The sequence below is a fragment of the Homalodisca vitripennis genome, chromosome 6 (assembly GCF_021130785.1).
Source record: "Homalodisca vitripennis isolate AUS2020 chromosome 6, UT_GWSS_2.1, whole genome shotgun sequence".
NCBI classification, from domain to species: Eukaryota; Metazoa; Arthropoda; class Insecta; order Hemiptera; family Cicadellidae; genus Homalodisca; species Homalodisca vitripennis.
Window position 1 is genome coordinate 132,367,103 of NC_060212.1, and position 113,808 is coordinate 132,480,910.

A 113,808-nucleotide genomic window follows, 5' to 3' on the forward strand; every position below is an offset into this window, starting at 1 on the left:
TTGGTTACATGTTCACGGTAATCTTTCTTTCACCACTGTGGTTTTATCAATAACGGTTTTAAATATACCAACTAGTGTAAACAAAAGCTGATGTAAACATTGCGTATATTTTGTTTATTGTTTTTTCTGTTCTTTTTGGAAATTAATAGATCGAGAATATGTATGAGAATAATTTTATAATTTGTTCATACATAAACGTATACGTGAATTTGAGAGAGATTTCACATTAAATCAGTAAATTTGGAAACTGCTAACTATACAAATCAATAAATTTATCTGTGTTTATTGTTACTTTCTCATGTAATATTTGTTGTAGCTAAATTATAAAATATTAATTTAATCAGGCTGTATATTGTTTCCAATTTACCTCACTACAAATCGTGAGATTAAAATCGTATTCAAATAATAAACTTAATAAATCGGATTTACGGTCATGACCTCGTCTGTTCAAATGGACAATGAGAAAGGAAAGTACAACACAACGCAAGAGAAAAGAGAAAGTAAAAGTGAAGAGAAACTTGCATATCAAACAATAGAAGAAAAGACTTTTCACTGAGGTAAAAGTACATAAAATGGCTAGCAAAACGTATCGCGAAGCGCAGTTAAATTCTTGTCATGAGTGATCCATAACAGCAGCTCACAAGAAACTTCACTAAAAATAAGGAATTGGTTTTTATAATTTTTTTTATTTTACTCGTTAAATTTTAGTCCTTAATTAAATTACATTTATGACTTGGAAAATGTTGCATATGATAATAGACAATCAGTTATGGATTTCAGCATAAGCTGTTGTAGCTCTATTAGTGGATACATTGAAATGTATATTTGGATTCCTACTTGTATCCTATATTGTTTTTGTTTTATCGAAGCTATGAGATTGTTTCCATATAAGATACCATTAACACAATTCCAGCAGTAGTTTTGTCGGAGACTGTTGTCCTTAAGAAAGATGTATTTGCTTGATTTACGTCATACCTTTGCTTTTTATAATAAACAACCATTAGTTATTGGAGCTAATAGATTATTACGCTTATTTCAAGGTTATTTCCTTGTGGACATTTATTACAAATGATGGCTCTCCTTATTTCACTGAAGGGATTTACTTATAGCAAATGTTTTACTTTTACGTACATTATGAATGGATTGATTGTGAGCGAATCAACGCCTCCAAAGCCAGGCAAGTCGCTCCCACATCCTTTGGTTTTACACTGCCATGATATGGTGTAACATGTCAACTCTCCTCATTCTGATCCTTGATCCTCGTACAGGCCAGTGGTACATTAGGACAGGGAGAATAATGCTTTAAAGAGGATTGGCTTTTCCAATTGGATGCATACTTTAACCAACTAAAAAATAAGTATTATTTTCTAACTAGGTATCTGGTCTAAACATTCTAAACCATACGTTATTCTGCCTCTATACTTGTAAAATACAATTTATTTGTTAATTATAAGTAAATTTATAAATATATTAATACAAAATTAAAATTTCAAATAAGGATCGGGAATTTTCCATACCGAACATTTCTCTGCCTGAAACACATGTACAATATGACAGATTCCACATCAATGAATCTGCAGTAGGAAAAAGTTGAGAGGCGTTGATTATGGATAAAACACCAGTGTTACATCATTGGGAGATGCTGAGAACCTTTTTTAAGGTAACGTAAAGAAGACCTTTTGAAATCAAAACAGTCCCAACCCTGCATTAACTCTGTATGCGAGTTCAAGTGCCAAACAGCCTATGAATTACTATCACAGTTAGTCTAGAGTTACATGGACTGCAGATACAATACATCAACCCTGCATCTACTGAATGCATCTGTTAATTAATAATGAGAGCTTGCACCCGCACAGCACTCTTTCCCACAACCAGCCTGGCCGGCTTCCAACCACTCGATGTCTCTGTGGCTATCATTACTTATGTTGATAGAAACTGACAGATAACACGTCGCTTACAACGATCCTCGTCCTTTCCACTTGTTGTTGCTGTACTCACGGATCGTCGTTTTTTATGAAATCTAGAATCCTGTTAATGCTTGCCTATATAAATTATTGCGTACATTAAATCAATTCTAAACTACATTTAATTACGTTTGAAACCATAAAACTAGCGTTTTTATATTTAATAAAACTATATAAACTACATTAAAACCACCGAAAAACCTTTTGGTTCTTGTGCGTTTGTTAGAAATCTACGTATGAATTTATTAAAGCCTTGAAGATTTTAGTCCTTATGTAACATTTTTGGCACAGAAATAAAAATAAATGTACTCCAGTGTTTATAGTATAATAAACTTTGCAATGCAAATTGCGGAGAAGCTACAGAGCACAGCAAGCCAAGATTGGTTGAAGGAGATAGCAAGTTGCCTTCTTCTGGCAGGTATTTAGAAACCTTCTTAAACTTTCACTGCCGTTTCCGTTACTAATCCTACTAGTAAAGTTTACCTTGACACGACATAAAACAGTAGAAACAATGCGCTGCAGAACTATGATATAATTCACAATACTGCAACTTAATTAAGTGATTTTTATATTATACCTTTCAAAATATTAACATAAAACCAACGGTTTGACTGTTGGTCCCCACTCCCCAGGCTAAGTGTTATATAGACAGAGATTCTCAGCTCTAACTTTTCATTGTCAATAACATTACTTTTTTACTTTACGTGATGAATAAACAAATATGTTGCAAAACTGTGATTTTTTACAAGTGTCCCACAAAAACGTGTTCTTATTGTTATTTTTTTACTCAGTAAGTGCTTTATTGCACAATCAAGGCAAATGACGGATGAATATTAGAAAAATAAACTGAAATCCAAACAAAAGTGATATTGCACGATGTCGAAGGTTTCAGTGAATGTTTTTTATTCTACCAACTTAATAAGTGGCACCTACCAATGATTTTCCTGTAAACTTACAGAAGCTTAACTACACTCTCAATTTAAATAAACTTAATTAACAACGTGTTTCCAGGGATTTAATTAAAATAATCGTATTTCAAAGTGCTAACTAAAAATAAAATAAGGTACTAGATCTAGGCACATTGTTTAAACCTGTATCTCAAAATTAAGGTTTTTATAACTTTATAATTATTTCAGGTGTTCAATAAATTAAACATTAAAAAACTAATTATAATCTTCAGGATGATAGAACCGGGATATCAGTTTTTAATACACTGTGTTAATAGGGGTTGAAATTTCGAAGAGGTCAACTGATAAGTTGACCTCTCCGAAATTTCAGGAAAAAGTCTGGGGTGTCAAACACAGAAATTTTAAAATATTAATTGAGTTATTAAATTGCTATTTGTTGTCAAGAATAAAAAAATACAAGTTTGCCAAGTTAAATTGTTTATATTTTATTATATCAAATTAAATTACAAATAAAATAGTCAAAAACTGTTGTTACCGCCTAGTTCTCGTCAAGTATATTCTTTGACTTAGCTCAAATTTGTTTCAGCCCAATTCATTACTCAATGGCGAACGGCAGACGCAAAGATACTTGGCATTAGCTCGAGCGGTGACGTCTAACCTACGAACCTAACCTACATTGCAAATTCTCCAATGTTGAAAGCACTTTGTTCAATCACTCGCACACTTGCATTGAGAGACCACACTGGTAGTAAGTGACTGAAATTTGTATGACATTTTTACTTTGAGGGAAATACATATTCCTCAATCAAAGTAGTGGCTTACTAAGAAAAAGAATTGTGGCTTTCTTGTAAGGGCCAAAATGAAAAACCGCAGAGTAGCTTATGAGTTGATGTGGAGGAGTGAAGAACATTATGAAGAACATTTTGCATTAATTCGAAAAAAAAACAACGGTTATAATTGAGCCCTGACTTGTCAATGATGATTTTGAGGTGGTTAAGGTTTTATCTGCTTATTGAAACATCTTCAACGACTGGGGAACTTTAACCGAAATAATGCAAGATGTTCTGTTAAGATTTGAATTGGATCTCAAGAACTGTCGTAACCGGTGTTATGATGAGGCTGATAATATGAGAGGGAAATGAAAGGAACTCAGGCTTGATTAAACTAACTGAAATCGCGAAACTGACATACACTGTTTTAATTTCTGTCACTAATAGTAGCAGAGACTGTATCTGAATTCAACGATGTACTACAAAATGTGTATGCATTTGCCAAGCATTTCAAACACTAAAAAAATGACTATCCTTCATTATAAACCAAACAAAAATGACAATACTTCTGTAACAAAAACACTACACTAAAACCTTTATGCCCCATAAGATATACAGTTAGATTAAAATCGTTACAAACACTCAATTTACATTATAAGAAATCTTATGTGCCCTTTCAGAACTGGAGATCCTAAAGCGAATGGCTTGCTATAATGTTTTTAATCAAACCCAAGGTTTCACTTAGAAGTCGCACTAGATTTTTAAATAACTGAGGAGCTTGCTAAGAAGCTACAAATAAGTTACCGGTACATCAGCATACTCTACGGTTTAGCCCAAGTTAATCGTGTGAAATTTCGTTTAACAGGCTTGAGGACATAAGACGTTTTATGACCTTTGGAGTAAAGTGGATAAATCAACAGTAGATTTGGATTTACTTCTTGTAAGCTTTCCCTATATAAGAGTACCTCCTAAGCGGTCACCAAAAAAGCGGCGAGTAAAAGGTGTTACCATTCGCAACTCTAACATGCTTCGGGCCAAAATAATATTTGAGAAAACAGTGCAGTAATAGTATTGATAACTTGGTGTTAGACATTAAATGCCAAGTTCAACATTCTGGTGTTAAAGTATACCAGAACATTGAAGATGTTCTAATGCACGCGGTGGAAGCAAAAATGGAAGAAGTAAGGTGTAAAGTGAATGACATCCATAACCATTTTGAATCTGACCTGGACGAGACAAAACTCTTAAGCCAAGTTTCTTTATTGTCAGAGCTAGCAAAAGATAACAACGTTAGAAGTTTCCGTGAGTTAATAGCAGTAATACAAAATTAACCTCATTAAAACCAGAGATTTCTATCTGAACTCATAAAGGTACTCAAGTTACTTCTGGTCTTACCATCATCATCAGCAACACCTGAAATAACTTTTCTTGCCTTCGTCGCTTCAAGACGCGGTTGCTGTCAACAATGACTAAAAGGTGATTGAATCATCTTGCCATTTTTTCCCATAAATATAAAGACACTGCCAGAAGTGTAGATAATTAGTTAATCTCAAAAGAGTTCGTCAGTGTAATTGAAACTAGTAGATTAGTTTTTGGTAACTACAATGACAGAAAATTGCATTTATTATAGGAAACACGTTTTTGCTATTGATAATACTTTCTTCAGAGTTAGCTTTAAATTGCTTTATTATTTCTTAATACGTTTGAGTCTGTACAAATAAAATTCTTAAACTGAGCCCTTGTTTCAAACTAATAAAACACGTTTTACCATAAAACGTTGTTTCAGAATATCAGGTTTTAAAAGTTTTTTTATAAGGAGGGCTTTCTGGACTGTCGGTATTTTTTCTGATACTCTAAAAACTCTTAAATATTTCGATATCAATTTCAGTGTATAATCTCTTGCCTGATAATTACTCACCACAGCAAACCTTTTAAAAAAGATTATACACCAATTATCCTAACAATATTTTAATGTTGTACGAGTCAGAAACTTATTTAATATTATCCTGATCATCACTAGAGTAGGCGGAATAAAATTACCTTAATAGAGACACCGTAAGTCGGATAACACGTCCACCTCCTCTACGTATTGAAATCGTAGCTGCCATTACATTTATTTCCTATTGGAATAATTTCCCACCCTCATTTACGTACACAAGTTTTGCAATGTCAAAAATGTTTTTGATTGATTTAACTTTTACGGATTGGACAATAATTACGTGAGTAATTATAAACGTGGGATCTGTTGATTTGAAAGATGAGCATGACATGCGTGGTTCTGTTGGTTGTGGTGATAGAAGCATGCTGTAACGAAATGCTGATAGAACGGCACAACGAGACTAAAGGAGATTTATGGGCAAAACGAGAATTTATGGGACAAAACATTAAATTGAATAATGAGTCTATTCAAATCGTTCATAAAACATGAAATTATCGTGAAACAATTATCATACTAACATCTTAAGCATGAATTTACGTAGTCATAAAATAACTAATTTCAAAATATATTTTCTCTTTGAATACCATTGTTGCCATTATTATAATTCTATAAAATTCATGTTAATTCTCGCCGGAAGTTATCACCACGTGTTCCCATGGAATGATTTCGAAGGAGGCCAACCCAAATAAAACAAGCAGAACAATGAAAGTTTTATAAAATGTAAGAAATCTCTCCAACTGGAAATTCAAAATGGAACTTAAATACCAAAGCTCGTATACGGTGCTGAATCAACGCAAATGTCGTGGTCATGTTACTTTGCTTAAGAAATTCACAGCTGTACCAGAAATCATCAATCGCGATTTCCCAAGCAGCCAATATACTACGAAGACTTCGCCTTGTGATCAGTCAAGGTGAAAATATATGTGCATTCTCTTGTTTGAAAGCAGTTGAAATCTGAATTAATTTAATCTCATCCTGACTGAAGGTTTTAAGACAGGCAGAATCCATTGATAATGTCGAAGCGGCGACTCCCAGAATATATCTCAGTTCAAACCTATCAGATGAATTATTTATGAATTTCTAGTTCAGCACTTCTCCCGTAGGTTCTTTGCAGCTGTTGTCCACACTTAACTGAAAGGGCTTTTTAAGGCCAATCAATCTGTGCTGGTGATGAAAATGAAAGTGAGAATGAGCCTCCCATGCTATTGTTTTTACTTTCTTTTATTTATTTTTTACCTAAAATCAACTCAACGATGTTTTAACATATATCATGTGTTTATAATGTACAGTTTTCAATACGTTGTTGAAACATTCTTTAAATGTGTTGTGAATAAAACTGTGAGAATTTCTCATATAGTAAATATAACACTCGGTAGTCATTCCTAAAAGTCATTAAATTATTAGGAGTCAAGGGGGAGAATAACTGCTTGATTGCAGTTTTATGAGTTATGAAAGAGGGTTAAAAAATGAAGAATATATAACTAATTACATTAATCACCTATTTTCTAAAGCTTACTAAATGATCAAGCCTAATGAAGCGAAACCGGTTTCGAGAATGGAGGTGTGATTTTAACACAGTTAAAGACTAGCCTCTCCTTAAGAAATACAGTTGAGACCAACCAATCACTGACAGAACTGTTTCACCTTCATCCTCGGTGCTCAAAATTAAACCGTTATATATTTATTTTGTACAAAATTTCAAAGCTCTCGTGAATTAATCTAATACACATATATATTACAGCTGACAGTATGTTAATCTCTATAACAACAGCGGCCGCTTGGTCTAGGGGTATGATTCCTGCTTCGGGTGCAGGAGGTCCCGGGTTCAAATCCCGGAGCGGCCCATTGTTGTTTTTATTTGAAAGAGAAGTTACTGATTAAATAGACTGAAATTCGACAATAAGTGGATATTATAGTTATGTAAGAAACGTTATTTTACTTTTGTTGTTAAACGATCAAACATTTGAACTTTTTGAGGCTTATACTACCCGATATAATGTATAATCTATCTTCAAAGTTTTTCAATTTATACTGAGTATAAGAAATATTGATAGCACAATTGCAACTGAATTTAGTTTCACGAAGAGTCCGATCTACCTCAAGAATGATTGAGCAATTAGCAATGTTTTGGTGTGGTGTAAAAGAAGAAACTTGAAATGCGATCAATAATTTTGATGGTTTCATCAATTTCCAAGTTGTATAAAGTTTAGGAAGGCCATTAAAAATATGTATGAATGATACCTAATACTTTATGTCTTATTTCTTTTCCTTATTACGTTATTATTTTATTAGTAGTTAGGGTTTTAAGAAATTTCCTAAATGCAAACTCTTACCAAAGAACATGAGTGAAATAAAAATTTAATAGAATTACTAAATGTTAACTATTAAATTAACTGCTTTATTACTAAACCAAGGACTTTAAGGTGGTTCAATAGATTTTGGCTTGAGAAATCAGTTATTTAATTAAATTCATAGCTCCTTAAGGCAACTTTCCTGAATACAGAAAAAGTAGACAATTTCTAAGAAGAGTGTACCCTGACGCTTGCAATGATATTGATTTAATGTTAGTTGTTGAGTATTTTCTGTTTTTAGTTCTTTTTATGTCACCGTTTATAATATTTATTGCTATTGATTAAGTATCTATTTATTTTTGTTAACTATTGATTATACATAATTATATTATATATAAAATTTTGCATCCCAGCGATGTTTTGGATAATCTTGAAAGACCCTATGCGGGAGATAACATAAGAGTCAAGAAACAGAAAACCAATACAGCTCCAATCAATTAGGGATTCAAAGCATTCTCAAAATTTGACCTCCAGTTAGTAAGCTTACATAACCATGCCAAGAGATCCTGTATAATACTGTTGCCACTTTTACCCGTACTAAATAAATAAATTATGTATGTGAGAAAATTTCTAGAAATAAGCCACTACACGTTTTTATTATTAATAAGTATAGTTTTATTATTATTCACAAATATAAATTTTATTTTGATATGAGCAAACCTTCTAACTAGTATACTTCAATTGTATAAGAAATATTGAGTACACCTTACCGTATAGGAGTTTTTGTACTGAGAACATTTCACAATTTCAAACGGTTGATGAAGATAGTTCCAATATCTACAACCATATCTTTTCAAACGTAATTGGTTCTTAGATTACATATCAGCCATTACCTGTGCGTGAGCTGAATCAGTCCTAAGTGGAACCAATCAGAACAAACAATGCAGTTGATGCAATGGCGCCAGCTGTATCAGAGCTACTGTAACAAGGTACACTAACAATGAACTGGTTTATTGCAGCTACTAGAAGGGCTGATCCGGTCGCAGACCAGAATGTAGCTGTTATTCCCATGCTGCACCGGTAGCTTGTGTATAGTCTACCGCCGACTTTCACTCATTATGGAGGTCAGTGTTGGAAGTGAACGTATCTTCTAAGTGGCCGCTTGGTCTAGGGGTATGATTCCTGCTTTGGGTGCAGGAGGTCCCGGGTTCAAATCCCGGAGCGGCCCGTTACTTTTTTTCAACATTTATAAGCGATAAAAAATTTAACATCATAACTTTTTAAAATGTATGGTTTTTATTATTTTAGTTCATTAGTCACTATTTTTCTTTTCATAGATTGCCGAATAAATTTTTTCAGGTATTTTGGAAGTAAATAATTAATGTTCATCTCTCATGTTGAAATATCAAATTAAAGTTTCACTATTTTACTCATAATATATTGCCAAATAAAAGATCATTCACGTTCATCATGTTAAAATATTAAATTAAAGTTATTTGTTGTTAACGTTATTTTCTAGAACGCGGATAGTTAGACGACACATAAGTTAGCGTATATTCCAAAATATTTTGGAAGTCCGCCACCTTAAAACCTCAAGATAACATTTTAACTAGTTATAGCAATCGTATCAAAAAAGATAGAAATTTAAAAAAATTATTTATGCTCTATGCCATCATAACGTAAATAAAGATATGTTATAAATGGAAATCCATTTTAAATTATTTAAATTAATGGTCTAAAATGTGAAGCAATCAGGAAAAGAAGTTCACAAATTAGTATATATGGCCCATATACTGACACTTTAAATAATAGCCTTTCAAGCTGACAGAGCAAATTATATTCAGGGAGTTGGAAAGTACGGAATAATCTTTATTTCATACAGATACAGATAAAGAAGTTAAGATGTAAAATACGGTTATTGCAGCATCTAAAAATGTAGCTCTTAACGTATCACTTTTATATTAATAATACCAACATTTTAGATTTTAGAAACCTAACATTGATACGAAAAGATTGAAACTTTGTTGAATCTGGTGCAGTTCAACAATATTCTGACACCTATATCATATATTACTATTTAACACAATAAAACAAATTCTATAAACAAAAATGCAAAATTCTGTATGATCCTGATTAAAAGTGTATAGCATCATCAAGACGAAAAACTATTTCCATGCTCTGCAAATACAAATATTGGCTTCCTAGCATGAATCACCTATTGTTCTTTTATATAACAGCCTGATACACCATAGTGTTTAATTGAACACTTCCATATCATCGCTGCCGAGGTTCATTGACATCATGTAGTAGTTCAAGGTAGAAATACTAGCATTGGCTTTAAAGCCAATTTGGTTACAAGAATAAAACAAAACATTCTTTATTACCTGCAATACGTCATGGTCGTTTTTCTTTTTGAAATGAATATTATTAAATGAGGCAATGTTCTTTTTTCCTGTCCAAAAATTGCATTGGAGTTTGTGTGTTTAGGACGCGTGTGTTCTTTAGACATATAAGAGTAAACCTTTGGCCATAATTCGGCATAAAACTATAACATATTTTTCAGGGTTTTTTTCTTAATGTATTATCTTACTTTCTGATATAACACCATTTTACAAAGATACAAACAAACTCTCCCGTTTTTGAGTTATTACATTTGAAACTTTTGGACGGCTGCCATTTTGATATGATATTGTATTGAAACACATTTTTTTCAAAACAAATCTTAATTAGATTAAACATTTTGGCAAGTTTGAACTTTATACCTGTACTCAATTTAAATATATATTATTCCTCCTTAAAACACAAACATAGATAGAGACGGTGTACTAAGTAAGGTAGAACACAACTCTATTCGACATTTCTTAGATATTTTGAAAAGTGGAACAATAAAGTTTGCTAAATTAATATATAGACATCGTGTTTACCGAATGGTTGAAATAATAGTTAAACTTCCCGGCCAGCCAACATCTTAAATATCCATTAACAATATTTTATCAATTTTAGATATTGGAATCCATACATAAGATTGCTCCATCATATACAAAATGTTTGTTATTTTTTTACTTACTTTCCCCTTAAATTAGTTTTAAATGCGCAATGTTTGTTATATACACAATGTACGTCGTTATAAAATATACGCTACAATCTAAAATCTTCTAGAGGTCCGATAGCGGCAATCTACAATTGCAGTTATGCGACTACGGAACACAAACGAGCACCGCGTGAAACGAGGCTCGCTTAAGGTCTCCAAAGTTGAATTAACCTAACAAACTGCGGTTAAGTTATAATTGGATTCAGGAGGGAGCAAGTGGCGGCTGCTGCAAAATCAGTGTTTCCTCGAAGTAACAAATAGTTTTCCTAATTGAGGTTGACCGTTCCCAGAAGGCGGTGAGCTTGTCAGTGTGACAAAAAGGTGTCAAGATCCATTATTTATGACACTGATGATGACGGATGTGTTCAGAATCGTTTAGTACAGTCGCCGTATCTGTAAACTGTGCCGTCACATTCCGCTAAGCAATTCAGTTCAAATATTTTCTTTCAAAGGGTCTGTTCAACAAACCAAACTATCAATAACAATAGACGGGACTACTTCAGAAGTTTAAAATAGCGCTTGATTTAGTTACTAAATTAGTGTATAAAATGGTAACAAACTATACTACTCTTACTATTCTACATTTGTGAATAACATTAAAAAGAACTTTGTATAACAACATGCTGAATTTAAGGACCCAAACTTCAAGCTCCGTAAGTACATTTTATTAATCATGATACCTATCCTAGTGCAAGGCAAAGAAAACGCCTTAATATTTTACCATATACAGGAAAGCATATAGAGAAACATACCGGAAATATAAAACCTTGTGTAAAAACTTGTGTTACAAATACAAGGTAGTAGTACACCACTACACCACGTGTTACGTAAGAGGCTTCATTGAAGTCGCATGCAAGATTAACAGGTTATTTCATTCTCGATATGTCCAGACAGACAGACAATCATTACAAAAATAGATTGGTTTTTACAGCCCCCCAGGGATACAGAAGAGAAAAACTGCTAGCCTAATGAATTATACATTTCAATTACACACAGCTAAGCCCAATGAATAGACATGTGCACCTACATCAAAAGCATTCTTGTGTATGTAGAACTGACATTTCATGCAAGCCCATAGATGAAATCGTTTTTGATATCCAACGGAAAACTGACACACAAGCAGCAGATAAATTGGTACACAAACCGATGGAGATTTTTTCCAAAACGAAACAAAATACTCGTTAAAGAGATAAAGTTTATAGCTTAATTCTTTCTCAGGATATCACCCTGAGTTATAGATTTTGCTAAAGCTTAGCTAAATCCCATGGAGCGTCACGTACAATCATTGTACTCAATTTTCCTCTTTTAGGAATAAAGTTGCATGTAACATTTAAAGTCTATTAGGCCTGTTCCTTCACGAGATATCGTGCGGACAGACAGACAGACAGACAGACATTAAATTTTTCCAGCTCCACAACTGGGCTTCGCTGACATTTAGCCAAATATAAAAAAGGAACCATCCTATAACGTTAATCACCTATAACGCATTTTCAAAAATACATATGTACATATACATCAAGAACGTATAAATTGTCTCCTAAACTAGGGTGTGTGGCGCTCTGCGTTTCGCAACACCAGGATGACGGATGTGAAAGTAGACTAAACTGTCCGTCGACGTCTAGTGAATGAAGATCGGGTGAATAACTTGCACGCAATTTTGCAAATCATACGATCCTTCTAATATAGGATTTCCTGCAATTCACAAGACACGCTTCCCGGGGCCATGCGACGCCTGTGTTCACAACTGTTTCATTAAAAAGTCGCGTCCTCTTCAACGTAACGGTGAGTGATTTCCGTTACAAAAAATCCAATTCGTGTTTAATGTGAAAGTTAATTAAGTCAAAATCAGGGGAATTATAAATAATTATCTGTTATTCATGTTATGATTACTTCGTTAAAACAAATCAGATACATGTTTTTAAACGCCGGATATAACACAAGATATTTATCATTCTGGTTATGATTGTAAACTTTCATCAGTATCAGCAGACCAAAGGTATCGATACCAAATGTGCGAAATCCACAAATTATTCTTAAATATAGTTATATAAGATGGCTGAACAAAAAAATTACATATGGTTAACATGAATGTGACAAAATTATTTTAGGTGTTGAGTTAGACCATGGTTTGCACTTAATATAAATCAAGTAAGAGGATGCATAGGTACAGTTTCCAGGGCCGGATCTATCATTTCTTCTAGGGGGGGCAAGCTTGACTTTTGGCGCCCCCCCCCCGATACCAAACTATTTACCATAAGTTTTACTACTATATGCTTTGTATATGGGGTTGAAATAAAATAAAACTTAGGTTTGAATAAGAAAGTGTTATTTTAATGAAATAGAAATTGTCTATTTTACAATTTTACATGAATCCAAAACAATACAATTGTTTTAGAAAAAAACAATACTAACAATTATAGAATCTTTATCTTCCGAGCCTTCTTTGCTGCAAATGTGTTAAATATCTGATCAAAATAAATCAAAGAAGCCCTTTCATGTTCAATTGATACAATGCTTAAATTAGTTAGTCTTTGCTGTTTCATAGAATTTCTTAAATAGGTTTTTTTATAAGCTTCAATTTGCTGAAACTTCTCTCTCCAGATGCTACAGAGACTGGAAGCGTTAGAAAGATTTTAAGAGCTACATATATGTTTGGATAACCCTTTTCAACTTGCTCTTTGCAATATTTTGAGCAAAGATGCTGCTGTTGCGTCTTCCAATCCATCTTCCATATTTAAGGCATGAAATTTAAAACTCTCTATTTCATTCACAAGCTCTTCTTCATTTAAGTCACTGGCATATGTTATAGCTAATTCTTTTTGCTTTACTTTTCAAAGTTTTTAACATCCATTTTTTTTATTTGATCCCCACACAAAAAATTAAACTTATCAGCAACGATTTTTAACGCATCATATCTGTTAGTTAGCTCACTAAATAATTCTATCACATATTTGAAAAAGTGATCTTTTGAAAAGCTCTTCTTCTTCTTCAGTAAAATTTGGCCCATCATCTTCATTTGTGTCTCCTGTCATTTTCTTTTTTCTTTCTCTTTCTTGTTTCCTTGTACTCTGCTGTTATGCCCATATTTATTAGCTAAAAATGTTGCCTCATCAATTGCCTCTGAAACAGTTAAATCCCTAGTTGAAGATAATACATTTAGAAGACCTTGTATGTTTCTAGCAGCATTGTCTACTGTTGTGTTCCTCTCTTTGTAGAAACTTGCTAACTCTATCAATTTTCTTGAGGACTGAATACCAAAAAAGCATGTCATAATAACATATTCAAAACCTTTTCACGTTTTTAAGTAGCGATTTAGCTTCAGCTCTTGTTTCAGGAGATGAGAACTCATGGGTAGTTAAGTCTTCAAGAGAAGAGAGCACTTTGTCCATATGTTTATAAATAACCTCCACCAGAATCAATCCTTGCTGACCATCTTGTTTTACTTTCTGATTTTAACGAAAGGGGAACATGTTGTTTTAAAACTTCCCACCTTGATGTAGAGCCATGAAAGAAGTTGTAGAGGCTGTTTATAATACCAAAATACGATTGTGCTTCAACACAGGCCTCTGCTGAATGAACCCCAACTAAATTTAAGGAATGGGCTGAGCATGGGACAAAGTAGGCCAGTTTGTTCTCTTGCACAATCCTTGACTGGACACCCTTGTATTTCCCAGCCATGTTTGCTCCGTTGTCATACGACTGGCCCCTGAAAAACATCAAGTCTAGACCATCTTCTTTGAGCTTTTTAGCAATGCTTTCAAAAAGCCCCTCGCCTGTTTTTTCACTCACAGTAAAAAAATCTAAAAAGCTTTCACATACCTCTGGCCCTTCGTCAGTATATTTAATGTAACGAATGACTTCAGTCATTTGTTCATTTTTACTTTACATCAGGGGTACAGTCGAAAATCAATGAAAAATATTTAGCTTTTTTTATGTCCTGAATTATGTCTTCTCTAATTGCATTTGCAATGAGATCAAGAAACTCATCTTGTACTGTGTGAGAAAAATAGCTGAAGCTGCCCTTTCTTATGGCGACCAATATGCTCACGCAAGGTCTCATTATAGTGGGAAATTAAATCTATAGTGTTGAGAAATTTTCCACTATTTGGATCTGCAAAGTTACAAGTTTCGTTTGTCCCTCTGAATGCACTACCCTGTTTGCCAAAAATTAAGACAGCATCTAGTATACAGCGTTAGTACTTCTCTCCAGTGGGATTCCTCCTTTTTTATCTGATCCTGCAACTCCTTGTCGATCCCTATGTACTGGGAGTTTTCATGTTCTGTGTTCAAATGACGAAAAAGCCTGCATGGAACACAGTACAAAGCATTCATTGTCTCGCTGTAAAGCCAAATAAGATCTTTTGACCTTTGAACCATTTTTCAAAATTTTTGTAAAACCAATCTTTTGTAAGGTTTCGGCCCTCCCTACCGCTTTTACTCAAATCAGGATTATGATCATCGTTTTCACATCTCCTTTGTATGATGTAACATCTTTGTTTGTCCACTAAGCTGAGTTGGCCAAGTTCCAGGGTCCATTAAAATTAAAATTGTACTCACATTCACTCTCCTGTTCTTTCATGGTTAGGCCCTTTTGAGTCTGAAACTGAAAACGGCTTCTTGAAATGACGTAGAAGAGGCCCTAAAATTAGTAGCATGCGAAGTATGTGGTTTTTCACAAATAAAGTCATTGTTTGTCTTCTTTCTCTGCACAAACGTCCATGAGATCTTCTCCTCCAGCGTTTCTTCTCCCACCGCACCCTCTTTGAACAGACGGCTTATTTCTCGTTGCTTCAGGTTCGGCTTCGTCTGTAAGCAACAGACATAAATGCACACATGACCAAACATTTTAATTTTTTAAGTAGGTTACATGTACAACATAAACAAATTATTACATTGTGTAACGTTTTATAAATCATGTAGGCCTAACTAAAAACGTTACAAAAATATAATGTTGTTAAATAGTGCCAATAATGCTAAAAAACATGCTATCTTAATTGGGATACTATTACAGTACTAGCCTACAGCCTATTCGATATATTAATTTAATTGTTTTAGTAGTAAGGGCCAAGGGGATATTATTACAATCAATGTATTGTTAACATTTTAGTACGTATGTTGCCGTATTAAAACTATCGTTAATAATAGCATAGAAAGTAAGTGAAAGAAGCATTTTATGTATATGTTTTTTAATGTATTTAGTTCTGAATATTTAAATGTGTTTATGCTACGCAAGGTGTGGTGGGCGTCGGCCGACGAATGTGAACGGGAGAGGAATTTTTCATTCAGGCAACGAATCTATAAAATATCTATAAACTAAAACTATATTTACAATTGATGATCTATAACCACTATTTTTAACATTAAAACTGAAGTTTGTTGTTATTATGCCGCTATAGCCTATAACTGTTTTGTACTCAAAATGAATCTTAACAAATTAAAATACAACAAAAATTAGTTACCTTGGTCCTTGATATATTTTGCAACCATGATGACATTAAAGTTGAACGATTTCGCGGCCTCTTGTTGTCTTGCTTTAGCTTTCTTTCTGTGGAAACACCCTGATGGTTTTTTCGACATGTTGATCTATGTCAGTCACAGGTAGAATATTCATACAACTGCGACATGAAATCTAACCTAAAACTCATCAAAAGTTCACGCTCACGTCAAGCGGGAACACTCACGAGTCACTAGTCAGGGGCGGGAGCGGGAGACTTGCGCTTGCGCTTTCTAGTCCAAGTCAAGCCGTAGACAATGTTGCCAACCCAGAGCCTTAGTTATGAAAATACCCTGCCGCTTTAAAGATATTTCTTACTAGGCCTATGTTCTTTTGGTTTGCGCAAATATAGTTTACTGAAGTAAGAAATTGTATGTACGTAGACTGTATTGTGCTATTGACACTTGACAGTAGAAATGGTAAATGTTTTTTTTTATGGTGGCCTCATCCCATCATTTGGCGCCCGGCGCGGCGCCCCCCCTAACTCGGCGCCCGGGTCACATGCCCCCCCTGCCCCTCCCTGGATCCGGCCCTGACAGTTTCACAACATTTAATAAACCTTTTAAAATGGTACATTACTAATGGGTTACATTAAGGAACGTTTTCATCACCTCCAAGACGGATTTGAATTGCGAGATAAAAAATTAATATACTGATTCAAATAGAGAACACCCTTATCTGTGTAGCTATTTTCACATAGGTGTATTTTAAAATTAAAATAAACAAGTAACATTTTTACTATAAATTATATTACAACAAAGTAGATAGCTTGTAAGAAAAAGAGCCCTACTCACTTTATTTTCACGTCCTCATACATTATTCATGTTGCTTACAATATCTCGATGTATTGTACCACAATGGATCTTAAATAAAGTCTAAAGCGTTATCTTCTTTTTCTCCAGATCTTTAGCTTATATGTCGTGTTCCTCAAGAAGTCAAAATATACAAAATTATCTACCTAGTTGTAATATAATTTATAATAAAAGTATTATGTGTTATTTGTATTACAAATCATTTTGAAATACTCACCTAATTGCTACAGTATATATTTAATGTTATAATTTAACAAAACGCAGTAATTCAATCCACAGTAAAATAACAAAAAACAATCTTATTGTTTTATAGTAATTAATCAGAGATAAAACAATATTTTTGGTGTAATTTTTGTAAAACTGGCAAAATATATAGAAGAAAAACTCAAGTTCAAATTCTTAATCGGGCATATTTTGTAAACGAAAAACTAAACAGTATATAAAACATGTAATTTAAAAAATTTGTAAAGTGCATAACACATACAGAAATTTCAAGACATCTAAAAAATTTTGCATAGATTTTTGACGTTCTTCTTAAACCAGAAATGTTTGAAAAATATATGTTCATTTTATTTTTGTTTGAAAGTAATTATATATAGAAACTTATAAACTTATATATATATATATATATTATATTAATTATATATATATATATATATATATATATATATATATATATATTCATATTTATGAGTCCCATACATAAATATAGAAATTTTCGATCTAATTAGCTTAAATAATTTAATCATTTATATGCCAATATCCACTCATACATTTTCAAGTTTATACCTATACTACTTTATATATTAAAAGATAATTTGACTATTTTTATAGTTTTTACATATAGTTCGAAGTAGCAAAAGACATATCACACTGGCAATCTATCGACTTAGCACAAAATACGAAATAAATAAAATATGAATTTACAGATCATAACAGAACAGGTAAAGACGAATCCCATCACGTTGTCTCGCAACTCGATGATCGCCTACAGCAGAACTGAAACGGCTATAAATTAAACGAATAACGGTGAGCTGTTTAACCGCCCATTATTGTATTAAGGCGTATTAGTGTCCAATTTGACAGTAAATAATAATAACAGTCCAGAACAAACCCTATATAACTCTGTATAAGGCATTGCCCAAAGCCGGCTGTAACATTTGTCTCGTCCACTCTCTCGGAACTGGCGGTAATCTTCTCTGTCTCCAACATACTGAGATTACCAAGCCGTACATTATACTAAGATGGTGGTCTGTTACTAAAGCAGAAGGGAGAAAATCATACAAAAAATTTGTTTCTGAATGGTAAAAAATTATGCAACATGCAACAAATGCAACATCATGGATCAAAAGTCTTTCCTAAGAAATATATAGATCGTCAGGCTCGCTATTTTTGGTGAAGGTAGAAATAGAAAAGTATGAAAATAGTTAAGAATTATAAAATGAAAAATTTTGTGACATATAATAGTTTATTTGCTTAAAACCAACCGTCAGACAAGGAGGCCTACATGTATATTAAATCCAAGTCAACTAACCACGCACAGGATCGTAAAGTGGCAAGATTCAGTCTCGTTACCAATTAGGTCTGAAGATGGTATAAATATTATTTATGTCCGACGTTCGGTTAATGTGTATAAATCTAGAAAAAATATAATATGAGAAAATAATTTCATTATTTTAACCCTTTCATTACCATCCCATTCAGACCTCCACCAAAACTAGTGCGACGGACGATCAATTTCTTTCCTAGAAAAATCCCTCTCTCCATTTCAAGAAAATCCAGGTAGAATATAAACTAAATCTAAGCTCCTAGGCTATTACAGTGTAAATATTGTGTTTCGCTGTTTCTTTCAGAAGGTTCTTGAAAATTCAGCGTCAGACTGTGCGTCGAATGTTTCTTTTAAATGTTTAGTGCATTACAAACTTTTCATAAAAAAACAAATATATATTATTTTACTAATTCCATTTTAACTATTAAGCTATAAATGGTGAAAACTACATAAGCATTATATTTAAACTCTGTTTTTATACAAACATTATTTTTTAATAAAAAAGGAGATTATTGCACTTTTACAATTTTAAATATTAAATTTAGGAATTCAAAGATTTTATATATCTATAGGATAGGTAATGAAAATTTTATACATCCTCAATTTCCTTTAATATAACTCAGACTTTAAATTTTGCCTCAATTTTCACCTCCTGCTTGAATGTTGTTTATCCATAGTTGAAATTCAAATATAAATTTGTTTGAAGAAGCAGTTACACATCAATACGGTCTGACTTAATTATATACCATCGAAAGTGGCAAAAAGCGGAGAAAATATTAATATAATTTTTATGATTGGAATATTGCTTTTTAATTATAGATTTGTTGGTACAATTACGGTTATGGCTAACAGCGTAAGAATATTAAAACTGAAACAAAAACCGAAATAACCCTCTGGGTAGTTAAGAAACACCAAAACTACATGTCAAATTCTGTTAAGATAAATCTTTTTTGCATGGAGGTATGTATTAGGATAACATTTGCGAAGAATTGTTTTTATGACTTGGGTGGTCGCAAGACAAATATTTCCACTATTATTACCTATAAGTACCAGTGATCTCCTTACTTTAACCTTTCTTTCGTATTTGTATAATATACGTTTCTCATCGTTCCCGATGCTGGCGTTGTGACCTCGGATTTTCGACCGTTGATCTAATTACAATTACCATTAAATACTTATGATCGCTAACAACCATATAACTCTTATAAAAATTCCAGGAAACCGGAGTTCAATGTTCAAATCATCTAGAAACATCAGGTGTATATCCACCCAGATAATTCCATGGCTGCATCTCATCACACCAAATCTCTTTATTACAAGTTCTCCGAATAGCTGGATTGAAGCGCCTTAGCAATTCTACCAGCTATTATTTGTTAATACACATAATTAGTTTGAAGCTACTGAATACACCTACTAATGATGGGATTTGTTTTGATATTTCCAAAGATTAGTTCCTAAATTCGCTATGTTCCTAAGAAAGCATTGCGTTAACTTAGATGTTTGTTTTACTAGCTAGTTTTGACTGTTTTAAATGTCCGGCGAACCTTTTATAGTACACTTTTATTCCTATATGAAACTTCTATTGAATGATAAAACAGTATTTATCGATACTAATACAGGAAAATCCATTTACGATAGTAGATATCACAATCACAGTGTTATCGTGTCAGGTATAATTAGCTCACACCTCCACACGGTTAATCGTGGTTTCCTCTGCGGTTAAAACGCGTGTAATTTTTTCATAAAATTTGAATATTCCTTGTAGGTTTTACTTCGAGTTGTGTATCATTTTCTTTATGCAGTTAGCTTTTGAAGTGAGTCCAATGAGAGGTTTAAAATTAAGTACTATCAGTTATTAATAATTGACTCTAGACTCTTTCTGTTATCTATGAAAAACTAGATCACAGATTAAAAGAACATTGTGGGATTAGTTCCCTAACAGCACTTCAAGATAGTTTATTATTCCTTCATCGGCAATATCTAGTGGCACTTGTTGTGTATATTCAGTTGTAACTCGTTCTTCTTCCAAAGTTTCAATGCTGTCTCCTTTACCAGAAGAGTCGGACGATACTTTGGGCAGTTTTAGTTTACAGGAGAGTTTCCGATTCCGGCGACCCACTAGGTCTCCTAGGTTTGGCCTCAAACTTCGACCTCTCAGAAGGTATGTAAGAAATTACTCAAATAGATTACATACACAACATGTCGGGTAATAGGCTTCGCTAATGCTGCATTAAAAATTTTAAGCCTATAACTCAACTTATAAAACTTCCTAGCAAACAAAAGAAAATTGTGTAAACTCACTAATAAGTTTAAATTATGCTCAGCAAAATTCCATAGCTGGATGTGCACTATCATAGAAAATGTTCTTGTCTGTTTAAAAATAAAGTTGCTCACAAAATTCAGTCTGCAAACGATCTTTATCGATATATCTTGCAATATGATATATCAACGTTCATTGGTCTCATTGGGTTAGCTTTTTTATATCAGTGTTTAAATAATAAAAGTTGCTGTAAGGTAAAAAGAGTGCTATAACTCATAATTGCGCTAATATCAAATCTTGTCACCAAATGTGAACATTCACATTTACTCTACAGTTATTTTACTTATACTGTAAGAATAAGTTACATGAGGAAATATGTTACATCTTAAAATATCATATGGTTGATCATATAGACAATTGTATTAAGTTTATAACAGAATTGTGAGTAAACGTAGAATATTTGTCAGATAACATAATGATGGATCCTTATGTTATTTGCTCTTGCACATGCATTTATAGTACATTTCATCGACAATGCAGACTTTAATTAGGCAACAGTACATGAAAATATGTCATTCAATGCTAAAACCCTTTCTTTATTGAAACACTCTGGTTGTGCGAAAGGATTATATAAGAAAACGATAGAAACATAAACACTGATTATACATGTATTACCTGACCCAATAATGGCATATTTTCGTTTTATTGAAACTAACCATTTGATCATGCAAACACACTACTTTTGATTAAATCTAGACCTATTTTGTACATTTAAAGTTTAAAGAATGTAAAGTACTAATAATTTTATGAATGTAAGTATATAATAATTTATCTGATATAATATGGAAACGAGTGTAAAATATTTAGAGCTTGTACTGCGCCTATCTTATATGCCTCGGTTATTGCTTCTGTCTCCTGTACAGCAAGTTTTAAAAGATTAACAAATCATGGAAGATAATCGGTGGATGCCATTATGTCTTCTCCTTTAATTTCTCCTGCGAGATGAAATGAAAAATGCCCCTTTCAATACCCACTAAAAAAAAACATGATTCTATGTATTAAGCTATCCCGCGTAGAGTGCAATTAACCAATCCGCACATACATCAATGTTAGATAGTATTTCATTTAACAGTGACTCCATCTCAACAAAAATTACAGTTAACTGAAAAAACACTAACCTGAATATCATTTAAACATGATAAAAAGTGTTAAGCATAACACAGACACATCAGTGTACCTTCTTAAGGTTGTGTACCTCCAGGAGAGAACGTATACGCGTACTTCAGCAAAATTATCCGAGTTCCTGTCCGAATTGTTTATTTTGTCGATATAGTTACATTATTACTTTTCCCTATTTCCTATCATAATAAATGTCTAAAGCGGTTATAGAATCCATTATTGTTTATCAGTGTATGGCATTAAATGAATGAAATTAGTTCTTTAATTTTAAAATATATCATTTTGTGTTTAGTAATTTAGTTACGTTAATATCGAATTATTGTTATATTATTTAATATTTTGTACTGATGGAATTACAAACACTCTAAGCGATATAAAACTAAATGTGCTTATCATATTCTGCCCAAACTTGCATATATTTGATTAAAATTTTCACCTGTCTCATTGATGTCTGAGTCGCTATCGCAGAGTACATTGACGTCCAGTGAACCACATAACAACCACATAACCACATAACTACATAAGGTTGCATTCAATACAATTTCGAATTCGTTCAACCTACAACATTTAATAATTGATGCAATATTTTGATAAGAATATTGTGATAGTGTATATTAATTTGGCCATGAGGCCCTAACTTTGCCTGTTTAAATAAGCGAATTTTCATTTCATTTCATTTTCATTTCACCAAAACACCCGTTTGTGGGATAAATTACTCGGAAACGGATAGACCTACAATCTCCGCTACAGTATTGGAGCTGGTTGATGCAATTAAAAACCAGAAGCTGAAGTGGGACAGATGGAATCAGTATCATATGGGCGACAACGCATAATTTGATCGTCAAAAATCCCTTGCCGGATAAAAGTTGTCTAGGAGGTTTTACAAACACAAGTATACTTTGATTTAATTACTACATGAAATTAATTTAGAACCTATTAATTTTATACTTATTGGGTCTTTTTCGTTTAAGGGCCAGCACAAAAGACCCTAACTTGCCTATTCAAAACTCAGATCACGTGATGCTTGCCCGCTGTGCAGCGCTTTGCGCTGCTTGATCTTTTAGAAAAAAATTAACTCGAGCTTGCAAAGTCCAAGCCCAGAACAACTCACCACGCTTTATTGACACACACAAAACTCAGACAGAACTAACGCTGGTTTCATTACAGGCAAAAGATAAGCGACGCGCGTTTACCACTGATAAGATAAGACGAGTTTATACTAGAAGTAGTACCTGGACTACTGCCCTACGAACTAATAACACCAAAAAAACGATTAAATGCACTGTCATTCAGGTATAGTATGTTTGTAAGGTGCTGGCCCTTTTAAACGAAAAAGACCCTACTTATTTACTGATATAAAAAAACCAAACGATATGTTATATTGAATTTTAAAGAATGTATTAAAATAGTAAAGCACAGTTGCTAAACTCAAATCACTAATATACTATATTAAATTATTTAAACTTGTTCTGTATTTCGTATTAGACGAGGTTTCTAGCCTCGCCAAGGTAAACAAAGCAATGAGCATTAAAGTTTGCCATAGTTATTGCTTCTTAGATCAAATACTATATAGAGATGTAAGAGTATTTAACAATCAGTGAACAGTTTGTGGTAATTATGCAATCAAAATTCAATTAATTCATACATAACAACCAGTATTATTAAACAGGTACAGTTCTTCAACAGCGTTGGATTAAAAAATTACCAAACTTTTTTAAATTCATACTAATTTTAAAGATAAACAAATAAAATTAAATACAACTATTGGATGTATTAAAACACAAAATCAAAAGTTTTATCGGATGAGCTATAGAACTAAAAGTCTAAATCAACGAGATTTGAGGTTATTGTGTACATTTTCATTTTTTAAACTAAATAATATGTTTTTAGACGCAGGCATACAACTTTTATAGCGCAATACTTTCAACATTTACTCTATTTATATAAATTTATTTTGTTTATGGCTATATCTGTTTTATACTTTTTTAGACATTTTTTTAGACATATATTTTTTTTAGAAATTTAAGGGAAACGAACCGTGGCTTCTCATAGTGTAAAGCCACAGTCTTATCTATTAGACAGAGGAGAGGACGAACAAATACTTTCTACTTCCAACCTCTGTGCTGCATTTGTTATGTAATAATAGTAAGCATTATCCGTGGTAAAGTAAAGCTAAACTGAATATATGGCCAATTAAAAAAATTATATCACAATTTAGTCAATTAAACTATTGTACGATTTAGGACTTCGCTGTTTAAAAACAAACAATTTTATAGTTAACTATCTCAAGGTTTTGTGTAGTTTTTGCCTAAGTTTCCTAAGTTTGCCTAACTTTCCTAATTTTTGGCATCTATATGATTTTACAATTTGAAAATCACAAATGCAATAATCTTTATTATTAACACTCACGTCAAACTACAATCGCACGATGGACAGCAAAGGTACTACTAGAAATGTCTTATCTACACTCTTAGATCTTCCAACACATTTATATTTATGCCTTTGTTATTTTTCTATGGTTTCTCAAAACTGCTGTAACTTTTAAATGGTTTCAGTAAAACTACAATGGTATTTCTCGAGATAATGTTATTTACAGTGCTTTTTGTAAAAGGAAACATCTTTCTACAATCGTGAGGAAGTTTGAATCATCCTGATTTGATGCAAGACACGGTGTGAAGTACATGCACAAATTTAAACATTAATAATAACAACTTGGAAAATCCCTAGAATACTACTGTAGGCTCACACATAACTTTTAACTGAACCTTTAATCGTTCTTCCTGAGCATGATAATAAATGTTGACGAAGGACACCACCACGTGAGACCTATCTGATGACCCAGCAGGACGGACAGCTCACTATCCACAACGTGTTCTCCTCATCCTGTCATTACACGTGAAACATGTTTGTTTTTTCTGAAACCACAGACTATTAGAATGGACGTCTGCTGCGCGGCCGCTACAAATTATGTAGTAATAGTCCGGGGCTTTCACTTCGCTCGACATACTCATCCCGTGCCTCGCTTCCGGAGCTCGCGCCTGGTGAAACTGTGCCAGGTATCTAATTATTAATATGTACCGTATCATCTCATACAGACCGTTTGGTTTTCCAGCTCACAAATTCGTCAATGGCATTGAGCAGTCTTACCGGCAGCCATTGGTAAGCAAGAGAGGGGTCTTCTTTCGTCCTTGCTCACTTCTGACATAAAACATAAAGAGCGTACATAAAGAAATGATTCCTTAAAAATACTGAAAAAAATTATTAATTACTGTTTAGGAGTAGACGATCCTAAACACCTCTAAAACATTTCTTCAGGTATGCTATTTAATACCGTTTCTTTTTTTTATATTGAGACAAAAACAATTATTCATTCAGTAGACGATTCTAGGTTATGATACTGACTCACTAATGAAAAAACTTAAGATTCATTGAGAGTTGGAAAAAAAATTAGGCATAGAGTGCCAAAGGATGGAAGCTGTAGATAAATCAGTCTAACTTGTCAAAAGCATATGGTAACTAATGTATTGAGCATGAACTACAAAGACTCTTAAAGCGCAGGTAACTAGGGACCACAGGAATGAATTTTGTAAGTCAACCTTTTGAATATGATTATTTGAATATACCAACTTCTCTGTGAGATAGTGTAGCTTACCAAATTAAACTAGTTTAATATATCATATGAATTGTTAGTTTACGATATCATATGACTGGTATAGTATAGATTGATAATTTGTAACGTCATCGACAGAAATCAAGTCTTTAATGTCATGATTTATGACGTACACTGTCTTCTCGTATATATAAAAAAACCATATAAAACGTGTGTTTTAAATTGTGTACATTTCTAATATGATCTATGTAGGATTTTGGTAAAAATTTTAGTTAGTTTTTAGATTTGTCTAGAATTAACGAATTCAATTCAAACCAACCATAATCATATTACTTTAACATTACAAAATCTTGAACAAGTAAATATATACCGTTGAGACTCTGAAAGAGTGGTTATACATCCGAATTTTTTAGAGTTTTTATTTAAAAGTTTAAGCCGAAATAATCATCCAAAACAAAAAGACTTAATTTCTCTTTAAAAAAATATCTATAAAAGCAAAGCTAATGAGTTTTATCTATCTATCTATATATAATAGATAGACAAAATTCCAATTAATTATTGCTGTAATGCCAATAGGCTTCAATACTCTTCTAAGTACTTTAAAGTGTACACAAAAACAGAAACAAAAATTCAGTGCTCATGTTTAATTTTCGAGTTCACAGAACCCTTCATCAGAACCACACTGAATTAAAACATATAAACAGAACTCGAACCAAGAACAAAAGACATAAACAAAAATTTGTAACAAATAAATACCATAAACAACAAGATTCCAATCAGCTGTGTGTAGAATATTTGTAAATGTTGACATAGAAGTAAAAATTGTGTACTGTCGATGTAGAATTTTTGTATACAAATATTCCTACAGATGATGGTCTACATTTCAAGACCAAACGATTCCAAACCTAGTACTAATTTCATTCTCAAACTTATGACCAGGACCAAAATTACCTTCAAACTAAAGGAATTGCTATGGGCACACGGATGGCTCCTTCTTATGCCAATCTTTTCATGGGACTATTGGAAAAGAATTTTTTAATCAGTCACAATTATAAACCTCTAATTTGGTTCAGGTACTTAGATGATATTTTTATAATATGGCAGCATGGTATCAAAGAACTTAACGACTTTCTCTTTAATCTCAATAAATTTAGCATTTTAAAATTTGCATGGTCTATCTCACCAGATTCAGTAACATTCTTGGATACTGATGATGTATTTATTGAAAATCATAATTTGAAAACAAAAATTCATGTCAAATACAGTAACAAAATGTAATATTTGCATTTCACCAGCTGCCATCCAGTTCACATTAAAAAAATCTATCCCCAAGAGTTTATCAATAAGAGCAAAAAATCTTTTTTCATAACTACATAAACAGACTGTCCCATGTACTTTTTGAAAGGGGGTATCCAAAAAATCTTGTTGATAGACAAATCAGAGCACCTAAAAATATTTCCAGTGCTATTAATCCTAATGATCCTAAATTTATCACCCAATATTTTCCTGGCCTTCATAAAATCAACAAAATTCTGAAGGATTCTTTTCCTATTTTGGAATCTTCCTCTGAAACAAGAAATTTATTTTCTAAGACCCCCAAAGTAGTTTTTAAAAAACCTCCAAATTTACAAAACATTCTCTCTAGACCGAAATTAAAGTATGAGGGAAATCCAAAAAGTAATAACATCAAATGTAACGTGTGCAATTCTTGCAACAAGCCAAGATGCGGTATTTGTAAGATGTTAATAAATTCTAAATCGTTTAAAAGTAGCACAACTCAAAAAGAATATCCTATTAAAGGTAACATTGATTGCACTACAAAAAACATAATTTATCAACTAACCTGTAAATTCTGTCCCAAAGACTATATTGGAAAAACCATCACTCCATTAAGAGTGAGAATGACCAATCATCGATTTGATGTTGTTCATCAAAATTATGAGAGACCATTATCTGCTCATGCGATTCAACACAATCAAAAAAAATTAAAAAATTGCTTCAGCCTAAAATAAATTTACCGTTTAGAGCCAAACCCCAATAAAAATACCAATCTGATAAATTTAAGAAATGTTGAAATAGCACATCAATTAATTTTAAAATCAAGGCAACCAGATGGGTTGAACCTAAGATGATTCTCTTTTCCTTTTTATAACAAAAAAATTTTTTAGTTCTATGTAAACATTTACAAATATAGAGTATATATAGGTATAAAAGAAAACAAAACACGTTTCTTCAACTCGAAATGCTTAACATTTCGTTACTTTTCAGTAACATTATCAAAAGCATGTATAAAATAAAATATAAACAAACAAAAGAATGAAGGTTATAAACACTTTTTTATATATTTATATTATTATTATTATTTTATTATATATATATATATATAAAACACAATAAAATGCTTATTAAAAGAACTGAATTGTTAAAACAAATTTAAAAAATGTAATGAGGAAGAAACTTAAGACTAGCCTTCCACTGTACGGAGTGGCAGTGTCCAGTTTAAATTGATTTTATATGCGTTAGAATTATATTTACCTTAAAAAAAATATCAAGCAAATATTAGACTTGTATTATGTTATGTTTATTGACAACATAATGATATTTTATCGAACATGGGCTAGATCCAACAAAGTATAGCCTAACCTTGATTAATTTATTAAGTTTTATAAATTCTCCAGACAGAATTATTTATTCTACTGTATTTCTTCCTTCTACATATTATGATGACGAATTGATGATTTGAAGAAAACACTTAAGTTAAAAATGTTGAAGTAGTCCCTTTGTATTTGAGTCACCATTAATATTTTATCAGAGAGTCATAACATCAGTGGAGGCATTATTTAGAGACTGCCGGCAGGCGCCATAAAATCAACGTTATCGCGTTTAATTGATCAACATCGGCAGTTATCAGGAGATTATGAACGTGTAGACGTATATAGAGTAAACAGCAACAGCGACAACACAGACTGTGGTATCAGCTGTGTCGTGACAACAAGGCAAGTTCACGGTATTGTGTTGTGCTCTCTCTCTAGCGGTACAGTACGGTGGTGGTGTGTAGTGTCGCAGCATGTTGTCCACGTGCCTAGAGGAGGGATCGAACTGGGGAGGTCAGGCGAGGCGTCCCCCTCGCTCACCCAAATTCGGACTGAAACTTCGTCGTCAAAGCAAAAAGTACGTATCATTCAATACTCTTTCTACCAATAAATAATTGTTAATAAATTATAATGTTCTGACGTTTAAATTATTATTGGAATGCTTTTATTGAAAGTCACTGCTGGCCGTCACGTATACATAGGGATTACCAACAGCACCTAGGTGGCTATTTATAGAATTGAATATCCCGTCACGTTTCGGGACGGGAAAAATGTATCACCGTTATGCATTTGACATAGTTGTGAAAAATAATTTACACACCGATTCTAGTTGTTATGAAAATGTAATGAACAATGAAAAATACAAATGTTGAATAATCCATACTGCAAGCTAATTCACTTTTTCTGTCAAAACAATGTATGTTGTTTAGAACTATTAAGATAAAAATAAACCATCAATGTCTTAAAACCATTTAATATTGCTGATAATTAAAAATAGAAAGAGAACGAAGATTTATTAAAGAACACCAGGATAGAACTTCGGTTGTACAAACTACGGTTTGCCTACAATAATTATCTGACTATTTCATTTAATCGAACTTTTTCTTTATAATATTTATGTTTTAAAACGGCGCCATATAACTCTGTAGGACAGATATCTTCAAGTTACCATTTTCCAAGTTCACCGAAATAAGTTAGGGGATCACGCCTAATAGGCTGAGCGCTAGCGAAACTATAAACCATGTAGTCGAAAAATACCACTTCTTGCCTATAGAGTAAACGAGCAATCCATGTATTTAACGACTTTTCCATCTGTAAGTATTACAACACTATCTTACTTTTAAACGTATTATTTAAAGTACCAGGTTAAAGTGCCAGTACCAAGTTCGGAAGTCACCTTTACGCCCCCAGGTTACGTTCTTAGCCCTAACTTCGCCTGGTAAAATAAGATATGCTTTACCTTCATCTCAAGTGTTTGGAGATGAAAATTCCTGAAAATTTTACCTTAAATCTAAACAACTTAGATTATTTATCAACCTTAAATTAAAGGCTGAGCTATATAATGTTAGCCTATGTATACTAAGGTTGAATGGTGATGACATTAAATTTTAGGTGACGAACATCAAGGAACCTGATTATTAATTCCATTCTCCAGTGGGGGAGACGTACATCGTCCAATTACATTAAAGTCATTGAATTTGTATCTAATTGCGAGAAATGTTTTCAAGCATGATGAGGTATATTATTCTAGTTTCGATTTTCTCTGTGAAGAAAATGTGATGTGTAAATAAACTAAACATTGGTTAATATTTAGTGCAAATAGATTAGCATTAACGAAACAATTCGCTATTTAAAGATTGCTTCTTTGTTACAGTTTGACCAGGACAGTGTAAATCACATAGTGTATGCGTCAAGGTTTTTTTTCTTTTAGAATCTTGTTTGCTCTCCTATTTGTTTATCTTATTCAAAGTTCTTTATTAGGCTTGCGACAGTTTCCGTTTTTAATTTTAAAATATCAGCTGTTATAAAACAATGATCATATTTGTGTACTATTTTATTTATAATGGAGGACCGAGACTGAATGGCGCTTGAAGGAAAGTTACTACTCCATACAAATAGCAACTCCGGGTACAAATTTCTTGCCAGGTAATGTCTATTTTGAGATTTGGGTCATACGTAAATATGCTCTATTCTACATATACACAACTGTAGCATGGAAATCATTATTTTTCTAAACATAGGCCAATAAGATTGTTAAAGCTTTAGTGGAAGTTTTGAAAATAATGTGAAAGTTGTAAAACACATTTATTACCTTTGTACCAAAATAATAATTCTGCTAAAGTAAAGACCATGCTACAATTTGTAAATTATGTGATTAACAAGCTTTAAAAGCAAATTACAAACATTTAGAAAGAATAAGCTGATAACGAAGTACTAATATTTTTTATCGATTCTCCCTCTCTCCCTTCAGCCGTTTTAACAACATTTAATTTTTGGTATGTCTGACAAAACCATATTACCAAATTACAAATTTTCCCATGAAAAGTATTAAGTATTTTATTTTGGGTAAATGGCCTCTTTAACTGTAACTCTTACCATCGTAATTTCCAACCATCCCAAAAGTCACACCAATCGTATCAATCAATTTATCTCATGTGAAAAAGTATGGAAATAACGTAGAAATCTCGAGAGCAATACATCTCACCCCTACAAAGCCAAGAAAAAGTATAAAAATGGTTGGTTAATTTTCATGCAATCATTTGTTCGCTTTACAGTAAAAATGAGTTGACCATTATTTGCAGTTGGCTATGTGTGCTCAACTTTGGATGGATTGATGTAACCGTCTATCGAGTAGGTGTGGTTACATTTTATTATGATCAACTGTTTTGTTTTGAGCATTGTTGTATTTGTGGTGAGGTTATGTTCTGTTGTTTTGGTTATTTGATAAAAATGTGAATTAAATTCAACTTTACTAACATGTTGTAACTAGCGTAATTTTTTCACAGCAAAAGTTTTACTCTGGAAATTTTTCGAGCACTTTCGGCAACTAGTGGCAAATAACAAATCATCAACTTAACCATTAGAGTTTGCTATATTTTCAGTTGATCCATCATCTAAATTGCAAGTTTCGTTTTGAACAGACATTTGCAAGATTGTCCACAACATCGACTGCATTTACTGAAAATGTTGCGCGATTTTTATTCTGAATAATTTTTAAGTTGTCTATCATGCATCCTCAGTACTTACGAATTTGGAATTGTATTACTCAACTTTCGTGCATGTTTAAAGATTTTTTAATATCGCCCAGATTAAAATTGTTTGTCATCTTAACAGTATTAGGTAATAATGCAATAACATTTCTTTCGAAAATATAAACATAGCACCAAAAAACCAACTACAACATCAAATGTGGTCTCGCTCAAACAGAACATCCGAACTTAACATTCAAAATTCGCTCAGTATTACTGCCTACAGGTAAGACTATTACAGTAACTTACCCAGCTAAGGCAAATATTTGAAAACAACCTCAAGGATGTGAATGATGGAAGCTTGTGTTTTTGAGAGATCAGGAGTTTAAACAAACCTAAATTTCTACAGGCAGAGAATTCCGTAGGCGGGTAACTTTAAGGAGGCGGAAATGTTAAAAAGACTAGAAGCTCTCGGGGGCCATAAGCTTTCTGAGGTTCAAAACTTTCGAACGGTGAATGCTTCTAGATTAACCGAAATTTTATGAAATTGAAAGCCTTAAATGCCAGGAGCTTACGGAGACGTGTAGTATTCATTAGTCGAAAGGTCACGTAAGCTACAAATCTCTGCACTCCAACATCTGAGGATAGGCAGGTTCGTGATTGACATTTTTAGATTATATAAGATTCTAACAGAGTTCTTAGGTGAAGAAGGTTTCCAAACTCACAATTTTAAGTACCCGGAAGCTTTTAGAGGGTAGGAACCCTAAGAACTGGAACTCCTCGCTTGAGTTTCGATAAGGGGGGGCTTAGAAGCCGTGAGCCTCTACTTGGGCGGGGATTCTATCGGTTGAAAGCTTCCAAACGGACACGAAATGCCAAAAACGGGTAGCAGCGTCTGCTAACCACGCTATAAGAGGGATGTTATTATTCATAGCCAATAGGAAGCGAGTTTAAAGAATCGTCAATAAAAAGCTGAGAGCCTAAATGTCCGCGAGGTTTTGAGATCGTGAACTTTCACAAATCAATATATGGCAGAGGACAAGATCTACTGGAGACCAGAACATCCCACAGGTGGAATGCTCAGAAGCCTCGCGATTCCATTAAAATCCGTAACACGAGTCGATTTAGAGACTCGAAACTTCCAGAAACATATGTACTTACCAGACACTTTACTTTATCAAAGGACAATATTTTCTACAAGCCGGAGGCTCCAAAATCCCTGGCCCTGTCATACGAAAACACTTCATAAAGCTTCCAAAAGCCGTGAGATCTGAAAGACTGAAAACTTTTAGGAGATAATAATTTCCATATTCAGGAGGAACTCTGAGAGGCCGGAATTGGCTTGAGGACGAAGGCTCCTAGAGTTATGGAGGAAACTGTACAGATATATGATATACAAATACAGATACAGGAATGACTGTATCTGTCAGTTTTCCCGAAGGTAGAAACCCAAAGGTAAAAACTAGACCCTAGCGATCCTAGACTGGGCACTTTTTGGAACCCAGTAAATAGTACTTTGATCTTTCACGTTTGAGAATCAGAGGCGGTTTACTTGTGTAAAGTTTAACTTGCTTGAATTATTTCCTATATTACATATTTGCTCAATATTGTAGTACAAAAGCAGCGATAAAAATCCCATATGATGCATTGGGGATTATATAGCGTTGGGCTATCTCACGTAACTACCGTATCTGACATGTTTGTCATCACGTCTGTGGTGTTTACAGCTCTTTGTTTTCACAGTCCACTGATAAAGGCTCACCTGTGACGTCACTGCTCTGGGAGCTGTTGTAACTTCCTTGTGTAATTGTTTACCTGGCCTTGGGCTCCAGTAGAACGTGTGAAGTTACAGACAATAAAGCAACAACCCGTTTCCCCAAACAAGTGGAGTTGTGTTCACTGAATAATCAGAATGGAGCACCAATTATTCACATCAGTGATTTTATACAGCGCATCGGGTGTCCCAACACATCAAGGCTGACTTTCCCTCATATACGTGAGGTAAGATAAAGTGCTATAATGGACACAGAAAAATCCAGTTTTGGAATTGTTATGAAAATATTTATTTATTAAATATTGGTTTGGAAAAAACTGTGTCTTGAAATTATTCACATCAGTGATTTTATACAGCGCATCGGGTGTCCCAACACATCAAGGCTGACTTTCCCTCATATACGTGAGGTAAGATAAACCGCTATAATGACACAAAAAATCCAGTTTTGGAATTGTTATGAAAATATTTATTTATTAAATATTGGTTTGGAAAAAACTGTGTCTTGAAATTATTCACATCAGTTATTTTATACAGCGCATCGCGTGTCCCAACACATCAAGGCTGACTTTCCCTCATATACGTGAGGTAAGATAAAGTGCTATAATGGCACAGAAAATCAGTTTTGGAATTGTTATGAAAATATTTATTTAGTAAATATTGGTTTGGAAAAACCTTGTGCGTTGAGAAAATAATTTTCCTGATTTGCATGTTTCTATGTTAGGTTAATTTGAAATCTGACACGTAGTGGTTACTTGTAAATACTTTGAAACCGCTGTTTTTTTTCTAGGATTCTTAATGATGATACAATTTGATTCATCTTCTGAAATAAAACAATACAATATATATTAAATGTATCGGTTTTTATTTGTTTTATATCTAAGTAAATCAAAGAATATACTTCCATAAAATCATGTAATTGTTTTACGAAAATTTATATTATAATAAATTGGGTCTTGACTATATGGTAAATACAATCAGATATAAACTTAAGAATGTTACTTTTATTTAAATTCTGAAAACTGCGATGTTTTAAAAATAACACCCACGGCTGCAAGATTATAATATATATTTGACAAAAATTCGAATCCTTAAAATTTAAGAAATCTATGATTATGTGTAACTGTAAAACCGTCCGTTTAATTCCACTTAACCAAAATAAACGTCAAAATTCTTTCAAACTTGTAGAGTAAAATCCTAAAAAATATTTAAATATAAATGGCATTTTACTTCTGGTTCAAATAAAATTATTAAGTTTGGTAAAATATAAAGTTTTGTATATAAAAATTAAATTTAAAAAAAATCTATTTCTAACTAAAATAAAAATTCAAACTGTTTACTTTCGTAATACAAGATTCTGTTACTATATGTATAGTACTTTAAACAAAAGTGCAGACATATTATATAGTGGTTTAACTTAACATTTCATAATTTACAACTCTCATGGAGGTTTGAACAAAACTGCACTAAAATTACTTATATCATCTTAAAATTTAAATTTCACAAATAACACAATTAACGCCTTTACTTGTGACATCATCCGCACTAGGGCGTCTCCTGCAGTCAACGTGTCAAACTACTGTACAATAACTGTCTAGCTATAATAACGCTGTTAACACCTTTACTTGTGACATCAACCGCACTAGGGCGTCTCCTGCAGTCAACGTGTCAAACTACTGTACAATAACTGTCTAGCTATAATAACGCTGTTAACACCTTTACTTGTGACATCAACCGCACTAGGTCGTCTCCTGCAGTCAACGTGTCAAACTACTGTACAATAACTGTCTAGCTATAATAACGCTGTTAACACCTTTACTTGTGACATCAACCGCACTAGGGCGTCTCCTGCAGTCAACGTGTCAAACTACTGTACAATAACTGTCTAGCTATAATAACGCTGTTAACACCTTTACTTGTGACATCAACCGCACTAGGGCGTCTCCTGCAGTCAACGTGTCAAACTACTGTACAATAACTGTCTAGCTATAATAACGCTGTTAACACCTTTACTTGTGACATCAACCGCACTAGGTCGTCTCCTGCAGTCAACGTGTCAAACTACTGTACAATAACTGTCTAGCTATAATAACGCTGTTAACACCTTTACTTGTGACATCAACCGCACTAGGTCGTCTCCTGCAGTCAACGTGTCAAACTACTGTACAATAACTGTCTAGCTATAATAACGCTGTTAACACCTTTACTTGTGACATCAACCGCACTAGGTCGTCTCCTGCAGTCAACGTGTCAAACTACTGTACAATAACTGTCTAGCTATAATAACGCTGTTAACACCTTTACTTGTGACATCAACCGCACTAGGGCGTCTCCTGCAGTCAACGTGTCAAACTACTGTACAATAACTGTCTAGCTATAATAACGCTGTTACCACCTTTACTTGTGACATCAACCGCACTAGGGCGTCTCCTGCAGTCAACGTGTCAAACTACTGTACAATAACTGTCTAGCTATAATAACGCTGTTAACACCTTTACTTGTGACATCAACCGCACTAGGTCGTCTCCTGCAGTCAATGTGTCAAACTACTGTACAATAACTGTCTAGCTATAATAACGCTGTTAACACCTTTACTTGTGACATCAACCGCACTAGGGCGTCTCCTGCAGTCAACGTGTCAAACTACTGTACAATAACTGTCTAGCTATAATAACGCTGTTAACACCTTTACTTGTGACATCAACCGCACTAGGGCGTCTCCTGCAGTCAACGTGTCAAACTACTGTACAATAACTGTCTAGCTATAATAACGCTGTTAACACCTTTACTTGTGACATCAACCGCACTAGGGCGTCTCCTGCAGTCAACGTGTCAAACTACTGTACAATAACTGTCTAGCTATAATAACGCTGTTAACACCTTTACTTGTGACATCAACCGCACTAGGGCGTCTCCTGCAGTCAACGTGTCAAACTACTGTACAATAACTGTCTAGCTATAATAACGCTGTTAACACCTTTACTTGTGACATCAACCGCACTAGGTCGTCTCCTGCAGTCAACGTGTCAAACTACTGTACAATAACTGTCTAGCTATAATAACGCTGTTAACACCTTTACTTGTGACATCAACCGCACTAGGTCGTCTCCTGCAGTCAACGTGTCAAACTACTGTACAATAACTGTCTAGCTATAATAACGCTGTTAACACCTACACTGCGGCTCTGTCTTGAATGATGATAAGTATTTTAATTAGACAGCAATCGCCCAAGGGCGTCCGCCGCAGTCGACGTGTTAAATGGCAGTTATTTACAATTTAAATTTACTACTATTAATTTCTAAATTTGAAAAGAACTGAAGGAACTACTGACTAGCAGCACAAATAAAAACCTCCCTGCCACGTGTAATTTAGTATTTTATAGGTTAAATAATTGTAGAAGAGAACAATTTTACGTTCTAGCTTTACCTCTATAATAAAGACATATTTAATATCATTATAATACCAGTCCCATACGCATCAACATTATTATCCTTACTGTGACCTTGACTAATAAACTGTCAACATTATCTCAGACAGTTATTATCTGGATCTAGGTTATTTATATCATGTAATCCCCAAGATCCATGATTAGATATTGTTGCTATAAGATACGTCTTCCAACGACAATTGTATTTTGCGATAGGAATGTCACACATATCCACCATATTGATGAGAAAAGCAAAATGATTTGAAAACTTCTATCATACTATTTGGATTTTTAATTACTCGAACAATGAATGAATGGGAATTTAGTAGTTGGCCTAGTGACCACGGGTGCAGCACCAGCTAGCTCTCGTTCGTTTCGCTCGCTACGCGGGGTCTCCAGTCAGTCTACAAGTCTTGGACGGTAGTGACTTACCACTTGTGTCTGTCTGTCTGTCTTTCTACGTGCTTATCTCGTATCATGGTGTCCTTCGCGAGTGCCTTCCTTGAGATAACGTTTCTGACAACTGTTTAAGGATTACATCAATTTTTAAACTATGGTAAGTTTTATATTTCCTTTCATAATCCTCAAATTTTTTACCCCAGCAAATATCGATTGATTGTAAAGTATGCTAATTGTATTCAATATCAGTACCATCTTAATCTTAGCTTTGGTTACTACTTATTCGATTTCTATTTTAAAGAACAGGAGTTGAAGGTGTTACAAGAATCCGATGTTATTGTAATTCAAAAATCTGTTCGTAGACCTGTTAAATTTTTAATCAACGAAATATGGCAAATGTCCATACATTACTTCCATTATCAAAAAGGATCATTAAACAATAGACTGCTAAACTTTTAATTAGGTCTTCACTTTGATTTGTCAGTAACTAAGTGTTTTATAACTGCCGTATTAGATGTATATTTTGATAACAATTTTGATCAATAATTAAATATATTAGTAATTTTTTATATTTTTATTAAATTTTATAAAATAATATATACATTTTGTAAATTAAGTGAAAATGTCAATTGAGTGTTATTATTTGTAATTTACCGTCATGTGCCTCTAAACAGACAGTGAAGAAAAACTATTGTTAGCCAAATTTTCCAGAAGATGAACTCTAAATCTGGTTCTTAATGGTCAGTTTGGTAATGTGAATATCGGTGAACTACATTTGAAAAGTATTTTATGAGATTTTATATTTTTTACAAAACACCATATGTGTGTGTGTGTGTGTGTGTGTGTGTGTGTGTGTGTGTGTGTGTGCGCGCGCGCGTGTGTGCGTGCGTGTGCGTGCGTGCGTTGCGTGTATTTAATTTTGTGCAGACATTCATGTCCACTTATAAACAAGAATAGTTTAAGAAATAATTAATTTCATGAAATATTGAATAATTAGACTACTTCATCAAAATCGTTTATGGCCTATATAATTTAAACAAAGCATAGCATTATGTAATTAGTTATTCAATATGTTATGACTATTCCAGTTCATAAGGGGTCACAAATCATAGTTTCAGCTCATGTTGATGTTTAAAGATTACGTTATACTGACGGCAATCGATTTCACGTTACAAAAAATTATGATGAACAGTATAACAATGTATTCTTTACATTTTTAGACCTTTAAGACAGGGAATGGAGTAATTAATGTAGAGAATGAATGACGCTCTCCCGTGTAGTCTCCAAACTATTTAGGCTCAACTGAGTCTTAGAAAGTGTTAAAAATTTGAATACCTACATCGACCAAACTGCTCACCTCTCCTCGGCCCGTTTTCAAAATCCCTGTAAAATGATATCAGTAACGGTATTGTAATGAGTAGGTGGGACGGATCGTAAACCCCAACGCTCCTCCCACGGGCTGGACACAGGACGCTGGCACTGAACTTGCTTGAGTGTCATGGAATACTGGAAAGAAGCAAACGTCCAGTTCCCTTTGTTTTATACACGTCACCATCACCTATGGATATATAAGGTTTACTAGTATCCAAAGCAGAGGTCCGTTTATTTCAAACAACTCCCACACAAAAGATAGGAGAACAGACTTTGTCCCGGCACAGCCTCTTCATTCTGCAGGTCTCTTTTTCCTGAGAGGGGCGAGTACGCAATCCCAGATGCTATACCAGTTGTTCCATGCGGTGCAATAGATTTTAAAGGTCGTTTATTTAAATCTATATATATATATATATATATATATATATATATATATATATATATATATATATATATATACTATTTCACTTATTGAAATGAAAAAACAAAGATTATAAGGCTTCTATATATTTCTTGGGATTTAATACCCACATCTTCAGGAAGCATAATATAAATGAAGAAAACAAGAAACAGGAAATACAACAAATAAAATAACCAAAAATGTAAATACGCAACTAAAACATTCAAAAACCCAGCTGATATATCATTAATGGCACAGATGAGAATTTGGAAAAGTTAAAATTAAAATTTAAATTATCTTAAATTTAGACCATTTGGGTATTTTGATTTTAAAAGTAATTGATGTGCTTGTTCCAGATTTTTCAATTTTAATCTATTTAAATTATCTTCAGGACAAGGGAAGACCTTATTAATTCCTTTAAGGTTATAACATTCTTCAATTTTGTCTTTTTTGTGCTCAGCAGCATGTTTGGCCAATGGCTTCTCCTTGTCTTTATGGAAAATATCAAATCTGTGCCCTGTTATTCTGACTCTAAGTTGGTTAGATGTTTGTCCAATGTACTGTTTGTTACAAAATTTACAGTTAATCAGAATCACAGTTTACTTTGCCAATGATGGGATAAGTTAAACCTGTTACGTTACTTTTGAATTCCCTAGTTTTTCATAATTTTGCAAGAACCGCAACGTGGTTCGTTGCACGGTTCACATCCATTAGTAACGGGGTTGGTGTAATTTAGGTAGTTTAGGTTGGACAAGTTTGTTTTTCAAATTTGGAGGTTTTCGAAATATTACTCTAGGTGCTTTAGCCATAAAATTTTGGGTATCTGGAGAGGAAAGTAGGACATTATGGGCAATTTTCATAATACTGTTAATTTTGTGTAGTCCAGGAAAAAAACTGTGTAATAAACTTTGGTTATGTTTTATAATTGAAGCTTGCTGGATGGTTTAGATTGTTTATTTGATTTTTTTAATTTTGTCTGGGTAATTTAAATGTTTAAAAGTGTTGCTTAATTTTTCAATGTAATTTAGGAAGTCTATATCATTGCTGCATAGCTTCTTGGCTCGTATAGATAAACTTTTTGGAATAGACCTTTTTATATATATTGGATGGCAACTTGAAAAATTTAAATAGTTCATTGTGTTTGTTGTTTTAACATGCAATTTAGTTTTTATGTAGCCTGATTCTAAGAAAATGTTTAAATCTAAAAACGTTATCATAACATCAGAATAGTTCCATGTAAACTTCAAAGGAGAGAACTCTTGAAGTTTATATATATATATATATATAAATGAATGTTTGTGTGTTTGTCCTTTATGGAATCGCAAAATATTAGACAGACCATTATGAAAATTTGTATGTATACGTATTTTTCCACGGAGAAGGTTTATAAGCTATGCCCATTGATGTAACTCACCACCAAGCGGCGCTGCAAAAGATAAAAGGTTTCAAAGCGCCTGCACACTATAAACTGCAATTACGAGACAGTTACGTATATTACATAGCCAAACACTATTTGAAGGCGCTAAGTTATTATGTATATTTGTCTTTAAGATACATTTCTGATTGAACTTAAAGTTTGAGTGTTAGACCATTTTATAATAAAGTACATGTACGTGCACAATGACTATAAACATAAACATATTTTCTTGATCATGGCAACAAGGCAAACTCTACATCGGCGTTGTAAATATAATTCAATTAAACCAGAAGTTCACATACACGGGCAAAGCTTACGAAAAGCGTGCAAAGCCGCGGGAAACAGCTAGTATGATATAAAATACTGACCGTAAAGAAGATACAGGGTATACCATTATTTTAATATGTGTTTGTGTATTTGTGTCATAATGTAGAAGACGCAATGTTGCGTAAACGTTTAAAATAAAATCTCTATCAAATAGATGGTAAATTTCCCAACTTACTAAATGTATATCCTTATTCTAACTACACAGTCAAGGCGTTCATAAATAAAATGCGTTCTACACTTACATTTTTTTTAATTATAAGTATCGTCATGTGCACCTCGAAGAGCTTTTATTGCTTTTAATATTCGCTATTAATGTTTGTATTGTAATCTGTACAAAAGTGTAAATTATTCATTGTTTTATAATACATTATTTATAACAGTAGAAATTATTCTTTTAATGAAAAATAATAACTTGTTACAATAAGGTAAATATTACAAAAATGTAGTGGTAAAGGTCTCGATTATCTATATGTTACGATTAGATTTAGTTACGGTTACACTTCAATTTAAGCCATCCTTATGAACTCATAATTACGATTGTTTTTATTTTTGAAGGTTTTAGAACTAGTTATTAGATATGTCGATTGCGAAAATTGTTCAAACATATTATATTAAATACAAATTATTGCACACTTGTGTATACATTATTTTAAAAGAAAATGGGTTTTTATATCGGAAACCATAAAACAAATGTCTGTTAATTACAAAACTGTACTTAACGCATTTTGAATGGGGTGAAAGTAAGAATTTTGGATAAATTAAAATATTAAATGTTCGTTTGTGATAGTGAACAAGATACTCTTTGTATAAGTGAACAACATCGAATTGTATTGTTGCGGTAGTTTCACGGATAGGCGATACCAACTAGGAAAGTAAAAGTACTCAAAATCTACGGCACCAAGTGTTTGAAATTGGTAGTTATTGGGAACGTACATCATCCACAGTACCAGAGATCACACACCTTCCCGGTGAATTATAGGGTGATCTGGAGCATCAACACCTCAATTAGGTTAACAACAGGTTACCGTGTTGCTACCGCAGATTTTTTTCCGTAAGTAGTGTCACGACAATGGTGCAATTACTCAACAACTGCGGTACAGCGTGTTCAACGTTAGAAATTATTAGAAGCGTCCAGGGATCACCCACCTACTCGGTATTATAGGGCATTGTGGAGCATCAATACCTGAAGAAACTTAATAACACATAACCGTGATGCTACCGCAAATTTACTCTGTTGGTAATGTCACGGGACTGTGAAATTATTCAAGAACAGCGTTGGCGCGTGTCGACACTAATAATTATTGGGAGCGTCCAGCTCTTCCTGCTGCGGGGACGACCTACCATCGCTGTGAATTATAAAGCGATCTGGAACATCAGTACTGGAGAAATCTTAACAACTCGTTGCCGAGATGCTACCACAGATTTTGTCGAAAGTAGTGTCACGAGGTTGGTGCAATTACCCAACAACTGCGGTAGCGCGTGATCTACACTAGTAATATTGGGAACGTTCAACTTCCACAGCTCCGGTGACTGCCCACCTTCGTGGTGAATTATAGGGCGATCTGGAGCATCAATACCTGGAGAAATTTCAACACGTTATAGAGATGCTACCGTATATTTTTGCTGTATTTAGTGTAACGGGGACGGAAGATGCAATTACGCATAAACTGCGGTAGCGCGTGTTCGACACTAGTAATTATTGGGAGCGTCTAGCTTTCCCATCCCTGGGGACCATCCACCTACGCATTGAATTATAGAACGATCTGGAGCATCAATATGTCGAGAATTCGTAACAACACGTTCTAAGATAATATCGCAGATTGTGCTGATAGTAGTGTTACGAGGTTGGGTCAAGTAGTTAACGTTTACCGCGTTACCGCTTGTTCGACAGTGGTAATTAGTGGCTTCCAATTTGGAGCATCGGCACCTGGAATAGTGTTAACAACACTTTACCGAGATGCTACCGCAGTTAGTGTTCAGATGAGTAGTGTCACGAGGTTGACGAGGTTACTGCAATTACTCGACAACTATGTGTACCACGTGTGTGACACTAATAACTTCTGGAAGCTTCTGGCTTCCACAACTCGGTGACCACCGTCTTTCGTTGTAGAGCATAAGCATTTGAAGAAATCTTAACAGCAGCCAGCGATATAACTGAGAACCGTCCCTTAACTTATTTACGGGTATAGATGCACAGTAAAGTTTCAGTCACTGTAACCTTCCTCGTTTCTATGCACCGGGACTGGAAGTTTTTGACCTTTGACAAGGGTGTGATCGAAAACTCCAACTGGACAACATCCACATTTATTTTCGTGTCGAGGGCATTGAAAAAAAATTATTGTTGCATCTGATAAGAAGGGTGTGTGTAAAGCTTTACATAGAGCAATATATTTGTATTTGAGAGAATTTAGATTGTGTTGTGGGGTGTACACAGTTTTCACGATATTTTTCTTCACTATACGTGATGAAATTGCACATTTGACCAAATTTTTTAATGTTATTGTGCTATCACTCGACGAGCTGGTAAAGTTCAATTTCTGCCTGTCCGTCTGTCCACACCATATCTCGAAAGCAAATTGACTTATTGACGAAATTTAGAATGAAGCTTAATTTCTATGAAAGCAATACTGAGTTCGATTGTGGTGCATGTAACTTCATGGGATGTGGTTTAGCGTTAACGAATATCTTTACATTCGTGTTATGTTTATACATGATGGAAACCAGTAAAAGAGCAGATTAAATAAATGTGGAAATAAACTGAGTATACCCACATGATATTTTGCAATGTGACATTTTGACATATTATGTACCCTATCTTTCCAAACCCTTTTTGGTGACTATGTGAAAACTTTTATTCATATATTTAAAAAATACAAATAAATTAATTGAAAGTTGTTAGTGTTAAAACTCGGTTGCAAGACTTTACTTCAAAGGAATATTTTTTTATAGTATCCTCTTGCTTTTTATTTAACTTTTATTATTTGAAAAAACACTGCTATGATACCTTTTTTTAATGGAAAGTATCATGTGGCAAGATATCCTGAGAAAGGTTTCATATTAGTAAAAAAGGTGATTATGTTGCACTTTGTCTAGACTTTATTTCTTATAAATATAAATAAAATGAGTTAATTGTAATGATTGTCAATCATAGAATTTGGCTGAGCGTCATTGAAGCCTATTATTCAGTAGGCTAACATGTTTTCTCTATTCTCATTAAAAATGGTGACATTTTTATGTATGAGTTTTTTTATCTGCCTATCTACTCACAGAAAACCACGATGGAATGAGCTATACAATTTTTCATGAAACCTGAGCGAAGCCTATTACGTGACCTGGGATGTGGTGTACTCATACCTTGTAAATAACATGTTGTTAAAGTTTTTTTTTTGTTTTTTTTGTTTTTTTTTTTTTTGCTTGATTTCGTTTTAATATGGTGGACATAATATCCCCACTTCATATATGTTCTCTTTATTATGTCGCTTCTATTTTTCTGTGTTCGTAAGCTTTTTAAAATTTCTTCCATATTTGTTTCAGTACAAAAAATGCAAGTCAATTTAAAAAATGTTTTAAATAGTTGTGAAGACGAAAGTGGGAGAAAGAATCCGCTAACAATGTTCCATTTGTTAGAAGCTGTGAGACATAATTCTGTTCCATTGTTACATAAACCTTTTATTTTTCACCAATGACTATTTTGTTAAACTTACTTTGGCATAGTTTGGTATATGTCATCTATGCAAACAACGTGTACAAATTGTTCTGAGTGAATTCCTTATGACAGTTTCATCCCATTTGTCTCGTCGTTTTGTAGGAGCTGTGATACAAACGACAGGGTGACAGTTTGTTCAGTCGGATCGATTGTTATACATTCCTCTTATCGTTATCGCTGGTTACTTGTTGCTGGAATTTACTTTTTAAAGAGGCCTAGTATATATCCAAACATCCTGTACAATATATTCTGTGTAGTATCCCTAGTGACAATTTTCATGTAAATCGTCATGATATATAAAGGTTTTTTAATTTTGGGCGGGTAGATGTTGAAATAAAATAAAACAAGCTCTGTATGATATATTAACGAAATTTATGGAATATGACATCGTTCAAATGTCCACCGTGATTTCTCACAATATTACGGATTCGAGTTGTCCAATTTTCAATAACTCTGCCGCATAAATTCGGTTGAATTTGAGCGATGACCTGGGTTAGGTTGATCTTAAGTTCATCGGCTGATTGAGACCTATTGGCATAGACCTGCGACTTCAGAAAATCCCATAAAAAAGTCTAGTCAAATCGCACGATCTTGGTGGCCAATACACGTCACCCCTGCGAGAGATAACCATACCCTCAAATCGTTCATGCAAAATGTTCATGGTGTCGTTCGCTGTGTGGCACGTAGCGCCGTCCTGCTGAAACCACATGTCGTTTACGTCAATGTTGGTCAATTTGGGCCAAAAGAAATCCATTATTATAATCTGTAGCGTTCGTCGTTTAAATTGATGGTCTCACCAACGTTGTTAAAAATAAAAAATAAGAACCAATCTCACCACCAGTCCAAAATCCTCACCAAACAGTAACTTTTTGTGAGTGCATCGGTACCTTGTGAACTTCATGTGGGTTAGCGGTGTCCAATATACCGCAATTATTATTGTTAACATAGCCATTCATCCAGAAATGTGCTTCGTCGCTGAAGATAATTTTTCGGACTAAATTAAGGTCCTCTTCCAAACACTGCAAACCCACTCAGCGAACAAATGGCGTTGTCTATGGTCATAGACTTTAAGCTCCTGGGTCAGTTGGATTTTGTACGGATTCAGGCCTAGGTCCAGCCGTACAATTCGCCAAGTTGAAAATTGCGAAAGCTCGAATTCTTGTGCACGGCGAGGAATTTACTGCCTCGGGTTCCTCTGCACACTTCCACGGACAGCGGCGACGTTCTCGATAGACCTGCTATTCCTTTGACGTCTGGGTGTAGGCTGGTTGTTTACCGAACCCATCTTCTCGACTTTAGCTACCAAACGTTGAAGAGTTGACATTGAAAGGCCTCCGCGTCTGTCGTAAAATGGTCGCAACGCACGTAACGTGTTAACTAGTGAACACTCATTTGATAATAACGTTTAATCATCTGAACGGGCTGCTCAAACGTGTAAGTTGTCATGATGAAATAACCTGTCATGAAATGGTAGCACTCACTGAACAACAATACACTAATGAAACAGCTGACACTAAAACAACACGGCCGCCACAGGCTGCCAACATCTACCCGCCCAAAATGAAAAACCCTTTATTTGTACAACGCAAGGTTAACTGTTCACAGAACTTCCGCGATAAAGTAAAATTAACAGGTTGATTAAAATGACCAAATATTTATAACTAACAATGAAAAGTGTTAAACTGTAATTAATATAATGATATATCAGCCGTATAATAATAACTAAACGATGGTGTTGAAAGATCACGATGACACACGTCCGCGCCGTGAAAGCCACTGTCGATTGCATGATAATGTGTGAAATGAACCTATTTGCAAGTCGGGGTCAAAATATTTAATATTACAGCTGGGAGCACCAGAGTGTGGAAGAAATTAATAGCCATTAGACCTCCATATTCAATGAGGACGGAAATGCCCGAGGTGCTTATTTATATGTTGTAGTGAGAGAAGGTCACCACACGAGTCGATGTTGGTTCTTGTGTTTGACAGTCTCCAGTTCTCTTTATTAAATACTAGAGTTCATTCTCAATAATTAGGATATACATGGTATTACAGTTTTAAATACAAGGAATGATATACATACGTATGATATTCCTACAAGAACCTTAGCAATAAAGACTTTGGTCTAAACTAGTCATGTAGTTTAGCTGATCCTTCTGAAGCGCTTGACTTAGCACATGTAGAAACTTTGTTAACTGTGGAACTAGATATAATTTAATTCTGAAAGTAGCAGGTGGGGTTTAAAAATGTTTCAAGGTTTTAGGATAAACATTATTGCGCATCTTTTTTAAGGTATGTATAACATTTTAAACACATTTTTTTAAGGAATCAGCTTTACAGCAACAGGTAAAAATTAAAACACAATATTTTGACATAAAACGTTTATAAAAGTTAAGAATATGTAAACTTTATTACATGCTGGAAATACATTTTTCGGTAATGCGAGTTTTATTTTTAAAAATGTGGAATATATATATACTTTGTAAAGTACTCGTATATTATCCTTAAAAGTATACAACACTTTTGAATGAATGATATTTGTAAATAGTTTATAATAAACTATAAAAATCATTACCTGAATGAAAAGTATAAATTTGCTATAACAGTATATACCAGTTATTACTATATATTAGCTATAATTTACAAAGATAAAATTAAAATATCAAGACATATCGGAGGTTTTTTTATGAAATAATTATTCTTACAGAAAGGGTACGTATTTTAATTTTAAAATTTACTGTTATGTGTGTTTTTTGTATTATTTGTTTTGTAAGAAATACGTATATAGATATAACAGGCACAAAAATAAAACATTGATAAAAAAATTTCACGCCGATGTTTATAATTTTCTGCTAAAATAATTTTAAAAATTATATGATGTGTTACATTTTAGTATACAATATTGGATGCCTATTTAAAAATAAACATTTATTTTTATTACGTTTTCGATCAAAGCAAAAAATAGAGTTACTCCATGAGTTTATATTACAACATCTTTAAAGCATCGAAAATCGATTAGTGCAATATGAAATAGTAGTTCATGCATCAAAAATCGATAAAAGACAGGTCCAGGGTTAAATAAATTACTGCCAATAGGTGTTAGAAATTCTGCTTTTAGCAGGTTGACCACACCTAGGCTTGTGTCAAAATTTTAAACAATAAATTTTTTATCTAAAATACAAATATTAAAATGATTTTCACGTCGTCATCTGGTTGATGGATCAGTTCTGCGTCAACTATTATCTGTGATAAGTGCCATACAGTAATATCTAATCTTCAATAATTTTCTTGTAACTAAATGTACTTAATGTCCAAAAAGACATTTAGTACGTGTAAAGCAAATGAACTCAAAGAAAAAATATATTCACGATGAGCATACCGGAATTCAGTCTATTCCACATAATCTATTCATGGTATGAGCGATTACGAATCAGAAAGTGTTTTCATAAAGTAGGCGATCTATTCCAAGGCCACGTGACACAGTGAGCGCTGACTGTGCCTCTCACAACCTCCAGCAAGGCATAGCCTACTTTTAGTGACAGTTACCAAACCAATGATGACCTATGCATTGCGCTTGTACTGAATGTAATCGCTCAGCCACTGCTACCGATCGAGTTAATGTGTGTAGTTACATGCACTCTGCTGGATTTATGGGTAGTCTGAGTGCATGATACGCTTCTGATAGAAGAGTGCAGCTTATAATTGAAAGGTGACTCTCTGAATAGTAACGACGGAGGGGAATATTACAGACACCCATAAATATTGCAGAATACTGCTTCCTGTAGGAATGATTTTTGAACCAAATTACTGTTCTTCAGATCGATTTCCCAACCGTGAGATTTCTGAATTTATTCTCATCCGTTATATTTAACAGATGCCCGTGATAGGTTGTTCGTATTGAAATCTGTGGCTTTTCTTCCAATTCTCCTATTGATTTTGAAAAGGGAGCTGTAATTTTAAAACACATAACAATACGTTAAACTATCTTATTATACAATCAGATAGTTATTGTAAAATTGCACGCGTTCAAATATCTAAATAATGGGGTAGAAGGGGCAGACCACCATATGGTTGATTACCGTGAATAAAAACGAAGGCCCGTCTCAGGATAGGGTTAATTTTCATCTTCATAGTTTCAACGATCGGTAGTATATGCTTGGATCTTATCAGGCATAATAAGCAGCGAGCAGATGAACGGTTAGAGGAATACCAGCCGTGGAAATAATGCACAGAAATAGATCTCCCTCCAGTTACTATAAATCTAATTGAGACAAATACTCCTTAACAACCGACAATATATATTTTAGCGTTGATATTCCCCAACCAGTATTGAGTTAGTTCCTTTAAACTTTGAACACTGTTAAAATTAATGGACGAGTGGAATGAAAATATGTCTTTAGTTACTTCTGCACAGTAAGTAATCATTGTTTTTTATAAACATGACCTCATAACACTCAGGGTCCCATTAACTTTGTACTGTGAACGTACAGAATATTGGATTAAACTGTAATTTAGTGACCTAATAAAATAGTCAAGACTGAATTTCCCATTGTTCGGATTTCGCGTGGACCGTGGGAAACCCTATTAAGCGTTGTTCTCCATTAATAACACCTCTTATCTAGAAGAAATAGACTAGCAAGCGTGCATTTTATAGCTTATCCAACGCAATTATCGCATTTATTGCCTAGTAATAATGCTATGACGCAATGTCCAGACAGCTGGTGAATCGATATTGAAAGGGTGTCTTCTCAAGTTCGTTAATTATAACAGAATTTGAATTACGACTTTAATTTTGTACTTTTTGATACAGCTTTCCTTAAGCAGGAATGATACTGGCGCCCAAATCTTTTCAAGGACGGACCGGTTCCGGCCATCAGACCGCTTAACGATTAGTATGTACCACACTTGAAATGGACTCACGCAGGCTAGTGCCCCTAACATTACGCATGCGCCTGGAGGCTACGACAGTAGAAATATTTTTACGCATATTTCTTCTTATAAGGTGCGCTATAAGCGGTCTGAAATGTTAATCGTCAAGTGTAGTGCTGGCGGAATCCTGACCCATGCAGTTTTATTGGCTGGACTCCACCTGTGTTGTAATCACTTCATTAACCGCCGCTTCAGTTTCACTCCACACTTCTCACGTCGCAGTGTTACTGCTGAAGGCAAGTCTCAAGCGGTCGGTTCTATCTCAGCCTAATTAGAACACTTTGAATGGTCTTATCGACGGCATTACATCACGTGCATTTATACAATAATGACATTATTTCTTTAGTAGGAAATAATCACTTATTCATTTTGGAAAACTCCATGGTTCTGTTAGATTGTTATAGTCAAACAACTGTTATTACGAAATGCTATTACGAACTTATCATTGACCGTAACCTTCGATTACCGTGAATGGTCTCGTCCTATCATTTTTTTATAGTTCAAAGAAGAGTTATTGAGGGATGTTTTGCTTTAGTTTACAAAATGAGTTGTACTTTAAACTTTAATATCTGGCCAATACTATATTTATTGTCAAAAACTGGGATCTAAAAATTTATTAAGTTGGTTGTTATAAAGCAATGATTTCAATTGTTCTATACATCAGCGAGGGAATACATTTCATTGTTAGGCAAATGAAGATAAGATTAACTGCAGTTAAATATGCAAAATAACTGCTTGGTATTTCAACGTCCCATAAGACTATATAGAGTAATTCATTTTTAATCAAATATATCTCGAAAAATCAGACTAAAATAACACATATTAAAAATGCCAATCAACATTAAAATCAAAAATAAATGTAACAAGTTAGTAAAGTAACATTTTATAAACACAGTATCTACATTGTATCAGCAGCGACTGTGGCGGCGACGGCAACGTCACAGTAGACTGATTTAAGTTGACAGACGGCCAGATAAATCTGTCATTCTGTTGCGGTAGAAGAAACAGCTGATTGTGTGCGATAATCAGCTGTCATTATTGTGCAATAGCGGACCGCAGTATGGTAACACTGTCACTGACAAACTGCAGTACACTGTCACTTCTCACTACACTAAGGCTCTGTGCTAATGTAAACTTCATGTTCATTGTGTTTGTATCCGCTAATAATTTGTCCGGCTTTTTATGATGGTGTGAGCAGTTGGTTTTACTTTATCACAATCAACAGCCGTGTCTCAATCTGGTGGACCGTCTGGTGTGTCTTCTTTATTCCAATCATCAGCTATTTATAGATTTGACTTTGAGGACAGTTTGGCACTAAGGATAATTAAGTTTAGTTTACTGTGTCATCTGATGTTTGTACTTAAGAACCGTATGTTCTGGCGGCCATTTTGATTTTAGCCGCATTAGAACAATGTTAAATCTTATGCACTTTCACAATTTTATTTTTCATTTAAAATATATAATTAATAAGCACCCAACCCTTTTTTTAGATTTTACGGTATTTTGAAAAGTATCATGTCCATTTAAACATTAAACATGTGTACACTTACAAGACAAACTAAAAGGAATTTATATGTATATTAATAGGTTCTTCAAAATGAAAAACACCCCGTTACGCTACTATAAAAAATAAGGGAGTAAAAGTAGATGGGATTTAACATCATTCTTATGGTAAAAAAACTTGTAAGCCATTCAACTACAGCCGGACCTTAACTCGTAACCCCATAAGTGGTATGAAGCCTTGTATGGGTGTCCTGATCACTTGTAGGTGATTACTGTAGACAGTGCAGTAACACAGACTGTCATAAGCTTTACGTATCTATTTCGTTAAATAATTATTATCATCTAGATTGTATTAATGAATTCTATGCACCATAAATTATTCCAATAATGTAATATACCCGTTCTCTTATTTATTTGTTTAAATGTTACTAGTGACGATGAATTGATTGATAAGTAAGTTTAAGAATCATTATTAAACATAATTTAAACATATGTTTAGATACATTCTTGAAGCTCTTGTCTTATTGGAAATGATATATTAATTTAAACAAACTCTCCAATAATATAAAGTTTTTTTATTTTTGTGAGGCCTTTCGTACTCAATGAGTACATCTTCGGACTCACTTATTTGTGTGAGTCCGAAGATGTACTCATTGAGTACGAAAGGCCTCACAAAAATAAAAAACTTTATATTATTGGAGAGTTTGTTTAAATTAATATATGTTTAGATGTTCAAAAACTAGTATAACTGAACTAATTCAGTAGTCGAGAGCAAAAACAGCTATTAAAACAGAGTTAATCACATTATGAGGTAAACTATACGTAATAATAACAGCTTGTAAATATTAATATTACAAATGTCAATATTGGCTTATTTCTTTAAATATAGAATAAAAAACATGGATGACGTCAGCTAAGATTTAACACTTCGGAGTGGCGATTCTGAGCGGTCTAAGACGTCGGACTTTGATTTTGCATATGTATAAATCCTGTATCTGACCATAACATTATTTATCGCAACCATCGACGTTATTCTTTATAGACTATTCCACGTATTCTGTTTGATACAATTCTCGCACAGGCTATTGGCCCTAGAGGACGGACATAATGAGGCTTACAAACTTGTCGTATTAGCCTGTTATTATTGTATAAATTAATTATACATATTAAGCTGTGAATCTGACTGATCATCGATATCCTCACAAGAGTGGATCACAGTTGTTTCAGGCTACCAGTCTAACAGATACCATGGTGTTGTCCAAAATGAATAACGTGGCTATCTCCTACTAACGAAATTATGTCATTATTGTATAAATGCACGTGATGTAATGCCGTCGATAAGACCATTCAAAGTGTTCTAATTAGCCTGAGATAGAACCGACCGGTTGAGACTTGCCTTCAGCAGTTACACTGCGACGTGAGAAGTGTGGAGTGAAACTGAAGCGGCGGTTAATGAAGCGATTACAACACAGGTGGAGTCCAGCCAATAAAACTGCATGGGTCAGGATTCCGCCAGCACTACACTTGACGATTAACATTTCAGACCGCTTATAGCGCACCTTATAAGAAGAAATATGCGTAAAAATATTTCTACTGTCGTAGCATCCAGGCGCATGCGTAATGTTAGGGGCACTAGCCTGCGTGAGTCCATTTCAAGTGTGGTACATACTAATCGTTAAGCGGTCTGTTGGACGGAACCGGTCCGTCCTTGAAAATATTTGGGCGCAAGTATCATCCCTGCTTAAGTCAAGCTGTATCAAAAATTTCAAAATTAAAGTCGCAATTCAAATTCTGTTATAATTACCGAACTTGAGTAGCCACCTTTTCAATATCGATTCAATAGCTGTCTGGACATTGCGTCATCGCTTTATTACTAAACAATTAATGCGATAATTGCGTTGGATGAGCTATGAAATGTACTCTTGCCAATCTTTTTCTTCTTGAAAAGAGAAGTTATTAATGTAAAACGACGCACCATACGGTTTCCCACGATCCACGCGAAACCAGAACAATGGGAATTTCAGTCTTGACAGTATTATTAGGTCACTAAATTACAGTTTAATCCAAAATTCTGTACATTCACTACCCAAAGTTAGTTATTTCCCTATCACTTGAAATTGTTGTTGACATTACGTGGCACAGGCATATTTGAAATGCACCTTAGCTTCATATACTTCTCAAAATCCTGTTTCCCAAGTTACAGACCTACGTCGCCATTACGAGCTTGTAGGAATATTTCAAATAGTTCAATATTTTACGCGTGGATACCCTGTCCGCTTAAAAATTTAATATTGATAAAACTGCAAAAGAGAAAAAAGTTTTTGATTTCACTAGTCCACTCTTAATTTAATAGTGTTTACGTTTAAAGGAACTAACTCTGTAAACCATGCTGGATGGGATACCGACACGATAATCCTTGTAGAGAGAGAAAACCATACAGTTTTACGGTATGCTGTACGAATAGGTCCGTAAGATAACATCACTAAACAAACCTCACTTGACTAGTAGAGTAGTTTTAGTGATAAATTATTATCAAATTTGATATAATCTTCTCAATATTGACATCGAGTCCTTAAGGTTCTACTACTACTACTGAACACAGAACTAGGAGCCTCATAGCAAATATTAATGTAGAATGAACTTGGTATGAGTTATTAAAATTAGTCTTATCAATCTACTTTTGCTTTGCAATTGATATTATTAATGGGAAACAAGGGAGTCCTATGGATAATTTGGAATTTGAACCACAGCAATTTCTAAGTCTTTTAACTATATCATTAAGATGATAAATTTCACTTTCAATTTAAAACTGTGTGCTTTCATTATACCAGGGTGGTTTATTTTACCAACGGTCTGCGTCACGTAAGCGTTTATTGTGGACATTAACCGAAACAGGTCAATTATGTCACCTTAGCTTCTAATGCTCTTCAAAATCCTACCACCTTCCGATTATGGATCTACGTCACCATGACTAAGTTGTGGGAATATTTATATTACCTTGTTAAATGTAGGAATATTAAACTTAGGTACCCTGCCCTCTAAGAAGAAAGTAATATTTACACTGAAAATGAGTAACTTAAGACCATTTTTGGTTCGAGTGTTAAGTTTTATTATTTTAGAAAACTATTTCTGCAATCCATGCTGGATGGAATACCGATGCAATATTCAACATTAATATTGCCCATTTGTCTAGATTATTGTTACTTATTGGAGTTAGATTACTGTCATTTATTTCCCTGACCATTGTTTATACCATGCTTGCCCCTTATTGTGCCAAACAAGATCCAAGCACATATTATTGAACGATAAATTCATGATGACAATTAACTCTACCTTAAGGCGAAACCTCTTTTTTACTCACGATAATCAACCATATGGTGTCACTCCTTCCTCCCACTTACTTAGATCTTTGATGACCGAGAAGTTTATTATAATTCTCGTAGATTCGTAATAACATTGTTCGGCGTAATATATAGGTTTTAAAATTACAGACCCCCTTTCTAAAACAGGAGTTTGGAAGAATTCTCACGAATTTTAAATATGAACAATTCATCTTAGAGCCAATGGCCACACGATATATACATAGGACCTTAGATTTGAGTTAGAGATAGCTCAGGTTCAAATTCTGTCTGTCACTGTAGCGTGTTTTATCAGTACCGTCGATCTTGTGCTGCATCTAATCTCCTCCAAATTCTTTTCGCACAGACGGCTTATGAGGACTGTCAAAATAAGGCTTCAAACCCTGCGGTCTGAGACTCCAGATGATTCGTATAGCACTCTAGTTTTGGAACGAAATTTCTATTAACACTAAACACAAAACAACCACGGAAGAAAATATCATGTCTTAGAGTTGGCTCAAATATGCATTACGTTTAAATCTTTCTGAATACTCCTTCTTTGTTTGTATTTTATAATGGCTTATTTAGTATGACATGTGCTTTGAACACGATAATAATCGTAATTTCGAACCGTTTCCGATAGAGTTTAGTATGTGAGTTACGGTACATGCTTTGTATATGTTACATAGCCAGCTTCACTCAATAAAAATGATCTAAAAGTTTATCTCGACTGTTGATTAGTGCAAACCACAGGTAAAATCTTTGTGTACTGGAATTAAAAGGTAGCGGCCCCTTAATTTGCGAAAGAGTTTAAATGGATTATACCTATAATCATTGTAGAAGATAATTTAAATGATAGCCTTCTGTATAGAAGATTTTTTTACTCGGTATTTGATATCTTAGAGTTTGTGACTCCATATTGATTAACAATTATGAATATTGAACTTGTTCTAAATTTTTAAATGACACGCAAATTACGTACAATTTTAAGATAATTGTTTTCCAACCCTTGATTTAAACATACTAAGCCCACGATTTATTAAGAGGACTATTATATGAGTACAACGTAGCCACAACGTTGTAGTCTCTGCATTATTGTCAATTTATTAACTCATCTTTAATTCGGTATTTCAAGATAACTGTAATAAAATCGAATTTTCTTCTGATTATTTCAGAATAGTTCAATGTATTATATTTTGGTAATTTATTTATTGTTTGATATACCAACGATTTAATTAAGCTTCACATCAGTCATTCTAAAAATGGACTCATTTGCTGATAAGTTGGGTGTACTGCTAGAGAATAAAGGTCGATTATCAATTCTACACAGCTAGGTCGAATCTGTTAAGAATTTAATTATATTAGTAATTTTGTGACTCAAGGAACTTAGGCGTTGGTTTAAAGTGGATGGACATTTTTTGTTGGTATGACTTACGCTTTTACCAGCCAGGCCAGACATATCATGACTTACAGGACGGGCGAGCAAACCACGTGCACTGTCGATTACCCAAATCCACGATAATCGTGAGTGAACCTGGACGACTAAACTCCATTAGAAGCTAAAGTAGATGAACAACAGGCGGTTAAAGTAAAGGCTATTGTGGGAGAAAGCGGCCCATTCGGCGCTAATAAATCTTGCGCGCCGTCAAACACTGATACCATCTGAGACAGTTTATTGAGCCATTTTGAGAAAGTGGCCGAAGGCCATTATTCAAAACATCGTCCACGCAAGGCAGTGAGGTTCAGTGGCATTTGACTCGAAACTGAATCTGCAGCTGGTGCCACAGTGTATTATTACAAGGATGTACCTTACGGTGGCATTTTTAACAGCCTTCACAACAGCAATTAATGCTGTATCAGTCCAAACAGAAGCGTTTGAAAATTTTCAGTAATAAATTTGTATTATTGTATAGTTTTAATCTAAAATTAGTAGTAATATGTAAACATACAAACCCGTACTACGGAATATGGAAGGACTCAACAGAACGTAACAAAAGGACCCGAGGACTGCCATTTATCTTCTAACACCAAAATCACAAGAGTTCTTCCTTAGAAAAGGTAAACCTGTACACCAGGCTTCAAGTCTCACGACTTTTCCAGAATACGAACAAAGACGATTTTGAAGAAAGCCCTGTTGAATCCCTGATAAATTGTTCATCCTAAAGCTGACAAGCTATGATGTGATTGGATGAAATATAAAACAAAAGAGTAAAAGCTACTGGTTGTCATCCATGGCACTAAGCAGAGACAGTACACACAGACATCTAAAAACACGATTTCTCAAAAGATGGACTTTTTTATGCTCCATATTCATTGGTGACATTGAATGGCCAGAAAATTAAGCCTGCGCCGCGAAGTCTGAGATTGATACAGTAGCTTAATGAGCACCCATACAGTAACTTAATTTAAAAAATTTCATTTTGCTCCCATTCGTAAATTATTGTTTTACCGTTTACATTTATTTAACTTGCAATAAATGTCTTATATAAAAGGTATTATTAAGAATGTGGACTTCCACACAAAAAGAAATATATTACTCAACACTATCACGTAGAGATAGATGGAAACGAAGACCGGCGAGTTGTCAGCAAATTTACTTAAGTTACCTTTTTTATTTCCCTGATAGTTTCCCTAAACCGAATGGCCTTTTCATTTTTCCATAAGATGGTTTTACCGTAATAAAATATTTTGATTTCAGTAAGTAACTTTTTAAATAACACAAAAATAAATTAATATTGATCAAAATTTGTGAACATTTCTCTTCAGAAATAAACGTATTTTTAAACTTAAAATGAACGCACACAATAGATGGTTTGGTGTGTTAAATTTGTCTAAAACCAATAGAATTTGAATATTTTAAAGTCGAATTTTCAAACAAAGATAATTAAACCAAAACATTTCGAACAAGCAACAAATTACATTTATTTACGATACATATTGATTATTTTACAATATATATACTGTACACATATATATATATATATATATATATATATATATATATATATATATATCCATGTGTATGAAAGGTTCAAACCAAATAAAAATTCATTTATTTACTTATACCTTATATTATATTCCTATTTGCGAACTGCATTCCAGTTGTCTTATAAGTTCATATATATTATTATTATTATTTGAAAATTACAGTAGAGAGAAGCTAAACAGTACTGACAGGCTATTGAGTCAAGGGCCTGTTAATAGCCTATGCGTATGCTCGAGTTATGATTTATTTAATAAAATTTACAACAAAACTGAAAAAATTACAACATTTTTTTAAGAAAAGAAGAGGAGGTTAGTAAGAGGGTGGCATTAACATTGAATAATGCCAAACGCGTAGAATCGATTATATTTTATGTCTATTTTACGTCACTGTACCATATTACTGATCCTTACACTATAGACAGGAGAGCACCAATCGTCCTTTGAATGCATATGAGTTTCTCGAGTTATTAAGGTAAACCTATCAATAACCCGCACACATTAACTCCAGTTACGACTATGCAAATGAGTCCCACCTCATGACAGCGTGATGACATGCCGCACAGCAGCACACAATAAAGCAATAAACCGCGAGGAAGGCGATGAGCCAATTCGTAAGCTTCGCTAGACCCGGCAGCAGCGGGTGGCGAATTATTCAGGGAGTCGTGTTGAGCGGAATAGATTAGCTGGAAGCCTTGGTAACACAGAGCGACGCGGCACGGTGCGGTAGAGGCCGTGACAGTGGCAGTGACAGTGATCGTGATTGCTGAGGTGATTGTCGTCGCCTGCGTCTCCACTAGAAAATCACCGGGGTGATTTATATTTGGGATGAAGCAAGTCACTTTCAGGTAATATTTCTTCCGTGGTTGTGAAGGGAAGTTCATCCTAAAACTTACTCTAGAAGCTTAGAGTCTGATCGGTGCAAGAGCGTAGCAAACTGAAATAAGGGAGAGTTGTAACATTTACATTGTATCTATAAAACAGATCACAGGGACTACGCTGAACGTAGAAGTTGAGTAGTGAACTCAAGAACGTGAATAGGGAACGTTGATTAATTTAGGAATAATATTATTTCAGAGATCAAATTACCCAAGATAAAAAGGTAAATCACATTTTTTTCTGTTTCGTAAGAGTTATATTAATAAAACAAAATATTGATAAGAAACTTAGTTTTCATACAATTGCATAACTCGGAACCTAAAATTTAAAAATCTGAGTGTAATCCCCGGATCAGATTACTAGTGTGTCAGCTCACTATATGGTATAATCGGTCGTTTATGAATTGTGTTAATGTTCATAAACACCTGTTGCTTATGAATTGTGTTTTTACTTGGAAGTTTTAAATGCCAAAGCCTAGCTCATCTTATATTAGAGTTAATAATAAATTAATCAACAAGAAGTCTACCTTACAATTTATTTCAATGCTGTATCCCTAGAAATGAATATCTGATATGCGCTATTTTATTAATAAGTACAAGCTTAATAACTATTATTAGTTAGGGATTTAAATAGTTAACAGATCATAAATTTAACGAAAAAATCCCGAAAGTGTAATTATCTATATGTGCATGAATTCATGTTGTATAAAAACAAACGTGCCACATAAATCTCTGCATGTTCATGTATATAAATACTATACAACAATCTCAAATAGAAAACATGTTAATAAACCATTTTATTCAACTGAAAAAAGTCCCATTTAAAGTTACTTAACTTGAAAGTGTTAACATAAACAAAAATATGTTTAGGTATAATATACTCAGTTTTACTCACTAAAAGTTTAATATAATTATAAAATCAATTTGTATTCCTTCAGGACTACGCACCTAACTTTTCAATGCTCTATATTTAGCATAGTTTACTACGTTAGTTTTCACTTTTCATTCTTGGTTTCAAAAGTTTTGTTTATTAAAATATTAAATAGACTTAATTTATATTAGTATTATAATACAGATCAAAGTACAGAACATACATAGATTCAACTTCATAGTCATATGCAGTATTATCGAAAATTTTGAATAACTTAAATGTACTGCTTTGTAATATATCATACATTCAGTTTTTTTTTATTTCTATAAATTAGTATCCTACTATTCAAGCAACAAACAAAATTAGTGAACTACTGTAACTACTTTTCATGCACGGTTTATAAAACGCTCCTATGAGCCGTGAGAAGAAAACTCTTATAAATTCGTTTTGTAATAAGATATAAAATTAATTTTTAATCGAGTCTGCACTTATGGCCGGCCATGCGAAGACCGGTGTTCGTCCAGTGTACCTGGCGCAATACTTAGCATTCAATGATTTAATAACAAGTAGTTAAATGGCTAATTATATTAATAGTTTGATAGTTAGCATTACACAAGCTATTATGGTAGCATGGAACCAGATATTATGGTAATTGTAGGTAAATTAGGTTGTGATTACTTCCACAAAGATACTGTACACGCTAATACCCGTTACTAGCGGTCTTGCACACATATCCAGCAGTATAACAGACCTCTAGCAATCTCATTTAAAACATTCCGTTTTTACTGAATTATAAAAGATGGTCATTGGAATCACGTGATCTAGTGCCATCTTCGAATTATTGAATGTTAGTTCTAGCGGATAATGGATCTTAGCTTCAGTAGATGTCACGTTGTGTCGTATTTCACCGGAGCTAACAGATTACCCTGCAATGGGAACTAATTGTTATTCTGTAGTGTACTTGTGTCTTAGGATACTTGCAGTACTGTACCTCCTCAGTAATGTCGCGTTGTGTCGTATTTTAACGGAGCTAACTGATTACCCTGCAATGGGAACTAATTGTTATTCTGTAGTGTACTTGTGTCTCAGGATACTTACAGTACTGTACCTCCTCAGTAATGTCGCGTTGTGTCGTATTTTAACGGAGCTAACTGATTACACTGCAATGGGAACTAATTGTTATTCTGTAGTGTACTTGTGTCTCAGGATACTTGCAGTACTGTACCTCCTCAGTAATGTCGCGTTGTGTCGTATTTTAACGGAGCTAACTGATTACACTGCAATGGGAACTAATTGTTATTCTGTAGTGTACTTGTGTCTTAGGATACTTGCAGTACTGTACCTCCTCAGTAATGTCGCGTTGTGTCGTATTTTAACGGAGCTAACTGATTACACTGCAATGGGAACTAATTGTTATTCTGTAGTGTACTTGTGTCTCAGGATACTTGCAGTACTGTACCTCCTCAGTAATGTCGCGTTGTGTCGTATTTTAACGGAGCTAACTGATTACACTGCAAGGGGAACTAATTGTTATTCTGTAGTGTACCTTGTGTCTTCAGGATACTTGCAGTACTGTACCTCCTCAGTAATGTCGCGTTGTGTCGTATTTTAACGGAGCTAACTGATTACACTGCAATGGGAACTAATTGTTATTCTGTAAGTGTACTGTGTCTCAGGATACTTGCAGTACTCTACCTTCCTCAGTAATGTCGCGTTGTGTCCTATTTTAACGGAGCTAACTGATTACACTGCAGTGGGGAACTAATTGTTATTCTGTAGTGTAACTGTGTCTTAGGATACTTGCAGTACTGTACCTCCTCAGTAATGTCGCGTTGTGTCGTATTTTAACGGAGCTAACTGATTACACTGCAGTGGGAACTAATTGTTATTCTGTAGTGTACCTGTGTCTCAGGATACTTACAGTACTGTACCTCCTCAGTAATGTCGCGTTGTGTCGTATTTTAACGGAGCTAACTGATTACACTGCAATGGGAACTAATTGTTATAATGTAGTGTACTTGTGTCTCAGGATACTTACAGTACTGTACCTCCTCAGTAATGTCGCGTTGTGTCGTATTTTAACGGAGCTAACTGATTATTCTGCAATGGGAAACTAATTGTTATTCTGTAGTGTAACTTTGTCCCAGTATTCTCACAGTACCCTACCATCTCAATAAATATCGCGTTGTGTCGTATTTCACTTCAGTTGCCTGATCTCACTGCAAGAAGAAATTATTGTTATTCTGTAAGATAGTTGTTTCCCAGCATTCTTACAGTACCATATTATCTCAATAAATATCGCGTTGTGTCGTATTTCACCGCAGCTGCCTGATCTCACTGCAAGGAGAACTTATTGTCATTACGTAGGTAGGTGTGTCCCTGCATACTTGCAGTACCGTACCTTCTCAATAAATATCGCGTTGTGTCGTATTTCACCGCAGCCACCTGATCTCACTGCAAGGTGAACTAATTGTTATTCTGTAGTGTAACTGTGTCTCATTATACTTGCAGTACTGTACCTCCTCAGTAATGTCGTGTTGTGTCGTATTTCACCACAGCTAACTGATCTCACTGCAAGGAGAACTAATTGTTATTCTGTAGGTACTTGTGTCTCAGGATACTTGCAGTACTGTACCTCCTCAATAATGTCGCGTTGTGTCGTATTTTAACGGAGCTAACTGATTACACTGCAATGGGAACTAATTGTTATTCTGTAGTGTACTTGTGTCTTAGGATACTTGCAGTACTGTATCTCCTCAGTAATGTCGCGTTGTGTCGTATTTTAACGGAGCTAACTTATTACACTGTAGTGGGGATTAATTGTTATTCTGTAGTGTACCTGTGTCTTAGGATAATTGCAGTACTGTACCTCCTCAGTAATGTCGCGTTGTGTCGTATTTTAACGGAGCTAACTGATTACACTTCAATGGGAACTAATTGTTATTCTGTAGTGTACTTGTGTCTCAGGATACTTGCAGTACTGTACCTCCTCAGTAATGTCGCGTTGTGTCGTATTTTAACGGAGCTAACTGATTACACTGCAGTGGGGACTAATTGTTATTCTGTAGTGTACCTGTGTCTCTTAGGATACTTGCAGTACTGTACCTCCTCAGTAATGTCGCGTTGTGTCGTATTTAACGGAGCTAACTGATTACACTGCAGTGGGGAAACTAATTGTTATTCTGTAGTGTAACTGTGTCCCAGTATTCTTACAGTACCCTACCATCTCAATAAATATCGCGTTGTGTCGTATTTCACTTCAGCTGCCTGATCTCACTGCAAGGAGAACTAATTATTGTCATTACTGTAAGGTAGTGTGTCCCTGCATACTTACAGTACCTTACCTTCTCAATAAATATCGCGTTTGTATCGTATTTCACCGCAGCCACCTGATCTCACTGCAAGGAGAACTAATTGTTATTCTGTAAGGTAGCTGTGTCTCAGGATACTTGCAGTACTTTATCTCCTCAGTAATGTCGTGTTGTGTCATATTTCACCGGAGCTAACTGATCCCACTGCAAGGAGAACTAATTGTTATTCTGTAGTGTACTTGTGTCTCAGGATACTTGCAGTACTGTACCTCCTCAATAATGTCGCGTTGTGTCGTATTTTAACGGAGCTAACTGATTACACTGCAATGGGATCTAATTGTTATTCTGTAGTGTACTTGTGTCTTAGGATACTTGCAGTACTGTACCTCCTCAGTAATGTCGCGTTGTGTCGTATTTTAACAGAGCTAACTTATTACACTGCAGTGGGGATTAATTGTTATTCTGTAGTGTACCTGTGTCTTAGGATAATTGCAGTACTGTACCTCCTCAGTAATTTCGCGTTGTGTCGTATTTTAACGGAGCTAACTGATTACACTGCAATGGGAACTAATTGTTATTCTGTAGTGTACTTGTGTCTCAGGATACTTACAGTACTGTACCTCCTCAGTAATGTCGCGTTGTGTCGTATTTTAACGGAGCTAACTGATTACACTGCAGTGGGAACTAATTGTTATTCTGTAGTGTACTGTGTCTCAGGATACTTACAGTCCTGTACCTCCTCAGTAATGTCGCGTTGTGTCGTATTTTAACGGAGCTAACTGATTACACTGCAATGGAACTAATTGTTATTCTGTAGTGTAACTGTGTCCCAGTATTCTTACAGTACCCTACCATCTCAATAAATATCGCGTTGTGTCGTATTTCACTTCAGCTGCCTGATCTCACTGCAAGGAGAACTTATTGTTATTCTGTAAGATAGCTGTTTCCCAGCATACTTACAGTACCATATTATCTCAATAAATATCGCGTTGTGTCGTATTTCACCGCAGCTACCTGATCTCACTGCAAGGAGATCTAATTGTTATTCTGTAGTGTAACTTGTGTCTCAGGATACTTACAGTACCGTACCTTCTCAATAAATATCGCGTTGTGTCGTATTTCACCGCAGCTAACCTGATCTCACTGCAAGGAGATCTAATTGTTATTCTGTAGTGTAACTGTGTCCCAGTATTCTTACAGTACTGTACCTCCTCAATAAATATCGCGTTGTGTCGTATTTCACCACAGCTAACCTGATCTCACTGCAAGGAGAACTAATTGTTATTCTGTAAGTGTACTTGTGTCTCAGGATACTTGCAGTACTGTACCTCCTCAGTAATGTCGCGTTGTGTCGTATTTCACCACAGCCACCTGATTCACTGCAAGGAGAACTAATTGTTATTCTGTAGGTAGTTGTGTCTCAGGATACTTGCAGTACTGTACCTCCTCAGTAATGTCGCGTTGTGTCGTATTTCACCGGAGCTAACTGATCTCACTGCAAGGAGAACTAATTGTTATTCTGTAAGCTAGTTGTGTCTCAGGATACTTGCAGTACTGTACCTCCTCAGTAATGTCGTGTTGTGTCGTATTTCACCGGAGCTAACTGATCTCACTGCAAGGAGAACTAATTGTTATTCTGTAAGTGTAGTTGTGTCTCAGGATTCCTGCAGTACCGCAAGTCCTGAGGTAAGCGTCGCGACCTGTCGTATCTCACCGAACCTGACTGATAACACTGTAATGAGAACTAATTGTTATTCTGTAAGGTAGTTGTGTCTCAGGATACTTGCAGTACTGTACCTCCTCAGTAATGTCGTGTTGTGTCGTATTTCACCGGAGCTAACTGATCTCACTACAAGGAGAGATTCTAATTGTTATTCTAAGGTAGTTGTGTCTCAGGATACTTGCAGTACTGTACCTCCTCAGTAATGTGTGTTGTGTCGTATTTCACCGGAGCTAACTGATCTCACTGCAAGGAGAACTAATTGATAGTGTAGCTGTGTCTCAGGATACTTGCAGTACTGCGTACTGTACCTCGTCAGTAATGTCGTGTTGTGTCGTATTTCACCGGAGCTAACTGATCCCACTGCAAGGAGAACTAATTGTTATTCTGTAAGGTAGCTGTGTCTCAGGATTCCTGCAGTACCGCAAGTCCTGAGGTAAGCGTCGCGACCTGTCGTATCTCACCGAAGCTGACTGATAACACTGTAATGGGAACTAATTGGAGGACAAGCCAAGTTATGTTGCGGTATAACCAGTTCTCTGTCTCTGCACCGCCTTTCTGATTAGTTGCCGATAAATTCCACAAATTACTGTGTCTCTGGATGTGCGTTTAGGAAGTGTTTGGTTAATGTTCTGGAGAGTCGTAAGCGCTTGGGTGGTCATTAATAAAATCGTAACCATTTCCACATCCATATTAAGTTTTAGTGCCGCACAATGCGTAGCTGCAAATGTGAATTACCCCAGCAATTAAGTGGGTAATTCCCTTTAGTAAAACACACCGATTATTTAAATTACTATAGCATTACGTGGAAGCCTTTTAATACACGATTTAAGTAATTCCTACATAAATATAATTACATTTGAGCAAAAGCTTTTTATTAACTATAAATTCAATTAATTCTTATACTAATAAGATTTTTTCAGAAATTATCTGAAAGCCACATATTACACATTGCAAGACGGAGAATATGGAATGACTCACTTTTTCTCTTTTCATATTTTTCCGATCCATTTCTTTGGAGAAACCTTCAATAATGCAGTAGGCACTTTTTATAACCGCTTAACAAATTGTAAAACACCGGAGGTGAACTTTTTGAACATCTAATTTCAAAAAGATAACCTGAATTTCCCTAAACATTTAATAGAATAGACCGACTAGGTGATTTTGTCATTTAATCTGTACTATATTTTACAATTCCTTTGAACATTTGATGATCATAGTTATTGTCAAATATCATTAGTTTGGAATTTCAATAAATATTTTTTTATTTATAAATATTTTAAATGGGTGGAAATGATAACCTTCCTTAGTCAAGTTATAAATGTTACCAGATTTCGTATGAATTTCGATTCTATTTCTAGAAGAGGAATATATATACTTCTTATTCTATTTCAAAATTCCTTATTGATAATATTTCTGTTATTAACGTATATGTAATTTTAGCTAATTTTAACTATAAGAGAAACTATATAATGTAAGTATCTTTCTCTCTACATTTCCGCTAAATATGAATCTCCAACTTCTCCATTAAGTCGCACTAACCAACTATAGCGCTGATCACGCCTTCACCCGCATATACACATGACTATTTCTCTCTCTTTCCCCCCTCTATCATTGAACACTTCTCCCCTCCCATTCATATCCTGGATATGCGCATATCTTGCTTACTTCTGATACCAGCGCTGTGCTCAGCCCGCCTTTGCACCTTGACATTCCTGACAATCGTAACCAAGGAAGCGTCATCACGGACTCACCCGCCTAGCCGTTTATTCATACCAGGTATTCATTTGTTGATTCAATTAGTCCTCTTCTCTGCATTCAACCCAGAAATCACCTAACCTCCTTTATTATCTTGACAATCACGCTACAGGTATACAGTTTTTACTTAATCTGCTTATCCAATTTCGCAACTTAGCGCTGTTATTAACATCCTGGATTATTTCTATGATTCCTCTTTCACAAAGCACTCCACAATAATTTATAATCATATTCTGTCCTAGAAATCATAGCTACACGCACTTATTTCTCCACCGAAAACATACCTTTTCATCCCTTCTCATCCCATCATGCAGAAACAAATACGTGAACGTTTTTTTTTTCAAGTAACCGACCCCTTCCCATTGATGACGTTTAATTAACCAATAATTTCACATTATTGCTCGAAACTCCACCACACCAACAGAGTAGTCATAGAAGAATCTATAAAATCATTGATAAGCCTTCCAATTATCCTTAGCAGGAAAGGATAATCTTAATGCTTCAATTATTATGAGTGAAAGCGAGCCTTAAGTTTCGGCTGTGGTGGAAACATCTTGAGTTTTTCCCCATAAGAACAATGTTAAACCCAAGTGCTTTAACGCTCTTATCCTTGATATTAGCGTCATAGGGGATGTCTCGTTTTAAAGATATAATTAATACATATCCAAACGCTTTTTAGTTCTTGTTATAAATTGTATACGTTTTGTTTATTCAAACTATAAAGCACAAAACTGTGTAACACCTTTTTATGAAAAACCAATAAAGTTATTAAACAGTCTGAAGACTGTTCGATGTGTATAATTATATGTTTAAATGAGACACAAAACATATAATCTTTCTTTATATGTCTTTTTCTTTTTTTTGTCTTTTCTTTTTTTTCCCCGAAAATAAAAAGAGCGTAAAAGTGCTTGAGATCCATTATTTTTGAATCTATTCCTGCTGTTCTAAGAGCATTTCGTACTTATAATGACTTTGAAACTGAGGTGAGTCCGAGTGAAACCTGGAACAAAATAGTGAGTTTCACAAGCACCATTTGATCGACATAAAAGATCAAACAAATGATTATCACTGAAACGGTTGACCACATCGTGATAAAACAGGAAGGTATAGTACAATCAGATGTAGTGCAATATTCGTTTCAAAATCAAAAAAACCAATCTTGGTGAAACGTCTAGGTTTTTATTGTCTTTGATTAGATCTCTTCGATTTCACGTTATAGGTTTGCATCGTTCGGTATTGTAATATCTGTAATAGTGTTGTAATATTTGTGTGGTACCATATTACAGAGGTAACAAAACCATCTATTTTTGAGGTAAACCAAAATATGACGGATAAGCTAATCGTAATTAACAAATACTCGTACTATGAAATATTCTGCTACGACAAATCTATTTGTTGCTTTCATATGTTTCATGCTTTGAAAGATTCAAGAACTTATCTAGAAAACACGACATGTTAATCAAGTTGTAATTCTTATAAGAGGAAATTACAAATCAAAATAAGTACTTTAAACGTCTTTCCAATAGGAGATGAAATATTTATGCTATGTGCTAAAGAGTTATAATATTTTTCTGAAGAGATTAATGTTATATGGAGGTTGACTCGTGTGTTTATAGAGAACTAAATACATTAATGTTCAATTTTATTACATCAAGGTTAGATCATAATCATCTTTATTATTCAATGCAAATACTATTTCCTTTCCGATTATTGGTTTCCATAGTATGGAACAAACTAGCTATTGTTTCCCTTAATGAACATAGCAAAGTGATAGTCTTGGGCCATTAATCAGCTCACCTTACGCTACTGCAGTTGTGTGGTGATCGCGATCAAGATCAGGCATGGCACAAGAAAAGGAAGGGTTCCAACAGATGCAAAAGCGACATCTGTCGTCCGATTACATTAAAGTTGTGGTAAACATGGACGAGGAGAACTGTTACAGCCGATACCATCGTGGTAAATCTAGAAGTGCCGATAACATCAAGTAAGGCAAAGTGATACATTCCTAGCTTTAGTGTAACCTGCCATACAATTTTAATGGCAACATGTAAATGTATGTAGTACACGATGCAAATACAGTGAGATCATAAAGTATAATCTCTGTTAATTGCAGGCGTCAGTGTTAAATTGAACCAAGTCCACAGACCCTTATTGAAAATATAATACTTCCAAAGTTGGGGAGCCGTAATTAAACCCAACATTCCTATTTAAAGCTTTGAAAGTCAAATTTACAGTACTTTAAGCCTAACATAAACTCTATCATAGCTAGTTTTGTTTTATGAATGTTTAATTTACTGTTAATTTAGAAATGCCCTTTTGGTAGGATACTTAACTTGGTTCATTTTCTCTCTGAAGGATATTAAAAAGGAAAATAAAACCAAGAACAATTCTTTTAGCAATAGACTTTATTTTTTACAGTAGATAGTTTTATATCATAAACATTATTATTAGTTCAATATTGATTTACTGGTAGAGTTTTCAGGTATGTACATAACAAAATTATTATCATTCCCATTGCTTTAGGTTGAACTAGACCTTGTTAATATTGGGCCAGAGAGTACAGTGTAATAGTATGCTGAATGAGAGGGTTACAAGAGAGGAGTGAAAGTATATGTCTTCTTCTTCTAGTTCCTTGTCCTCCTGCTGGGGTAAAGCTTGTAATGTTTACTAGTAATTCACGTAAAGGATCGAGATCACTAAATGTTCCCTTGAACGGCACTTTAAAAAACCGTATCCAACTTATCATAGGCCAGTTCACTGGAGGTTTTGTCACATATTTTTTCCTGTTTGTTTCAGCTTTCTCAAGCGATTTTGCGTTGACAAAGTCTCTTGAAATTTTAATTACGTTAAACCGAAGTGCTTCCTTTTTTGAGAATTCAATTATATTGAACCAATCGCCTGATACAAAGATTGACTGGTGCTTCGTACTTTCCCTTTCAACAATTTCAAATTCGCTGTCATCCAGTAGATAGGATTGACCTGACACTAACAATTTCATATAAAAGGTTTGTACTTCTATAGACGGGACTAAACCAACTTTATCAAACTAAGGCTTGGTTTTATATTTCATTTTGTTCTGTGCACGAATCTGAGAAAAAAACTGTGTGTTTAAAGGTCTTTGTATTTTGTGACAAATGATTTAGAGTACAGGAAGCTGGATCCTCAGAGTCCAAACCACCATTAGACGCATCCCAGACATACACATATATCCAGGTTTGTCATTGAAACAATAAATTCCAAAATTGTATACATAAAGGTTTCTTTTATAGTAGGTAATTGATGTGCATAATTTAGAAAATGCAAAAGCTTGATGTAAGTAAAACTTACATACGTACATGTCCGTTGAAGCTTTCTCGGCATCACGTTTAAGTTCTTCGCATGCTTGTTTAGCACGCTTCAAGAGAACGTCTTGTTCTAACGTTAACTTTAATAAAGATAATAAATTTAATTTTTATCAGTTTTAAAACTATTATATGAAACTTGCAAATACACTTCTACAAACAGAAGTGGTTTTGCTCCAAAGTTGTACTGGAAGAAAATCAAGTTTTCAGAGCAATTCAGGAACTGCAGCTATTTAGTGGATTAATACAAAACTGGGACTTGGACCATTTTCCACTGAAAACTATTGTTTTCAGTTATGCTCATGCTGTACTTTACAAATAGACTTGGTTCACTTTCACACTAATTCTCCAATTGTTGATTGGAAGAGATATTAAAAAGGAAATTACGGCATGTTCTCAAACAATAATGGCTTCGTTATGACGTACAAAATATTTTCAGGAGTTACCCTCCGAAAGAATGCACCTTATAATCAATATTTACACATGCTGATACATTTAAAACGTTGTTACGTTAGTTATAACGTGTAATTTGTGTCGATGTCATCATTTTCTTATTTATAAACTAAAAATATATGAAAATTCGTTTAAAATATAAAACATTGGATGAAGTGAATAAAAAGGTGTAAATAGTCGTAGAAGCTACTAGCGTACTAGTAGTAGTGTTTTGTTGGAACGAAGTGAATAAACGATTGCTATCACTACGTAGTTACAACTAAAGGCTTCCCGGAACAGATAGCAGTTGTTGCTTCCTTTCCATCTACTACACCGTAGTAATTACTCAACTATTGACGACTAATGACCCCCTGTCAGACCCATACGATAAGATAAGCGTGAATAAGACTCAATTGGCTGATGTGACGCAACGCTCAAATCATCTTTTGATTATTCAATTCAGTAATGAAGATGGAGGTCCAGATGGTGAACATAACGGTGTTTGCTCGTGTTTTACGGAACTTTTATCATTGAAATATTAAACATTTAAAGTGTAATGGCTTCCAAAAAAACCTTGCACTCCAACATCTTAAACCGTTCCAACTTGAAATCCTGGATTATTCACAGTGCATAAAACAAATTCCATTTTCTCAAAAACTTCTTTTCGTACAATATCACTTTTAGGCAGAAACGCAAAGTTAAAATTTTACATATTCTTCGTGAAACCATAAAAGTTGTTTACCAGTAACATACCGAAGGTCATTAACTTATACGAACACCACCCTAAATTGAAACGAAGTCTGACTTACACCTGGCTCCAAAAATACGAAGCAGTTACAACAAAAAGGTAGCACTTGTTGAGTTTTATTCACATGAATGTGGAGCAAATAGCCAACTACGGTGTCCGATAAACGTGATGCAAAGTAGCCTACTTTCTTTTGACAGCACTTTCAATTTTATTCACTGGAAACGAAGTAATTGCTTCAAAATCAGCGTAATCAATCAAGTACTACTTTTTATACACTTCGCCCAATTATGAGCACGGATGAAGCCAAGTGGTAAAAGTTTATTTGCTTTGAAGGCATTTTGGAGATTGTCGGAAATTTAGCCCCTTTAAAGGCTTTAAAAAAGTGGATTTTAAAACAGAACATTTTATGATAAATTGCTTCGCAAAACGGATATGTATAAGTGATTTATTTTGTACGATATTAGTAAAACTAAAACACTGGTATGTATGTTATTGGCGTTATGGCGTTTTCTTATAAGTGTATGCATAGCTGTTTGTTGACGCACAGCTAATTCAGATTAATGGATTCTCATTTATACAGGTTAGCCATGACCTGTGTTAATTTTTTTGTGGGTGATAATACAACATTAATGTGACTAAAATACTTGAAAATTAAAAGGTTTTTACTCCCACATACCCAGAGAAAAATTATTTTAGTTTTTTAATAAAAACGTGAACATTTCGTAAAAAAACTGAAAAATGTTATGAAATTTCGAAACTTTTAATGGGTCTGAATCACCATAAATGTTAATTAAATCAATTTAAACTGCAAGCAAGTTCTCATTTGCTAGTCTCTAGCATTTTTATAAAGAATTGTGAATGTCAGCTTTTTCTTTTAATTTTTCAAGAAATAAGAACTTCCCAGTTGAATTCCCTGAATTTAACGTTCTGGAAATTCAGGTCCATTAAAAGCCATCCATACTTGCACTAAACTTAATTTAGAATACATTGGTAGCAATAAAGTTCAATAAATGTATGAAAATATTATTATATTAATTTTACAATTTTGGCAAAATGTTGATGTTGTATTAAAAAAAAAGTATTTTTCCCTGGCTGTGAATGAATAATAAATACTTTTGATTCCGTATTTGAGTCACATTTATGTTGTACTGTCACGCACAAAAAACTTTAACACAAGATCATGGCCACACTGTATACGCATTTTATCGTTAAGAAACTTGAAATAGGAAAATCAGTTGTCCGAGTTTAAAGAAGCCACGGCGTTTCTCTTTATTATAGAAGCAATTATAGACCATTACTTCGAGTTTATTGTTGTGGATACCAAGGTAAAATAGATAAAAGTTCCTCGTCACAGTTCTGTACATGTAAGGTGATGAAATAGAGTCGCTGACGCTAGATCTAGCGTATTAAATCGTAATAAAGCTATATAATTAATTAACTTTAGTATTCACCACCGAAGTAGACTTAGTGTATGAGGATTTTTTAAACACTTGTGTCAATTTGCGCAATTGCTGCGTTGTTATACCACTATGAAGATTTACAATTGTTTGTGATTAGAGATTATTCCACTTATAATAACGTGACACTAGTCTGTTCGGTCATACGTGGCCCCTGAAAGGTTATAGTACAGACATACGAGTACATCGCTGACCCACACGTGTACTCGTAGTCTTAATCGCTGGGCTGCCCTTTTAGTCTTCAAGTATGTTCTCTAAGTGCAATAGTCAGTTTTCTTAGTTTTTATTCAAATGAGTTCATGTTATTAAATATATGAACTCCGTAACTAAATAACGTGTACTGACGCGGTAGTAAAGCAGATATTTAAATTAAACAGAGTTATATTTAAGTAGTCATACCACCACATGACCAAACTCTATTTATGATTTTTCAGACTTTTTCTTTATTTTTACATGTAGATAACATATTTTATAAAATATTTAAATACGTTAAGAAATAAAACTAGATTTATGCTATACTTTCAGTTGAAGACTCAGAGAAACCAACTACTGTGATAATATTGTATGTAATGATAAAAAGTGTATTATACTACACAGGCCATGATTATTCGAACAGAATATTATAAAAGAAATTGTTATTTAGAAACAAATTGCTAAAGTGTAGATAGACATAGCTTTAGACAGTATAGGTAATTTTTGAGCCAATGGATGGCGGTCGGTTGAGCGCCTTAGTCCCCTTACAGATCTAGATTATTGTCCTGGTTGATAGGTTATCGGACTTGATGGGTTGTGACAGTTACAATTCAGTAAAAATTGTTTCAAAGCCTAATATTTAGAAAGATTCTGTTTTAAATATAAAGTTCATTAAAATAGTATTGTGTTCTAGGTTGGAAAACAACTTGGGGGATGTACGGAGGTTCTCAGCTAGCAATGACAGCATGTCCATGCAACCCCCTCCTATACAACGTCGTAAGTTCAGCTTTCCGGCTACCCTCCACCACAACCTGCTGGGACTGCCCGAGACCTACCACACGACAGCGCGGCGGCGCCTCAGCAACGTCAGCGACGCCGTCTCCAGGAAGTTCTCCCACACGATCGGCTGGCGCAGCAGCAGCGTGCCCACGGCGGACATCGTGGCTCAGGGCAAGACTCTGTGCGGCCAGTACATCCGGTGTCGGCTGAAGCGGTCCAACATGTTCAACCGGAAGTACGGACTGCAGAGGCTGCGGAGTGCGGCAAGTCTGCCCGGGAATTACGTGGTGCGAGAGGTGTTCCCGGAGTTGCTCAGTATCGGGCAGGAACTGGAACGCTTGCACCCGGAGCTCTACACAGGAGTGGGAAGGCAGGCGAGCTCCACCCCGGTCCTAGCGACCGAGAAAGCGGTCAACACCGTGGTCACGGGGGTGGCCCACGAGCTGTCCAACTCCGGCATTACTTGGGCCAAGATCGTGTCGCTGTACGCGGTCGCGGGGGGTCTAGCAGTGGATTGCGTCAGACAAGGACATCCGGAGTTCCTGCCCAGTCTGGTCGAGTCCTTAGGAGAGGCCCTAGATGACGATATGGCCGAATGGATAGCTCACAACGGCGGATGGGTAGGCCACGATATATTGCATTAGTAGGTTTCTTTAGTTATAGGCAGGAGCACACATGAGGGATCCCCTCCAAAGTTTTGAAACACAAACATTAAAATTGCATCAAGTGGTTAAAATTGGATTAGCTGCAATACATTTATGAGGTCTTACAGCTCAACATTTCCCGAGGGAGGATTATCAAATCCCTATTTGGTCAGCCTCTCTGAAATAATTTTCTATATGCACTACTGGTTTTAGGCTGAGAACGTTATGGTGGAAATAGAAAGGCAAATACAGTTGACAACTTATTAACCACCTTTCAATCAATGGTTATTGGGTCATGTCAACATTCCTGGAAGTAACCACATCTATTTGTCTGTAGCCGCACTCTGTGGAATAACAAAGAACATGTGACAAGTTGATGTTTCTACTATCTTAGATCCCAGTTATCTTTTGTACAGTAAAATTGTGTACAGTATTGCTATGGTATTAATTAAATTTGGTTGCGAATCTTTCTTGTGAGTGTAGTGTATTGTATTTCATATAGCTATTTCATATTGTGAACTGACAGAAATTAACGAATTTTATTGATTATGTAACCACCATTAAGACTATAAAATAACATTAAGGATATTTTAAAGCCTGGGGATTGTCTAATGATAATTTTAGTTTTAACCTACTTTTCCTTATCTTAGCTTTTGTCATAGAAAGACAGTTAAGAGGGTGTCTAAGTAATGAACATTTTATGTACCAATGATATTGATAAAGAAAAATTGGTTATTATCTCTCAAACTAAGATTTACCAGAAGAACCAAAATAATATGTCAATGTGTCCTTTTGGTAGACACCTGAATAATGTAAATCCCTCATATTATTCTTCTTTTTCAACATAAAGCCACTGAGGAACACTGTATTTTACAACATAACATAGCTACCAAATGTTTATTTGCCCAATAAACAAGAGTTACTTTATGCTACCATTATTACTCCAATGGAAAACTGTCTTGTACAGGAGTATTATGTTTTAATCTTTTTTAGTTTTAAGACTGAAAGATTAAACAAAATAAATTGCTACTGAAGATACAGACTCTAATTTTTGTATTTATGAACTATATCAATAAGAAAGGGGCAATATCACATTTAGGTATTTATTAATACAATTAAATAGTTGAAATGACCAACCTCACATACAGTACGTCAATCTAGTTTTCATCACTTTATTGATCAAGTGTTCTGCGAATTATTTTTTTATTTGCTATGCAGATTAGTAATTTACTCCCTCCCAACAAGGAGTAAAGTAGATAAATGCTTTGCTTAACACAGAGCTATTTTGTGTATTTCTTGATATCCCACCGCAAAATAATAACAAGGCTCTAATAGATCATCGTTAGACAAATATTATTCCAGTAAATGTTATCATAAAATGTGAAGTTGTATAGTCATCATCATCATCATCATCATCATCATCCGACGTTTCCGTTATCACGGGTCGTCGTACATAGCCTCCTCCACTTTTGTCTGTCATTCCAGGTCTCCTCTTCCTCCACCTGTATTTTCTGTAGTCCCCTTCTCTCTATGTCTTTCCACACTTGGTCCTCCCATCTTCCTCTCGGTCTTCCTCTTGGTCTTCTTCCTCTTTCCTCCTTCTCCAGTGCTATTCTAGGCATTCTATTATCTCCCATCCTCTTCACATGCCCCATCCACTGTATTCTTCTTCTTTCCATTGTCTCTTGCAGTGAAACTACCTTCAAAGTTGTATAGTAATATTAATATTATTTTTGGACAACCATCAATTTGTGGAGAACCAGCATCCCTAAAAGGTCATCCTCTTTATGCCTTTCATATTTAAACTCTATTTATTTCATTTTGTATTCAGTTTATTGATAAGCCATTCTCATGTAAATTATTGCTTCTATATGTTACAGACCGGTCTGCTGGTTTACTGCAAACCTCCCAGCAATGAGATATCTCTGAGTGGATTCATCAGCATGTTGGCTGCTGCAATGTTCATGTTCCTTTTCATTGTTATTCTTCTTCGATGGTTTGGAAAATTCAATTACTTTTGATACAACATACATTTTATAAGTATATAGATTTTTACGTTTATAAAAAAAATAAATAAATGTTTTGCATACCTTTTTGTTATTACCTGAGGTTAACATTTGATATAAAAGTTTTACAGATTGCTGCAAATCTACAAACCATTATAATTTAATGTAACTAACTCCAAACGCTATAATTTTGTAAAGAAACATTGTCATTTGAGCACAACGTTATATGATACAATAATTGTCTGCAGTTGTAAACAACAGTGAATGCACTGAGCAGTATATCTAACTTTTAACTTAGAACTAGGATATGAACTAAAATCTCCAGTCACAAAATAAATAAAATCCAAAAACCCTAAGTCTATGAAAAGCTTTGTGAGTAACCATACTTGGATTTTTAATTCATTCAGGACATTGTATAGGAAGTTCACGATATGAGTTCTTGTCTGACTGGCCACACAACTGCAGGATTAGGATTTGGTCCATCACTATGTGAACTTCCAGTATCTGTAAATATAAACTTTAGAAGTCAGCCAGTACGGTAGAAAATGCCATAATAAATGTATAGAAACAAATTTCCTCTTAGCAGCAATATGCTAAAAAATGTGCCTTGGCACACAGAAGGACTAAGAAAAAAAGCAAAATGAAATCAAGAAACTCTTCATTTGTGCCAATCTATTACGTGAATGGAGTTTGCATGGAAGTGCCCAACTTGAATACAGGAAAAAAGATTTTAAAAAAACTATCTCTTCTGTACAAACAGAAAAGAAGTATATTTCATTTGTTGCTACCATCTTGAATTAAAGATGCGTGATAAGTAATAATTGAGTAACCATGCAGGAAGCGTTCTTGAGCCCCTTCAATACTTGTGGCTTTTGTGGCAGAACTCATTGCATATGCTTCTAATAAGTGGCTTCTAAGTTCTAGTTTCTGTATAGTGGCATATACAGTGTATAGATATTGAGGGTGCTTCCAAAGGTTGTATATACTTCTGTGAAGACATTGATGAAAGAGATATCCTCCAGATATTGTTAACTACAGATTAGCTCTTTTAAACAGTCGTCAAGTTTGAAGAAAGCTCAAAAAGGGAACTGTTAAAGTATAGCTCTGAAATAAAGGCCACATGAAGGAGTACCCTTTCCTGGACCTTTGTAGAAAAAAAAAGACAAGAAAGAGGTATAAAGCTAAAGATAGTGTTATGCTAACGATCTAATACTTATGCTCAGAGGCAAAACAGAGGTACCACAGAAACTACACTACACCTTCAAGATGTTTATAAGCAACTGTCAAAGTAACGATTTAGGATTAATACAGTCAAAACAAACATAGTAACCATTACCTTTTCTTGTTAGATCAACCTATTTTTGGAAGTTACTAGCATAACACAAAATTATAATATTGCCAAATATCTAAATAATATTATCGAGAGCGGGCTGTAATTCTCATTAAAAAAAAATTATATCCAAAGCAATCAAGACTAGGTGCTTTTAAAAGTCCCTTCAGAAAAAATAAAATACGTAAAAATAATGGTCACAGAGGCAGCTTTAATGGTGGCTGTAAGCAGATCAAATTACAGCAGCAAAGAAGCTTCAGAGGGTAGTGTATGTGTAAGTAGATTTATTTGTTACACAACAATACACCTTTCTACATTTAATTAATAATGGAGAATGGCTAATTAACATGCAGCTATAATGATATAACAATAAATACTAAATTAATATTAAAATATATAAAATAGTTTTAAATATAACAAAATAATACTATGTACCTACTGTAAAATCATTAATAAGGCAACTTTAATAACAGCTCAAGTCCTTTGATAACAATAGATTAAATTAGAAAATTAGATAATATAAAAACAAACACTAGACTAAAATGGTGGAAAAACTAACAGCACAACCGTAACAAATTATTTAATTTTGAAAACAATAACTAGGTTTATAATATTTACCAAGAATAATAATATACATAATAATAACAACATAATATATTTATGAATAAATTAATACAGTTGTCAGAGGACAACTACTCAATAATAATTATAGTAGCTAATCTGTTTTAGAAGGCAGCAAGAGAGGAACCAAAAAAATCAACTTTAGGATATACCGCATTACCAGTTCTCAATAGTCTAGGCATAGTACTGTGGTAGTGGGAGTTTCTAGGATGGTGATGCTTGCAGAAAAGCTGACAGGATCCACGAGGAACATGAAGATTAATCTGGCGGAGAATCTCCGTACAGTTGATGAGACCATTCACTAATTTTTGCAAGAAAATCAATGTCTATTAATATTCTTCAGGATGCAAGTGTGGGTAGTTAAAGACTGCGTTGAATTTCTTGCACATCAACATCCTGTACCAGAAGCCAAGTTTGATGCCGACTATCCTGAGAAACCGCCTCCCGCACTGAATTCAGAATAGAGGCTTGTTGGTAGAGGACCAGACCACCGTAGAGAACTCCAAGATAGGCTGAACAAGTGCAACATAGAGAGCTTAAAATGATGCAATGGAGAAGTTCTCTGCCGACAGGTGTGACTGATGAGCCCAAGTATTCTTTCAGATTTTTTATGGAGTTATGTGCTTCTGTTCAGCTGTGGCACTGAATGCTGCTCTGGGATATATCATCTGGGGCAGAGGGTGAATAAGGCAGTTAGAAGGAACAAAGTGGTCTTTGGCTAGGTGTCTTGAAAATTATATAGGATGTGTAATGGTCAAGAAAGGTTCTGATAGCAATTAGTAGGGCTGAGTTGTGAGTTTCCTTTTTATACAGCAGATATGTACTGTAGTAAATTACTAACAAAAAGAGGGTCAAATATGAGTTTTTTAATAAATTCATCATGTGACAGAATCTCAAAAATGTTTGTCTTTAAATCTAAAGACGAGACCCCTAGACATAAGTAAGAAGGACTTGGCATGCTAATAGGACAGAGACATCTTCAAAATCTAAACTGTCTTTTTAGGACTAAGTGCAGGGTCTTTGATCCATCAATGAGAGAGAAAACAGTAAGTAAGGCAGCAAATTATTCCCTCCTGATCCTGAAAGGTTCTCCTGTTGTCAGCTATGAAAATATTTGGCCCCTTCAGAGAAATAAATGAGATAACATTTTTCAGTGAATCGAATTTTTACCCAACTATAGCATATACAACAGCTACGATCAAGTAGCTGAAAGCTGAGCAGAGTTCATTTATAGCTCAAGTCTAGACGTGGTTGGAAGATCTTGTAAAGGGTTGATCGAATTTAAAACAAACTCATTAACATCTGTCTGCATTTTACATCTAAAGTGAATTTATTACTTGGTAATAGGTGCCACTTTTAACGTTGTTCTTATAGATTTAGTGCATGCATTGGTCTAAGAAAAGAAAACATTCATGACGCATCACATGAAGCGCTCTCATAAGTGGTATTCTTTTGCCATGATGTAGTGTTCTTGGTTATGTGCATGCACATATAGCAGTTAGGTCTCTTTAGAGTTTTCTCTTGTGACGAATGCTCAGATAGTAGGTGAGGAAATATTATGTCAGGGAGATGTGAGAAGCCCACAAGCCATGAGACAATGAGCAAACAACTGTAACAATGAGGTTCAGTTGAAAGTTCATGATATAATGAATACATTAGAATTAGTTACTTAATTAATTTTTGTAAATAAGATAACCATTCTTGCTATTTTATTGAACGACATTACCACATGTCAGTCTACGGTCCTCACATTTTTTTTTACACTTACCATTTCATGCTTGTTCACAGTAGTAACCGTGGTTACATTATGCTTATCACACCATAACTTCACTTTGTTCCAATTTTTTAAAGGCGTGGAATGTTGTTTCAAATTAGCATCCAAAGTATCACATGCTCCTATATTTTGATCATATACCCGTTAAATTTATATGGATTGGAATACCAATTATTCATAATCTGTGTGCTTTTTACAGAAAATTACCTTTAGGACACATTTTTATCACTTTTTATAAAATCCCATCATTCTCAATATTTGTGACTCTTCTATATAAGTCTAAAAACATTAGTTTCACAGTCACATTGGCCAAATATTTTAACAATAACTGTTTCTGTTTGTTTGAACATATTATTGCTTAAAGGAAAGTCTCCCCTTCCAAAGCCATGAGGCTTTTGACTAACGAAATTTGGTATGGCTAAACCAGTAATCAGTACTTCTTGCAATTTCGTATCCCCAGTTAAAATTTTCGTAATTAGAATTTATATTATCATTCAAGTATCATAACTGTAAATAAATGTGTATCTTGAAAGAATATCTGAGCAAAAATTTTGAGTCTCAATGCGGGTCAATTGACCCATAGTGTTTTATTGTATGTACAATAGGCCATCAAGAGGGTAGAAGAATATATTTCATCAGGATTTGTGTCAACCTATTTGCTGAGTTTTGGAAACTTTGGGCATTCTGTATATTATGGTTGTTTCTGTGAAATATTTGAATTAAAACCATAACTAAATAGCTCAACATGGGATGATTGCATATAATTTTTATTAATTATTTATCACAATGAGTAAACTGATCTTGAAGTGTCAAAATTACCTGTGTCAAAAGAAATAATCTTTTGCAAATAAGCATATAATATATATAATATATATATATATATATATATATATAATTTATTATTATGTGTAACCTTTTTATTACTTTTATCATGTGGTTGAAATAAAAGTGTAATTATATTGATTAGGCATGCATTACCCATTCTGGAAATATCCTTAGTAGTTTCCCTAGTATTTTTCTTCCTAATTGCCAAAAAACGTCATTTGCTATACTTAAAAATGTCTTTGACATAATATTCCCCATCATACTCCAAAACATCAAGAGTTGTCATCAATGCTACAGCTGTCATCAGAATAGTTTGCAAGCCATTACAAATTTTATGACTGTAGTCACAGATATGTTTTCCACATTTCATTGTACCTTTTCAATCAATTTAGAAACTAATAAAAATAAGAATATACTAATTTTAAAAAAATGCACTGTAAACAGAGGACAATAGAACTAAAATAATGTCAATAAATCATTTTGTACAGTTATAGGTAGTAGAATGAAATGAAATAAAAAGTTGGATAGTTCAACTACGATAGTTTTATGTTCACCTTCAGATCTTCACAAATACTTTTAAGTTTTAAAATTATGGCCAAAATATTTCACCACCCTCGCATTTACTAATATTTTCGTAATTAATAGCAGTTTAAATTAAACTCCATTGATTAAATGACGGAAATTTTCATGTAATGTCAAGTCAATTTTATGATGAGTCCTTATTTGGAATATTTTGGATTACTCTTCAAAAGGTTAATAAAAATTATTTACTTTCGTTAAAAATTTATTTCGGTTGTTTTATTTTGGCACGACATATTTCTATCCGTTATTAGAATTAACAAAAAAATATATTATAGAGAACATAACTGATTCTGGTCAGATCTTGTGATCACCGCTAAGATGCTGTTGTCTTTTACAAGCTTAAAAATTGTATAAACTCTGGTTCTAGTGTGTGAGTGTTCACTTCCTTTACTAAATTCAACAAAAGTGATAATGATTTATAGAAAAAACTATATGCAGTTATTATGAAAAAAAAAAGGTTAAGATAAAACAGAATATACCATTGATGTATAGTTTTATAACACTTTTTTGATAAAGGGCTTAGCCTGTGTTCTGCTATTCTATCACGTCAGAAAATAAGATGAGGGGTTCAGAATTTACTTTACTATTACAATTATTTTATTATACTCGTATGAACTATTAAATTAGATAAGTTTAAAATTTTGAAGTGTAGAGAGGTTAGACATAGACATCACTGAGGAGTTAATAAGTATCAGACACAAACTTGTTATTAGTATTACGATCAGGGAAATGTTTTATAACAGATCAAGTGCTGACTGAAGTTCATGTATTATTATAGATCACCTATTCTGATTTTAGTATGTATTTTTAACAGTAACGATAGGCCTATAGCAAATAAAGGTTTACTAAAGAAAACACAATTGATCAGTTACTACTTTTAATAAAAATTAGTAAACAAATTATGTTACTTTGAATAAACAATAAAAATAAAAGGAAATATTTTATTATATAGGTTTCATTATACAATATTTAATTCAGTATAGAAATTAGGAAAAATACATATGAATAAACTAGGACACCTCGCATTTGAGTTGTACAAACATTTCAACCAAAACAAAACAAACATTAAATTTACTTTATTATAAGGCACTAACCTCACACTATACAATCAATTCATTAAAACTAAATTGTATAACTTAACTAAATCACAGCTTGTTATTTGTGAAAGTATAAAACATAGATTGATGAAATACGTCATATTCGACAATAAATGAGTGCAGTATGGATAGGTAAGTAAGAATGGTTGCTCAATAAGCTTTTCCCTTCTTCTTGGTGTTCTGGAAGCCCCAGTCGTCCTCAGGGGTGGGCTGGTGTTTGGGAAGATCTGGTAGTAAAAAGTCGTCTGGGGGCTCTAAGATTTCGTTATGGGGCACCAAGTCACTACCACCGATTATATGAGGAACTGCTCTCTTGTTCAATGACACAACCTATGAATAACCGGGCTTGATTAGTTAAAAACAGACATGTTTATAGATAAAACATCCAAAAACGTTCATTTGCCATGATATTAATCATGAAAAACTGTTGGGAAAGTATGGTGATTGTTATAGTTATTTAGTCAAAGTTCCACACTTTGAGAAAAGGGAAAAATTAATAGACGTTAATAAAACTGTAAGTCAAAAAAATCAAGAACACTTCAAATACATGAAAACAAAATTAAAACTATACTAGATCCATACAGAATTAAAGAGTATCTTTCTTGATCTCAGTAACCTTTTTCAAACAATTTTTGTAAAATAAAATGTTTAAACAAAATTAAGAAATTGTAAATACTTTATTAATTTTTTAATATGTATTTGATTTTTTACTAAAATTAACATTCGTATCCATGGTTTTATTTTTTTATTCATTAGAGTGTAACAGAAGCATTAAAGTCAACCACTTTAAATATGTTATTCAAAGAATTACAGTTATATTCTCCACTAAGACACGTACATGTGTAAGTGTAAAAAAGTCCACATAGGTCAACAGTGCATTACATAAATTAGAATAGGTATTACAAAAAGTGATAGTCATTCTTTCAGCGATGGACATTGGAAGATATATTTATGACTCTTTAACACATGTTATAGAAGGTCTGTTAAAGAATTAGCCAATTATAAATTATGCACATAAACAAAAACCCAATAAATATCATGTGTAAGCAAGTGTAGGCCATACATGTAGACAACAATGGAACAAGACTAAACGGTGTACTTGTAGAATCTGGATTACAAATATCATAAACTGGAATTAAACTCAAAGCAGATGTTCTAATTCTTGGGACTAGTGCTTTAGACCACCCGGCCATCCTAATATAATGACTTATTGAATAGAGTGTGATCATAAACTAGTGGATGTATTGCTACCTATAGCTGCCTCCCAATACCAATGTAAATTTCAACAAGATTGTCTTATGTTTATATTGCATGAAAGTTTAAAAAAATACAAATATTTTGAACATAAAAATACAACAATTTTAAAAAGTAAAGTACACACAAATTTAAGTAGGCTTAAAGACAGAGAATGCCAATATATCATGCTTATTTATTTATCAGCAAACATAAACCCTTAAAATTACCGTGCACTTCATGAAGCAAGTTTTCAATGCTAAAACTCTATACAAAAGAAAAAAAATTATTTTAGTATTTAATAAAATTATTATCTATCTAAAATGAGAAGTTTTGATTGTAATCCATAAAAGTATAATTTCTTAACAATATGTTAAGTAACCTAACTTCAGCTTGAGGGTTTAGAATGAAAGTGATAAAAGTATTGTTGAGTTCTGCTAATTATGTTGCTAGCAGACTCAATGATTCAACAGGTCTATCATCTGAAGTCACCCATGATAATGGCAATCAGAGTATAACCAATTACTATGTCAAAAATTGAATTTCCCAGCAGCAGTCAAATAAATTGATCCAAGCATTTTAACTTAATGAAATGTAAGAAAGCACTATGTATGGTCTAACACTGCACCTGAAAATGCAAACTTTATAAATTTATTTTTAATAAACCATAAAACAGATGTACAAAACTTAAAAGCTCACTCATTTTTTGTGACATGTAAAACCAATTTTTAGAAAACAAAGACGGCATCACAACTTTCATAAATATGAGTAAGGTTGCAGAACAGTGTATAGAAAAAGTAGATCTGATCAACATTGATCCTATGTAAATTATTCAAAATAATTTCTTAATAAATATTTCTGAAAATAATTAACACTAAAAACTTAAATGTTGAACATTAAAAAGAGAGAATTAATGTTTCTAATGGCTCTAAAATAGTATCCTAGATGCGTCCATTCCTATTTCAAGATTTAATCAAATTTGTATACTTAGTCTTACCTTGCATCCAAAAGATGAGCTTGTACCAAAATTGCTCTTTGTGGACTAGTAATGTGCTCATCTAGTAGCTAGTAATCATCTCATTGGAAATTAAAAAATAGACGATTTTCCAGTTTTTGAAGTAAGCATTAACAACCCAAGTGATACGGTTTTGTCCTGTTTTCCAACTACACATAAATATTCCATAAAAAAATTGAACTTCTTTTTGTATTAATGGATGTTTTAACAATGAGGCCTTGAATTTTAGCTGTCACTCAATGAGTAATATTTCAAATTCTTGAATGATAATTCAACATCTTTCATCTTTCAACACGTGTGATAGCTGTACAGAGCTCCTGTAAAGTCTACCACAGTGTTGCAGTTTTCCAAGCTGCACAGTTTGCATCTGTGTATATCATGTAATTAGCTTTTGAATAAAAGTAATACACTTACTTTTCGGAACTTCTTGAAGTTCTTGCCTGAGGCAACAGTAGTTCTCTCAACTGGCTTTGGCTTTACAACGACAAGTGGCTTGAACACAACTATAGTAGCATTATGCAACTCTTTGGCTAGTTCATCAACCTCTTCATCTTCAACTTCCTAGAATAAGAAACAATTCACTATCGTTATTTAGTTACAATATCATAGCAAAAAAATTTAAGCGTTACAATTGAAACCTGAACCGACATCTCTGAGGAGTTATCTTGCAAAACAAGTTTATACATCAATTTGGTAACGTTACAGAAGGAAGTAGTAATTTTTAGCAAACTAATACATTGCTGGATGTTTATTAATTTCTTCTTTGTCTCCTTTGGTTTGATATTGTAGTTTTTTATCTCAGACGCTTGTACATTTTTCAATTATTTAATAAGTAGCCTAGTTGGATATAAATTGATTTGTAAAAGGTATCCTATTTTACCTATTATGGATATATCATAATATTTAAAAAAAATTGGATATAACCTGATTTGTACTAAATCTAACATTAGATTGTTAAAAAAAAGGAGATCAAATTGGCCAAAATGACAAAAATTTAATAGGCAGTTTCATGTAAAGTGCCCTACCAACAATTTTTACATTAATCGCTCAAGGGTGTACATTAAACAGCTATGGATTAATCTAAATTTTAAAAGACAGTTATAAATTGTTACACAAAAGTTATTCAGGATTGTATATGTAGCTAATTTTTAATAAAACCTGTTTAGTACGATGTAAAACAATACGACGAATACAATTTTGGAGTTGTCTCAAAAACATAGAAAATGGAAATAGTCTACTTTGCACAATAGCTCGTTATGTATTCTTCAGACCTGTTGAATCCTCAAAATATATGTGGATAGTCATATCCAGCTTACAGTTTACTCCTATCTCTTTTTCTGGACCTCAGTCATTTAATCTTGGTTAGATTTCATAGATAACACTGATTATATTACTAGTGCCTTAAGTAGACTGACTTCAAAACAAAGTTTACATTGCTTGTTCAAATTGTATGTATGAAGCTTCAGTTATTTTTATTTGAATAAATTCTCTATACAATACATTTTGATAAATTCAACACACTTCATGGTATTCAGGCCAGTAATGCTGAGAAATTTTTAGACTTTCCCACTAAACCCTTTTTTGTAATACCTTTGTGTTCTCTAATTCTCAAATTTAAAGGTCTTTATGATTTCTGTATTACACAGAAGCGTGTTGAAAAGTAAAAACTATTTTTGAAGTCCTCAGTATCATTTTATTGGTTTGGCGTTTACTTCATTGATTAAATACACCTATGTTTTGTGTTCCAATCATTGTTCTAAAGTTACATTTTCTATTTGGTTTGATTGGAGAGTTAAATACTAATTGATGTGTTTTATCCATAAATTACTGTCTGATATATCCTTATGCTAACATATGCATTAAAACCAATGGCATTATAGTGTGGGGCAGTACATCAGCCTATAACCTCAAGAGAGTGTTGACAGGGCAAAAGCTAGCAGTCAGAACCCTAGCCAACCTGAGACCACGTGACAGCTGTAGAGATGCTTTTAAGGAATTAAAAATTAAAACTGCCACAGCAATCTACATTCAAGAAGTCATCCTCCATGTAGACCGACTTGGTCTCCCCAACAACATCAGAAGACACCATTACAACACCAGACATGCGTCAAGAATCCCAGTCACTAGACACCGGACGGCCCTTCATGACAAGAAACCCACTTCTATTGGTGCCAAACTGTACAACCTTCTTCCTGCAGACTTTAAACGAGTGACAAGTGATGCCTTGAAACGCAAGCTTAATGCCTGGTTGACCGAGAATCCAGTCTACACAGTGGAGGAGTTTATAAGAAAACTGCCATAAAGACTATATCTTTTTATTCTGATTTCCATTGGGAAAACACGCACTGTCATTGTATTAACACTCGTATTTGTATTAACTGACACTATTACTGTTCTCAAAGTCCATGTAATAAAGAATTTTGATTTCTGATTTCTGATTCCAATAAAACTTCAGAAGAAGGGTTAATGGTTGTATACTATTTGATAGAACAAAGGAGCTTGTGTTCAAACAAATTTGTACTAAAATACAAATTTCAAAAATCTTAATCAGACCAAACAAAAAAACAAAAACTCCAAGTATGTCATAAATAAATGCAAAACTATAGTATACAACATCCTTAACCTATGCCGCAAAACATACCCAAATGAGTGCACACGGCATTTGCCGTTTGGTCCCATATGAGGGAGCACGGCATTTGCCGTTTGGTCCCATATGAGGGAAGCATGGCATTTTCCGTTGCAGACTAATGACTGTCAGTTCGTTCTCACTGACTTACTGTGACGTCTAGCGAGAGATTTTTGGAACTTTTCAGTTGTTCCTAATAGTGTCGCTGTACAGTGTTGCTAGTCCTGTATCGTGGTGGCACATGGTGATAACCTTTAAAACTATTTTACGGAGGTAGGACACAAGACCCGCTACGCCTCCAAGGTCGCCATTTTATAAGGCCACTCCCCCAGAATGACACAAAGAAGCGTAAACTACTCAGGCAGTGCTATGTGTGCAAACACACCACTTGAACTGGACAAAGAAGAAGAAACCAGCTATAAATTTCAACATGTGAGGTCGCCCTTTGTATATATCATTGTTTTGAGCAGTATCACACACTAGCAAAGCTTTAACACGTTCGCTACCACCATGTGAAGAAAAGTCGTATACCCATAGATATATGACGGTTTCTAACAATCAGGTACAATGTATTTTGCCACTATATTGCCTTGAAAAATTTATAGACTTGATAATTGGTCTATGGGGATGTCTGGCTCACAACGCTTGGTCTCTGGATATCTTAAAAAGTAACAGTTGATAAACTTGTTCATTGCAGCCTAAACTATTCTTGTTTTACGGGCTTCTCTTCTGAACTCCTGCTAGACGTCTCCCTGTCAAACGGTGTCTACATTTTCTCAAGGCTTGACCTACCTGAAGTTCAGGGACATCGTCATTCAGATAGAGATGCCGGAATCCTCGCTCAGCCACTCTTCACAGTCTGACGTGAAGCACAGCCGGCCGCAAACATTTTATACCTGCTCCGTCTGCGCAACATGCCAACTTGTTAATACAATAATGAAAACAATGGAAAATTTGTGTACATGCCAGTTCCTATCAAAATAAAATTATTGGTTCATTTCTAATGGTTACCAAATGAACAATACAAAATTGCAGTTAATTCATTTTAGAAGGTTTCAAAATGATATGATTTTATCTTAGATTTTTTAAACAATTTCATCGGAGAAAATTGAAAGTATTTTTTTTAAGCATAAACTTAATTAATGAACTTTTAAACTGGAATTGGTGAATCCATGAATTTTTTCCATCCTCCACTTCCTTGCACTTTCCTGTGATTTTTACCAGGGGGAAACCAATGTTAATTAGTTGGTACATAAGCATTTAGCTAACGGACATGTGATAACAGAGTTATTGTTTTTGACTAGTGTGAGCAATTTGATAATAGACATGTATCTATAATATTAATTTTTACTTGTAAAATATTTTTTAACATGGTGAAACGGTGACTATAAGTAACTCTGAAGGATTGGATGCAATTCGTAATGAAAAAAGTGCAATGAACATCAGTGAACTTTATACATCTCAAGTAACAGGTAATTATTATAATAACAAATCATTAACCATCTCATTTGTTGGTTTTTTTTTAAATGTTTGTCGATTTGTCAACACCTTTTCTGTTTCGACACTAGTGCAAAAATCCTTTAAGGATTTGTGATTACATATAGAATCTCTCAGCAAGTCCTCTACAGGTGCATCAACAAGTATCATTTTACACCTCAACTTACACAGACAGAGATGGCCATACCTAATACAGAATTATATACTGAAAGTGTTATCAGAAAACTATTTTTCACTACACTTTAGAGTTTACTATTCACCGAATTATAAAATTCAACTTATACTTCATATATTGCATTTTATTTACACATACAATTATATGTAGTAAAATATACATATAAGATAAATGTATATTTCAATGTATTTATAGTTATTCACAAAATATGTGGGAATTTATTCACAGAGTGTGTACTTGTGAAAGGACGAAAAAGTTTGAAAGGGCAAACAATACATTTGCACTTTTACTATGTAGGGCATTTTATATTTTAAAAATTCATAAATACTACACAAAATAATGCAAAAATCTTTTTGTGTTGTAAAAGGTTAATCTCATTTTCATTACCTATGTAGCCAATTGCAAATATATGAGTAAAACACCATAAAGGATTTAATTAATCATGCATAAATTGTTGAAACGTGTAATAACATTTAAGAAGAAAACAGTTTTCAGTATATCAGCTAATAATTAGTGTCTCATATATACAACTATATAAAAATATCTGTAACTATCCTATCATATTTTTATGAATTTAAATTTTAAATTAAATTTTATTGGATTGTAAATCATATCACTATTACAATTGGATACAAATAATAATTAACAAATAATAATAATTAAGAGAAAAAACAAAGAAGTCAAAATAAGTATCAAATTATATTAAACCCTACACTATACAACCAAACACATACCTTTTTAATGTTTACTACAGGTGGATTAAGTTTACTATACGTGACCAGAACTTTCGGATCTACAGTGCTTTGTTTTACTGCTTCTTTTTCCATTTCCATGTCACTTGGACCTACAATAGGTTCTTCTTGCTTGGTAAACAGAGCTACTTTAACCTCTGGGCCAGGTTCATCATCAACAATAAGACTTTCATTGTTACGCTTTCTTTTAGGCTTTTCCGGGAAAACAAAAACGTTATCCTTCAAAGGACTCATTTTTTTCTCTGCAATACGGAATTCACCTTCATTATCGGTTCTTCTAACTTTAGATGGGCCTGGCGTGACGTTATTCTTGTTAAAAGAGGATTCATTACTAGAAGCAAACATGTCAACATCACTATTTCGGTTCCTTTTGGACGCTCTCTTGGTGGACGTAAAGGAAAATTCATCATCTATCACCCGTTCCTGTTGTTTGGCAGAATTTTTCTTTGATGTGAAAGAGAATTCATCAACCTCGTTTTCAGCCTCCTTTTGAAGTTTACGACATTTTTTTGAAGTGAAAGAAAATTCATCATCATCTGCTTTTGTGTTCTGTATTTGCCGAAGTCCTGTTGAACCAAATAAATCCTCGCCTGATGGTCTGACATCTGTCTGATTATGAGAGGTGGAGGAGATTTTACCGGATGGTGCAAACATATCGAGGGAAGGATTTGAATTTAGGACTGGCCGTTTTTCTTTAGAAGAATCTTCAGCAGGAGTGACCTTCTTCAAGGTCAAACTTAATCCACTACAGCTTGGTTTCTGGACACCAGAGCCTTGAGAATCAAATATATCTTGAGACTCTCCCCGTTTATCTGGTTTCTTTCTGGTTTGTTCTTCATCTTCACTTACATCCTCATGCATCCTGAAAAAACAGTTAAATTACTAATACATAAATGTTCACAGGATAAATGGGACATTTTACAGATGCAATAACAAACTGTAATCCTATACTTTAAAAGCTAGAAGAGAAATATCTCCAATAAATTAACTGTAAACAAATAATAATAAAACAAATTAATATACATAACAGAAAAGAAGGTAGAGCAACTCTATGTCAACTGTAGCTAATATTACTTCACCAGAAATGGTTGAGGAATTTCCGATAGTCTTTCTAAGTGATCAGTATCATATATATAAACCTTTTTTTATAATTCTCAAGCAAATAAATAAAACATTTGTAAAATTTTACAGTAAAGCAGCCTTGAAAAGACTAAAAGAATGAATTAACTTACAGTTTTAAATGTGTAACAATTAATAGTTTTTATATAAACATCGTAACAGCATGGATGGAAATAATAGTGATTAAATGGCGGTAGGTAATAAAAATTAAATACCTCTTCTTGGAAGTTGATGACTCAAAAGACCTGGGAACAGTGTTGATATAATCTTGATTGTCAGCACTGGAGTTTGTATTTTCCTGAAAAAGAAAGAAGCTGTGCTTAATCTGTGAAGTTGAATAAATTTAAATTAATAAAAACGTTTTTTTAGTTGAGTTTGTTTTTGTTCTTTCAAAAGCGTGTGTTTGCAGAATGTTCACAAACTTAAATGAATAAACTCACATTTCTAAAACTAAACAGTTACTTAAGATGGAAAACATTGTGGTTTTCCCCATACACCAAAAAATACTCCAAGTATAAAAACTAGAATTATAAGACTTGTTTTAAAGCTCAGCGATAATTTGAAAATAAATTAGAGTAACTTTGTAAAAGCATTATATTCTACTTCATTTTTTATCTTTACATTATACTTGCACCAATATGCTCCAAATAAAAGCACATGAAACACAACTAAAAAACAATCCTGTCTAGGCAAAAAGATCAGCTGATTGCACTCGTCTAATTGCAGCTTAGTCACTCTCATGCAATTATCATAAGACTATATTGTTGTGTAGTGTCATTGTTTTAGGGAAAAAAAATTACACCCCCAGCACTTGTATAGAATAGTCTACTGCACAGCTTATAGAGTCGAGACATATTATGTTGGCTGCAGTACAGTACATCAAGTCTTATCTAAAATTCCTGGATATAGTACACCCAGCCCCATTATAGTATGTCTACCAGAGTCAGGACATATCATGTTGAGTGCAGTACAGTACATCAAGTCTTATCTAAATTTCCTGGATATAGCACATCCAGTCCCATTATAGTATGTCTACTAAACTCGGTTAGGACATATCATATTGACTTGCAGTACAGCACACCAAGCCTTATCTCAAACTCGTGGAAACATACCATACCGTCCCACATTACAGTACTTCTTTACTAGAGTTAGGACATATGTTGTCTGCAGTACAGCACACCAATCCTTATCTCAAACTACAGGATATAGCACATCCAGTCCCATTATATGACTGTGACATACAGTACAGTACACCAAGTCATGATACAAAATCATAGCATTATGGTACGTCTACTAAAGTTACGATATATCCTGTTGAATACAGTACAGTACACCAAGTCTTGGCTCTAATTCCTGGATCCAGAACATCCAGTCCCATTATAGTATGTCTTCTAGAGTTAGGACATGATACGTTGACTTGCTATGTGGACTTTAGGGAACTGTTAGAAGAGTCCTGAATAGACTTGGCACTGAAGCGAGGGTTGCAGTATTGGATCTTGCTACAGTATAGCACACCAAGCCATATCTTAGAGTATGGGATACAGCACTACTATAGCATAATGTACTGTGTACCTCAGAGTCAGGACATATGACGTTGACTGGCTGTGTGGACTCCAGAGAACTGTTGGAAGACCCCAGGACAGAATTGGCACTGAAGCGAGGGTTGCAGTATTGGACCATGCTGCAGTACAGCACACCAAGCCCGATCTCAGACTCCGGGATACAGCGTACCCCTTTTTCCCTCAATTTACCTGAATAAAATATATATGTATTATCTGTTACATCAGCCACTATCTGTTAGAATTCATAATTGATTGGACTAAAAATTAAAACAAGATATTTTATCCAAACGGGTTGGATTCATAAGGAACATTTTTTTTAATTTACCAAAATTTGATCATGTTAAATTTATTTCCTTCAGTACACTATTCTTTTACAATTTTCAATATTACAACAGTTTTTTAGCCTTTAATTTTTGGAATTGTGTCGATATTAGATTCAAGGAGTCAGTGGATGTTGGTTTCAATTTCTGACACTAAGTAGTTAGTTACTACTTAATTGACTTTTAGTGTGAAGAATGACTAAAGATCACAAAAAAATTAACTCTGACACGCTATTAGTTCACACAACAGCCACTCACTTCTACAACTATCGTTTGTTCAAATTTGATCCACTCAGACACTTTTGTTCAACTTTGATGACTGCAAAGAATGAATTAGTTGGGAAGATATTAAAAACATTGTAATTTCTTAATATATATTTTATTGGAAATTAGCCTACATGGGCAAGCAGCCTGTGCATAGGCTAGAGACACTATCCTTTAAAGAAATTTATTTTAGTTTGTTTTGCCGGGTATGGTTCAGAAGCAAACGAAAGAACAACAATAACAATAACAATTTAAATTAAACAATCCGGCACAGAAAATATATTTAATTTACTGGAAGTAATTAATTATCAACTTGAAATGAAGATGAATGACAGGTGGTGTCGGAGGGGGGGAAGGGGTGAGAAAAGGACCAAGGTCAAGCCCGCCTTATTCACATAAGATAAGATTAGGGCCTTGGCTCCCTCAAGGCCAATCTGCAGAAGGAAGAAATTAACGTTTTTCTTAAAAATTGAAATTGAAGTCAATTGGAATAATTAGAAAGCATAATGCTTCAATTTCACTGTTTCCGCTGGTGACATCATCAGCCAGTCTAGTAGCACAGTGGCATCAGAATGAGTCTATAACAAAGGCGCTACCTTACGTTGAGTATGCACTAAAAGAGCTAGAGAATTTGACATCTGATTATTGTAAAGGAGTCTTACTTACTCTCTTACTCCTGTGGCCACTCGAAACCCAGATGATTTTTGACCTCGCCAACAATGTCTCCAACTTCCTCTATCTTGAGCCACTTCCAGTGTAGCGCCAATCGTTCTTAAATCCTTCTCCACCTGATCTCTCCATCGCATCCTAGGTCTGCCCAATGGCCTCACTCCCTCTGGTTCCCCTCGCCACACCTTCTTTATCATTTTATCTTCTCCCCTACGGGCAACATGGCCCATCCATCTCATTCTTTTACTCCTGATCAGTGCAATCACATCGGGATCTTGGTATATTTCTCTTAATTCTCTGTTCTTCCTGATCCGCCATATGTCTCCTTCTTGAACTGGTCCAAAAATTCTTCTTAGTATTTTGTTTTCAAAGGTTATTAACTTTTTTTGGGATTTCTTTGTGAGTGCCCATACTTCCGACCCATACATCAAAACTGGCAAGATCATGGTTTTGTAAATTCTTAATTTAACTTTCCTCATTAATAGTTTGTTTTTGAGAAGTTTTGCAAGGCTCCAGTATGTTCTATCTGCTGCTGCTAATCTACATTGGACTTCAACTTCTTCTCTATTGTCATGTGTTATCGTCACTCCTAAATACTTAAATTCCTTTGTAGCCTTGAAATCATGGTTGAGTACTTCTAGCTTTTCTCCTTCCTGTTCCATTCTTCTGCTTATTTTCATCTAGTACGTCTTGTCTTCGTTTACTTGTAATCCTACTTTGCAGCCTCAACTAAAAAGGCTTCTACTAGTCTGTTTGTCCCTCTTTCTCTCAGCTAGAATGGCTACATCATCTGCAAATGCCAGGATATTGAACTTATCTCCCAATTTTACTCCTTCAGGCATCCCCTTTATCTTTTTTAGTGCTTCTTCCAGAGCAAAGTTGAATAGAATTGGTGATATTCCATCACCTTGCCTCACTCCTGTATTTATATTAAACAAGTTTGTGTACTCCTTTCCCACCTGTACTTTTCCTTTGGAGCTGCTTACACAGAGTCTTGCTAAACTTATCAGTTTATTTGGGATACTAAACCTTTTCAAAATGTTCCATAGACTACTTCTAGAGATACTATCGTATGCTTTTTTAAAGTCTATAAATATTATATACAGATCTGACTTGGAGTCACAGTAAAGGAGTCACAAGTTTAAAAAACATGTTGTCACATTCTAGGGTGGTTTACAACTTATTGTTCAGAGGTTTAAGTTGCAAAAGTTTGGATAATCGCTTTTATCTCACTTATTATTCGTGATAGAACCATTGTTACTAATAATACTAACTAAATTTGATGTCTAGTAAAAGTTTTTGATAAACTCAACGGTTAACATGTATAAATTTGAAATGTGATGTATTCTCATTAAAAACCTCTGCTGTATTTTAAACAGCTGATTTGATTATGTTAACCAGTATTATTATGTTGTTTTATTTCAGGATCATAACCATAAAATCAACTTTAACCCTTTGAGCTCCAGTCGCTGGTATATCGTCGGTAAATTTCACTGTCTAAAAACCCCAGGCCGACGATATTCCGGCGATAAAAATAGTGCGAGAAACCCCAGCCGACGATATGTCGTCGGCATGATATAAGTTATTATAAATGGCTCTTAAGTGTTTAATTTTAGCGACACCAGTGGTTTTAGAACTTATAATGTTATTTTCATACATATACAATATGATTGCATGGTCAAAGGTTACTAAATAATATTGACACTACTCCTAAAGAAAGAGTAAGAAGATCAGTTGTTACTAAGAACAACATCTGCATCTGCTGTGTCATTGTTACATTTAGTAGACTGTGTTGTGTTGTTCCACTTCTGTGTTTATTTTGATGTTCGTTTCTGTGAGTAGACAGTTATATTATTGTTTCGGTACTTTCAGTATGAAATATTGTTTTATTTTGTAAATAATGGGTGACTCAAACCTAGCAGAATATTCAAGTGAAATTGACAGACAATTTTTTTTTGACAGACTTTTCAGATGACGATTCAGTATTATCTGATATTTTTGATGATGATAGTGACCTTGATCCGACGTATGATCCTAAATATGATAGTGAGAATGGCAGAAATGTAGGCCTATTTAGTGCTAAAGACTTAACACCTGAGATACCATCTACATCAGCTCAGAATAATGTTACACAACCTAGGCCTAGTACGTCACAGGTTTTGTGTCATTAAAAAAAAATATTTTACAAAATATTTATTATTGAACTAATCTGTCTGAAAATTTTTTGTATGTTTGCAATAACATGTCAAATGAAATAAAATTATTTTCCACAGGTTAATTGTTCCTTGTTTTACTTCTAAAAAATGTTAAATGTAACTTTTTCTTTTTTTTAGTTTGCACATATGCGTTATTTTACATGTATAAAAGTACATAAAAATTGTTTAGCCCTTATTCAATTTTTTATTTGTAAAGTACCTTATTCCAAACATTTTAATGTATTATTTAGGCCATTAGCTAGTATATTAGTGATGGTATGATTTTTCAAATGAAATTGTACAAAATCACTGAAAAGGCCTTGGGGTTTTTAGACAGTTACTTTCAAAACTAGACTTGGTAAAAATTTGCACAAACTATATTTTTAGGTCCGGGGCTCAAAGGGTTAATCACCAGTTATGTTCCTCAAATATGAATATGGGGTCACTTTCCGATGTCTCTTTGAGTTCACTGCACATACCAACACAGCGCTGTTTCTGATCAACAGTCTAAAGCTGAGGCCCATTTTTTGTGGCAACTTGATGCATACCTAGATTTTCGGTTAAAATTTATTGATAGCTTCCATAGCTAATACCAACACTACTACATAAGTCATCTATTGTCTGACAACGGTCTTCATTATAAAATGCCGAATTTTTCCAACAATTTCATCTGTTTTGCTCTTGGAAGGCCGTCCTGAAGATGATCATTTTCAATTGAAGTTCTACCAGCTTTGAAACGAGCGTACCACTAAAAAACCTGTGTTCTGCTCAGTGAATTTTCTTCAAAAGCTTATTAAATCATTGCAAAAGTTTCCGTTGATGATTTCTCAAGTTTAAAGTAAAACTTGATGCAAGCTCATTGCTCAAATTTATCAGCCATCACAAAAATCGGTACATAATAATTAAACACTACGGCAAAGTACAACTTTTAGACATAACCTAACCACTCACAACAACAAAACTTGGCACAATGACTCAGCGGCTACTGTGGCAGAAGCTACTAAAATGAAAAAAGGCCTTTACAAACTAAAATCCCAAAACACTCTTACAACAGTAATAATTTAATATGTTCGCTAATATTATGTGCATATAAGGTAGTTTTTAATCTAGTCACTAATGTTATCTATTAAATCTTTAAAAGCTACAAATTAACTTTTAACGGGAGCATTAAATATTGCTGAAACATGTTAAACGAAACAACATGAGAACTACTTAGTTATAGTACACTTCTCAACCAATAAAGAATATGCTTACGAGCAACAGTGATGTAACCATCAGGAACCTGTGAGTTCTGGGAGCTCTGCTTGCCATTGGCTGAATGCAGCATTAAAATAGTTTTCTCATTCATCAGTTTGTCTTCGGTCCAAACTCTCGCAGAGAACTCAACCGCTGTGCCTCCTTAACAATAATAAACAAAAATTACTTCCATTAGTCCCATACATTAATTAAGGTCAAATTAATGAATGTTTATTAATACAAAAATCACTTTAAATCAATGCCTCCATGTATAGTCTACTTAAAGAATAATTTCTTTGCAGTCTAGAAACAAAGAAGTGAAACAATTACTGTGCAGAAAAAATTAGTTGTACATTTTGACAGTGTGTCTCATATGTCCAAAATGAATTTACAAGAGGTCACACTGCAACATTAGCTATCAAACTACCTGCAGTAGTAACCATGGATTTGATCCGATTCAGCTGTTTGGGTGATGAGGCAACAAATGTGTAGCCGTTGAATAGTTGACACCTTGCACGGTTGGGAGCAAACGAGACTTCTGAAGGGTTCAGTACTGCTTCAGCCAAAGGTGGTACAAAATCCTTGCAATCCGGTAGAGTGGCCTGCATGGACGTCAGAGCCTGCGTCATACTCTTCCAAAAAGAAGGCATTACAATTGGTTGGCAGGCAGCAAGGGCACATACTACCTAAAAAACGTAAATTATACATAAATAAATAATAAATAATTTAAGTATAAATAATTATACGTACATTACATAGAGCAGATCAAACAACAAATGTAATGTAGTCTAACTATCGATATACAACTAACAATTATCTGAGAATCGATCAACCGTGTTGTGATCAACAGTACAGGTTTCCTCGGAAAGCTGATAACCTAAAACAACTACCTAGATAACATAAGTTCAAATCCTGTTTTTAACAATAGTACTTCTTGTCAGTACTTATTACCTCTTTAACCAAATTTAATAGTAAACCACAATCAAACTAATGAGACTAATACTGAATTTTTATAACCTTCCAGTCAAGAGTAAAAGTTAAGGTGGTAATTTAATAACCTTTTCTCATATAATTCTAAAATTCAAAAATGTCACATTAAAAAACAGTACCCTTGTAAAAAATTTGATCTTAGTCAGATCAAAATTTTCCAAATTATAAATGTTCAAAATTGTTAGGTTGAAAAGCGCCAAAACCGGTACCATTTTTACTGAGATAAAAACTAGAATTGACTGTTTATATATAATTTGCAAACAAGCTTAAGTAAATTCAGAATTAAACAAGCAAAGTTTTAGTGTAACTACCGTTAATGTAGCTATACTGGTTAGTTTCTGGTTATTTTCCACATTGTTAACAGGAAAGAAGATTTATTTATGTTAAGAGCTTTTTTTTCTTTCAAAGTCTCTGAATAGAAAATTATGCTCTTCACAACTAAACCTTCCTTATACCTAAAACCTACATAGCTATTATAAGGTTGTGTTTGTAAAAACATATAAACTTATGAATATATTTTACAAACACCTTAAAAACATGGGAAAGTTCCCAAATTTATGGTACTAAATGTACAGTTAAAAATATTCAAATGGGAGGCTACTGAAAAATGTTCTCAATTGAGTTATCTCCTGTGAAATATGATGAATAAAAAGGTCTTACTGTTCCTTTAAAAAAATACAGGTGTTCCATTTGAAAAAAAATAAAGTTGACAACATACCATAATGGAAAATGGCTGCAGCTTTTAACAATTTTAAAAACATATCTATTTTTTAACCCTTTCAGGGCCAGGAGCAAATATGAGATGTTGCAAAAATTTTTCACATCTCATATATCTCCTTGTGACTAGTCAAAAGTGCCAGGCTAAAATTGGTGATTTTGCAGTCTCTTAAATTAAAATTTTTAATTTTCCATAAAAATTAGAGAATGACCTTAAAGTTGCACCAAATTACTCGTATAGATATATACTATCAACAAAAAAATATATAAAAGTAGTTCTAAGTAATTTAAAATTAAAAAAATAATGTTTTAATAGATTACATAAAAAATTTATTTCTTTATTTTTTTTGCAAATAACTAAAAAAAGAAAAATAATTTTACTGTGGGAAGCTATTTTATTATATTATACATTTAGAAAGGAACAGCCATACAACATTTTGTGTTATTTCTCTCATAAATAAATTTTTTATGACACATTTTGTATAAATACGCATAATTGTACTTCGCAACATTTGATAAGTGTTAAAGCAACTGACTCTTACATTGCAAGAAACTTAAAATAAATATTCACATTACAGATGTACCGGTAAACAGATGATTGTAGGATCCATAAACAGTTTCAATACAGTTAAAAAATACTATTTACCAAGAAATATTTACACAATTTTATTTGAAATTTATTTACACTTTTTCTATTTACAAATGTGCTATTTACAATTTCACTCCCGTGAGATCGCAAATTGTCAGTCATTGTAACTACTACACACAATAGCTAAACACGTAACAACTAACACTACTAATATTTACAACCACAAAATAAAATAATGAAGAAGAATCCAGCATACAATAATACGATTAAAGCATAAAGAATTAACAACAAAAGATCGAGTCAGTTGACAATGTCACGTGCCAATCTATATATATATATATATATATATAAATGAATGTTTGTATGTATGTCCTTTATAGAATCGTTAACTATTTGACCGATCATTATGAAAATTTGTATGTATATGTATTTTTTGACGGAGAAGGTTTATATGCTATGCCTATTGATGTATCTCGCCACCAGGCGGCAGTGCAAAGGTTAAAAGTTTTTAAAGCGCCTGTACACTATAAACTGCGATTACGAGACAGTTAAGTATATTAATTAGCGAAAAACTATTTGAAGGCACTAAACTTCGATGTATATTTGTCTTCAAAATACATTTCTGCTTGAACTTAAAGCTTGAGTGTTAGACCACTTTATAATAAAGTACATCTACGTAGACAATGGCTATAAACATACACTTTTGACAGATTTTCTTGATCGTGGCAACAATACAAACTCTACATCGTCTTTGGAAATAATATAATTAACTTGAACCAGAAGTGCACATACACGGGCAAAGCTTACAAAAAGCATGCAAAGCCGCGGGAAACAGCTAGTTACGAAATAAAAATGCATAGACCTCCAAAATAAAAATTATATTCATATTAATTATCTACAAATATACCAGGGAATAAAAAAAACATAAGACTTTAATCATTTAACTTCGTATTTATTTAAGAAAACGGCGAATATCAAGGAGACAATATATTGCCACCTGGCGCTTTTCGCATATGTCACCGACAGCAATATTTTGCCGCCTGGCACTTTTCAGACACGATCTATGTTCAAACCCACTTAACAGACCTTTGTTTATCAAAATGAAAGTAACTGATCCAAGTTATTTACTATTTCTTCAACCTGCAGACAATTGTAAATATCCTTCATTGTTACCTACCCATACATTGTTATATTCACCTTGACAGTAACGGTGAGTTTGTTCATGGTGAGATGTGTACACTTATCATGCCAGTCGCTGACCACTTGCCCTCCTAGAGCCGTCACCAGCTGTTTAACCTCTGTCTTCTCCTCCTGAGTCAGTGTGGACGTTGCCACCAGCAGCGGCACATAATCTACTCTGCAAACATCCAACTGGTAAGCTAAGGCTATCAAGACATGTATATTTTTAGAATCACATACAAGTTATGTAAATTGGTAATTTCAATACCGATGATGGCTGGTGATCTGATCTGAATATTTATACGCTGCCTGAATAAATCTTGAACTGTTGTGAAAAGTCCTAAGAAGATGTATTAATACACTTTTACACTTTCATTTTATTAATTCTTAAAAGTATCCTGTGTTATAACTGTTATATGTACTTTATATATTTTAAATTATTATAAATGTAGGAATAAACCAAGGTTATGGTTGTCAGCCACAGATTTTGGATATTCACACTTTACAAAAGTACCAGAATGGTGTTAAAAAACTTTAAACCTATTCTTCAGTCAAGCAAATGCGGTTACTCCTTAAGGTCTGGCTGTACAGGATAAATTTTGTAATATTGATGTATGTCAGCTACAAAATTGGAGAAATTGGAGATAGTTGATATACTTGATGTTCACACTGATTTATATTTGACCTTGTACGATTTTTACATTTTCACCTAGAAATGTGATTTCTTTTAGGGTAGTGGTGTAAATAAACTGCGTTAATATAGCGTGTTGACATAGACTCATTGCAACCTTTTTTGTTCATACTATTTAGACACTTCAAATTGAATATCTCTGAGAATGACAAAATGCCCACTAGGAATGAAATATTCCATTTATTTATGTGTTCATTTTCAAGTCTCTAGGTGGGGAAGAAAGGAAACAATCACAAAATCTAGTAGATATAAGCCGCCCTCTTCCTATCCTATAAAAACTCCTAGTTTAATTCAAAAAACACATTTTTCTAAATCTGTATGCAAAACTGTCCCAAACCACCTTGAATATTGTATCGTATATACCCTCTTACCATTCTATTTTTGAAACCATCATAAAATAACTTTCAACCACAACAATTTTAATTTTATTTAAGAATTGATGTGACTACTATTCCAAATTTTCATTGGGAAGATATAAATCAGTTGAAGTGTTGTTACCATTCCTTGTGTTTGTGATGGTAAGTCTTAAAATTAGATCACCTTCAGCTCTTTGGCTACGATCCTTTGAATATCATCAGTAGTGCCAAGGTTACTTACTATCCCCTCAAACGGTTTTTGGTCTAGGGAAATGGACCAAAGTCTCGTGGACTTAGATCAGGTAAGTAAGCGATGGGATAGATAATCACAAAAGTTATCTTTTGCAGTTACAAAAGTGGCTTTTAGAGATGCCAACGTGACAGAGTGTTATGGTGGAACATGTTTGTCTGCAGTATTCAATCTGATGATGCAACATTCTCTTTTATCTGAGCCTTTCTAGGGCTTATATCAGAAAAATCTCGGTTTATAGTTTGCTTTGTAGACACAAAATCTCTGCAAACAATATCCCTACTGTCAAAAAATAAAGTATGGGTTTGATATTTTTGCTTCTTCATTGAAGCTTTGCTCAGTTAAAGACCTTGAGGAGCTGTGCTACCTCTTTACTTTGATTTCTTGAAACCATAATTTTTAAAATATGTTGACTCTAAATGTGTTAAAAGCTTCAGCCAATCTGAGTACTACTTCACTTAGGAAACAATCACAAGCCTAGTCTGTACCAGTTATTTAAAAAAAAAAACATTCTAACATTCCATGATGGACATTCCAATTCAACTGTTTATTATATTAAATTATAATTATGCATACAGCTATAGTTTTAGCTATGAATTACATGTCTATGAAACACGTATTTGATAAAACAAATTAAAAAAAATATAAGTACCAATACAATACATTTTTAGTATTTTAATACTACAGGATCTATATAAAAGTATTCAAATATTCTTTTAGGTTTAGGTGGTTGTTGTACTATGTTCTCTGGTCTTGGATGAATATTATATTGTATTTTTAAGCTTTCTCTTTGAATATTTATGTTATTCTTACTCCGACCTAATTTAATTTTGTTTCGTGCAGAGTGCTGGTCATGATTGTTTATGGTTGAGCCATATGTTATCTTTGCTTTTCAGACATTAGGTGTATACCTATGAATTGAGGTAGTGAACATTCTGTTTCCTTAATTATGTTGTATTTATTACTGTAAAGAATGTGTGAAGAGTAAAGAAAGCTTAAAAACTGTTGAACTAAATAAAATCTGGAATAGTCAAGTGATGGAATATGCCTGATGAAAATGACAAGTTTGAAATTAATGTACAAACTCATTCCCGCACATCTAGAACTGCTACTGTAATAGGTAAAAGAATCAGCATCAATAATGAAGGATATATGATGAGAAACGACAAGAGAAATCAATAGTTAACATTTCAATAAATAGGATCGCATTCAGGTGTGTAAGATTGACTGTACTGAGAAAGACAAAAAGTATAGGAAAGCTTAGCTTTTTAAATATGTAAAAGATGAAGAATATACAAGAGCTGGAGAAGTTACATATGAACCAGGGAGCTTCTAAGGATCATTTTTACGTTATGGAATCTGTTTTACTTCTAGGCGCTCACTTTACCGGTAACTGTGATTTTCAATATGTTTGGTATGATAAAATTGTAAAACAAATTGACCTATGGCTTTGAAATGTTAACTACTTTTCTACATAGTAATATATTGCAGTTTTTTAAGTAACTATAACCTTTTACCAACTGTTGCACCACTACTGTTTAGTTATTAATAATTAAAAATATATAAAACTATGGTGAAAATGAATTTTTATATAAAAACAAATCTGTAAGTTTTTGTACTTTGTTTAGGGTGGTTTAGTTACTAGGAATTTGTATTATTCTATATAAATAAAAATGTGCATTAGACTAAGTTATCAGGCTTAATAAAATATATCATTTTTTTGGAAAATCAAGTTGGAAAATGTTTGAAAATCAAAATGTTAAAAAAAGTATATGTGTTCTGTTAACATGATAAATGAATGTAAATCAAAACTGGCAAAGAAAGGTAAAAATACAAGATATTAGCGAATCTTCTTATCACAACTATAAGAATGGCAAAAATAAATATGAGAACATCGCAAATTATAATTTTTAACAAGAGTACGGCTTACAAGAGACATCTATTTTTATTAATTTGCCTAATTTATAATAACAATTTTTTTTAAGACCTAAAAAAGTAGGTAAGCCTATTCATTTATTCCAAAATGTTTTAAAAGTTTATAATAACAAGTGTGTACACACTACTTATTTATTTACACCTACATTTATTAAACTAAAACTGTTGTGTAGTATGCCAACTAAAATATTATAGTTTTTGTATTGCAAATTGTATAAATAAACCCTACTACAGTTCTTGTTTCATCACAGCCATACCTTATCTCTATGCTTGCTCTTGTATGAGATATGCATGCACTTATAATTCTAATCATGTATTATATACTGTACAATAATTGATACCAATTCTATACCTCCATGAGTTCCACTGAATACCAAACCTCACATTATCACCGCACTTGAGTGTGACTTGTTGCTGAGGAGAGAGCTGCGTTAACTGTCCATCTCCAATGATGGTAAATGTTCCATATTTTGAACCTAGGTCTTTCAAGACTATTCCCTCATTTTCGTTTTCCTGAAAAAAAAAACACACACAATTTAATATAACATTACAGTATATTAAGTATTTGATTATGTGAACCATACCATGTTGTCATATGTTTATATATATATATATATATATATATATATATATATATATATATATATATATACAGAGTGTTCACAAAAGGGTGTCATAAACGTCTGTGGGTGATAGTACTCATGATTTTAAACAAAAAAATATCATATAAACATAGGTCGAGAAATGTCTTGTTAGGCCACTAACCACCATTTTGTATTTTTCATTAAAAAAATTATTATCTCTAAAACTAGTTAAGCTAAAGAAACCAAATTTGCCACATAGATTTAAATAGATACAACTTTAAAAAACAATTAATAATTAAATGTATTAAAACATTTTAGTTGTGTATTTACAGTAAATTCTATTTTTCTAAGTACATATATAATAAAACTGTAGTTCTTGTTTTAATTAGAATTAATTATTTTCATTTAACGTTATAAAATACATGTACAGATTATGTTTTAAACCATTTTTAAATCTTTTTAAATTTTAGAGCTTGTAGGCTATAACTTTTCAAATTTTTGATGTTTCATTAAGTTATATAAGTTACATTTTGGGTAAAGAAATGTTTCGGATATATTATTATTTTGAAAAGATAAAAGCAAGTTTTGTAAGTTACATTAGGCCTACTAATCAAAATTATTAAATGAGACAAGATAAACTTACATCATTGACGGAAAGTAAAGCATGTTTGCGACTGATGGACTGGTCACCCTCCAGCAACAGGTCTGCATCCTTTCTGCTCACCATGTGTTCCTTACCAGAAGACACTCTATATATCAGTCCTGTACAAAACCATTGTATTAATAACGTATTCACACATAACCCAGAAACTACCTAGTAACTTCCAATCACACTTAAATATCAGTTTCATGAATTAAATAAACATACTAAGAACACACACTCTGTATCTTACAAAATTGGTATTTAATAAACAAATTAATTTTTTTAAACAATCTTTTAAAAACTCCCTAAAACATTAAAATACACATAAACTAAAAGAATTAGGGTACTTTGGGATTATACCGACCACACCAGTATGAAGAACACAAAAATAGAAATTTATAGAAACAAACATGATAGAACGAAAAAAACAACTCTTCAATTACAAAATTACAAACTTACAAGCATTTCCAGGTATTGTGATCGGTATTGTTGTCGCTGTTATCTTGCGGGGCAGCACCGAAGGTGCTGTCGAAGCCCGCGCTGATGGCCGGAGGCACTCGCATTTTGGGTGGCGGAATGTGATCAAGAATAAAAACAAGTTTTGAGTGTTTTTTTTAATAAAAAAGTTTAGTTTGGTAAATGTTTGTTTTTGTTGAATTTTTGTGTTTGGAGAAATGTAGAGGTAAAACACGGAAGTACAACAAAGCGATGCACCAGCTGAACGGGCGGCGAGACTCTGCAATCACGTTATCTACTAGACGCTCGACTTTGACCTCTGTCTGAGGATGGGGAGGTGTTTGCGATAAGACAATTCCTGTTTTATATTGACGAAATATTGTTCTACGCTAATCTAGTAATCAGTAGAAACGAAATGTGAAATAACGATTCATGTCTGGGTGTGGTCGGTATAATCCCAAAGTACCAGAATTAGTATTAGAATATTAAGAGACAGTATTAGAGTTTACACCTAACAAGAAGCAGAGAACCGATTCCCTAAAGAGAGCAACAATATTATATTATTTATATTATTTTTTTATCATCCCCTAAAACCATTAGGCAATACAATACACCTGTTAGTTTTGTTCAGGAGGACTTACAATAGTAGAATAAGTTAATAACACTAAAATTCTACATCTGTAATATCTGGAGGCCACCATTTTTTGAGCCATTTTTTATTACCGAAGACCTAAAAATACTACATTATTGAACACAACAGACTTTATTTGACTTACTGTGAAAATGAAATGTCATTATGACAATCGCTTCTTTTTTCGCCTATTTAAAGAAAGCAATGTCGGTTAAAAGGTGGCCACTCTGTCCCTATCCACTATTAGTGGTCTCCAGATAATACTAAAGTAGCCTACCAATTGAAATTATACTTAACATCTTTGGTCAATAACTGACATAATAAATCATACATCTACAATAGATAACATAGACTATTTTTTTTTTACGTAGGGGGAATGCATTTGCGCACGGAGTGTGGGACTCCCTTGCGGACTACCCACTAAACCCCCTACGAGCCGGAACCCTTTTGGATGACATCTTGCCTGGTCCGTGGTGTCTTTAGTAGTTTTGTCCTGGATGGGACATAAGAGAACATAGACTATTGCTTTCCACTTTAGACGAATTAAGTTTGTTAGCAGTTACCTGCACACTCTTAAAACTCGTAGTTAAACATTCTTACAGATTTGTTCAGAATGCCCAATAAGGTAATTAATAGCTTAATTTTCAAAGAACCATTTAATGAGTGATAACCGTAAAACCTGGGATGCAGTATAATAATCATGAAACATCGATATTCATGATTATCTAAACTACCAAAACCAAAATGTTGAACTGAATTACTGAAACACAAATAACATAATATGTTATATTATAAACAGTTTATATTATAAACATCACCATTGTACTTATAGGCATTATTACTCAAATACTATACAAAGGATTTGATTTTGTTTGAATTAATTTGAAACTATATTGGGGTAGGGTACAATAAGCGAACCCGGTTTTTTATATCGAAATTTGCAAACGATATTACTTGATCATAACCATTGATATAACCAATCGATACTGATTAATTATTTTGAACAAATAACTTAATATATATCAACAGCTGTAAACACTTTCAAATAATACACATAGGCCTAATCGTATTATTATTATATAAAATTATGTGTAATATATAACAATAATAATTATTATTATGCCTACATACACGTAATAATATATAATATGACATAAACCATATATGAATTGTGACTCACAATGATTTATGAGTTTTCCTGTTTGGTTGATCTCGTTCTGGTTTGTTTTATATTTATGTCATTTCTTATTTGTTTATGGGATTTCCTATATACTGATATTTTAATTTAAAACATATGATTGTTATTTAGGGCTACATATACTTTTACATCAATTGATAGTCTAGGATTCAAGATGCGAATATTAGGTATCAATGATTATATTCTTCGATATAAAAAAACCGGGTCCGCTTATCGTACCCTACCCCTATTTTGTTATTCAATACATTAAAAGAGCTGGAAATAATTAATTGTAAACATCTATATTAGAATGTTTTTGTATCCAATAGTTTAGGTATTTCTAATCGATAATTTGGTACACTGATTTGATTGTGATGGTGGCCGCCACTTAAGTTACTATGCTACAGCCAAAGAACTGTATAACAAAATAGCTTACCTTTTTCATCATTTCGCAGAAGCCACATTTTGAAGAGCCTGTAAACTCTGCTACAATACTGGCTATTCTATCTCATTGATTTATATTAGTCAGCACGTTTGATTAAGTGTCCTATCTTCTAGAAAACAGAGTAAGATAGGCTAAACCTTAAAACACTTCAGAGGTAGTGGAAATGCCTCAAAATTGCATCTGGAAATACTCTGTTATGACTATATTATCGAAAGAACAGGTCCATATTAGGCAAAAAATATTACTACAATTATAACACCGACTCATTATTTGAAGCAATTAACTAGTAGCAATCATACATTTTTTACTGGGTATAACATAACCAACAATCAGACTAGGCAGTTAGTAGTTCTATCCTTACGTTTGTAGTAAATATTGTAAGTAGACTAATATTAGTAAAATTTCTCTATATCGCCAACAGATTACTCAAAATTCACTGACTGCTAATAAAACGATAACAGATTTATAAATTTTAAACACAAACGTATAATAACATTGGAATTGGATTTGGAATCGCAGAGCAAAGCCCGCCAAAACTTCAGCCCTTAGCCCAACCCCAGCCAAAAATAAACAGAAAAAACTTTCAATTTTTACGACTAATGAATGATATGATGACCGATAGATAGATAGATAGATTCTATTGCGATAGTTGTTTGCCAAACAATAGATTTACTAATTTCTTTAAAATTGTTCCAATAATTTAAGTGTAATATTTTGAAAAAATGCACTATTCTCTGTGCAAAATAAAGACAAAGGATCAATGTAATGCAAACTCGATAGTATGTTTATGTATGTGTAATGTTTAGTTATTATACAATAAAAACTTAATAAAACGCGATGGGCTGCATTGTCGTTGGAAATTATAAGATTAAAGGCCGAACTGGCAAATCACGAATTTTACGTTATCACCCTATTCTGCTCATCCTCCCAAACAAAAAAATATATAGTTTTAGGTGGTGCAAATGACTAATAACATGATTTTAGAGGTTATATACATAAATAGTTAAGTTCTTAATGTTTTAATGTTCTATTTGTGTGCTGTGTATGGATATCTGTAAATATTATCTTTGGGTGGGACTGATAGCGTATCTGTTATCTGAGCGCTCTGGGGCAGAAGTCAGAGATAACGTGTACTGTAGGTTGGATCGAGTGAGTGTTTGACAATAAATATGGATCAACCATCCACTAGTTCGACCAATCGTAGTGAACTGGTGTGTCGTAAATATTATCTGCGGCTGGGACTGATAGCGTATCTGTTATCTGAACGCCCCGGGGCAGAAGTCAGTACTTCACTAGATATCGTATACTGTAGTTTGGATCGAGTGAGTGCGTGACGATCATGGATCAACCATCCACTAGTTCGACCAATTGTAGTGAATTGGTGTGTCGGAGTGTTTTGTCTGGCATGTTAAGAGTCGACCGAAACGAGATTATTTAGTTTCTGTACATTCTGTGGAACACACTAATGGTAAGTGTTCTCTATTAATGCCCATTTATATACGTATTCATATTTATTTATTTATTTCCAACGGTTCCACCATTTATACATGAGTTGACTTAACTAAGGATAAACTAATTGATAAACTAATCAAGATGGCATACAATGACTAATAACTGTGGTAACAACAATCCAACAACATAACAAAACTAGTAATATACTAGTCATATTAGGGGTATTCATGATTTATTAAGTTTTTTACACGGTACATAATTGCCTTTCCATTACAATTCAATTTATATTTCTGATCAGCCCCTCTAGAATTAGATATTTTACTGATAGGTACCATCTCGAGGGATGTTTTTCTTTCGTTGACAGTCGGTGCTGCCCCGCGCTGATGACCGGAGGCACTCGTCTCAACTCGATAACAACTAATTAATTTGTAGCTCGAAATTTAAGAAAAACATTGTTCATTTGGATCAAAATTCTGCTCAATTCAGTATTATTTTTCAATTACGTTTGCAAATATGGCGCCGCATCCGATAACGTCATCACGAGGTTGAATCATGGTCACAAAAGGTTACGTGATGCCCGATGTGGATGTAGAACATGGAAATATTGCTCCGCGCTTGAACAGTTGTTCCATTCTTTATGTTCTACAACTTTGTTATTTCTCATTTCCACCCCGTCAAACCTTATATTGTTTTCTTCTGTAGGACGATTCCAATAAGTTATTAACGCGAAACTCGTATTTTGCAGCTCCGGCTGTTAATGTAACAATTACCTTATCGTTTTGTGTATCTATGTTAAAACTGGTTGTTCTGTGTTTACCACACGGAGAAAAAGTGTATTTAGACATGTTCTGGAAATCGTGATCTTCATTAGAAGAAAATTTTGACCCAAAACTTAAAAAAAATATTTTTTTCGCTTTAAATAGTCTTTAAATAGAATTATAAGTACCGTGCGTCCAGCATATTCGCGAAATATAACCTAATGTGCGTTTTAGCATTTATTTCAATTGTACCACTGGTGGCAGACTGCATTACGCAGTTGAGTTATGTAATCACAACTATAGGTTTAGTGAGCCACCAGTAGTATCGGTAGACCATATTTCTTCGCAGTAGATGACGATTTATTATGAAGATTATTATTTAATCTTCTGTTATTATCAAGCCTTTGTTTAAGATTATGTGCGTCGTCTCCTGCTACACAAATAAATCAGCACTGTGACTGTGGTATATTTAATAGTTGGACTGTGAATATTATCGATCTAGTATTCAACGTTCTTGTGCTTCTGATAGGTTGTATTTGTAATATGTTATGCTTGTGATACATTGTGTTTATGATAACTGCTTCAGTATGAAGTCATCAGACGTTGAAGAGGATTTAAATTAAACATTGTCTGACTTTACAGTATCTGATGGCGAGTATGTCCCCCTCCTTATCTGATAATGAGGACAATTCACAAATATCCGATAGTTCTACTGAGGAAGAAACAAACGGGTATGCTAATGAAGTTGGATTAAATTCTCATAGTAATTTACCTACTCCTGAAAATAACAACGATCATGTGAACAGTGAAAAGAATGGGGAGATTATACATACACAGTACGGCAATTAATTCCCTTTTACCGATTCTGAGGGAATTCAGTAACTATGAGTTTGATCTTTCCGACCCTGCAAATGTATATGAAACTATGTTTTGACAGAGGAGGTACTGAACATTATTGTAACAGAGTCAAACAGGTATGCTCACAGTTATCTGCAAGACAATTCATTGGAGAGAAGATCTTTTATGAGGCTGTGCCTAGATACAACTGCAGACGTAATAAAAAAACTCCTTGGAGTATTTATTGTTATGGAAATGAATCCTTTACCTCTTGCTTTTGATGATAAAGAATGAAAAAGCTTTTGATGAAATGGTCCAAAATAATTTCTTTAAAAAGCCATGAAACGTGACAGATTTAAGATGTTACTCAAATGTTTGCATTTTCTTAACAACGAAATGGCAGAAGTTAAATAACCTAGGATAGTCCAAGTAAAAGAACTGGTGAACATGATGTATTGCATATTTCAAAAAGTGTTCACTTCAAGTGAAACGGTCATCATTAACGAAAAAATGATTCCATGGATGGGACGGCTTATTTTTAGACAATACCTTCTAGACAAAGCAAAATAAGTATGGCATAAATACAAAAGTTATGTTTAACTAGTGGCTATACTGCAAAATTGATTCTTTGTTGGGAAAAAAGACAGTACTGGAGGTGTGGACCACAGATAAGTAATGTTACATTTGATAGTAGTTTTTTAGACAAAGGACAATTGTTGTATGCTGATCATTTTTTAAATAGTGTGGCCATCGCTGAAGCTTTGCGGGAGAGAAAAACATTAATGTGCGGAACCTTGCGTAAAGATCTTAGATACAACCCCAAAGAAGTTATTGAAAATCTATAAAAAAAGGACAAGCTTATTGTGAAGAAAACAAAGACAGGCGTAAAAGTTGTCAAATGGGTTGACAAAAGAGCTGTGCACATGATCACTACACGTGCTCTTGAATAGAAGATAATTGCATCCTCGTACCTTCTGGAAAGACACACAAAAATGAGCCTGTTATGAAGCTTACTTCAGTTTTAGCTATTCGTCTATAACAGCAGTTGACATATCTGATCAACTGAGCTCATGTTATAGTCAACTTAGAAAACTTTAAAACTTAAAAAGGGGTACAAGAAAGTAACTCTCTAAATTCGCTTTGGGACTAGTGCTGTTAACGCTTTTGTCCTATTCAACCATACCAGACAAAAACAAAATCAAAAACAGTGGAATATGTAATATTCAAACTGGAACATGTAAAAAGTCTGATTTGAAGTGAAACTTATGTATCTACGCCATCATCAACACCTACATGTACTAAACCAACAGTATTACTGTCAACAGGTAACGTTTTATGATTTATTCAATTGTGTTGTGTTTTTATTTTAGAACATTACATATATCCCTCATTTATTTAGTTTTTAACTGAGTCCTTGTTTGTTTTTTGTTTGGTTAAAACATCAAATTGAACAATGTTATTGTTTTATATAAGGTACTTACAAAAAGTGTTATTTTAATGCAGACAAAAACGAAAGAATTTCCACACATTAAAGCAAATAGAAAGGTTCCACACAAACCTTTAAAAAGCGATCCTTGTCATGTTAGGACAGTCTAACATCACTTCACGGTTGAAAAGAAATTAGAATTAAATCAAAACAGGTGGCAACATTTTGTATGGACTGTTCTAACAACCCTACACTCTGTCTAGAATGTTTTAATAAGCGTAAAGAATGATTATTATAATCAGTAAGAGGTATGTTTTTTCTTAAATATTGTAAAATAAAACAAATTGTACATTGTCGTTTATGTTTTATTTCACTCAAAATGGGGGATTAAGGAGCCTTCCTTGATTCAGTTGCAAAATTTTCGAACACCAACTCTAATAGGCCCTACTTTTTTACAGAGTAAAAAGAAACGGCATTGTTGAGTGCGTCACCGGTGGGTGGTAATCTACGCGCTTTAGGAGAGTTGGAGTGTACCACCGGTGGCACACTAAGCTCTTTTGAAAGGTTGGCGTGAACCATCGGTGGAGCACTGTGTTATGAATGTGTTAATTATATTTTCGACTTCGGCTTCGGCCTCAAATGTTTGCCATTCAGTGGGAGTCTATAGACGCACTTTTTTGTTTTTAAGTGTTTCATGCAATAACGCTTTGTCTCCTGAAGAAGCATATTTAAATGGCCTCGAAAGTTAGCGTAATAGATTTTGTAACACATAACAATGCCAAATATTAAACATCATTTCAAATAATTCACCATTAATAAGACAAAAAGATAGACGACATTTGGTAACATTCCCCCATGTATAAATGTGAATTTTCTGGCAGAGGAAAAGGAAGATCTCACACAGTGCAAAGAAAAACTTAGTAAGTTATTACATGGTTTATTTTATATACTTATATTTCCATAAGTAATAAAGAGTGTCCACTAAAGAGATTCGTTTTGTTGAGCCGCTTGGCCGTTTGTTGGAGTTGGAATATCAAATGTTCTGTTTCTGATAACATCAATCACATTCTGATGTAATATTCTTCCACGGTGCAGCATGCATATTTTACAAACCATTGAGATTATTCGATTCACAAAATAGTATTAATTTGTTGTCGTAAAATTTCAGTCTCATATTCAAAACATCAATAAGTCACGAACTATTATTCAATGTTATAAAATCATTAATTTTACCAAGGAAAACCAAAGGAATATAGATTTTTTACGCACAAATTTTGAACACAGTAAAGAACATATAATTTAAGATCCAATGTTAATAATTTGTTTATAAATAATCGTTTGATAAATAAATTGTACTTAGGCATAAAAGAAATAGAACGTACAACACTCAAATCAATGAACAGTAGGCTAACTTAAGGAATACAAAGATTTTATTCGTCTTGTTTTTGCTCTCACCTTTTTTTAAGTCAGATAAATAATTCTCGTTAAAATACAAAACCAGCATGTGAAACAAAATAAGTATTTGCATCAGACAAGATGTAGGAGACGTGGTGTAGTGTAATAGGATAACCAAGTACAATACAGAGGGCCAGTCAGATAGGAATTTTGGGTGGATTTCACTTAAAGGGCTGTGCGTTATGAAATTAGAGAATATATTATATTACACAATTATATAAACTATATATAAGTACTGTAAGGCAAATCAAATTCTAAATGTTAATTACCTAACTTACACTATTGCGACTCAGCGTGGAGGCCTCACACTTTTGTCGCTTGACTGAGTAGGCCTATCGTCTATTTTGAAGTCCAGGTCGGTGTAGGCAAGGAGATTTAAAGTTGCAATGAAACCTTGCTCAGAATGGAAATTTAAATACCTAGGATATTAAGTAAGCTAACCTATTTAATACAATATAGCAAAGAAAGATGTGGATAAAACAATTTTATTTTTAAGAAATATGTTTAAAAATAAAGTTTTATTTTGGGCAAGTTACATCTCGCCATAAGAAAACCTACATTTTTTTAAGTCAAAATTAAAATTCCAATACATTCTTATGCCCGTCTCGAAATTAACATTATTTGTATATAGGCCTACTAGCTGCTACCCGCTGCTTCGCGCGCAGTTTTTGAAATTTAAGTCCTTATAGCCTACTACTTAATAAAAGCACTTCTGATGGGAGGCCTATGAAATGTTTCAAACGTAAGTAGGCATACATCACGCATATATTTCAGTGTTCATGGCCAAGAGTGTTAGAATTTAGCTTCACTCTTATCTCATGCAGAAGGGTCTCTGGTTGAATTAATTATATTTCCAATTCCACAGCTGAGTGTGTCTTTATGCCTCGACCTAGAAAATACATATACGAGTACACAGGTCTCAGAAACGTAGTACGGTAAAAAAATCCTTTATTGAATTTCTAACCCTTGTCTTATACTTCCTGTGAAA

The 113,808-nt window shown here is 33.8% G+C and overlaps 2 protein-coding genes and 2 non-coding genes across 9 annotated transcripts; 3 read left to right on the plus strand and 1 right to left on the minus strand.

Annotated features, from left to right (window-relative positions):
- Nucleotides 1-7,353: 7,353 nt before the first annotated feature.
- On the plus strand, nucleotides 7,354-7,425 carry Trnap-cgg. The gene has a single exon. It is a non-coding gene; the product is annotated as a tRNA-Pro (tRNA).
- A 1,603-nt stretch (nucleotides 7,426-9,028) lies between these two features.
- On the plus strand, nucleotides 9,029-9,100 carry Trnap-ugg. The gene has a single exon. It is a non-coding gene; the product is annotated as a tRNA-Pro (tRNA).
- An 11,739-nt stretch (nucleotides 9,101-20,839) lies between these two features.
- LOC124364923 (bcl-2-related ovarian killer protein) lies at nucleotides 20,840-75,438 on the plus strand. 6 transcript variants are annotated; one of them, XM_046820734.1, is made up of 3 exons: nucleotides 20,840-20,979; nucleotides 72,622-73,327; nucleotides 75,232-75,438. In XM_046820734.1, exons 1-3 carry the CDS (start codon nucleotides 20,855-20,857, stop codon nucleotides 75,370-75,372), a joined length of 972 nt encoding a protein of 323 aa, XP_046676690.1. In that variant the 5' UTR covers nucleotides 20,840-20,854; the 3' UTR covers nucleotides 75,373-75,438. The 6 variants fall into 6 exon arrangements, with proteins under 6 accessions (XP_046676690.1, XP_046676691.1, XP_046676694.1 ...); XM_046820735.1 differs by lacking the exon at nucleotides 20,840-20,979 and adding an exon at nucleotides 28,799-29,038; XM_046820738.1 differs by lacking the exon at nucleotides 20,840-20,979 and adding an exon at nucleotides 37,232-37,403.
- A 5,978-nt stretch (nucleotides 75,439-81,416) lies between these two features.
- On the minus strand, nucleotides 81,417-107,369 carry LOC124364924 (nibrin-like). Its single transcript, XM_046820739.1, has 11 exons — nucleotides 106,884-107,369; nucleotides 104,184-104,302; nucleotides 103,309-103,469; nucleotides 99,743-99,902; nucleotides 96,677-96,935; nucleotides 96,268-96,411; nucleotides 91,576-91,754; nucleotides 90,219-90,301; nucleotides 88,867-89,746; nucleotides 84,249-84,395; nucleotides 81,417-81,916 (listed from the first exon to the last, which is right to left on the minus strand). The coding sequence occupies exons 1-11, from the start codon at nucleotides 106,909-106,911 to the stop codon at nucleotides 81,737-81,739; spliced, it is 2,340 nt and encodes a 779-aa protein (XP_046676695.1). The 5' UTR covers nucleotides 106,912-107,369; the 3' UTR covers nucleotides 81,417-81,736.
- Nucleotides 107,370-113,808: the final 6,439 nt, after the last annotated feature.

Excerpts from the sequence above, each read along its gene's own strand:
- LOC124364923 (XM_046820733.1), top strand. The coding sequence starts at position 67,599 with ATGGCACAAGAAAAGGAAGGGTTCCAACAGATGCAAAAGCGACATCTG. Across the intron at positions 67,742-72,621 it reads AGAAGTGCCGATAACATCAA|GTTGGAAAACAACTTGGGGG; the intron begins GTAAGGCAAAGT and ends ATTGTGTTCTAG. Across the intron at positions 73,328-75,231 it reads TAGCTCACAACGGCGGATGG|ACCGGTCTGCTGGTTTACTG; the intron begins GTAGGCCACGAT and ends TATATGTTACAG.
- LOC124364924 (XM_046820739.1), bottom strand. The coding sequence starts at position 106,911 with ATGTGGCTTCTGCGAAATGATGAAAAAG. Across the intron at positions 103,470-104,183 it reads CTTTACTTTCCGTCAATGAT|GAAAACGAAAATGAGGGAAT; the intron begins GTAAGTTTATCT and ends TTTTTTTTTCAG. Across the intron at positions 91,755-96,267 it reads TGGTTACATCACTGTTGCTC|GTAAATTGAGGGAAAAAGGG; the intron begins GTAAGCATATTC and ends TATTTTATTCAG.